This window comes from Salvelinus fontinalis, chromosome 36, assembly GCF_029448725.1.
Source record: "Salvelinus fontinalis isolate EN_2023a chromosome 36, ASM2944872v1, whole genome shotgun sequence".
NCBI lineage: Eukaryota > Metazoa > Chordata > Actinopteri > Salmoniformes > Salmonidae > Salvelinus > Salvelinus fontinalis.
In genome coordinates, this window is record NC_074700.1 from 15,770,185 (window position 1) to 15,913,813 (window position 143,629).

The window sequence follows — 143,629 nt, forward strand, 5'->3', positions numbered from 1 at the left end:
GGAGTAAGGGACAGGAGAGAAAGGATTTCTGGACATGGGAGCAAATAATGAATGGAGAAGGTCCCTGGGCTAAGGCAGGAGAAAATCGCCGTCCCAAAGCTGAGCTGGAGGCACGGAGGAGAGCAGAGGCTACCGAGGAGAGGAACCGGAGCTATGAGGGAACGCGTCTGGCACGGAAGCCAAAAAAGCCCGTGAGTAATTCCCAAAAATTTCTTGGGGGGGGGCTAGGAGATAGTGGGCCAAGGGCAGGTAGGAGACCTGCGCCCACTTCCCAGGCTTACCGTGGAGAGCGGGAGTACGGGCAGGCGCCGTGTTACGCAGTAGAGCGCACGGTGTCTCCTGTACGAGTGCATAGCCCAGTGCGGGTTATTCCACCTCCCAGCACTGGTAGGGCTAGATTGGGTATTGAGCCAGGTGTCATGAGGCCGGCTCAACGCGTCTGGTCTCCAGTGCGTCTCCTCGGGCCGGCATACATGGCACCTGCCTTACGCATGGTTTCCCCGGTTCGCCTACATAGCCCGGTGCGGGTTATTCCACCTCCCCGCACTGGTCGGGCAACCGGGAGCATTCAACCAGGTAAGGTTGGGCAAGCTCAATGCTCAAGAGAGCCAGTACGCCTCCACGGTCCGGTATTTCCGGCACCACCTCCCCGCCCCAGCCTAGTACCTACAGTGTATACACTACGCACTAGGCTACCAGTGCGTATCCTGAGCCCTGTTCCTCCTCCACGCACTCTCCCTGTAGTGCGTGTATCTAGCCCGGTGCCTCCAGTTCCGGTCCCACGCACTAAGCTACCAGTGCGTCTCCAGAGCCCTGTACACACTGTATATTCTCCCCCTACTAATCCTGATGTGCTTGTCCTCAGCCCGGCGTCACCAGTGCCGGTACCACGCATCAGGGATAGAGTAGGCTTTGAGAATACAGTGTGCCCTGTTCCTGCTCCCCGCACTAGTAGGAAGGTGCTTGTCATTAGCACGGTGCCTCCAGTTCTGGCACCACGCACCAGGTCTACAGTGCGCCATATCCGGCCAGAGCCATCCGTCTCCCCAGCGCCATCTGAGCCATCCGTCTCCCCAGCGCCATCTGAGCCATCCGTCTCCCCAGCGCCATCTGAGCCATCCGTCTCCCCAGCGCCGTCTGAGCCATCCGTCTGCCAGGAGCCTGCAAAGCCGCCCGTCTGCCATGAGCCTGCAAAGCCGCCCGTCTGCCATGAGCCTACAGAGCCGTCAGCCAGACAGGAGCCGCTAGAGCCATCAGCCAGACAGGAGCCGCTAGAGCCGTCAGCCAGACAGGATCTGCCAGAGCCGCCAACCAGACAGGATCTGCCAGAGCCGCCAACCAGACAGGATCTGCCAGAGCCGCCAACCAGACAGGATCTGCCAGAGCCGCCAACCAGACAGGATCTGCCAGAGCCGCCAACCAGACAGGATCTGCCAGAGCCGCCAACCAGACAGGATCTGCCAGAGCCGCCAACCAGACAGGATCTGCCAGAGCCGCCAGCGAGCCATGAGCAGCCAGAGCCGTCAGAGCGCCATGAGCAGCCAGAGCCGTCAGAGCGCCATGAGCAGCCAGAGCCGTCAGAGCGCCATGAGCAGCCAGAGCCGTCAGAGCGCCATGAGCGTCGAGAGCCGTCAGCCTGCCATGAGCGTCGAGAGCCGTCAGCCTGCCATGAGCGTCGAGAGCCGTCAGCCTGCCATGAGCGTCGAGAGCCGTCAGCCTGCCATGAGCGTCGAGAGCCGTCAGCCAGCCATGAGCATCGAGATTCGTCAGTCAGCCATGAGCTGTCCTTCAGCCTGAAAAGGCTGGATACCCAGAACTGCCCATCAGTCCAGAGCTGTCTCTCTGTCCGGAGCTGCCTTTCAGTCCGGAGTTGCCCCTCTATCCTAATCTCCCTCTCTATCTTCATCTATCTCTATATTCTTATCTATCCCTCTTTCTTGATTTATCTCTCTGTCCCGGTGTTGTCCCTATTGGATATGTTGTTAAGGGAATTTTGTGGGGGTCAAAAGAGGGTGGACATTCTTGGAGGGAGGAAGTTAGGATGGATTATGGTGGGGTGGGAACCGCGCCCGGAGCCTGAGCCACCACCGTGGTTAGATGCCCACCCAGACCCTCCCCTAGACTTTGTGCTGGTGCGTCCGGAGTTCGCACCTTGTGGGGGGGGTACTGTCACGTTCCTGACCTATTTATGTTAGTTTTTGTGTGTTAGTTGGTCAGGACGTGAGGTTGGGTGGGCATTCTATGTTATCTGTTTCTATGTTGGTTTTGGTTTGCCTGGTATGGCTCTTGATTAGAGGCAGGTGGTTTGCGTTTGCCTCTAATTAAGAGTCATATTTAGGTAGGGCATTCTCACTGTTTGTTTGTGGGTGATTGTCTCCTATGTCTGTATGTACGTTCGTACCACATGGGACTGTAGCGTTTGTTTGTTTGTTTGTTTGTTTGTTTGTTTGTTTCGTTTCGTTTCGATTCGATGTCGTCCGTTTCCTGTACGTAAGTTTATGTTTAGTTATGTAAGTTTATGTTCAGGTTTCGTCAACGTCGTTTTGTTATTTTGTAGTTTGGAAAGTGTTTGTTTCGTTTCGTGTTTGCCATCATCGTAATTTATAATAAAGATGGCTTATTTCCCTGAGCCTGCGTTTTGGTCTGAAGATCCTTCTCTCCTCACCTCTTCCGAGGATGAGGAGAGCGTCACCCGTTACAATATATATATATAGTCAAATAAATGGTTAACTAAAACAGATTAGAAACTAAAACGTGTTCATAAGCCATTTGTAACTTTATATTTATTTATTTGTTTTACACAAAATACAGTCCTCTTAAGTATTGTGTCATTACCACCATGACAAGCAAATTACAACTTTATTTCAAAAGTTTGTGTCACGATCATCTTCGGGTGAAAGAGAGGACCAAGGCGCAGCGTGATATAAATACAGATGTGTATTTATTTAAGAAAGACAAAGAACACTAAAACAAACTAAACAAGACCGTGAAACTATATAAAACAAATAAGTGCAGCCACTGGCAACTTACACAGACAATTACCCACTACCTACCTAATGACTATGGCTGCCTAAATATGGCTCCCAATCAGAGACAACGATAGACAGCTGTCTCTAATTGAGAACCAATCTAGGCAACCATAGACTTACATAAACACCTACACTGAACACAACCCCATGAACTCTACAAAAAAAACCTAGACAATACAAACCCCCTAAATGAGACAAACACACACAAACATCCCCCATGTCACACCCTGACCTAACTAAAATAATAAAGAAAACAAAGATAACTAAGGCCAGGGCGTGACAGTTTGTGTACTTGGTTATCATGGATATGAATAGTAACAGCGCAACACATGGATGTCATGGAGTGAGATTCAAATTTTGATGCTAGAAAATTATAGGGGGAAAAAAGGTAAATATGACTTGAGAAGATATATTGAAAGTCATTAGCAAATAGGCTATAATTTCATTTTTTTTAAATGTATTTAGGATACATTGTATGCTCGCTGTTCAACTAGAGTTAGCATGCTAGAATCCCTGCTATTTATGCCCAAATACTGTAAAATCGTCATTCCCACCACATAATGATCTGTGATGGTAAGGACAGAATGTGGTGGTAATGACAAAATGTAATAGTGCATACATTTTTACTAACCTTAAGACCTGAAAAGACACAATTGACATATACAGTATGATCATGGTTAAGTTGAAACTGAACACTTATTTGCTAAATAAGACCATTATATGTTGTATTATGTTAGGATGATTGAGTGATTTTGATGTCTATTTATGTGACATACTTCGGACTTTAAATTACCTATTTTTCTATAAGATGCTCAGCCAACTGGTAGGCCACAAAAGCTCACAGAACAAGACCGCCGAAATTACAGCATTAAGCTGGCAACTCTAATGCCAGTATAATGCTGTAGATTTACAAGGGAACGTTTTACAGTGCAGAACTGGGTCATTTTGACCCAGCACTCTTGGGTTATGTGAATGACCCAACACATTGGTTACTTGGTTTACCCAAAAATGTGGTATTTTGATCCAGCAGTGGGTTGCTTTTTACTCTTTTGCTGGGTTATGGTTATTCATGTATTTCGGACCCGGTAGTGGGTTCTCGTTTACTTTATTGATGAATAATCATTATTTAGAATTTTATTTACCCAGTGAGTGATTTCTTATTTGGTTATTTTTTTCTACATTCTCTATATTACAGAATCTGTTCATTTTCTAAAGGTGCAAATACTTCTAACAATAACAATTAATGTTACAACATTACTACAGTCTAAACAGTTATTAAAATGACAAATTGTAGATATACTGTAATACAATTTTTTTAAGCAAAAGATTAACAAATAAGGAACACACAAATCAACAACTTTAGAAGCACAATCTATAATTTGAAACTCTACCAAAGCTGAGGACACAAAAATGGTGAACTTTCCTATTGCTCAGAACATGCTGTACTCCTATACAGTCTATTGCTGTGTGCAGGACATTAATCTGCATTGAGTTGAGTCCAGCCACTTTGTGCATTGTTTACAGCAGGGGTGGGAAAAGTAAAGTAAAACTACTAATTTAAAAAACAACTAAAATGAAAGTAAAAACTTAAGTACTCAGAGTAAAAGTAATTGAGTTACTTTTAAAATTAGCAAATTTCACTAAGGTTACCCGAACTTTACACAATTTTGGGGGAAAATATTTGTAATAATTTTGGCAAGATTATTTGTATAATTTTGGCAAGATTATTTTGGTTAATTTTGGTTAAATTATTTAAATTTACCAGCACCCCTACTTCCCGCAGCTATGCTAATAATTACCAAAATGAAAGCTAGACAGTCAGGGAGCATGGAAAATTCCCCAAAACAATAGATAATGTTTTTCAAATTTTGACAGCGAGGAAATATAACCAATTTTCACTGGGACCCTCCGGACCTCGTTGAAGACCGAATGCAGCCCAAAATGAGTTTGACACCCCTGCTGTAGCCTATATGATCATGTCTTTGAGTTGGAATCATCTCATAATGAAGAAGTGTCAGTTAGTTATGTTGTTGTGCGCTGTGCAAACATATTGCCTGTAAAATAAGGAGCATAAGATGGATTGCCTTATAATTGAACCATTCATTACAGTATATGTACATTTCACACATTTATTTTCATAATGATATAGGCTCATTCCATATTGACAATCAGGTAGTTTGTTTCAATGGAAAAGGAATCACTTGATGATCTGTTGACGTACAAACTTCTAGATCTAGGGGGAGGTCATAACCAGAAGATTCAAACTTTATTGATTCTCATATATTGATTTGTATTTCTGTTATAGAGATGTTTTGTATTGTTTGTGTAACAGATGTGAAATGGCTAGCTAGTTAGCGGTGGTGCGCGCTAATAGCGTTTCAATCGGTTACGTCACTCGCTTTGAGACCTTGAAGTAGTGGTTCCCCTTGCTCTGCAAGGGCCGTGGCTTTTGTGGAGCGATGGGTAACGATGCTTCGTGGGTGACTGTTGTTGATGTGTGCAGAGGGTCCCTGGTTTGCGCCCGGGTCGGGGCGAGGGGACGGACTAAAGTTAAACTGTTACATTTGTAATGTTTTATAATGTCTGAGATGTGTGTGTGCAGGGGCGTAGCCAGATTTTGGGGGGGGGAATAGGCCTAGAATTCTTTTTTTTTAAATTGAAATTTACTTATTTAATTTATTTTGCGATGTGCACCGTATATTATTTCGTAATACAATCGTTTTATACTAGTGCATAGTACTTGGAGCAACCTCGTTACATATACAAATAATTACCCATCCCAGCATATTAAAATAAGGCAGTAATTCTAGACCAGTTGCCAACTTGCCAACAACATAAACTCATCTTTAGACACACTTTAATCTCGATGGGCAAACAAGCCTATATTTGATGTTACAATTTATACCACGGCGGGCAGTAGTACTATAAAATGGTACCTTACCTTTAGTAGACGCATCATAAGGCGTGACCTACATCACAAGGCGCAGACAGCGAGGCTTTGAGTTGAATATGGTGATGATTTCATCATAATCCAATGCATCTGTCAGTTCACGCTCAAAAGACAGCAAACTGGGGCCTCCCGGGTGGCGCAGTGGTCTAGAGCACTGCATTGCAGTGCTAGCTGCGCCACCAGAGTCTCTGGGTTCGAGCCCAGGCTCTGTCGCAGCCGGCCGCGAGCGGGAGGTCCGTGGGGCGACGCACAATTGGGCTAGCGTCGTCCGGGTTAGGGAGGGTTTGGCCGGTAGGGATATCCTTGTCTCATCGCGCTCCAGCGACTCCTGTGGCGGGCCGGGCGCAGTGCGCGCTAACCAAGGGGGCCAGGTGCACGGTGTTTCCTCCGACACATTGGTGCGGCTGGCTTCCAGGTTGGAGGCGCGCTGTGTTAAGAAGCAGTGCGGCTTGGTTGGGTTGTGCTTCGGAGGACGCGTGGCTTTCGACCTTCGTCTCTCCCGAGCCCGTTCGGGAGTTGTAGCAATGAGACAAGATAGTAATTACTAGCGATTGGATATGACGAAAATTGGGGAGAAAAGGGGATAAAATGTATAATTTTTTTTTAAAAGACAGCAAACTGAAGTGGTTCAGCCGGGCGCTTGTCATTGATGTGCAAATAAGATTTTTTTATCCTAGTTGTTGTTGGGAAAAGTCTCTCCACACTGCATGATGTCATTGGAAGTGTGACAATGATCCTTAACAGAAAGTTTATATTAGGGAAAATATCATCAGGGCAGCTGTCAAGGACTACACTGCCAATTTTACAGGCAGTTTTCGCTGCCGTGATGCACTCACATCCCAATTACTAATATCATGCTTAATCATCACCTCTTCAGTTAGCTTGAGATCTTTATCAAAGTCTCCCCCTGAGTTATCTCTGAACGTAGAAAAGCTGCTTTTGAGGATTTCAATTAAACCAATACAGTCCGTCACAGATAATGTAGAGCTTTGTAATCCCTTTGTAGCAAAATCACTAGTGTCAAACAATTTACTAAACGGGACTAACAGGAATACAAACTTCTTGTTGTGGATTTGTTGTAAGAGGGCATCGGTTTCTAATTTGGTTTGTCCACAAGCCTCTGAAAACTCTGCAAGAACCTATAAAATGACATCTAGCAGTAACAGCACTTTACTCACAGACCCTGATTTTGAACTCCACCGTACATTCGTGGATCTTTCTAGCTCGATATGTGGTCTATCGGGATGTAACTCTTTCTGTGCTTCTATGAATCGAGCATGTCTGTGGGATCCACTTCATGAATGTGTGTAGCTGGTTTACTGTGTCAAAAAAAGGAGTGACAACCCCCGACACTTGTGCCGCGGTGCACAAAACCAAATTCAGACGGTGGGAGTTGCAATGCACATATACTGCTTGCTTTAATGTTTGCTTTAGTAAGACATGTACCCCTCCTCTGTTCCCTGACATGACTGAAGTGCCATCGAAACAAAAATTCACACAGAGTGGGATCCAACTCCAGGGGTTGCAACACTTCAAGTACTTTCCGAGAAACTCCTTGTACAGACAAGTCAGCGGTCTCCATAAACCCAACAGCTCTTTCTTTAATCATTCCAGCATAAACGCATCGGATGCACACAGCAATAAGTTGTCGTTTAGATTGATCTTTATATTCATCTGCTAGTATGGCAAAATACGTGGAAGGTGCAGAATGAACTTCATCTTTTATCCTCCACAGTAACAATGATGCTGCACACTCCAGCAACTCGTTCTGGATTTCGGGACTCATAAGCGTGGCGAGGTAGCTCATTAAGCCTGTTTTGTATTTCTGAGTCATACTTTGAGATGAAATTGAAGATTTCTTAAAAAGTTACCTTTGTTGATTCCGTCTTCAGTTTCGCTATGACCTCTGAGTAGAATATCCTGCTTTGCACACATTAGAACAATATCTATGACCACTTTAACATGTGCACAGTGTCTTTCTATAAAATCCATGTTTGCATCACCATGTATTTGGTTCAACACAGTCCCACGACTTCTAGGCCCATGGGTCACCTTGTAGGATTCACATTTTGCAAGGCCACTAGCATGTCATTTGCTATTCTCGTGTTTGCAACAAGCATTTCTTGTGAGTTTCCAGTTTTTAAATCCATCTTGTATAAATATGAATTCGACATTTGTCCCAGGAAAGTGCCTACAAAACTTCCAATAAATTGCATCTTTTGCTTTACTGTACTCAATCCACACGAACTAGTCATATCACCCTGAAGAGAAGCAGCGTGATTTGCCATTTATCATACTTGAAGGGAACTTTGCTGGTTCAACAACAGCAGACAAATCTGCCGGTGGACCTACTGCAGGTTCACCCCCGCCCGCAGCATCAAGAACGAGAGGAGACGGTGGGGTAGGCAAGCATGCCTGGCTCAACGTGGCATTGGCGGTTGTGATGGCGATTGCGGTTGTTTCTATCCTGTCGCCACCTGTTAATGTCTCATTCTGGAAGCTATCAGTAGATTGATCTAAATTATTTAATGGCACACACTCCTTTTCCTCCAGACATCTTTTTTTGAAAAACCTAGCGATCGACATTTAGTTTGTCATTGCTAGAACTACTAAATTACCTTAGCTGGTAAGTCAATTCAAGTAAGCTAGCATGGTAGAGCGCTACAAAGTTTAGCCACGTGACGTTGCCAGATTGTTGAGGTAAACTACGGTATGATTTTTTTTTTTTATGTAACTAATAGTCGGAAGCCAATTACATTATAATAAAATTACCAATAGAAAATAAATCTCACATGCGTTAATTTGAAAAATGTAATTAGATAAAACACAATTTATTTTAAATAATTTCTGGGAAATGTTTTGGGTAGGCCTGAGATCAAACTGAGTAGGGCCAAGGCATACACGTGGCTACACTGCTGGTGTGGTGGTCATATGCCATTCTGAATGTTTGTTTTAGTTTTTTATAATTCCAACCAATAAAATTCCACTTTAAATACTAAAATTCATTTGTTTTGTATCTAATAAGGAATGAACATCGTCAAACATATGTTTATTATTACCACAGAAAAATAGACATAGGGTAGGCCTATCAATGAATTTCCTGGTGTGCTTATTTCTGGTGTTTCCACTGTATGTGCAGTGACGGCATTCTGTACCATACAAGGACATGGGAGTTTCGTGTACGAGCTAAAATAGTTAAACCAATGAGACCGCCCCACGTTTGTAGGCAACAAGGATGTGTGCTGCTAGGACTGGCCAGTGGCCACTCACCGCACATAAATTAGTAATGGTTTCGGCTCTTATTACTGACTCGGATATTTTCGACTCGTTCAGTCCAGAGAACGAATCTTTCGACTCATTTCTTTAATTTATGACCAGAGCAGGACCCCTTACTGCCCTACTGGCGAATAATGAACTGAAAACTCGAAAGAGTCACGATTCTACAAGCCTCTCGTTCACATCTCATTCTCCATGGGGGGTGTCTTTAAACTTACTCTTGAAAGTCTTAACAGTAGAATGTAATTTTGCTCTCTCGTTCACATCTCAAGGTGCAATTTCATAACTGGGTAGTGCATCATCAGCTCCTCTTGTCATGTTAGTCATTGCATATCTTAGAGAGCTATTTGTAACTTGTCAGAAATGTCCAGATGAACTTGCCCATATTTATTGAGTTTTTTTAGCTTCTCATATATTACATGAATACACATTAGACATGGCACAATGTATAGAATTGCAAGAAAATTTGCTTTAAAACAACATTTTATTTGCACCCCATGACAAAATGTGAAGAATTGCAGGAAACAAACTTTAAACCAGCAAAGTTCTCTCCACCAACAAGAGGGGTGTGAACAGTTTGTGTTATGAACAGTGCTTGTGCCCATAGAAATAGACGAGGCGCGCGCAGAGGGGTGCGTGATGTTCCCGAATGCTGGAAGGGGGGCCCGAGTGAAAAAGTTTTGGAGCCCCTGCCATAAGGGGGCTTATGGAGCTGTAATTTGTGACTGAGACTTTTAAACGTGTGCTTTAAACAATGTACATTTGTTGATTTCTAGCCATACAATAAATATTATTTATTGAATGATACATTTTAAACGAGGTCTAGTTATGGTCGCAACCGAACTAGATTATGAACGACTCTTGGCGGAATGTATTGCGTGACTGCCGTGAGGGTGATAAGCACAATATCGTTCGCGAACTGCAGCCCCCCAAAATATTCGTTCTCGAGTTCGGGTTTGTTGAGCAGATGTCTCCGAGGCTGTGTAGGTTTTGGTTCTACAACGCTGTGTCCGTCATAACGTTCAATAGTATATTATTTATTTTATTTTTTGCACCATGAGATCAATGATCAGTTCTAAACATGTATTTGTCTTCTCTATGCTCATGATCTATTTCTTTGCGCGTATATGACAGACAGTTGGTGGTTTGATCATGTCTCTGGAGCTTCTGTGCCGGAGGAGCGTGTAGCCAGCCTACGCTGTAGGACTCATTGATGCCAGCACTAGCAAGTTAAACTAACGACTAAAATGAACAAATCACTCAGAAAATGAATCATGACTCTCGAGTCGGTAAAAAGAATCGTTCAAAAAGAATGAACCGTTCTCGAACTGCACTTCACTAAAGAAATGTAGGGCAGCTTGAATCAGTGTAGGAGGTGGCCAGTAACGGGACCGGTTGAAGTTTCACTTAAGAAACCACCTATTGTTGACATTTGCCGAAGTTATTCAATGCCATGCCACGTAGAGAAAACGGGAACAATATATTAGATTTATGCTATATTTTTGCTCACTCTTCGTTGTCTAAACAAATTGTGTTGTCCTTCGCAAGGAAATTGTAGGAACCTTCCAGTGGCGTTCCACTGTGTCACTCGGAACTATTTCTTAACCGGACTATGGGAACACTTGTTATCCTCAAAGATTCAGGAAGAAACACGATGAAGGAAATTACAGTTTAAATGATAGCGTACAATATAATTAGAGACGTGAAATATACAGCTCCGGGAGAAGTTTGAAGTATTCAAGTATGGAGTCGGGTCGACGGAAAGGTCTCAACGGGTTCCTGTCTTCTTTTTCACTGCTCTGTGTCATTCTGGACATCCAGTTGAACGGTAAGACAAGACAGACAAGGTAGTTAGCTTGTGTTTTGTGCTATAAAAGTTCTGCCTGCATTGTGCATAGAAAATACCGGTAACTAAAGTATTCAGTAATTTCCTTAACTACGACTGGTTGTATAGGGTTCAGCATGATCAGGTGTGCCCCCCCATTGCTTGCTACTAGCTGTAGGCTAACTAGGCTACCCAAACCCTTTAGCTGTAACTTAGCTGGTTTTCCACTTGTCTTTTGAATATCCCCTTTCCCAACAAAACATACTCTGTTTCCTGCATTAAACCACTATGTGGTTAGCTGAACTAGCTATATGTATTGCTTTGGGGCCTTCTTTTAGAGGCTCACGCACACAAAGTGTTGTTTCAGGTGTCTTGGGGGCAACTCATGTGGAGATTGAGCAGCACTTGGAGATGGGCCGTAAGCTTTTGGCCGCCGGTCAACTGGCGGAGGCTTTGTCCCACTACCACTATGCAGTGGGTAAGGTTACCAACCAGACACTCGTTATCATAACTCAAACATCCTTAGATCTCAGCCTATAACTTTTGTGTCTGTCTGTCTGTTAGTACCCTCTCTTAAAAGTAAGTCAGGCTGCTGCATTGCATAACACAGTCCTTTCAAAAGATGAATCGTTGTATGCCAACTTTGTCATGCATCCTTTCACTTAGATAAACACATTGACCATTTATACCTACACACTTTCAGTCAATGTATGGCCATGTAATCAATGTAGCCACATGACAATAGCTAGATCTAAAGTATGTGATCACCTACTAATGTAATGTATTCAACCCTATGCCTCCCCTCAGAGGGAGACTCTAAGAACTACCTCACCTACTACAAGCGGGCAGCTGTGTTTCTGGCCATGGGGAAGTCCAAATCAGCCCTTCCAGATCTGACCAGAGCCATCCAGCTCAAACCAGACTTCCTGGCTGTAAGGGGACACAGACAGTCATCAATAATAATATCATCTCTGTTGTCATGATAAATCACAGTTATGGACACAATGTTGTGATATTGTTATTAACTCTTTCTTTCTCTATTTATCTCTGCCTGTTTACCTGTATCTTTCTCTGTCTTTGTGTCCTATGTTACCCTCTCTGGCTCCCTCCCTCATTGTTTCTCTCTCCTCCTACTTTCAACATTCATCCCTCTCTCTCTCGCTCCCCCTCCAACTTCCTCCATGTTTCCAGGCCAGACTGCAGAGAGGGAATATCCTCCTGAAGCAGGGCAACACCCAGGATGCTAGGGAGGACTTTGAGACTGTGGTAAGTCTAGATGCTTAGAAAGATAACTACTAAACTCAGCAATAAAAGAAAGTCCTTTTTTAGGATCCTGTCAAAGATCATTTGTAAAAATACAAAACTTCTCAGATCTTCATTGTAAAGGGTTTAAACACTGTTTCCCATGCTTGTTCAATGAACCATAACAATTAATGAACATGCACCTGTGGAACGGTCGTTAAGACACTAACAGCTTACAGACGGTAGGCAATTAAGGTCACATTTATGAAAACTTAAGACACTAAAGAGGCCTTTCTACTGACTCTGAAAAACACCAAAAGAAAGATGCCCAGGGTCCCTGCTAATCTGTGTGAACGTACCTTAGGCATGCTGCAAGGAGGCATGAGGACTGCAGATGTGGCCAGGGCAATAAATTGCAATGTCCGTACTGTGAGATGCCTAAGATGCTGCAGTTGACAGTGAGAGGACGTTTCTTTTTTTACTGACTTTAGAATGCTACTACTACCATACTATTAATTATGTTTCTATATATTTCTACCTTATCCTTCTTTCAATCAAAATCTCACTGCTGTATTTTCCGAATGCTCATACCATCATCGTATCGTTTCACTGTCTCATGTTGCGCTTCAAAAAAAATCTCATTCATTATCATTTTGCTACTGCAATTATGTGATGTGGGCAAGGTAAAGGGGATCTGAAGGATTAGATTAGACGTGATATGTTTTTTTAGACCTGATATGAGTAATCTCTTATAATAATTATAAGCTTGTAATAAATGTCACACAGTTTCTTCAGAAACTTGACCTTTCTATTTGATTTACTTCCTCCTCCTCAGCTGCAGCGCTCCCCTGACCAGGAGGAGGCGCGGGACCAGTTGATGAGGGCCAACGAGCTGGAGGAGCTGCGGGAGGAGGCCCACGCGGCCCACCACAGAGGAGACTACAGCACCACCATCACTGTGCTGGACCGCGTCGTAGAGGTAGGGGCTAGCTCCACCACAGGGCCAGATATTGGGCCTGGTCATGGAGGTAGGCGTTAGCTCTGCTGCAGGGCCTAGGAATTGGGCCTTGTCATGGAGGTAGGGGCTCCTTCTGTCACAGGGTCTAGTCTCAGGATGGAAAGAAATGAATTTTCACCTAAGCAATACCTTCATCATCAAACAGTGCTGTACTATACTTCAACAGTCTTGTATCAAATCATAAAAAGGGAAAATTCACACCACTCACCTTACCTCTCTTTCTCCTCAGCTCTCCCCCTGGGACCCTGAGTCTCGGGAGCTCCGGGCTGAATGCTACATCCGCCTGGGAGATCCCAGGAAGGCCATCCAGGACCTGACTCCCACCACCCAGCTGAGGAATGACAACCGAGCAGCCTTCCTCAAGCTCAGCACCCTGCATTATAACCTGGGAGAGCACCAGGAGTCACTAGGGTACGCTCACTAGGAATTTATTAGTAATGGGGAGGTGGGATTTAAGCAAACAATCAACCATGTTTATCAAGGAAATGCATGTAAATGAAGAGATTTTGGGCTTCAGAGCAACATTGGTTTGAGTTTTTGTATTTGTGGTTGATTATGGCACTTGAGGTTTGTCAATTGGTAAAGAATACTCACTCAAAATTCATGGGGAAAAAATGAAAAAGAATCTCAATCCGCTTTACATTATATGTAAATCTCTCTCTGTGCAGTCACGTCCGAGAGTGTCTGAAGCTGGACCAGGATGACAAGGACTGTTTCTCGCACTACAAACAGGTGAAGAAGCTCAGCAAGCAGCTGGACTCTGCCGAGGAGCACATCGAGGAGGCGAGGTCAGTACCACTGTATGCAAGTTGAGCCTGCTCTGAAGGAGGGGGGGGGGGAATATATATATAAACACTGCTCAAAAAAATAAAGGGAACACTTAAACAACACAATGTAACTCCAATTCAATCACACTTCTGTGAAATCAAACTGTCCACCTAGGAAGCAACACTGATTGACAATAAATATCACATGCTGTTGTGCAAATGGAATAGACAAAAGGTGGAAATTATAGGCAATTAGCAAGACACCCCCAATAAAGGAGTGGTTCTGCAGGTGGTGACCACAGACCACTTCTCAGTTCCTATGCTTCCTGGCTGATGTTTTGGTCACTTTTTAATGCTGGCGGTGCTTTCACTCTAGTGGTAGCATGAGACGGAGTCTACAACCCACACAAGTGGCTCAGGTAGTGCAGCTCATCCAGGATGGCACATCAATGCGAGCTGTGGCAAGAAGGTTTGCTGTGTCTGTCAGCGTAGTGTCCAGAGCATGGAGGCGCTACCAGGAGACAGGCCAGTACATCAGGAGACGTGGAGGCAGTAGGAGGGCAACTACCCAGCAGCAGGACCGCTACCTCTGCCTTTGTGCAAGGAGGAGCACTGCCAGAGCCCTGCAAAATGACCTCAATAGGGTTGAGATCTGGTGACTGTGCTGGCCACGCCATTATAGACAGAATACTAGCTGACTGCTTCTTCCCTAAATAGTTCTTGCATAATTTGGAGCTGTGCTTTGGGTCATTGTCCTGTTGTAGAAGGAAATTGGTACCAATTAAGCGCTGTCCACAGGGTATGGCATGGCATTGCAAAATGGAGTGATAGCCTTCTTCAAGATCCCTTTTACCCGTTACAAATATCCCACTTACCATCACCAAATTACCCCCAGACCATCACATTGCCTCCACCATGCTTGACAGATCTCACTAATGTTCTTCTTTGTGATCCGAACACAATAAACTTAGATTCGTCTGTCCATAACACTTTTTTCTGGTCTTCCTCTGTCCAGTCTCTGTGTTCTTTTGCCCATCTTAATCTTTTATTTTTATTGTCCAGTCTGAGATATGGCTTTTGCTTTGCAACTCTGCCTAGAAGGCCAGCATCCCAGAGTCGCCTCTTCACTGGTGTTTTGCGGGTACTACTTAATGAAGCTGCCAGTTGAGGACTTGTGAGGCGTCTGTTTCTCAAACTAGACACTCAAATGTACTTGTCCTCCTGCTCAGTTGTGCACAGGGGCCTCCCACTCCTCTTTCTATTCTGGTTAGAGCCAGTTTGAGCTGTTCTGTGAAGGGAGTAGTACACAGCATTGTATGAGATCTTCAGTTTCTTGGCAATTTCTTGCATGGAATAGCCTTCATTTCTAAGAACAAGAATAGACTGATGAGTTTCAGAAGAAAGTCCTTTGTTTCTGGCCATTTTGAGCCTGTAATCAAACCCACAAATGCTGATGCTCCAGATACTCAACTAGTCTAAAGAAGTTTTATTGCTTCTTTAATCAGAACAGAGTTTTCAGCTGTGCTAACATAATTGCAAAAGGGTTTTCTAGTGATCAATTAGCCTTTTAAAATTATAAACTTGGATTAGCTAACACAACGTGCCATTGGAACACAGGAGTGATGGTTGCTGATAATGGGCCTCTGTACGCCTATGTAGATATTCCATAAAAAATCTGCCGTTTCCAGCAACACTGTTCATGTTGCAAATGACTAATGTCAACACTGTATTTCTGATCAATTTTATGTCATTGTAATGGAAAAAACGTTTTGCTTTCAAAAACAAGGATATTTCTAAGTTACCCCAAACTTTTGAACGGTAGTGTATATGTTTTTACTGAGGTAAAAGGAAATCAGTCCATTTTAAATTAATGTATTAGTCCCTAATCTGTGGATTTCACATGACTGGGAAGGGGTCCACCAACTGGAGAGCCAGGCCCAGCCAATCAGAATGAAGTTTTTACTCTACAAAAGGGCTTTATTACAGACAGAAATACTCCTAAATTCTCTGCCAACAGCTCTGGTGGACATTCCTGCAGTCAGCATGCCAATTGTACACTTCAACTTGAGACCTCTGTGGCATTGTGTTGTGTAACAACTGCATATTTTAAATTCACCTTTTATTGTCCCCAGCACAAAGTGCACCTGTGTAATGATCATGCTGTTTAATCAGCTTCTTGCCCGAAAATGTAAATAAGCTATTTACATGCAGAAGTGGCATATATTGTCTGTCTTTTGCCTACACATAGTGGAGGAATCAGAAAGATCAGTCCTGGAATTATTTGTATTTTGTTCAGTAAAAAGAATCTGAGCAGGGTCAACTTGCCCGACTTTCATACATTTTTGGCATTTCACTTAACTTCTTATGGCTGTGATCCCGTTAACTGGATCGATATGACAACAGCCAGTGAAAGTGCAAGGCGCCAAATTCAAACAACAAATCTCATAATTAAAATTCCTCAAACATACAGTATCTCATAACATTTTATAGGTAATCTTGTTGTTAATCCCACCACAGTGTCCGATTTCAAAAAGACTTTACAGCGAAAGCACCACAAACGATTATGTTAAGTCACCGCCAAGTCACAAAAAAGCACAGCCATTTTTCCAGCCAAAGACAAGAGTCACAAAAAGCAGAAATAGTGAAAATGAATTACTAACCTTTGATGATCTTCATCAGATGACACACTAATAATATGCATATATTAGCAACTGGGACTGAGTAGCAGGCCATTTACTCTGGCCACTTGTACGACTGCTCAGCCCCAGACAATAGGTCAACCCTTAATGTCAATCCCTGCCTTTCCTATGTGGTCTTAAATGGTAGTCCCTCCATGTGGGCTTATGTTTCAGTTCCCATGCTTTGTTTTATCATTTCACTCCTTGTGTTCCTTTGACAGTTTTATATTTTAGGTTTCTTCTCAGATTTTTATTACGGTTTTAGCACCAAACCTATTTGTATCCACTTTGGTTGATTTTAGTTATAACTATTGTATGGTGGTTGTATTTATGTCTTGTTGCTCTAAAATGTATATTATTAAATATTTGTTCTCAGGTATCAGGAGGCCATAGACAAGTATGAGTCAGTGATGAGAACAGAGCCTAATGTGCCATACTACACCAACAAGGCCAATGAGAGGATCTGCTTCTGCCTGGTCAAGGTGGGTCCCATCACATACTGTAGAAAGATTTAACCTATGGAGTGGACCTTTACCATGGCCTCAGCCATAGTCATTTGATAGTAATAGCTTGGCCTGTTCTACTAAAGTCAGAAATTCAATGGTAGTGTGTTCAAATTCTCATCATTACTTTAACTACCGCTGACTTCACATAACTTTTTTAAAAGTATATTACTTAATGATTAAGTAATTACTAATGGACTGGGAACCAATAATAATGCTTAATATACGTTGTTCCATTTTTCTCCACCAGAACAAGATGGCTGCTAAGGCAATAGACATCTGTTCTGAAGCCCACCAGAGAGACCCACGCAACATCAACATCCTCCGAGACAGAGCTGAGGCTTTCATCCTCAACCAGGACTACGAGAAAGGTACTTTCACCCAGTGGTGTAAAAAGTGCCCAATGTTTAATTCTTGAGTAAAAGTAAAGATACCTTAAAAGAAAATGACTCAAGTACAAGTGAGTCACCCAGTAAAATACTACTTGAGTAAAAGTCTAAAAGTATTTGGTTTGAAATGTACTGAAGTATAATCATTACACATTTCTTATATTAAGCAAACCAGACTACACAATTGTATTTTTTATTTACGGATAGCCAGAGGCACAGTTCAACACTCAGACATCATTTACAAACAAAGTATTTGTTTAGTGAGTCTGCAGTAGGGATGACCAGGGATGTTCTCTTGATGAGTGTGTGAATTTAGAAAATGTTCCTGTCCTGCTAAGCATTCAACATTTACCAAGTACCTTTGTGTGTCAGGGAAAATGTAAGGAGTAAAAAGTACATAATTTTCTTTAGGAATGTAGTGGAGTAAAAGTTGTCAAAATATAAATAGTAAATTACTTAAGTAGTAGTTGAAAGTATTTTTACTTGAGTACTTTAAACCACTGCTTTCTCCATTTTATTACTGTAGCAGAGAGAATGATGGCATGGAATGATAACACTTTATTTTGCATTGTTTTTCACTCCCTCAAGTACACAAACAGTGCCTTTGTTTACTTGTGGGCTTTTTGTATCTCAGGGGAACCCAAACTTTCCATGTAACCCGGTGTTTGTAGCCAGGAGCCAGTCTAAAGTCTGAACTAACACTTTTTCCCCTCTTACTAGCTTTGACTTTGCTGATATCTTCTTTATTGAGAAAGAATGTACTTACTGTGATTTATGGTTCTCAGCTAGCTATCTTAAGATGAGTTGCTCTGGATAAGACTAAATGACTAACATGTCAAATATGTAAATGTCCTGATTACTGAGGTCAAATCCCAGTGGGATCGTAGACCAGCTTTGTCAAGTATCCATTTTGATATTTCTTTCTGTCTCTGCCTTCTTTCTTTACCTCTCCCTCCGGCTCTAGCGGTGGAAGACTACCAGGAAGCGAGGGAGTTTGACAAGGAGAGCAATGAGATCAGGGAAGGTCTAGAGCGAGCCCAGAAACTGCTCAAGCTCTCTCGGAAGAGAGACTATTACAAGATCCTGGGTGTCAATAGGTATGGCTGACTTAGAGAATGGAGCCCTGTTCAAATATTTCTTAAAAACATAATTCCTTCCTTCCTTGACATAATCTACTGTCTATATGATCTTTAAGCAATTGTACAAGTGAGAAGTTCATGATGTTGAACTAATTTTCACCAACCAGTGTGATAACCTCAGGGAAATTGGAATGCATTTGCTCCTTGTATTTAAACAGTTTTTTACCTTAGCTCATGTTATTTTTCTCCAGGAGTGCCAACAAACAGGAAATCATCAAGGCGTACAGGAAGCTGGCCCAACAGTGGCATCCTGATAACTTCAGAGAGGAGGCAGAGAAGAAGGAGGCGGAGAAAAGGTTCATCGACATCGCCTCGGCTAAAGAGGTGCTCACCGACCCAGGTACTGTACTTTACTGTATATGCACCTGATAGTGTTCGTCAAGCTTGTAGATAAGAGTACTATTAACCCCTCCCATATTGGAAAATGTATACCTGGTATGATTGTATTTAGGAAGCTGTAACCTATTTGCAGTATGATGACATCCTGTTTTCAGGAATCAAAATTTCTGTTGAAAACCTAGCCGGAAACAAGATTAACTTGTTGCTTAATCGCACGTCTCTCCATCCCCTGTAGAAATGCGTCAGAAATTTGACTCGGGCGAGGACCCCCTGGACCCAGAGAGCCAGCAGGGTGGAGGAGGGGGTCAGGGTGGCCAAGGATGGCCCTTCCACTTCAACCCCTACGAGTCCGGCGGCAACTACCACTTCAAGTTCAACCACTAGTTAGGACGAGAAACATGGGGGGCTGACGGAACCGGAAAGGACCTACGATTGGGGGATTTAAGGCCTATGACAACCCGCGGAGTAATTTATGGATGTACCCAGGTGTCGTCGGGTTTGGGAGATTGTGGGTAATGTAATGAGACTACGGGGATGTGAATGACTGTCAAAGGCGGTGGACTACTACTGTCCCGCGAGGGGTTGAGTTGTACGGAGTTAAACTTCCTACCACAGATTCTACAAGTATGAAACTGGGTGACAATGTTGTCGGCAGTTGACTCTGAAAAGTATTTAAGTATTTTATTAGGATCCCCAATTACCCGCTTCCAAGGCAGTGGCTACTCTTCCGGGGGTCGAAATAAAAAACAAATAATATACATAATACAATACATATAAAAATGTCTGTCTCTCCACAGTCTGCATCGTGAGGTGTTTTTTATTTTTTATCTGGTTTTAAGGCTGGCTGATAATGTTATCTGGGGTGGCAGAGTTCCATGTAGTCATGGCTCTAATTTAATACTGTGCATTTCCCAGCCTCAGTTCTGGACCTGGGGACTATGAAGAGTCCTCTGGCTGCATGTCTTGAGTGGTACTGAACTGTGTACCAACTGCTTGAATGGACAGTTCAGTACCTTTTTAACCCATCATCACCTCACACAAAGACCAATAGTGATGCAGTCAATCAATCCTCCACTTTGAGCCAAAAGAGATTGACATGCATACCACTGATATTCACCCTCTGTGTACATCTAAGTGCAATACGTGCTGCTCTGTTCTGGAGCAATTGCAATTTTCCACTCGAGTGGTCGAAGATGCGAGAATGAAGACTGGTATAGGTGCGCTGTTCAGACCTCCCATCTAGGCCCAGGCTGTTGATGACATCAGTGCATCCCTCCTCCAGTATCCATGTTCTTTTTCTTTGGGATGTCTGTCTGCAGTGTTTTTCTTCGTTTGCAGTTTTTTTCCGCCTCATTCTTCCTCAAAGGGCTCGTTTTGGTAACAACGTAGCTCTTTTGGTTTTTGCTCTGCTACAATAACCTGGGTGCCGGACTCTATCCATTTATTTATAATGCTAAGACGAGCTCAAGTCTGGTAAAATCAGATTCAGACTGACACCCAAGCTACTCAGACAGATTATATTCAGAAAAGTACAACGTTCAGAGTTTTCAGAATGTTTCCTAAGAGATTGATGTTGTTCTCTTCACCACACAAACTGTGTCTGTTCTGTTTTTTTATATTTCTATTTGCAAAAAGCTCTGAACGTTGTTCTCCACTAAATTGGCTTTCACTCCTTCCTGGTTGCGTACCCAATCACCATAGAAAATTATAGAGGCCTCTAGTGGCCAAAAGGCTGTTTTGGCATGAGCAATGCCATTGAGGGCTTCCACCATTTTAATGTAGTCAACTGGGAGGGACTTCCAACTTCATTGGCTGATGACCAACCAGGATCAGCCAATCGTGAAGAAAATTGACTATGTAAAAATTGAGCTTGCTATAATGGCACAGATATAAAGATGAGTCCTTTCTCAATGCCAATCACACGACTCCTTCCTAGTTGTGTACCCAATCAAAAGCGTGAGCAGGAAGCTTGTCTATCTACTTCCTGAAAGAGCCTGCGTTGTTGCATTCTCTCTCCTTTTTCATTGATTTCAAAGCATGTCTGAATGAAAACTTGCACTTTTTGTATTTTGTCTATTTTCTTTTTAATAATCACTCCTGATGTTACTGAAAATGTGTCCCATGGTTCAAAGCAACTGAAGGGACTCACTGCAACAACGGACAAACTATTGAGTCATTTTAATGTGTCAAACCAAATTATGGACAAAAAAATGTATGGACTGTCAATATCATCCCGTCAACTATTAACATACATTGAATTCTAAGGATACAGTATAGCTGTAACTGAAAGCTTTGAATGTCACTGAAACTACAGTGCCTTCAGAAATTATTCATAGCCCTTGAATTTCTCCACATGTTGTGTTACAGCCTTAATTTAAAATGGATTACACTGAGATGTTTTTATGACTGGACTACACATGTCAAAGTGGAATTATGTTTTCATAAATTAACAAATTAATGAAAAATTAAAAGCTGAAATGTCTTCAGTCAATAAATATTCAACCACTTTGTTATGGCAAGCCTAAATAAGTTCAGGAGTAAAAATGTGCTTCACAAGTTGCATGGAATATTATGTGTCCAAAAGTGTTTAATATACTTTTTGAATGAGTACCTCATCTCTGTACCCCACAGAAATTACCCCTCATTGTCCCTCAGTCGAGCAGTGAATTTCAAACACCGATTCAACCACAAAGACCGGGGAGGTTTTCCAATGCCTCGTAGGGAAGGGCACCTATTGATTGATGGGTTGAATACATATATTTTTTTTAGAGCAGACATTGAAATGAGCATGGTGAAGTTATTAATTACACTTTGGGTGAATTGATACACCATCTAGTCACTACAAAGATACAGGCGTGCTTCCTAACTCCGTTGCAGGAGAGGAAACAAACTGCTCAGAGATTTCACCATGGGGTCAATGGTGACTTTGAAGCAGTTAGAGTTTAATGGCTGTGATAGGAAGCTGAGGATGGATCAACAACATTGTAGTTACTCCACAATACTAACCTAATTGACAGTGAAAAGGAAGCCTGTACAGAATAAAAATATTCTGAAACATGCATCCTGTTTGTAACAAGGCACTTAAGAAATGTGGCAAAGCAATTCCCTCTTTTGTCCGGAATATAAAAGTCTCATGTTTGGGGAAAAATGCAATACAGTACACATTACTGAGTACCACTTGCCATATTTTCAACCATAGTGGTGGCTGCATCATGTTATGGGTATGCTTGTAATTGTTAAGGACTGGTGAGTTTATCAGGATAAAAAAGAAACAATGGAGCTAAGCACAGGCAAAATCCTAGAAGAACCTGGTTCAGTCTGCTTTCCACCGGACACTGGGAGATTAATTCACCTTTCAGCAGGACAACAATCTAGAATACAAGGCCTATATCTACACTGAAGTTGCTTACCAAGACGTTTTGACTTAAATATACTTAAATCTATGGCAAGAGCTGCAAATGGTTGTCTAGCAATGACCAACAATCAATTTAACAGAGCTTGAATAATACAATCCAGGTGTGGCAAGCTCTTAAGAGACTTACCCAGAAAGACTCACAGCTGTAATCGCTGTCAATGGTGTTTCTACAAAGTATTGACTCAGACATGTAAATATGTATGTAAATGAGATATTTCTGTTTCATTTTCAAAAAATGTACTTTCACTTGGTGGGAGAGGTGGTGAGACTTTAATCCATTTTGAATTCCGGCTGTAACAACAAAATGTGGAATAAGTCAAGGGGTCTGAATACTTTCTGAAGGCACTGTACGTCATTTTAATGTGATAACCTTGTGTTAAATTAAATGCCTGGGATGGGTTATTTTCTTGGGTTTGTTTCTATGGGGGTTTCTCCTGGTTTTAGTTGCTATGGATAGTTTTTACATTGCCAAATAGAATCAACTGAAATGTTCAAAAACTGTATTAAAATATGTCAACAAACCCTGTTTTTATGTGGATGGTGTGATCTTATTTTGAAGAAAGTTTAAAAATTGTTTGTACATTACTGATAGCGAACCATCTCTAGCTATTGTTTGAGTTGTCTTTTCATTGTTGTGCAAATATAAGAATCCTCTTCCAGCAATCTGTGGCAGGTGCTGGGTCTGTCTAATTCCATGAAAATGAATGTTTGTGTACTTTAATTATTTGTTTGACACACCTACAATTTAGTTTCCTACTACCCTGTAATCACAACCAATAACTAGATGTTAACTATACAAGTAAAGTTGTGGGGCTTGGTAAGGCTCTTTTAAAAGTAGTTTGTGGTAGCGGAAGAAGTTTAAAAAGTGTTACTTTAATGATATTATTCGAAAGTGATCATTTCAAATGCCAAACCCTAGCCAGTAGTAGTGGTCAGTAGTTGTGGTAAGTAGGTATGTGTGTAGTTCAGTAGTTGTGGTCAGTAGGTAAGTAGGTGTGTGCGTCCATAGTTGTGGTTTAGTAGTTGTGGTCAGGGGTCTGTGGTTGTGGTCAGTAGTTGATTGGTTGTGGTCAGTAGTTTTGTTAAATAGGTGTGTGGTTCAGAAGTTGTGGTCAGTCGTTCTGTGGTTGTGGGCTAGCTGTGGTCATTAGTTGAGTGGGTTAGTAGTTGTGTGGTTGTGGTCAGATGTGTCCTTATTTTCAGTGGTTATGGTCTGTAGTTGTGGTTGTGGTCAGGGTCAGTAATTTTGTTAAGCAGGTGTGTGGTTCAGTAGTTCTGTGGTTGTGGTCTGGAGTTGTGGTTTCATTGTGTGGTTGTGGTCAGTAGTTTTGGTGAGTAGGTGTATGGTTGTGGTCAGTAGTTTTGTGGTAAGTTGTGTGATTGTGGCCAGTAGTTGTTTTCAGTAGCTATGGTCTGTAGTTCAAATCAAGTTTATTTTATATAGCCCTTCGTACATCAGCTAATATCTCGAAGTGCTGTACAGAAACCCAGCCTAAAACCCCAAACAGCAAGCAATGCAGGTGTAGAAGCACGGTGGCTAGGTAAACCTCCCTAGAAAGGCCAAAACCTAGGAAGAAACCTAGAGAGGAACCAGGCTATGACGGGTGGCCAGTCCTCTTCTGGCTGTGCCGGGTGGAGATTATAACAGAACATGGCCAAGATGTTCAAAATGTTCATAAGTGACAAGCATGGTCAAATAATAATCAGGAATACCCAGACAGGCCAACCCAGACAGGAAGATCACGTCAGTAACTCAACCCACTCAAGTGACGCACCCCTCCTAGGGGCGGCATGAAAGAGCACCAGTAAGCCAGTGACTCAGCCCCTGTAATAGGGTTAGAGGCAGAGAATCCCAGTGGAGAGAGGGGAACCGGCCAGGCAGAGACAGCAAGGGCGGTTCGTTGCTCCAGAGCCTTTCTGTTCACCTTCACACTCCTGGGCCAGACTACACTCAATCATATGACCTACTGAAGAGATGAGTCTTCAGTAAAGACTTAAAGGTTGAGACCGAGTCTGCGTCTCTCACATGGGTAGGCAGACCGTTCCATAAAAATGGAGATCTATAGGAGAAAGCCCTACCTCCAGCTGTTTGCTTAGAAATTCTAGGGACAATTAGGAGGCCTGCGTCTTGTGACCGTAGCGTACGTGTAGGTATGTACGGCAGGACCAACTCGGAAAGATAGGTAGGAGCAAGCCCATGTAACGCTTTATAGGTTAACAGTAAAACCTTGAAATCAGCCCTTGCCTTAACAGGAAGCCAGTGTAGGGAAGCTAGCACTGGAGTAATATGATCAAATTTCTTGGTTCTAGTCAGGATTCTAGCAGCCGTATTTAGCACTAACTGAAGTTTATTTAGTGCTTTATCTGGGTAGCCGGAAAGTAGAGCATTGCAGTAGTCTAACCTAGAAGTAACAAATGCATGGATTAATTTTTCTGCATCATTTTTGGACAGAAAATTTCTGATTTTTGCAATGTTACGTAGATGGAAAAAAGCTGTCCTTGAAACAGTCTTGATATGTTCGTCAAAAGAGAGATCAGGGTCAAGAGTAACGCCGAGGTCCTTCACAGTTTTATTTGAGACGACTTTACAACCATCAAGATTAATTGTCAGATTTAACAGAAGATCTCTTTGTTTCTTGGGACCTAGAACAAGCATCTCTGTTTTGTCCGAGTTTAAAAGTAGAAAGTTTTCAGCCATCCACTTCCTTATGTCTGAAACACAGGCTTCTAGCTAGGGCAATTTTGGGGCTTCACCATGTTTCATTGAAATGTACAGCTGTGTGTCATCCGCATAGCAGTGAAAGATAACATTATGTTTTCGAATAACATCCCCAAGAGGTAAAATATATAGTGAAAACAATAGTGGTCCTAAAACGGAACCTTGAGGAACACCGAAATGTACAGTTGATTTATCAGAGGACAAACCATTCACAGAGACAAACTGATATATTTCCGACAGATAAGATCTAAACCAGGCCAGAACTTGTCCGTGAAGACCAATTTGGGTTTCCAGTCTCTCCAAAAGAATGTGGTGATCGATGGTGTCAAAGGCAGCACTAAGGTCTAGTAACACGAGGACAGATGCAGAGCCTCGGTCTGACGCCATTAAAAGTTCATTTACCACCTTCACAAGTGCAGTCTCAGTGCTATGATGGGGTCTAAAACCAGACTGAAGCATTTCGTATACATTGTTTGTCTTCAGGAAGGCAGTGAGTTGCTGCGCTTGTGGCCTGCTGGAGGTCATTTTGCACGGCTCTGGCAGTGCACCTTCTTGCACAAAGGCAGAGGTAGCGGTCCTGCTGCTGGGTTGTTGCCCTCCTACGGCCTCCTCCACGTCTCCTGATGTACTGGCCTGTCTCCTGGTAGCGCCTCCATGCTCTGAACACTACGCTGACAGACACAGCAAACCTTTTTGCCACAGCTCGCATTGATGTGCCATCCTGGATGAACTGCACTACCTGAGTCCCTTGTGTGGGTTGTAGACTCCGTCTCATGCTACCACTAGAGTGAAAGCACCGCCAGCATTCAAAAGTGACCAAAACATCAGCCAGGAAGCATAGGAACTGAGAAGTGGTCTGTGATCACCACCTGCAGAACCAGTCCTTTTTTGGGGGTGTCTTACTAATTGCCTATAATTTCCACCTTTTGTCTATTCCATTTGCACAACAGCATGTGAAATTTATTGTCAATCAGTGTTGTTTCCTAAGTGGACAGTTTGATTTCACAGAAGTGTGATTGACTTGGAGTTACATTGTGTTGTTTAAGTGTTCCCTTTATTTTTTTGAGCAGTGTAGTTGGTTGGTTGTGATCAGTTGTGGTAAGTCGTTTTGTGGTTGTGGTCAGAAGTTTTGTTAAGCAGGTGTGTGGCTCAGTAGTAGTGGTTGTGGTCAGGAGTTGGTTGGATGTGGTCAGTAGTCATGTGGCTGTGGTCTGGAGTTGTGGTCTCTGTGTTTGTGGTCAGTAGTTGTGTAGTAAGTAGATGTTTAATTGTGGTCAGTTTTGTTGTTGTGGTCAGTAATTTTGTTAAGCGGGTGTGTGGTTCAATAGTTGTGGTTGTGGTCTGGAGTTGTGATCTCATTGTGTGGTTCAGTAGATGTCTGCTTGTGGTCAGTAGTTGTGTGGTTCAGTAGTTGTGTGGTTTAGTGGTTGTGTGGTTTAGTGGTTGTGGTCTGGAGTTTTGGTCTGGAGTTGTGGTCTCATTGTGTGGCTGTGTGGTAAGTAGTTGGTTGGTTGTGGTCAGTCATTTTGGTAAGTAGTTTTGTGGTTGTGGTCAGTAGTTTTTCTTAAGCAAGTGTGTGGTTCAGTAGTAGTGGTCAGTAGTTGTGGTCAGAAGTCATGTGGTTGTGGTTAGTAGTTTTGGTGAGTAGGTGCGTGGTTGTGTTCGGTAGTTTTGTTGTAAATTGTGGTTCAGTAAGTGTTTTCAGTAGTTATGGTTGGTAGTTCTGTTGTTGTGGCCAGTAGTTGTATGGTCAGTAGTTGTATGGTGTGTCAGTAGTGTTGTGCTTAGTAATTGTGTTCAGTAGTGTTGTGGTTGTGGTAGTTGTGTGGTTCAGTAGTTGTGTGGTCAGTAGTTGTGGTGTTATGGTCAGTAGTCTTGGTCAGAGGTTGTCAGTAGTTGTGTGGTTGTGGTCAGAAGTTGTGGTCAGTAGTTTTGTGGTAAGTTGTGGTTCAGTAGTTGTTTTCAGTAGTTATGGTCTGTAGTTGTGTTGTTGTGGCCAGTAGTTGTATGGTCAGTAGTTGTGTGCTTAGTAATTGTGGTCAGTGGTTGTGGTAGTAGTGTGGTTCAGTAGTTGTATTGTCAGTAGTTGTGGTGTTATGGTCAGTAGTCTTGGTCAGAAGTTGTCAGAAGTTGTGTTGTTGCGGCCAGTAGTTGTGTGGTCAGTGGTTGTGGTCAGTAGTTTTGTTGTTCAGTTGTTGCATGGTTGTGGTCAGTAGTTGTGGTCAGTTATGATCTGTAGTTGTGTTATTGTGATCGGTAGTTGTGGTCAGTAGTTGTGTGTTGTGTCAGTAGTGTTGTGCTTCGTAATTGTGGTCAGTGGTGTTGTGGTAGTAGTGTGGTTCAGTAGTTGTGTGGTCAGTAGTCGTCAGTAGTTGTGTGGTTGTGGTCAGGAGTTATGGTCTCTAGTTGTGTTGTTCAGGTTAGTAGTTAGTTGTGGTCAGTAGTTATGGTCTTTAGTTGTGTTGTGGTCTGTAGTTCTGGTATTGTGGTCAGTAGTTGTGTGGTGCAATAGTTGTGTGGTTGTGGTCAGTAGTTGTGTGGTTAGTAATTGTGGTCAGTAGTTGTGTGGTTAGTAATTGTGGTCAGTAGTTGTGTGGTTCGGTAGTTGTGGTCAGTAGCGTGGTTGTGGTCATTAGTTGTGTGGTTGTGGTCAGTAGTTTTGGTAAGTAGGTGTGTGGTTCAGTAGTTGTATGTTTGTGGTCAGTAGTTGTGCGGTTGTGGTCAGTAGTTTTGGTAAGTAGGTGTGTGGTTCATTAGTTGTAGTCAGTAGTTGTATGATTGGAGTCAGTAGTTTTGTTGTCAGTAGCAGCTGTGTGGTTGTGGTCAGTAGTCATAAGGTTGTGTTCTGGAATTGTGGTCTCATTGTGTGGTTGTGGTCAGTAGTTGTGTGGTAAGTAGTTGGTTGGTTGTGATCAGTAATTGTGGTCAGTAGTCTTGTGGTTATGGTCAGTAGTTTTGTTAAGCAGGTGTGTGGTTCCGTAGTAGTGGACTGTGGTTGTGGTCTGGAGTTGTGGTCAGGGTCAGTAGTTTTGTTAAGCAGGTGTGTGGTTCAGTAGTAGTGGTCAGTAGTTGTGGTTCAGTAGTTCTGTGGTTCTGGTCTGGATTTGGTTGGTTATGGTCATTAGTCATGTGGTTGTGGTCTGGAGATGTGGTCTCTGTGTGGTTCTGGTCAATAGTTGTGTGGTCAGTAGTTGTGGTCAGTCGTGTTCAGTAGTTTTGGTGAGGAGGTGTGTGGTTATTCAGTAGTGGTCAGTAATTTGTGGTAAGTTGAGGTTCTGTAGTTGTGGTCAGTAGATGTGTGCTTGTGGTCAGCAGATGCGTGATCAGTAGTTGTGTGCTTGTAGTTGTGGTCAGTTATGGTCTGTAGTTGTGTTAATGTGATCAGTAGTTGTGTGGTCAGTAGTTGAGTGGTGTGTCAGTAGTGTTGTGGTCAGTAGTTGTATGGTTGTGGTAGTAGTGTGGTTCAGTAGTTGTGTGTTCAGTAGTAGTGGTGTTATGGCCAGTAATCTTGGTCAGAAGTTGTCAGTAGTTGTGGTCTCTAGTTGTGTTGTGGTCAGTAGTTTTGTGGTTGTGGTCAGTAGATATGGTCAGGTGTGGTCTGTAGTTGTGCTTCTGTGGTCGGTAGTTGTGGTCAGTAGTTGTGTGGGTGTGGTCAGTAGTTGTGTGGTAAGTAGTTGTGGTCAGTAGTTTTCATAAGTAGGTGTATGGTTCAGTAGTCGTGGTCAGTAGTTGTGTGGTTGTGGTCAGAAGTTGTTGTCAGTAGTTTTGTGGTAAGTTGTGGTTCAGTAGTTGTTTTCAGTAGTTATGGTCTGTAGTTGTGTTGTTGTGGCCAGTAGTTGTATGGTCAGTAGTTGTGTGCTTAGTAATTGTGGTCAGTGGTTGTGGTAGTAGTGTGGTTCAGTAGTTGTATTGTCAGTAGTTGTGGTTTATGGTCAGTAGTCTTGGTCAGAAGTTGTCAGAAGTTGTGTTGTTGCGGCCAGTAGTTGTGTGGTCAGTGGTTGTGGTCAGTAGTTTTGTTGTTCAGTTGTTGCATGGTTGTGGTCAGTAGTTGTGGTCAGTTATGATCTGTAGTTGTGTTATTGTGATCGGTAGTTGTGGTCAGTAGTTGTGTGTTGTGTCAGTAGTGTTGTGCTTCGTAATTGTGGTCAGTGGTGTTGTGGTAGTAGTGTGGTTCAGTAGTTGTGTGGTCAGTAGTCGTCAGTAGTTGTGTGGTTGTGGTCAGGAGTTATGGTCTCTAGTTGTGTTGTTCAGGTTAGTAGTTAGTTGTGGTCAGTAGTTATGGTCTTTAGTTGTGTTGTGGTCTGTAGTTCTGGTATTGTGGTCAGTAGTTGTGTGGTGCAATAGTTGTGTGGTTGTGGTCAGTAGTTGTGTGGTTAGTAATTGTGGTCAGTAGTTGTGTGGTTAGTAATTGTGGTCAGTAGTTGTGTGGTTCGGTAGTTGTGGTCAGTAGCGTGGTTGTGGTCATTAGTTGTGTGGTTGTGGTCAGTAGTTTTGGTAAGTAGGTGTGTGGTTCAGTAGTTGTATGTTTGTGGTCAGTAGTTGTGCGGTTGTGGTCAGTAGTTTTGGTAAGTAGGTGTGTGGTTCATTAGTTGTAGTCAGTAGTTGTATGATTGGAGTCAGTAGTTTTGTTGTCAGTAGCAGCTGTGTGGTTGTGGTCAGTAGTCATAAGGTTGTGTTCTGGAATTGTGGTCTCATTGTGTGGTTGTGGTCAGTAGTTGTGTGGTAAGTAGTTGGTTGGTTGTGATCAGTAATTGTGGTCAGTAGTCTTGTGGTTATGGTCAGTAGTTTTGTTAAGCAGGTGTGTGGTTCCGTAGTAGTGGACTGTGGTTGTGGTCTGGAGTTGTAGTCAGGGTCAGTAGTTTTGTTAAGCATGTGTGTGGTTCAGTAGTAGTGGTCAGTAGTTGTGGTTCAGTAGTTCTGTGGTTCTGGTCTGGATTTGGTTGGTTATGGTCATTAGTCATGTGGTTGTGGTCTGGAGATGTGGTCTCTGTGTGGTTCTGGTCAATAGTTGTGTGGTCAGTAGTTGTGGTCAGTCGTGTTCAGTAGTTTTGGTGAGGAGGTGTGTGGTTATTCAGTAGTGGTCAGTAATTTGTGGTAAGTTGAGGTTCTGTAGTTGTGGTCAGTAGATGTGTGCTTGTGGTCAGCAGATGCGTGATCAGTAGTTGTGTGCTTGTAGTTGTGGTCAGTTATGGTCTGTAGTTGTGTTAATGTGATCAGTAGTTGTGTGGTCAGTAGTTGAGTGGTGTGTCAGTAGTGTTGTGGTCAGTAGTTGTATGGTTGTGGTAGTAGTGTGGTTCAGTAGTTGTGTGTTCAGTAGTAGTGGTGTTATGGCCAGTAATCTTGGTCAGAAGTTGTCAGTAGTTGTGGTCTCTAGTTGTGTTGTGGTCAGTAGTTTTGTGGTTGTGGTCAGTAGATATGGTCAGGTGTGGTCTGTAGTTGTGCTTCTGTGGTCGGTAGTTGTGGTCAGTAGTTGTGTGGGTGTGGTCAGTAGTTGTGTGGTAAGTAGTTGTGGTCAGTAGTTTTCATAAGTAGGTGTATGGTTCAGTAGTCGTGGTCAGTAGTTGTATGGTTGTGGTCAGTAGTTGTGGTTTAGTAGTTGTGGTCAGTAGCAGCTGTGTGGTTGTGGTCTGGAGTTGTGGTCAGAAGTTGTGATCTCATTGTGTGGTTGTGATCAGTAGTTGTGTGGTAAGTAGTTGGTTGTGGTCAGTAGTTGTGTGGTCAGTAATTTTGTGGTTGTGGTTGGTAGTTTTGTTAAGCAGGTGTGTGGTTCAGTAGTAGTGGTCAGTAGTTGTGGTCATGTGGTTCTGTGGTTATGGTCAGGAGTTGTTTCTAGTTGTGTTCAGTAGTTGGTTGGATGTGGTCAGTAGTTGTGTGGTTGTGGTCATTAGTTGTGTGGTTAAGTAGTTGTGTGTTCAGTAGTTGTGGCGATTAGGTGTGTGATTTTGTTCCGTAGTTGTGGTCAGTCTGTGTGCTTGTGGTCAGTAGTTATGGTCTGTAGTTATGTTGTGGTCAGTAGTTTTTTGGTTCAGTAGTTGTTTTCAGTAGTTGTGGTCAGTTATGGTCTGTAGTTGTGATCAGTTGTTGTGTGGTTGTGGTCAGTGGTTATGGTCTCTAGTTGTGTTGTGGTCTGTATTTTTGTGGTTGTGGTCAGTAATTGTGGTGATGAGTGGTGTTCAGTAGTTATAGTCTGTAGTTGTGTTGTTGTGGTGCAATAGTTGTGTTGTAAATAGTTGTGTGGTTGTGGTCAGACGTTGTGTGCACTTTTAGGGAAAAAAGGTTCTGGAAAGAATCAAAAAGAGTAATCTGCTTGCTTCATATATGGCACCCCTTAATTCTATATAGCACCAATTTTGGTTCAGTGAAGAAGAACCAAATGGGTTCTGATCAAAGAACCCTACAACCATTTTTGGTTCTATCCAGAACCTTTTTGTCTAAGATTCTGGTGGTGGTCAGTCTAAACTACAGTTGTTGCGTGTGAAAACTGAACGAAGTGCGATGAGAAGTTATCAGGTGAAATATAAAGTGAGTGAACAGAAACAGCTTCGCTCTATCCAATCAGCGCAACAGGATCAACGTACAGCCCGCCCTTCTCTTTACAGACAGGCAAACTAGCCAGTTGAGTTATTTAGAGGGCGGAGCACAATCCTGGGGAGGACGAAGCTAGTGAGCATGACAAATATTCTCTATCATGCCAGGTAGTTCAGACCTGAGAATTATTCAAAATATTAGTGCTAGCTGTTTGGTCCGAAACAGATTCTGAATCATGGGAATTTATTATAAAGACATTGTCTCCTCCCGAGGCATGTGTTGCTAAAGCCAGTGTGATAAACATGCTAACAAACGTTTGTGCTTTGAAACTAAATAAATGCTGCACTCTGACCCACAATTTATTTAATAGATTCATGATAATATTAGACAAAGCAAGGAGAGTGAACGTCAAAATGTGATTTAGTTGTATTGGAATTTACTGCTGTTGGTAAGTAATGAATCTGCTAGCTTCTGACATGAATAATTGCATCTATAATGAAAGCAGTTTATGTTAATAAAACGGCTCAATCTATTAATTTGAAGAAACTATTCCTAATCCGTTCAGATTTTAAAAGCAGTGAAGTAGAGGAAGATTTTCTACTCTAACTTTTTGTCTAAATTGTTGGCAAAGTATTCAAAGTAGCAGATTTGTGTCAAAAGTTGTTGCATTTAAAGTGAATGGAATGTTGAAGTGAAGATGTCACAATTGGGAGATAGTTGAAAAAAGTCCCACTCTAGTGAATGAAGATAGATAAAAAGTTGAATATTTTAAAAAGTATAAAAGATATCAAAAGTTGAATATGAGCAACTCAACCCAGACCAGTCTACACATTTGAAGTTTGAATGGCATTTGTAGCTTAAACGGTGTAAGAGGAGTTGTGCGCTAAAGAATAAGAAAAATGTTGAAGATGTAAAAGTGGGGGCATTTGCTTCCCACAAGGGCAAAAATTGATACGACAAATACACATTACCAGAAAATAATGGCAAACTTTTGCAATCATGCATCATCATGTAACTCTCGTACTGGGGCCTCCTGAGTAGCCTAAGTGGTCTAAGGCCCTGCATCACAGTGCTAGCTGTGCCACTAGAGATCCTGGTTTGAGTTCAGGCTCTGTCGCAGCTGGCCGCGACCGGGAGACCCCTGGGGCGGCACACAATTGGCCCAGCGTCATCAGGGTTAGGGGAGGGATTGGCTGGCAGAGGTGTTCTTGTCCCATCGCACTCTAGCGACTCCTGTGGCGGGCCGGGCGCAATGCACGCTGACACGGTTGCCAGGTGTACCATCCGAAACACATTGGTGCGGCTGGCTTCCGGGTTAAGCGGGCATTGTGTCAGGAAGCAGTGTGGCTTGGCTGGATTGTGTTTCGGAGGACGTGCGGCTCTCGGCCTTCGCATCTCCTGAGTCCGTACGGGAGTTGCAGCGATGAGACAAGACTGTAACTACCAATTGGATACCACGAAAAAGGGGTAATTAAAAAAAAAATAAATAATAATCCCTCGTACTGAACATCTTTTCCTAGTAACACGTGCACTGATGGCCTGAACTGGTGTGACCTGAAAAGACGTGTCCCGAAACGAGTGAGATGGAGGACGTTTGTCGACGGCCTATGCTGCTAATAGGAGACAAGGGTTTAATCAAATCAAACTTTATTTTCCACATGCACCGAATACAACAAGTGTAGACTTTACTGTGAAATGCTTACAAGCCCTTAACCAACAGTGCAGTTCAAGAATAAGAAAATATTTACCAAGTAGGCTAAAATAAAAAGTAACACAATAAGAATACTGAGGCTATATACAGGGGGCACCGGTACTGAGTCAGTGTGCAGGGGTACAGGCTAGTTGAGGTGTTTAAGTCAAGTAAGTCATGAACTTTAGCTAGTCCTGCTCTGGACCATCTGTAACTGCTGCACTACCAGTATATAAGGACAGTCTGCATCATTCTTCATTAACAGATCAGACAGGTTTAGATACTGAAATGTATTGGAAAACATTTATCCATATTCCATACAATTAAACAGCGGTTCCATACACACACATATACTGTACAGCCTGGCTCAGTCCATGCCTCTCCTTGAATAAACATCTGTTGTACTCAGTATATTAACTTAACACACACACACTGTAATGTCACTGGGAGTGCCTGGTTAGATCTCACACACACCATGGCTGCCTGCTAAACCAAATACACTGGTACCAGAGATTAGCTGCATCTGGAATTCTCCTTTGATTGAATTCTCAATTTCAAGTCTCTACTGTAACGTCTTCTAGGCTGCTGAGACATAGACCTGGCTAGCCAGGATGTTAGCTAGTCTCCTCCAGCTTTGGGCGAGCTGATCTTGTTCCTCAGTGGCTGGACCCGAAACCCTGTGTGCCCACCAGGCTGTCTGATTCCACCTCGATAGAGACCACGTGGTGGCCGGGAATCATGGCTAACCCCAGCACTCTGGGCTCACCCTGGGAGAAGGAGTCTGATGCAGATGCAAGTAAGACACACACAAAATACATTTTTAAAATGAACATGTACACAGTACACAGTCTATTAACGGCAATGTTACACTGTTACAAAGCAGAATATGGACATCGTGTTCACGCCGGTCCCAGAGAGCTATAAGGTTTTTACAGCAAATAAACTAAGCAATACATTTGCTAGCTGAATCGGGTTTGTTAGTGCTGGGTTTGGACAAAACCCTGCACCCACTGCTCTGCAGGAACAGGGGTGAATAGCAGTGAACTTACTAGAGTGTGTGGGCTGAGCCTAATAAGTACTGTAGTTACCTGAGGATTTGAGGAACTCCTGAGCGGACCCCAGGATGACGTTGCAGTCTCTGTCCGTGCACAGGAACAGTCCCACCAGTGTCCGTCCGTCTGTCATTCTGATTCTCATGTTTTTGTTCAGCAGGCTCTCCAGCTTCTGACGTGCTCTGGAGGAGTAAGATGACAGTTCGCCCCGCCCCTAGAAATAGGGAGAAATTACATGATCGGCCTATACTTGTAACGGAAGCATAATGGTGATACTGGGTGCATCTCAACCATCTAAAGTGGCTTGCTCTCTTTGTAGCCTATACTTGTTAAACTTCCCCTTGGCAAGGTTGACAAGGAGACACGACTTTCGAACACTTTATTTTCCTAGCTCTGGTCCATGTGCATACATTGGATGTGCAAGCAGATCGTAGTGACGTATGCGCTTGGACCAGAGCTATTTTGACGGTAAACAAAATGCTCAACATGTGTTGATTTGTATTTTGAAGAGACGACAGCTTGTACATACAGAGAAAAGTTTATCGGCACTATAGCAACATCTTTACTTTGGTAACGAAAGTATATTGAAGCCAGTCACTAGACAAAATCTGAGAAATCCTCTATGAAGGAAATGGAATGATGCCAGGGTGTTGAAGCAGGCGTATTTACCGGTACATATGAGTAGCGACTGTTCAGGCTAGATTAGAGCTAACGTCGTTGAAAAAGCTACTTTAGACTATTGAAATAATGCTAGCTAGCTACGTTAACGGTAGCCCTTGATCATGACTCTCAGTTCCATTACATATAAGGCATCTTCTGTATGGGGGAGTTTTGTTAAGAGCCCCAACACTCCGTCTGAACATTAACACACATAGCTTGCGGTACCGTTTTGGAAGCTTAAGGACTTTTTCTTTCATATCAGCAACAAAGAAATACATTGATACACACCCTTTATAGGGTTCCCACACGGCCATACATCCATATTACAGCAGGTGTTTACGGAAGACAGAAGACCCACAAGTGTTAAAGAACTATATAGCATGTTCTGAACACCTGTGTTTAATGAAGGCTGCCAGAAACGTATTGACACTGAAAAATACTGTTGCCTGCTACTTTGATAAAGCCGGTTAAAACAGTGTACAGCACGGGATGTTGGTGGCACTTTAATTGGGGAGGGCAGGCTCGTGGTAATGGCTGGAGCGGTATTAGTGGAATAGTATCAACTACATCAAACACAGTTTTCATGTGTTTGATGCCATTCCATTGGCTCCGTTACGGACATTATTATGAGCCGTCCTCCCCTCAGCAACCTCCTGTGGTGTACAGTAATAGTACATTTTGCGTTTGTGAAATTATTTTGATGTGATATGAAAGTAAAGGGCTTTATGTTTCTAGAACCATATCGCAAATGAGAATCGATTTACATTAAGATTAAGTATTTGGCTGTCAGAGCAAGTCTATCTTTGGAAGAAAAAAACACAAGGTCCTTAAGGAGTAATGTTAACGGTATGCTCCTTAAGAGAACATCTTGGGCTACTTTAGCTTAGCTAGCTAGTGGATCCAACTTGCCCACGAAATGTATGGATCAGCTATGCACGCTCTCCTTTCAGTTTGGCAAAGTGAATATTATGTATTAGAAGTGTGTCAAATACGACAATATTAAATATATATCACCCCTACATGAGTTGATGGACCATTTTCTTCAATCATTGTTGCCATTCCACCCTTTCTTGATCGTATTTTTCTTGAGAAATTATTTCACTGCTGTACAGCCGGAAATTCGTTAGGGGATACGATGCATTGTGGGTATTGTAGTATGCAATGTAGGTAGGTAAAACTTATTTGGTTTTGGAGCATTTAATGGATCCTTCAGTTTGATTCTATTAAATTACAAAGTATTGTAATGCTTAATTCTATAATAAAATTTGTCAAATGTGTGTCATGATTTATTGACTGTGCAACCACTCGTGTGAGATGCCGCAAAGCTGATTTCAGTGTCGTGCTCTCTTTACCAGACGCTTCCGTGGTTCCCACAGTAACGGAGCTCCAGCTGTTCGTGTGTACACTTGTTGATACAATAGCGAGTGAGCTTGCACATAAACAAGATACGTTACTTTTTATATCTCTTGACATATGCTCAGTTGTTACATTTTACATTACCTTTTCTAGCTCTACATAATTGGGTAAATTTGCGGAAGTAATACAAATGCGGCCAACAAAGTATTTCACTCCAACAGAGGTGTCCCTTCATAACACCCTTGGCGACCTGTGGGTGTCATACCTGGGCAAGGTGTACGACTTGACACCATTGGTGAATGAATTTAAAGGTAAGTTGTCGAATACAAATAGGCTGTTAGGTTACAACAGTTTAATAAACAACACACTCTTTTTCAGGGGATGTACTTCTGAAGCCTATCATTGAGTGTGCAGGAAAGGACATCAGTCACTGGTTTGACCCAAAGACAAAAGATGTGAGTGAAACAATAATCAGACGTCTATCAAGAATGTAACATATTTGTCTTTCTTTTTCATCATATTGATGATAAGTAGGCTAATTCCCCATTTGTATGTTCAGATTCTGACCCACATTGACCCACTATCTGGGTGTGTGAAATACTACACCCCTAGGGGGCGCTTTGTGCACGTGCCGCCTCCCTGCCCTCGTACTGACTGGACCAATGACTTTGGGCGACCCTGGTGGAGAGATACGCAATATGAGGTGGGACTACTTTCTGTCAAGACCAGGTGGATCCGCATCATCAACACCCTCACATCCCAGGAGCAGGGTCTGGAGGTAAGTTATCCTTATTCTGATCAGGGAGAATGTCATGCATAGATCATAAGAGGCTGCATGTGTACATGTGATATTATACTAATCTCACATAGCAAGACACCATCCCCTGGCAAGCGGGCTAGTGCCATAGATAAATGCTGCATGCATGTATTATGCATATGCTATAGATATGCACACATCATACTGACATCATTCTGCACACATACATGTCACCTTCATGCATACATGCACAATTTATACATAACCATCATGCATACTATTGTAGCTGTTCAAGCCTTATCCTCCCACCTCCCCCTCAACCGCCTTATCAGCAACGCATTTTCAGCATATCACAGTAGCAGTCTATTAGGAGTGTATCCATTCAGCTGGCACTGTTTCACACACACTGCGTAATATCACTGACTGGAACACAGGTGCTGTGTCTCCCTTACTCTGTGTGTCACTGGCTGGATAAAATATGGGTTACCACACTGCACTCTAGGGAGCCCTGGCCTGTATGTGACTAGCTTCCAAAGGGACCAAAGGGACACTGGGAGGGGGAGTGAGTAGCACAGTAGTGCAGTGTGTCACTGTCAAGCCCTGGGGGGTTTGTGAGCAAGTCCTGGCTTGGTTCGCTCATTCCCCCCGCAGCCTACACAAACAAACACACAACACAACACACTCGCACCCACAGCAGAGCACGCCTCTCCTCTCCAGCGCGGTGGGAGAGCAGGCTTTCCCGCCAACTTGCCCCAGCTGGCACTAGTAGTCTTCTACTGGGCCAGAAGCTTAGTGTGGGTGCTCCACGCTCCACACAGTCAGACACATGCACTGCATAAACAAATTATTTTCTTATTTTTTTTGTTGGTTCCTGGAAGCCAAGCTAGAGTGGTTTAACCGCAAGACATGCCCATAGACCACAGAATGAGTTTCAGGGGAAAAAACAATGGAAAATATATATATATTTTTTTACTATTAAAATACAATGGCTGATGACAATGACTGATCATACCTATAGGTTCTAGATCTGAAACAGCTGCAACAGATTTCAGCTGCAGTCAATATATCCCCTGGGAAGTCAGGAACTACTGTACATGGAAAAGTAAAAGAAGAAAAAAAACTGCAACTTCTCCCTCCTCTCTCTCTTTCCCCAGGTGTGTTCCGAGGAGACCTTGAATGAGATTCTGCAGCGGTACCTCCGCTACAACTCTCACGCCGCCAGCTACACTTGGAAGCACAACTGTGTCAACCTGGACATGAGTAAAACGCTGGAGGAGAACGGCATCCCTGACGAGGACGAGGACTTCTACAACACACGCATGGACCGTGACCTCTTCTCCCAGTCCATCTGCCTATACTTCAACGACGACCTCACTGAACTTTGACCCTATATGTAAGAATGTTAGAAAATGGTGGTGAGCAATACGAGCAATCTATTAAAATGTTGACTCACAAAATACATTTTCTGTATGTGTTATTTGTTAGCGTTATATTATTGTCGTAGCAATTTTATTATAGCCAATTTAACCCAAAAAGGACTTGAACTGGTAACCTGTTCCTTTACTTGTCATTCTATCCCAGTGTCATCCTTTTGTCATTCCTTCAAAGCTTCTTGCATCTTTACAGTAGGCCTACATAAATTCATGCCAACATTTGACATAAAATAGCATGGTAACCATGGTAATTGTTTATGTGATATTCAACAGTACCTTTGTGGCTCTGCTGGGTTAAGATTTCCAGTTGTACAGAATGTGCAGGAAACCAAATCTACTATAATAGTAGCAATATCAGGTTTAGTCAGTCTGATATATAATATAATATCAAATCCAATTTTATTGTTCACATACACATGGTTAGCAGATGTTATTGCGAGTTTAGCGAAATGTTATCCATAGTTCTATTAATCAGTGACCTGTCATTGTTATCAATATCTAGGCTATTTATCATTATTCACAATTATACACACATTTTTTACTCTAAAATGTGCATACTGTATGTATGTCTGACCATAGACTCCTTTGTAAAAGCTGAGCTGTCTGAAGGGAGACCAACCATTGTTTGACTACTAGAGGTTTCCATGGCCTTACTGCCACCCATATCAAAGGGACTCTTGTGAAAGTGTGCAAGATGATTTTAAAATGTATCCTCTTTCATTGTAATGCTTTCAGAATGTTGAAAAAAATATATTCGATTTCTATTATTATTATCAAATAATCTCCAGTTGAAAAAAATGCCAGTTTGCACATTGCATAGATTTTTCTCCCTACCACAAGTGGTTAATTTTTAAGCAATCCAATCTGCTGTAAATCTGGGCATGGCTGCGGCAGATTTTCCCAACCCCCCCACTCTTAAGCTCCCTCCCCGACGTATCATTTTATACCACGGTGGGGGCCTTTAAGAATATTAAGGTGGCCATATTTGATAGATTTGTATCGCGTTTTTCAGTGCAGAAAGGGAGTTTTGTTGCGTGTGATCTTGAGACAGTTAGCTGGCATGGCTGATCATTGGTGGGGGGGGGGCAGTAACATTACAAGCATTCAAACACCCCCTTTCTTGTTTCTTGTAACAATGTACATGTTTTTTGAGGAGGGAGGGGTGCGCGGAGAGAGGCAGAGAGAGAGAGAAAAGAAGAGGGGGGGGGGGGGGGGGGGGCGTTCTGCAATATTATAGTCAGCCATTTTTTATGTAAGGGGATTTTTCTTATTGGGGGGGTTGTTAAAAAATAAATATAAGAGCGGCCATCTTTGTTTCCCTGCCTTGTAGTGTAAAATATTCCAAAACGGCCCCCACTTTTTTTCTGGTGTCGATTTGAATATTAAATAAATATCATAATTCCGGAGGGTTTCTGATTTCGAGGACGGAGCCGATGACAGGAATATAATGTCCTCTCCTCTCCGGTCCTGTGAGGAAGACCAGGGCATGTTGGTTAATTCCGAGGGAGTGGATTTTGATGAAGAAGACGAGGACGACGGAGATCTAGACGAGAACGCAAGCGACATAAACTCGCCGGCGGCGCCTCGAGAAACTGCAACACTAGCCGCGCCAGGTAGGCTATATTAGCTACAGTCGAAAGAGACACTGGCGAAAGACTCGGGAGCGCGCACACAAAATAGAAACAACATACGCCACATTTTTTTAAGTACACCAGGACACCCTGTGCCGCTCATCTCAATAGTTATCTGTTGCTGCAATATAATTAGTTGCTCCAAAGGATAGCGCAGCTTTGAAATAGAAAGAGTTGAAGATTCCAACTTGTAAACAATTCCACAAAGTTGATCCTCCTCAACGTTGCTTTTCATCCTGACAATGCTGTCATATTCATAGATGTAAATAATATCTCAATGTTAATAGGTCGATGTGAAGTGTACAGCTCACGACATCACTGGTAGAAAACATGGACTCCTCAGTAAGCTTTCTGATTGTGATCTTTAGAACAGTGCTGTGATGTCTGTTCCCGAGGCGTGAGCGTTAAAACCGGATGATAGAGTAAGTGCTGGCATGACAGTGTAAATAAACTTGCCTCCTACCCCATGACGGTCTCCACTGTCATACTGACAGGGACGGTCCATGATAGGACACGGACACTACTCCCAAATTCTGAATAGAACCGTTATGTGTAGCCTACAGGGCTATTGTTCCCACTCTCTTTTCGATGTCATAGGATACTAACACATGTAACACGTAGGCCTATAATACACAAAGCCTAGAAACTATTACTGTGAAGCCTAATTAAAGAAAGGACTTGCCTACAACAATTGCATGTGAAAAATACGATCAACAGAAATCTTATTTTACTCCAAAGAAGTTTCTTTTTGAGGGATTACAGATTTGGCCTACCTGGTTCCACGCCATAAAACATGTTTACATTATTTTACAGTTCGTTTTAATTAATACAATTACATTCATTTGCATGTATTCAATTGTGATTGCAGATCATGATTTTGGGATATTCAACAAGGGACATTTTAGCATCACTCTGAACTACTAGCCTAAACTATGTCGCCTGTCTCGAGACAAGAGCCGCGTATCAATTAGTGCGCTTCCCGCAGCAGCTCTAACCCCCCAGCGACCTACGTTGGCGGTTGTTGCTGTTGTGGTCGGGACCCAGGTGTTGGAATTAATTGCGGGGAAGTAGGGTAGGGAGTCGTTTCAGTTCATCCGATAGAGACAGACTGGCTTGCGGCCTCAGAATCACCGGGCCCCGCGTGATGCTAATGCCGCCCCTGGCTGCAGTTTGCAGCAGAAATATGCGGAGACCTTGTCTGGGCGCGCGCTGCGTGTTGTAGCCCTACCAACAAAGACAGACCATTAAATCGAACTAATTTCTACCAAGTGCAATGGCGGCCGCAAGCGATAGTTTTTTGGTGATGTTTTTTCCCCTTCTCTTCATCCCCCAGACAAAGCACAGGCTTCACTCTCTCTCACTCTCCAATAGGGTGCTGTCTCACTTTTTGCCAGGGGTAAAACTTGAATACAGGGATGAACGGTTCATTATCACTTACTGACCCTCAAAACGTGGGATGTCGTGTCTATAAATAAATAAATCTATTACATGTTTGATTTTATTTTATTTTTCCAATTCATTATTGCGGAAAAATGTATTGCCATGGACATAATGTTTTAGAAGCCCTTAAGCACTGTGTAACATGTAGCCTACATAAGGCCTTACTTTCATATGTCTCAGCCTCACATTTTCAATGCCACCATGAACAACATTATTGTGTGTTGTGAGGCGTTCATTAACAGATTAGCCAGATATGGATTTGGTTTTCACTGAACTGATACCAAGCAGCTGTCATTTCCACTTATCAGTCAAACTCACTGACTGGAACTAATTCAGCATGTCACAATTCAGTCAATCTCGAAGGTTGTGTTAAGATACTATACTCTCCCATATTACACATTTGGTGTCAACGCACACATGACAGTGTGTTGGTGAGAGGCTTTTGTTGTGTTTAATTGTGTTCAGAAGAGATTAGATTGACAATTCAAAGCCTTCAAAGATGATTATAGTCAATATGATTTAGTCACATTTCTCTCTTCCATCCCCCTCTCCTCTCTTCAATCCCCAGTAGAGGAAGAAAGGGAAGCATCAGACAGGGCCAGTCTAGGGAGGAAGAAACGAGGGCCCAAGAAGAAGGAGACAAAGAAGAAGGAGAAAGAGAAAGAAGGAAAACCAGTTAAAGCCAAAAAACGGAAAAAGATTGTAAGCTTCTCGATCATTACGGTCCATCAACCGCCATACATTCTGATGACACGTCATTCTATTTCATTTGCTTAATTGAAGTCATAGTTTTTTTTCTATCTGTGACATTACATATTGATTTAGCATCCCCACCCTCTCTTCTGTTCTTTCTCTCTTCCTCACTTTCCCTCTCTCCCCTTCTTTTCTCCTCTCCCCCTCAGGAAAGTGATGTAGAGAGAGACTCGGAGCGAGAGAGAGATTATGGTGAGAACTCCGACAGCGCAGCGAGTGACTTCTCTGGCGAGAAAAAGAAGAAGAAGAAACACAAGGAAAAGAAGGAGAAGAAAACCAAGAAGAAGAAAAAAGATGATGGGGTCAGCACGCACGAGGAGACAACAAAGGTAAGAAGAACACAACAAGAAAGTGCTATTGTTGCAGTTGTTGTTGTTTTGCTTCATTTTTTACACATTCTGATGGCTCAAGTCTTCAAGCTCTCTGACTGGTTGTTTCTCTCCTGCAGCCAATAGAACAGAAGACGTCGGCCCAGCTGGCTATGGACTGGGGTCTGGAGGATGTGGATCATACATTCACTGAAGATGATTACCGCACACTCACCAACTACAAAGCCTTCAGCCAGTCCATGAGGTACAGTTGGCCTGCTATAGTGATTGACTGTCAACGAGATGACTCAAGGAGTTATTGTTTATTTCAGTTGTCTAGTTCACTACCAACCGTGGAACAATTCCCTCCATTCACAATCCCTCAGAAACAACAATTTCTAGTTCAAATGTATTTTCAAGTTCAAGATTATTTGCCACACTGTTCAAAATCAATTGTCATTACTGTTCTGTACATCAAACACTCAGCTCTTCTTCCTCACCTTCCTCTTCGTCTTCCCAGGCCCATGATCGCCAAGAAGAACCCTAAGATCCCCATGTCTAAGATGATGACCATCCTGGGGGTTAAGTGGAGGGAGTTCAGCTCCAACAACCCCTTCAAGGGCTCCGGTGCTGCAGCCGTGGCAGCTGCAGCCGCCGCCGCCGCCATCGCCGTCGCCGAGCAGGTCTCCGCGGCAACCCCATCCCCGGAGCCGCCTCCACCCCGGAAGCAGCCCCAACCCCTACGGCCGCCCCCCCAGCCGCCACCCCCGCTCCGCAAGGCCAAGACCAAAGAGGGCAAAGGTCAGAGGATGAGAGAGAATGGTGGAGTGGTGGAGTGTGTCATGTATAGCAAGGACTGATTGAATTGAAATGGAATTGGTCCCAAATTGTAGTCTGGACCCTCAGACATGTTGTAGCCCTGATCTGGCACACCTGATGCAATTCGTCAAGGGTTTGGGTGATAGTCGACTAATTTAATCTGGTGTGCCAGTTTAGGGCTAGAACAAATATGTGAAACGTCTGAGGACCCCAAGGAGAGGTTTGGGAAATCCCACGCTAGAGCACTAGTAGAAATCTTGACTTCATTCTGTCCCTATTTCTCAGGCCCTGGGTATAAGAAGAGTCGCAGTAAGAGTCCTCGTGTTCTGGCTGAGAGGAAGAAGGCGGTGGCAGCAGCAGTAGCGGCTTCAGTAGCTAAAGCCAAGAAGATGTCCCCCATACGCATAAAACTGGGGGCCTTAGGCAACAAGAGGAAGAAGAGCAGCTCTGTAAGTACTATAATGTGAATTTGGATCTATAGATGTGCGGTGTAGGCCACTGTATGTGGGAGCATGCTGGTGTATGAGAGTCGACCGATCGGTGTTTCTCTCTCTCTCTCTCTCTCTCTGAATTCAATTCAATTCCTTTCAGTTCAGTTCAATTTAAAGGGTTTCATTGGCATGGGAAACATATGTTTACATTGCCAAGGCAAGTGAAATAGATAATAAACAAAAGTGAAACAAACAATAAAAAATGTACAGTAAACGTTACACTCACAAAAGTTCCAAAATAATAAAGACATTTCATATTTCATATTATGTGCAAATAGTTAAAGTACAAAAGGGAAAAGAAATAAACATAAATATGGATTGTATTTACAATGGTGTTTGTTTTTCACTGGTTGCCATTTTCTTGTGGCAACAGGTCCCACATCTTGCTGCTGTGATGACACACTGTGGTATTTCACCAAATAGATATGGGAGTTTATCAAAATTGGGTTTGTTTTCAAATTCTTTGTTGGTCTGTGTAATCTGAGGGACATATGTGTCTCTAATATGGTCACATATTTGGCAGGAGGTTAGGAAGTGCAGCTCAGTTTCCATCTCATTTTGTGGGCAGTGTGCACATAGCCTGTTTTCTCTTGAGAGCTAGGTCTGCCTATGGCGGCCTTTCTCAATAGCAAGGCTTTGCTCACTGAGTGTGTACATAGTCAAAGCTTTCCTTTTATTTTGGGTCAGTCACAGTGGTCAGGTATTCTGCCACTGTGTACTCTCTGTTTAGGGACAAATAGCATTCTGGGTTGCTCTGTTTTTGTTGGTTAATTCTTTACAATGTGTCAAGTAATTATCCTTTTGTTTTCTCATGATTTGGTTGGGTCTAATTTTGTTGCTGTCCTGGGGATCTGCAGGGTCTGTTTTTGTTTGTGAACAGAGCCCCATGACCAGCTTGCTTAGGGGACTCTTCTCCAGGTTCATCTCTCTGTAGGAGATGGTTTTGTTATGGAAAGTTAGAGAATCGCTTCCTATTAGGTTGTTGTAGATGGCTCTTTTCTGGATTTTGATAATTAGAAGGTATGGGTCTAATTCTGCTCTGCATGCATTATTTGGTGTTTTACGTTGTACACAGAGGATATTTTTGGAGAATTCTCTCTCTCTCTCTCTCTCTCTCTCTCTCTCTCTCTCTCTCTCTCTCTCTCTCTCTCTCTCTCTCTCTCTCTCTCTCTCTCTCTCTCTCTCTCTCTCTCTCTCTCTCTCTATATATATATATATATATATATATATATATATATATATATATACAGTTGAAGTCGGAAGTTTACATACACTTAGGTTGGAGTCATTAAAACTTATTTTTCACCCACTCCACAAATTTCTTGTTAACAAACTATAGTTTTGGCAAGTCGGTTAGGACACCTACTGTGTGCATGACACAAGTAATTTTTCCAACACTTGTTTACAGTCAGATTATTTCACTTATAATTCACTGTATCACAAATCCAGTGGGACAGAAGTTTACTGTGCCTTTAAACAGCTTGGAATATTCCAGAAAATTATGTAATGTCTTTTGAAGCTTCTGATAGGCTAATTGACATCATTTGAGTCAATTGGAGGTGTACCTGTTGATGTATTTCAAGGCCTACCTTCAAACTCAGTGCCTCTTTGCTTGACATCATGGGAAAATCAAAAGAAATCAGCCAAGACCTCAGAAAAAAAATTGTAGACCTCCACAAGCCTGGTTCATCCTTCGGAGCAATTTCCAAACGCCTGAAGGTACCACGTTCATCTGTACAAACAATAGTACGCAAGTATAAACACCATGGGACCACACAGCCGTCATACCGCTCAGGAAGGAGACACGTTCTGTCTCCTAGAGAGGAACGTACTTTGGTGCGAAAAGTGCAAATCAATCCCAGAACAACAGCAAAGAACCTTGTGAAGATGCTGGAGGAAACAGGTACAAAGTATCTATATCCACAGTAAAACGTGTCCTATATCGACATAACCTGAAAGGCTGCTCAGCAAGGAAGAAGCCACTGCTCCAAAACCGCCATAAAAATGCCAGACTACGGTTTGCAACTGCACATGGGGACAAATATCATACTTTTTGAAGAAATGTCCTCTGGTCTGATGAAAAAAAAATAGAACTGTTTGGCCATAATGACCATCGTTATTTGGAGGAAAAAGGGGGAGGCTTGCAAGCCGAAGAACACCATCCCAACCGTGATGCACAGGGATGGCAGCATCATGTAGTGGGGGTGCTTTGCTGCAGGAGGGACTGGTGCACTTCACAATATAGGTGGCATCATGAGGATGGAACACTATGTGGATATATTGAAGCAACGTCTCAAGTCATCAGTCAGGAAGTTAAAGCTTGGTCACAAATGGGTCTTCCAAATGGACAATGACCCCAAGCATACTTCCAAAGTTGTGGCAAAATGGCTTAAGGACAACAAAGTCAAGATATTAGAGTGGCCATCACAAAGCCCTGACCTCAATCCCATATAAAATTTGTGGGCAGAAGTGAAAAAGTGTGTGCGAGCAAGGAGGCCTGCAAACCTGATTCAGTTACACAAGCTCTGTCAGGAGGAATGGGCCAAAATTCACCCAACTTATTGTGGGAAGCTTGTGGAAGGCAACCTGAAACGTTTGACCCAAGTTAAACAATTTAAAGGCAATGCTACCAAATACTAATTAAGTGTATGTAAAATTCTGACCCACTGGGAATGTGATGAAAGAAATAAAAGCTGAAATAAATCATTCTCTCTACTATTATTCTGACATTTCACATTCTTAAAATAAAGTGGTGATCCTAACTGACCTAAGACAGGGAATTTTTACTTGGATTAAATGTCAGGAATTGTGAAAAACTGAGTTTAAATGTATTTGGCTAAGGTGTATGTAAACGTCCGACTTCAACCTTATATTATAAATAAACTCAGCAAAAAAGAAACGTCCTCTCACTGTCAACTGCTTTTATTTTCAGCAAACTTAACGTGTAAATATGTGTATGAACATAACAGGATTTAACAACTGAGACATAAACTGAACAAGTTCCACAGACATGTAACTGTCAGTATATGGTGTGGCCACCAGCTGCATTAAGTACTGCAGTGCATCTCCTCCTCATGGACTGCACCAGATTTGCCAGTTCTTGCTGTGAAATGTTACCCCACTATTCCACCAAGGCAACTGCAATTTCGCAGGCATTTCTGGGGGGAATGGGCATAGCCCTCACCCTCCGATCCAACAGGTTCCAGACGTGCTCAATTGGATTGAGATCCGGGCTCTTCGCTGGCCACGCCAGAACACTGACATTCCTGTCTTGCAGGAAATCATGCACAGAACGAGCAGTATGGCTGGTGGCATTGTCATGCTGGAGGGTCATGTCAGGATGAGCCTGCGGGAAGGGTACCACATGAGGGAGGAGGATGTCTTCCCTGTAACGCACAGCGTTGAGATTGCCTGTAATGACGCCAAGCTCAGTGCGATGATGCTGTGACACACCGTTCCAGACCATGACGGACCCTCCACCTCCAAATCGATCCCGCTCCAGAGTACAGTCCTCGGTGTAACGCTCATTCCTTCGACGGTAACCACGAATCCGACCATCACCCCTGGTCGAGACAAAACCGCAACTCGTCAGTGAAGAGCACTTTTTTCCAGTCCTGTCTAATCCAGCGACGATGTCTGGTGAGAACCTGCCTTACAACAGGCATACAAGCCCTCAGTCCAGCCTCTCTCAGCCTATTGCGTACAGTCTGAGCACTGATGGAGGGATTGTGCGTTCCTCGTGTAACTCAGGCAGTTGTTGTTGCCATCCTGTACCTGTCCCGCAGGTGTGATGTTCAGATGTACCAATTCTGTGCAGGTGTTGTTACTCGTGGTCTGCCACTGCGAGGACGATCAGCTGTCCCTCCTGTCTCCCTGTAGCACTGTCTTAGGCGTCTCACAGTACGGACATTGCAATTTATTGCCCTGGCCACATCTGCAGTCCTCATGCCTCCTTGCAGCATGCATAAGGCATGTTCACGCAGATGAGTAGGTACCCTGGGCATCTTTGTTTTGGTGTTTTTCAGAGTCAGTAGAAAGGCCTCTTTTGTGTCCTAAGTTTTCATAACTGTGACCTTAATTGCCTACCGTCTGTAAGCTGTTAGTGTCTTAACGACCGTTCCACAGGTGCATGTTGATTAATTGTTTATGGTTCATTGAACAAGCATGGGAAACAGTGTTTAAACCCTTTACAATGAATATCTGTGAAGTTATTTGGATTTTTACAAATTATCTTTGAAAGACAGCGTCCTGAAAAAGGGACGTTTCTTTTTTTGCTGAGTTCATGTATATATCTAACTCCATCCCTTCCTCTCAGAGTGGTGATGATGTTGATGAGGAGGACTCGCTGCAGGAGGACTCCAGTGTCCACAGCTCCTCGGTCCGCTCCGACAGCTCCTCCCGGGTCAAGAAGAACAAGAGAGGACGTCCGGCCAAGAAGAGTAAGAAAAGTAAACAAAATGTACCATAAAAAAAGGTTATAAACTCTGAATCTGTCTGACTTATGCTCAGCATGTGATGTCTCTCTGTCTTTTCTCCTTCTCCCTCTCTCCCACCCCCTCTCTTATCCCCCTTCCTTTTCCCTCCCCAATTTCTCTCTCTCTCTCTCTCTCTCTCTCTCTCTCTCTCTCTCTCTCTCGCAGTGCTGGATGAGGGTGAGGTGGAGGGGGATGGTTATGAGACAGACCACCAGGACTACTGTGAGGTGTGCCAGCAGGGAGGGGAGATCATTCTGTGTGACACCTGTCCTAGGGCCTACCACCTGGTCTGTCTGGAGCCTGAGCTGGAGAAGGCCCCCGACGGCAAGTGGAGTTGCCCCCACTGTGTGAGTACCATACCGTAATCCTCAAAGTTGGTGTTAATAATCCTCAAGTCTGTCTATTTGACTGACTGTTTATGTCAGCATTACAGACAGAGCTGCGTGTAATGCTACTGTTAGTGTGTACTCTATTCACAGTGAGCTTTCAGAAAGTATTCAGACCCCTTGACTTTTTACACATTTTGTTACGTTACAGCCTTATTCTAAAATGGATTCAATTGTTTTTTCCCCCTCCTCAATCTACACACAATAGCCCATAATGACAAAGAAAAACAGTTTTTTAGACATTTTTGCTATAAAAATTATTTTAAAAACCCGTAAATATCACATTTACAGTTGAAGTCGGAAGTTTACATACACCTTAGCCAAAGACATTTAAACTCAGTTTTTCGCAATTCCTGACATTTAATCCAAGTAAAAAATCCCTGTTTTAGGTCAGTTAGGATCACCACTTTATTTTAAGAGCGTGAAATTTCAGAATAATAGTAGAGAGAATGATTTATTTCAGCTTTTATTTCTTTCATCACATTCACAGTGGGTCAGAAGTTTACATACACAATTGGTATTTGGTAGCATTGCCTTTAAATTGTTTCGCTTGGGTCAAACATTTCAGGTAGCCTTCCACAAGCTTCCCACAATACATTGGGTGAATTTTGGCCCATTCCTCCTGACAGAGCTGGTGTAACTGAGTCAGGTTTGTAGGCCTCCTTGCTCGCACACACTTTTTCAGTTTTGCCCACAAATTTTCTATGGGATTGAGGTCAGGGCTTTGTGATGGCCACTCCAATACCTTGACTTTGTTGTCCTTAAGCCATTTTGCCACAACTTTGGAAGTATGCTTGGGGTAATTGTCCATTTGGAAGACCCATTTGCGACCAAGCTTTAACTTCCTGACTGATGTCTTGAGATGCTGCTTCAATATATCCACATATTTTTTTTGCCTCATGGTGCCATCTATTTTGTGAAGTGCACCAGTCCCTCCTGCAGCAAAGCACCCCCACAACATGATGCTGCCACCCCCGCGCTTCACGGTTGGGATGGTGTTCTTTGGCTTGCAAGCCTCCCCCTTTTTCCTCCAAACATAACGATGGTCATTATGGCCAAACAGTTCTATTTTGTTTCATCAGACCAGAGGACATTTCTCCAAAAAGTATGATCTTTGTCCCCATGTGTAGTTGCAAACCATAGTCTTTCTTTTTAATGGCGGTTTTGGAGCAGTGGCTTCTTCCTTGCTGAGCAGCCTTTCAGGTTATGTCGATATAGAACTTGTTTTACTGTGGATATAGATACTTTTGTACCTGTTTCCTCCAGCATCTTCACAAGGTCCTTTGCTGTTGTTCTGGGATTGATTTGCACTTTTCGCACCAAAGTACGTTAATCTCTAGGAGACAGAACGCGTCTCCTTCCTTAGCGGTATGACGGCTGTGTGGTCCCATGGTGTATATACTTGCGTACTATTGTTTGTACAGATGAACGTGGTACCTTCAGGCGTTTGGAAATTGCTCCGAAGGATGAACCAGACTTGTGGGGGTTTCCAATTTCTTTTCTGAGGTCTTGGTTGATTTCTTTTGATTTTCCCATGATGTCAAGCAAAGAGGCACTGCGTTTGAAGGTAGGCCTTGAAATACATCCACAGGTACACCTTCAATTGACTCAAATTATGTCAATTAGCCTATCAGAAGCTTCTAAAGCTATGATATAATTGTCTGGAATTTTCCAAACTGTTTAAAGGCACAGTCAACTTATTGTATGTAAACTTCTGACCCGTTGGAATTGTGATACAGTGAATGATAAATGAAATAATCTGTCTGTAAACAATTATTGGAAAAATTACTTGTGTCATGCACAAAGTAGATGTACTAACTGACTTGCCAAAACTATAGTTTATTAACATGAAATTTGTGGAGTGGTTGAAAAATGAGTTTTAATGACTCTAACCTAAGTGTATGTAAACTTCCGACTTCAACTGTACGTAAGTATTCAGACCCTTTACTCAGTACTTTGTTGAAGCACTTTCGGGAGCGATTACAGCCTCGAGTCTTCTTGGGTATGACGCTAAAAGCTTTGCACAGCTGTATTTGGGAAGTTTCTCCCATTCTTCTCTGCAGATTCTCTCAAGCTCTGTCAGGTTGGATGGGGAGCGTTGCTGCACAGCTATTTTCAGGTCTCTCCAGAGATGTTCGATCGGGTTCAAGTCCGGGCTCTGGGCCACTCAAGGACATTCAGAAACTTTTCCCGAAGACACTCCTGCGTTGCCTTGGCTGTGTGCTTAGGGTCGTTGTCCTGTTGGAAGGTGAACCTTCGCCCCATTCTGAGGTCCTGAGCGCTTTGGAGCAGGTTATCATCAAGTATCTCTCTGTACTTTGCTCTGTTCATCTTTCCCATGATCCTGACTCGAGTGGCTTTCAGCTTGGCACTCTACCATAAAGGCCTGATTGGTGGCGTGCTGCTGAGATGGTTGTCCTTCTGGAAGGTTATTCCATCTCCACAGAGGAACTCTGGAGCTCTGTCAGAGTGAACATCGAGTGCTTGGTCACCTCCCTGACCAAGGCCCTTCTCCCCCGATTGCTCAGTTTTGCCCGGCGGAGTCTTGGGTTCCAAACTACTTCCTTTTAAGAATTCTGGAGGCCACTGTGTTCTTGGGGACCTTCAATGCTGCAGAAATGTCTTGGTACCCTTCCCCATATCTGTGCCTCAACACAATCCTGTGTGAGCTCTATGGACAATTTCTTCGACCTCATGGCTTGTTTTTTGCTCTGACATGCTCTGTCAATTGTGGGACCTTATATAGACAGGTGTGTGCCTTTCCAAATCATGTCCAATCAATTGAATTTACCACAGGTAGACTCCAATCAAGTTGTAGAAACATCTCAAGGATGATCAATGGAAACAGGATGCACCTGAGCTCAATTTCGAGTCTCATACCAAAGGGTCTGAATACTTATGTAAGTAAGGTATTTCTGATTTCTAAAAACCTGTTTTTGCCTTGTCATTTTAGGGTATTGTGTGTTTATTGATGAGATAGTTTTACATTTTTTTAATACATTTTAGAATAAGGCTGTAACGTAACAAAATGCGTATGGAAAAAGTCAAGGGATCTGAGTACTTTCTGAATGCACTGTAAGGTATCATCAGACATATAAACCCTACCAATGATGATGATAATGGATAATGGATCAAATTATTTTATTTACCTATTAATTCCCCATGGACTCTTCTCCTCTTCTCCTGTCTTTCTCCTCTCCTCTTCTCCTGTCCTCCTCATTTTCTCCTGTCCTCCTCCTCTCCCCTTCTCCTGTCCTCTTCCTCTTCTCCTCTCCTGTCCTCTTCCTCTTCTCCTCTCCTGTCCTCCTCCCCTCCTCTTCTCCTCTCCTGTCCTCTTCTCCTCTCCTGTCCTCTTTCTCTCCTCTTCTCCTCTTCTCCTCTCCTGTCCTCCTCCCCTCCTCTTCTCCTCTCCTGTCCTCCTCCCCTCCTCTTCTCCTCTCCTGTCCTCCTTCTCTCCTCTTCTCCTCTCCTCTCCTGTCCTCCTCCTCTCCTCTTCTCTCCTGTCCTCCTCCTCTCCTCTTCTCCTGCAGGAGAAAGAGGGGATCCAGTGGGAAGCGAAGGATGAGGACTTTGAGGAGTTTGAGGAGGAGAGTGAGGACATGGTGGTACCAGAGGTACCTGGGGTTGGACTGCTGGTAGGACTGGAGGAAGAGGAGGATGACCACATTGAGTTCTGCAGGGTCTGTAAAGATGGGGGGGAACTATTATGCTGTGACACCTGCACTTCCTCCTACCACATCCACTGTCTCAACCCGCCCCTGCCTGAGATCCCCAACGGAGAGTGGCTGTGTCCACGCTGCACTGTAAGTCTTGTTTGTTTGTTATCATTATGTGCACAATGCCACTATGAGGCCAAATTCAAAATGTCCACATTGTGTGGACAATAAAGCTTTCCTATTGTATTCTATTCAGTCTACTCTACCTTACTCTATTCTGATTCTTCATTTTCGTCTTCTACCCCCAGTGTCCTGCTATCAAGGGCAGGGTGCAGAGGATCCTCCACTGGCGATGGGGCGAGCCCCCCGATCCTGTACCCGTGCCCCCTGCCCCCGATACCCCTCCTGATGCTTCCCCGCCACCCCCCATGAAGGGCAGGGCTGAGAGGGAGTTCTTTGTCAAGCTGACCGGACAGTCCTACTGGCACTGTACCTGGATCACTGAACTACAGGTGAGAGGGAAAGAGAGAGAGAGGAAAGGGAGAGAGAAGTTGGCAGGGAGAGGGAGAGTGAAACAGTTGGAGGAGAGGCTGATGTAATGATATGAAAAACGACAAGACACTTAGCATGCAGGTATCCTACACACTTCCCTTCCTTGTTTTCATTCAACACATTCTCTCTTTCCTCCCATCTATTCCTCTCTTCTTTTTTCTCTTCTTTTCCATCCCTCCAGCTGGAGATCTTCCACTCGGTGATGTTCCGTAACTACCAGAGGAAGACAGATATGGATGAGCCTCCCAGTCTGGACTATGGGTCAGGGGGAGAGGAGGAGAGTGTTAAGAGTGAGAAGAGGAGGCTGAAAGACCCAGACTATGCTGCCCTGGATGACAAGTTCTATAAATACGGCATCAAGCCTGAATGGATGATGGTCCACCGCATCATTAACCACAGGTACGTGTGCATGTGGGGTGTGCTGGGGAGGGGGGGGGGGGGTGTTTGTGTATGAGATGCGGGGTGGGCGGGCAGGTTGGGGTGTATGTGTGAAGCGGGGGGGGTGTATGTATGTGTGTGTGTGCTAGTTTATTGATTGTGTGCAGTTATGTCCATAATATGTGTGTGTGTGTGTGTGTGTGTGTGTGTTTCCCAGTATGGACAAGAAAGGGATATACCACTACCTGGTCAAGTGGAGAGACCTGACCTATGACCAGTGCACATGGGAGAGAGACGATCTGGAGATGCCAGAGTTTGTCATTCACAAGGCCAACTACTGGGCACACAGGTACTGGACTAGTGTACTGGCCAAATGGCATCCATGTTGGCACTTAACACTACTACAGTGAATCTGTCTTAATGTCAGTGTCAACATGCTGAACGTCACAGTTCTACATCACAAACCAAGTTTGGCAAACCTTGTATGTTGTTGTAAATAGCTCAGGGACACTGGATTGATGATTGATAGATTGATTGATGGATCGACTGATTGATTGATTGATTGATTGATTCAGGGATGAGGTGATGAAGGAGGCCCCAGACATGCCGAGGAGGATGAGGAGGATGAGGATGGAAGAGAGCGAAGACCCCCACAGATCACCTGTCAACGACGTGAGTTCTGATTGGCTCACTCACTCTGTAACAGCCACATCTATTGGTCGTCATTCCGGTAGCCGATCAACTCTCACTACCAAGTCAAAACACTAGTGTCATTCTGTACAATGATGTCAATGATGTTTATCTCCTTTTTTCCCCCCTTACATCACCATCCATCTTTCTCTTTATCTTCCAGCCTACAATAAAGTACGAGGAGCAGCCAGACTTTGTGACGGCGACGAGGGGCACTCTGCACCTGTACCAGCTGGAGGGGCTCAACTGGCTGCGTTTCAGCTGGGCACAGGGCACTGACACCATCCTGGCAGACGAGATGGGGCTGGGCAAGACTATCCAGACCATCGTGTTCCTCTACTCACTCTTCAAAGAGGTAGGACGGCACCTTTAGGAGCCCTGTGTTCTGTGTGCTATGCAAATTCCCTCCTGAGTATCATGTTGTCATTTTAATAGAATAATAAAGTATTCTATTCATCTTTGTAAAAAAAAAAAAATCTCTCCTCCCCTCTTCCCCCCACCAAGGGCCACACTAGGGGCCCGTTTCTGGTGAGTGCCCCCCTCTCCACCATCATTAACTGGGAGAGAGAGTTTGAGATGTGGGCCCCTGACTTCTACGTGGTGACCTACACAGGGGACAAGGACAGCAGAGCCATCATCAGAGAGAACGAGCTGACCTTCGACGACACGGCCGTACGGGGAGGGAAGAAAACCTTCAAACTGAGGGTGAGGACGTTGGGGAGGGAGGGGAGGGGAGGAGGGGGTAGAGGAACGACATGAGAGAAAGCTCAGATCTGTTCATCCCATCTTCTAAAAAAGAAAAAACATCTAATATCTGCTTCTGTTTCTCTCTGTCCCTCTCCCTCTCTCCCCCTCTCTCCCCTCTCTCTCCCCTCTCTCTCCTCCCTCCTCCTCCTCTCTCTCTCTCCCCTCTCTATCCCCTCTCCCTCTCTCCCCTCTCTCTCCCACCTCCTCCTCTCTCTCTCTCTCTCTCTCCCCTCTCTATCCCCTCTCCGTCTTTCCCCTCTCTCTCCCCTCTCTATCCCCTCTCCGTCTTTCCCCTCTCTCTCCCCTCTCTCTCCCCCCTCCTCCTCTTTCTCTCCTCTCCAGAGAGAAGCCCCTATAAAGTTCCATGTCCTGTTGACGTCCTATGAGCTGGTGACGATAGACCAGACCTCCCTGAAGTCTATAGACTGGGCCTGTCTAGTGGTGGACGAAGCCCACCGCCTCAAGAACAACCAGAGCAAGGTAGGCTGCACCTGTTTGGTTTTGTTTTGTGTGTGTGCGTTTGTACTGTATTTAACTTTGGCCAATCAGATCACGTCTCTCTGTTCCTACTCCCCGCCTACACGCAGCAACTCAAGAAGGAGACACCAACACAGAGAATAGTGAGGCGCTGGGCAGAGGAGAGAGGCTCAATGCTGCAGGAGTTTTTTGACAATACTGATTGGAATACGGTCAAAGATTCATCCACCCAGGACTCATCCATCAACATTGAGGAATATACATCGTCAGTCACAGGCTTCAATAGGAAATGTGTTGATGATGTTGTATCCACAATAAGAATCCAGACATACCCCGACCCAGTTTTGCACGACACCCTCCATCATCAAGTTTGCTGATGGCACCACGGTTGTAGGTCTGATAACCAACAACGACGAGTCAGCCTATAGGGAGGAGGTAAGTGAACTGGCATTGTGGTGCCAGGACAACAATCTCTCCCTCAACACCAGCAAAACAAAGGAGGTGATTGTTGACTTCAGGAAGCAGAGGAGGAAACATTCCCTGATCCACATCACCAGGACTACAGTACAGAGAGTCAAGAGTTTTAAGTTCCTCGGCGTCCACGTCACCGTGGACTTGTCATGGACCAACACCACCACCACCATTGTCAAGAGGGCGCAACAGAGTTTCTACTTCTTAAGGCGGCTGAGGAAATCCTCTCCAAATACTAGCGCTGCACCATTGAGAGCGTCCTGACCGGTTGCTTCACGGCCTGGTATGGGAATTGTTCCGTCCACGACCACAAGGCCCTCCAGCAGATGATGAAGCTGGCCCAGTACATCACTGGGACCGTGCGTCCACCCATCCAGGATATCTACTTGAAACAGTCGTTTGAGGAAGGCCCACAGCATAATCAAGGACCCCATACACCCCAGCCACAAGCTGTTCTCTCCCGTACCATCGTGAAGATAGTATCGGAGCGTGAGGTCTGATACCAACAGACTCAGAGACCGTTTGTATCTACAAGCCATCAGACTGCCGAACAGTTGAACTGGACTGACCACCTGCTCTGATTCTCCACACCTTAGCACACATTGCCCCCCCAATCCCCCTTTCCCCAATACACGTGTAAATATTGGACTATAAATTGTGCCTTCCTGTATTATACTTATGCCTGTATTATACTTATGCAAAGATGTTTATTCTATTCTACTGAGTTATTTACTTTATGCTCGTAATCTTATCTTTTATTATTTCTTATTGTTGTTGCATTGTCGAGAAGGAACCTGCAAGTAAGCATTTAATTTCATTGGCCTTGTGTGCGATGTATACGAGTACAAGGCAAGCAGGTACGAGCTATCCGTTAGGGACGCAAAAAGACAATACAGACTCAAACTTGAATTGATGTTCAACAACTCAGACTCACTTTGCATGTGGCAAGGACTCCAGACTATCAAAGACTACAAAGGCACATCCAGCTATGCGGTGACCACTGAAGCCTCCCTCCCAGACGAGCTCAACACATTCTATGCGAGGAAGAGGAAGACAATACCGAGCCATCCGAAGACTCTCGCTAATCGAAGACAATACCGAAGACTCTCGCTAATCATAAAACTTGAAATCTTACAGAATCTCCTCTAGAAAGACAATGAACGTCAACAATCAATCAATCGTTTAATCAATCAATTAATTATTGCCTGCGTTTTCTCTCCTCAGTTCTTCAGACGTCTGAATGACTATACGATTGACCACAAGCTGCTGCTGACTGGTACTCCTCTACAGAACAACCTGGAGGAGCTGTTTCACCTGCTCAACTTCCTCACTCCCAACCGTTTCAAGTAGGGGAACACACACACACATTTTCACATAATGGCTGCGTTTACACAGACAGACTAATTCTGATCTTTTGCCACTAATTGGTATTTTGACCTATCAGATCAATAATTAGGCCAAATATAAGAATTGGGCTCTCTGTATAAACACAGCCATATAAACACATACACATAACATGTACATATAGACTGACACCGACTTGGACGTATGTGGATGTATAGATGCACACACTCATAGGCTGCGTTTAGACAGGCAGCCCAATTCTGATATTTTTTCCCCATTAATTGGTCTTTTGACCAATCAGATCAGCTCTAAAAAAGAGCTGACGTGAAAAGATCTGATGTGATTGGCCAAAAGACCAATTAGTGGAATCGAGCTGCTTGTCTAAACGCAGCCATATATGCAAGCAAACCACTCACACACAACACAGTCATGCATCTCTACTTCTATTTGCATGTTTTCAACCTAAATATCCTCCATTCACCAGACATCCTTTCACTCTCTCCCTCCCCTCCATCTCCCTCCTCCCTCTGTAGTAATCTGGAGGGGTTCCTGGAGGAGTTTGCAGACATCTCCAAGGAGGACCAGATCCAGAAGCTCCATGACCTGCTGGGTCCCCACATGTTGAGGAGGCTGAAGGCTGACGTCTTCAAGAACATGCCGGCAAAGACTGAGCTCATCGTACGAGTGGAACTAAGCCCCATGCAGAAGTAAGGAGGAGCGGGGTGGAGAGAGAGTGGGGGAGGGGTGGGGGAGGATCCATGGAGGGAGAAAGGAGAGGAGAGGAACGAAAGGACAGGAATAGTGAAAGAGTGAGGGAAGAGAGGAGGGAAAGGCGTATGGTAGATAAAGATACTGAAAAAGAGAGAGTGAGGGAGTAGTTAACAAGTTAATCATAAAAATAATCACACACTAACTGTGTCTTTCTTCATTGATGTATTATAACAGGAAATACTACAAGTTGATTCTGACGAGGAACTTTGAGGCTCTGAACTCTAAAGGAGGAGGTAACCAGGTGTCTCTACTCAACATCATGATGGACCTGAAGAAGTGTGCCAACCACCCCTACCTCTTCCCCGTCGCCTCCATGGTAACTATGAACATAATGATACACTGAGTGTACAAAACATTAGGAACACCTGCTCCTTCCATGACGGACTGACCAGGTGAATCAAATCATATGAAATCAAATTTGTTGGGGCGGTATGGAAATTGGAGTGGGTCTACGGTTTCCGGGATGATAGTGTTGATGTGAGCCATGTCCAGCCTTTCAAAGCACTTCATGGCTACCAAGGTGAGTGCTACGGGTCGGTAGTCATTTAGGAAGGTTACCTTCACTTTCTTGGGCACAGGGTCTATGGTTGTCTGCTTGAAACATGTAGGTATTACAGACTCTGTGAGGGAGAGGTTGAAAATGTCAGTGAAGACACTTGCCAGTTGGTCCGCACATGTTCTGAGTACATGTCCTGGTAATCCGTCTGGCCCCGTGGCCTTGTGAATGTTGACCTGTTTAAAGGTCTTGCTCACATCGGCTACGGAGAGCATGATCACACAGACGTCTGAAACAGCTGGTGCTCTCATGCATGTTTCAGTGTTGCTTGCCTCGAAGTGAGCATAAAAGGTATTTAGCCCATCTGGTAGACTTGCGTCACTGGGCAGCTCATGGCTGAGTTTACCTTTGTGGTCCGTAACACTTTACAAGCTCTGCCACATCCGACGAGCGCCGGAGCCGGTGGAGTAGGATTCGATCTTGGTCCTGTATTGACGCTTTGCCTGTTTGATGGTTCATCTGAGGGCTTGGCAGGATTTCTTATAAATTTCCGGATTAATGTCCCGCTCCTTGAAAGCGGCAGGTCTAGCCTTGAGCTCGGTGCAGATGTTGCCTGTAATCCATGGCTTCTGGTTGGGATATGTACGTACAGTCACTGTGGGCACAGTGTCGTCGATGCACTTATTGATGAAGCCAGTGACTGAGGTGGTATACTCCTCAATGCCATTGGATGAATGCCGGAACATATTCCAGTCTGTGCTAGAAAAACAATCCTTCAGCGTAGCATTCACGTCATCTGACCACTTCCGTATTGAGCGAGTCACTGGTACTTCCTACTTTAGATTTTGCTTGTAAGCAGGAATCAGGAGGATAGAATTATGGTCAGATTTGCCAAATGGAGGGTGAGGGAGAGCTTTGCATGTGTCTCTGTGTGTGGAGTAAAGGTGGTCTAGAGTTTTTTTTTCCTCTGGTTGCACATGTGACATGCTGGTAGAAAGGAGATAAAACTAATTTAAGTTTGCCTGTATTAAAGTCCCCGAACACTAGGAGCGCCGCTTCTGGATGAGCATTTTCTTGTTTACTTATGGCCTTATACAGCTCATTGAATGCGGCCTTAGTGCCAGTTTCGGTTTGTGGTGGTAAATAGACGGCTATGAAAAATATGGTAGATAGAGTGGTCTACAGCTTATCTTGGTAGATAGTGTGGTCTACAGCTTATTATGTTGTACTCTACCTCAGACGAGCAATACCTCGAGCCTATCTTAATATTAGACATCGCGCACCAGCCGTTATTTACAAATAGACACAAACCCCCAACCCTACCAGACATAGCTGTTCTGTCCTGCCGATGTACGGAAAACACAGCCAACTGTATATTATCCGTGTCGTCGTTCAGCCACGACTTGGTGAAACATAAGATATTACAGTTTTTAATGTCCCATTGGTAGGATAGTCTCGAACAAAGCCCATCCAGTGTTTTCTCCAGTGTTTGCACGCTAATAGAACAGATGGTAGAGGTGAGTTACCCTCTTGCCGACGAATTCTCACAAGGCACCCTGATCTGCGCCCCCTGTATTTCCTTATTTTCTTCATGTGAATAATGGGGATTTGGGCCTTGTCCAGGAGCAACATTATATCCTTCCTGTCAGACTTATTTGTTAAGGTGAAAGCTATGGTCCCTTGTTGATGTCACCTGTTAAATCCACTTTAATCAGTGTAGATGAAGGGGAAGAGACAGGTTAAAGAAGGATTTTTAAGCCTTGAGACAATTGAGACATGGATTGTGTATGTGTGCCATTCAGACGGTGACTGTGCAAGACAGCATATTTAAGTGGCCTTTGAACGGGTTATGGTAGGAGGTGCCAGGCGCATCGGTTTCAGTGTGTCAAGAACTGCAATGCTGCTGGGCTTTTCACTCCTAACAGTTTCACGTGTGTATCAGTAATGGTCCACCACCCAAAGGATATCCAGCCAACTTGACACAACTGTGGGAAGCATTGGAGTCAACATGGGCCAGCATCCCTGTGGAACGCTTTCGACACCTAGTACTCCATGCCCCGAAGAATTGAGGCTGTTCTGAAGGCAATAGCTGGTGCAACTCAATATTAGTGTATATTATCTTAAGTCACATTTTCAACAGTAAGGACACTGTAATTCACCTCTAAATTGCAGAACAGTGATACATTCTGGTAGGTTTGAGTAGTATAGCTACAAATGTATTCAGCCTATTATTACAGTCTAAGGGGGGAAAAAACCTAGGAATATGCATTAATGTAAACATGACCACAAATGTTCATGGAAATGAAAGAGTATACGTTCTTTCAGTTATTCAAGTTCAATAAAGAAGTTATATCTGTATAATGTATGAGTTATATGTCATCACATGGCCATGGTGTGATGTCTTTACCGTGGTATTAGGAAGCCCGCAAGACGGCGAGCGGAGCGTACGAGGGCACGGACCTCACAAAGGCTTCTGGGAAACTGACTCTGTTGCAGAAGATGATGAGGAAACTGAAGGACCAGGGACACCGGGTGCTAGTCTTCTCACAGGTTGGTACACACACACACACACACACGTACACACGCACACACACACACACGCAAATACAAAAATGCGCACTGTTAGCACTTCTGTAACCATTTCTCTTCTCTCTCCTGCTCTTCTTTCTCCCTGGTAGATGACTAAGATGTTGGACCTATTGGAGGACTTCTTGGACTTTGAGGGTTATAAGTACGAGAGGATCGACGGAGGAGTCACAGGAGCTCTGAGACAGGAGGCCATAGACAGGTTCAATGGTGAGGCAGACACTCAGTCTACTGCAGGTTCTAGAAACAAATACAAGCCATTTAGATGAAAGGGAACATTGCGATTTTTTTCCCCTTCTCATTATCAGTGTCTAATGCAATTTATTTCTCTCCCCCATCTCACTTTCTCTATCTCCCTCTCTCTCTCTCTCTCTCTCTCTCTCTCTTTCTCTCTCTCTCTCTCTCTCTCTCTCTCTCTCTCTCTCTCTCTCTCTCTCTTTCTCTCTGTCTCACTCTCTCAGCTCCTGGTGCTCCTCAATTCTGTTTCCTGCTGTCCACCAGGGCAGGGGGTCTGGGTATTAACCTGGCTACAGCAGACACTGTTGTCATCTTCGACTCAGACTGGAACCCCCACAATGACATCCAGGTAGACTGTCACTTGAATGTTGAAATAATGTCCATTATCGAAAAAACAAGTCTTAAGGACATTCATGTAGAATTTACATCAATTTCCATGCACTTCATTTTTGATCTTTAAACATCATACAAACAGTAAATAAGTGGCTAATCTGCCTTTGCCTTCCGTCCTGCTAGCTAACGTTTAATCGCTGGAAAATAAATGGGACGAACTGAAAGCACGTATATACCTACCAACGGGACATTAAAAACTGTAATATCTTATGTTTCACTGAGTCGTGGCTGAACGACGATTTTAATAACATACAGCTGGCGGGTTATACACTCTATCGACAGGATAGAACAGGAGCCTCTGGTAAGACACGGGGCGGGGGCCTATGCATATATGTAAACAACAGCTGGTGCATGATATCTAAGGAAGTCTCTAGGTTTTGCTCGCCTGAGGTAGAGTATCTCATGATAAGCTGTAGACCACACTATCTACCTAAATAGTTTTAATCTGTATTTTTTGTAGTTGTCTACATACCACCACAGACCAATGCTGGCACTAAAACCGCACTCAATGAGCTGTATACCGCCATAAGCAAACAGGAAAACACTCATCCAGAGGCGGCGCTCCTAGTGGCCGGGGAAGTATATGCAGGGAAACAGTTTTACCTAATTTCTATCAGCATGTTAAATATGCAACCAGAGGGAAAAATAATTCTAGACCACTTTTACTCCACACCCAAAGACGTGTACAAAGCTCTCCTTCCCCATCCATTTGGCAAATCTGACCATAATTCTATCCTTCTGATTCCTGCTTACAAGCAAAAATGAAAGCAGGAAGCACCAGTGACTCGGTCTATAAAAAAGTGGTCAGATGAAGCAGATGCTAAACTACAGAACTGTTTTGCTAGCACAGACTGGAATATGTTCCGGGATTCTTCCGATGGCATTGAGGAGTAACCCGGAAGCTTATAAGAAATCCCGCTATGCCCTCCAATGAACCATCAAACAGGCAAAGCGTCAATACAGGACTAAGATCAAATCGTACTACACCGGCTCCGATGCTCGTCGGATGTGGCAGGGCTTACAAACTATTACAGACTACAAAGGGAAGCACAGCCGAGAGCTGCCCAGTGACACGAGCCGACCAGACGAGCTAAATAACTTTGATTCTCGTTTCGAGGCAAGTAACACTGAAACATGCATGAGCGCATCAGCTGTTCCGGACGAGTGTGTGATCACGCTCTCCGCAGACAATGTGAGTAAGACCTTTAAACAGGTCAACATTCACAAGGCTGCAGGGCCAGACGGATTACCAGGACGTGTACTCTGAGCATGCGCTGACCAACTAGCAAGTGTCTTCACTGACATTTTCAACCTCTCCCTGTCTGAGTCTGTAATACCAACATGTTTCAAGCAGACCCCCATAGTGCCTGTGCCCAAGAACACTAAGGTAACCTGCCTAAATGACGACCAACCCGTAGCACTCACGTCTGTAGCCATGAAGTGCTTTGAAAGGCTGGTCATGGCTCACATTAACACCATTATCCCAGAAACCCTAGACCCACTCCAATTTGCATACCGCACCAACAGATCCACAGATTATGCAATCTCTATTGCACTCCACACTGCCTTTTCATACGTGGACAAAAGTAACACCTATGTGAGAATGCTATTCATTGACTACAGCTCAGCGTTCAACACGATAGCGCCCTCAAAGCTCATCACTAAGCTAAGGACCCTGGGACTAAACACCTCCCTCTGCAACTGGATCCTGGACTTCCTGACGGGCCACCCTCAGGTGGTAAAGGTAGGTAACAACACATCCGCCACGCTGATCCTCAGCACAATGGCCCCTCAGGGGTGCATGATCAGTCCCCTCCTGTACTCCCTGTTCAATCATGACCTGCACGACCAGGCACGACTCCAACAACATCATTAAGTTTGCTGATGACAACAGTGGTAGGCCTGATAATGGACAACGATGAGACAGCCTATAGGGAGGAGGTCAGAGATCTGGCCATGTGGTGCCAGGAAAACAACCTCTCCCTCAATGTGATCAAGACAAAGGAGATGATTGTGGACTACAGGAAAAGGAGGACCGAGCACGCCCCCATTCTCATCGATGGGGCTGTAGTGGAGCAGGTTGAGAGTTTCAAGTTCCTAAGCGTCCACATCACTAACACACTAACATGATCGAAGCACACCAAGACAGTCGTGAAGAGGGCACGACAAAACCTATTACTCCTCAGACTGAAAAGATTTGGCATGGGTCCTCAGATCCTCAAAAGGTTTTACAGCTGCACCCTCGAGAGCTTCCTGAGTGGTTGCATCACTGCCTGTTATGGCAACTTCTCTGCCTCCGACCGCAAGGCACTATTCCCCCCTATTCTACGCTGCTGCTACTCTCTGTTATTATCTATGCATAGTCACTTTAATAACTCTACCTACATGTACATATTACCTCAGTTACCTCGACACCGGTGCCCCCACACATTGACTCTGTACCGGTACCCCATTTATATAGCCCTGCTGTTGTTATTTACTGCTGCTCTTTAATGATTTGTTATTCTTATCTCTTATTTTTTTTAGGTGTTTTCTTAAAACTGCATTGTTGGTTAAGGGCTTGTAAGTAAGCATTTCACTGTAAGGTCTACACCTGTTGTATTCGGCGCATGTGACATATACAATTTGATTTGATTTAATGGTTAATTCCTTTAATCCCTTTTCTCTCTCCCTCATTCTGTGTCCATTCCCTACCTATCTCACTCTTTCCTCCCTCCTCTTCTCCCTCCTTCTCCCTCACAAGGCATTCAGCCGCGCCCACCGCATCGGGCAGGCCAACAAGGTGATGATCTACCGTTTCGTGACCCGTGCCAGTGTGGAGGAGCGCATCACCCAGGTGGCAAAGAGGAAGATGATGCTGACCCACCTGGTGGTGAGGCCCGGCCTGGGCTCCAAGGCTGGATCCATGTCCAAACAGGAACTGGACGACATCCTCAAGTTCGGCACCGAGGAACTCTTCAAGGACGAGATCGAATGTAAGTGACATTTGTTGATTGGTTTGATTTGATTGATGATCGATTGTGGGGGATGGGAGGAGGATAGGAGAAAGGGGGAGGTGGAAGGATAGAGGAGGAGCAGGAGGAGGATGGAGGGATTTCAGAGGAAGAAATGCGAGGATAGGACATTTATTTTGCGTATATGTTTAGATGTCAGAGATTTAGGAGAATTCTGTAATATACATTGCATTTTGGGGGTTGTTACATACATCATTATACAGATCGATTTTAGTCACATCCTAATCTGTGTTTCACCACCGTTTTCTATTCCCCCAAAGTCCTCTCACCACCACGTATGTCCACTCTCTCTCCCCTACGCTGTCCAGCGGGGGACAACAGGGATGATGAGGGCAGTGTGATCCACTACGACAGCTCAGCCATCGAGAGACTGCTGGACCGGAGCCAGGACGCTACAGACGACACAGACATGCAGAACATGAACGAATACCTCAGCTCCTTCAAAGTGGCCCGCTACATGGTTCGAGAGGAGGATAAGGTGAGAAAGGGAAGCAGAGAGAGGGGGAAGGAGAGAGAGGGGGAAGGGAGAGGTGAGGTTTTGGGGGGGAAGTTGGGGAATACCTCAGCTCCTTCAAAGTACCTGGCTACATGGTTCGAGAGGATAAGGTGATGTACAGAGAGAGCGATGGAGAGAAGCTGTTGGAGAGAGAATAGATAGATAACTTTACTGTTTTTGTATGCTTTAATGTATACAAAAATGTGTATGGCACTTTAGTGTACTTTTTAAAATATTTATCTATGTGTAAACTGTTAACACTGTCCATTGAGCTATTATATGGGTTTATAAGTAGATTATATCACACTGGTTATATGTAAACTGTTCTTCCATGTTCTTGCATGTGTGTATCCAGGTTGAGGAGGTGGAGCGTGAGATCATTAAGCAGGAGGAGTGTGTGGACCCAGAATACTGGGAGAAGCTGCTGAGACATCACTATGAGCAACAACAGGAGGACCTGGCTAGTAAACTGGGCAAGGGCAAGAGGAACCGCAAGCCTGTCAACTACAACGACGCAGCACAGGAGGACCAAGGTAGGTAGTTGGGAACCATCAGTCCTGGTTGAGATGGATGGAGGTGTCCTTTATGTTATTAGCATGCATCACTATGACAACATGGGCCATTTTGTACTGTCACACCTTAGGCATTCTGAATAACTTCTTCTTCTTTTTTATAATTAAAGAGGGGTTGGACTCCTCCTACTACTACTTTGTATTGGCCCATATATTGGTTCATCCATGATTGTTTTAAATAAAAGTTGTGCTCTTTGCTAGAATTAGATCATGTAATATGGTCTCTGTGCTATACGTTAGGTATTGCTAAATGGTAGCCGCATGGGGCCAGTGGGCCTAGCCTATTGACGGTACACCATGTGCTGTTTCAGAGTGGCATGCTGGTATTTCAGATAACCAGTCCGAGTACTCTGTGGGCTCTGAGGAGGAGGATGAAGACTTCGATGAGAGGCCAGAAGGTATGCCTAAGTACACAAGGCACAGACACATTTGGAATGAAGCCTCTTCTGTTGAATGTGTTGGGATGGATCACGTGTTAAACTCCTGTCCTCGACCGCTGAAGGTCTGCTGGTTTTAGCTCCTCCCTTGTACTTGATTGATTAGTAAGGAACTCCCCTCACCAGGTAGTCTAGGGCTAATTGGACAGAAATTGAAAGGAAATAATGAAAACCAGCAAACACACAGCCCTCCAGGTATTGAGTTTGACACCCCTGTAACAGATGGATGATTAGATTTCAGATGTTATGGCTGCTTCACTCAAGTACCATAATAACTATGCTGCTTACTCTCCTGATTTCTCCTCTCTTTCTCTCTCTGTCTCTCTGTCTCTCTGTCTCTCTCTCTCTCTCTCACCCCCCCTTCATATTCTCTCTATCTTCATCCAGGTTCTCGCCGACAGTCCCGTCGGCAGATGAGGAACGAGAGAGACAAGCCACTTCCCCCCCTGTTGGCCAGAGTAGGAGGAAACTTGGAGGTTAGAGACAACAACTTATCTGCTATTCTTGTTGAAATAAGAATTTATACATTCTGTATAAGGGTTATGAATATTATACAGTTGAAGTCGGATGTTTACATACACCTTAGCCAAATACATTTAAACTCCGTTTTTCACAATTCCTGACATTTAATCCTAGTAAAAATTCCCTGTCTTAGGTCAGTTAGGATCACCACTTTATTTTAAGAATGTGAAATGTCAGAAAAATAGTAGAGAGAATGATTTATTTCAGCTTTTATTTATTCATCACATTCCCAGTAGGTCAGAAGTTTACATACACTCAATTAGTATTTGGTAGCATTGCCTTTAAAATGTTTAGCTTGGGTCAAACGTTTCGGGTGGCCTTCCACAAGCTTCCCACAATAAATTGGGTGAATTTTGGCCCATTCCTCCTGACAGAACTGGTGTAACTGAGTAAGGTTTGTAGGCCTCCTTGCTCGCACATGCTTTTTCAGTTCTGCCCACACATTTTCTATAGGTGTGAGGTCAGGGCTTTGTGATGGCCTCTCCAATACCTTGACTTTGTTATTGACAGAGTTCATCTGTCCAGTGTCTGTGTTATTTTGCACATCTTAATATTTTATTTTTATTGGCCAATCTGAGAAATGGCTTTTTCTTGCAACTCTGCCTAGAAGGCCAGCATCGCGGAGTCGCCTCTTCACTGTTGATGTTGAGTTTGGTGTTTTGCGGGTACTATTTAATGAAGATGCCAGTTGAGGACTAGTGAGGCGTCTGTTTCTTAAACTAGACACCGTAATGTACTTGTCCTCTTGCTCAGTTTCTGATCAATTTGATGTTATTTTAATGGACAAAAAATGTGCTTTTCTTTCAAAAACAAGGACATTTCTAAGTGACCCCAAACTTTTGAACGGTAGGGTATGGTTATGAATGTAATGACGTCCTTATGTCCTCTCTCCCCTCAAGGTATTGGGCTTCAACACGCGCCAGAGGAAAGCCTTCCTAAACGCGGTGATGCGTTGGGGCATGCCCGCACAGGACGCCTTCTCCTGCCAGTGGCTGGTCAGAGACCTGAGGGGCAAGAGTGAGAAGGAGTTCAAGTGAGTGGAGTGGGACTGATATGGCATGGCGTCCTTATTGTTTGAGTCATAGGCAGGCTAAAGTATGAGCTTACACTGAGCTCTTCATGCTACAATGTTGCTGCTGGTCTGTTCCCTCTCTGTCGTCTGTTTTTCTCTCGTCCCCCTTTTTTGCTGCCTCTCTGCCTTGTTCTCTCCCTCACTTCTCTCATCTTATGTACCAATCTCTTCCCTCTCTCCTCCCTTTCTCTTTTCCAGGGCGTATGTCTCCCTGTTCATGCGTCACCTGTGTGAGCCCGTGGCCGACGGTGCCGAGACGTTTGCAGACGGCGTGCCGAGGGAGGGCCTGTGTCGGCAGCCTGTGCTCACCCGCATTGGGGTCATGTCCCTGGTCAAGAAGAAGGTCAGGGGTCAAAGTGTATCTTAGAAATCACAATGCTAAGCTAACAGGCTAGCTAGCTACATAAAACAGCAATTGTCTGTTTTTTGGCAAAGCTTTAATTGATTCAGACCTGTCAGACCAGAATCATATGAGGTAATACAGATATTTCACAGTTATTCAACTTCTTTCGTTTCCACTAAGACATTTTCCCAGACTGTGACTTCCTTGTAACATAATGATAAATCAATGAATAGACAGAAAATTAGGGTCAATTTCTTTCCAAGGGAAAGGGACTGTTGGCTAGAATAGAATTAGAACAGAACAGAATAAAATACTTTATTGCTTGATTTTGTCACAACCCCCTTCCTCAGATCCAGGAGTTTGAGCACATCAATGGGCGGTGGAGTCTTCCAGAACTGAAGCCAGAGATGAAGCCAGAGGCCCTGAGACCAGAGGTCAGTGTGTCTTCTTCCTCCAGAGCCTCCTCCCCTGGGGGGACCATGAAGACCGCTACGCCCACCCCTGACCCCAGCTGTACCTCAGACAACACCCCCTGCACCTCAAAACCAGGTGGGTGAACAAAGACATGCGCGCAGATGCAGGCACGCAGCTCACAGGATGCCCAGCAGAGGGCACTCAAGTCTGACTGTGATAACTGTGTGTCGAAACTACAGTAGGCTACATTCATCAATCTGACTCCATTATTATGTGGATAAATGCTACATGAAATGCGTGGTACGTTACAGAATAACACAGAGTAAATGACTATCACCAATAGGCTAAGACTTAACGTGGTTACACGTGTCTTCAGTTTAGAATAATCTCTGAGAGAAAGGGTCTGTACACATATGGGGCTCGATGAAATAAACCAAGTCTAAATATATAGCAATGTAATACTGGCACATTTTACCAGAGAAAACTCTGACCTTTTATCCAGGGAAAAAACTTAAGTCACCCCCACCCTAAATATACATGACTCAGCATTCTGCTGTTGAAAAACATAATGCATGACATCACACCCAGATATGAGTCAAATCAACTCAATTCAATTTGAATGTGCCTGAAACCGGTCAAACCGGTGACTTTGAAAATCCCTCAACACGGAATACATACAGTTGAAGTCGGAAGTTTACATACACTTAGGTTGGAGTCATTAAAAGTCGCTTTTCAACCACTCCACAAATTTCTTGTTCACAAAATATAGTTTTGGCAAGTCGATTAGGACATCTACTTTGTGCATGACACAAGGAATTTTTCCAACAATTGTTAACAGACAGATTATTTCACTTATAAATCACTGTATCACAATTCCAGTGCGTCAGAAGTTTACATACACTAAGATAACTGTGCCTTTAAACAGCTTGGAAAATTCCAGAAAACGATGTCATGGCTTTAGAAGCTTCTGATAGGCTAATTTACATAATTTGAGTCAATTGGAGGTGTACCTGTGGATGTATTTCAAGGCCTACTTTCAAACTCAGTGCCTCTTGGCTTGACATCATGGGAAAATCAAAAGAAATCAGTCAAGAAAAATTGTCGACCTCCACAAGTCTGGTTCATCCTTCGGAGCAATTTCCAAACGCCTGAAGGTACCACGTTCATCTGTACAAACAATAGTACGCAAGTGCTATTAGTACGCAACACCATGGGATCACACAGCCGTCATACCACTCAGGAAGGAGACGCGTTCTGTCTCCTAGAGATGAACGTACTTTGGTGCGAAAAGTGCAAATCAATCCCAGAACAACAGCAAAGGACCCTGTGAAGATGCTGGAGGAAGCAGGTACAAAAGTATCTATATCCACAGTGAAACGAATCCTTTATCGACATAACCTGAAAGGCCGCTCAACAAGGAAGAAGTCACTGCTCCAAGAACGCCATAAAAATGCCAGACTATGGTTTGCAACTGCACATGGGGACAAAGATTGTACTTTTTGGAGAAATGTCCTCTGGTCTGATGAAACAAAAATAGAACTGTTTGGCCATAATGACCATTGTTATGTTTGGAGGAAAAAGGGGGAGGCTTGCAAGCCGAAGAACACCATCCCAACCGTGAAGCACGGGGGTGGCAGCATCATATTGTGGGGGTGATTTGCTGCAGGAGCGACTGGTGCACTTCACAAAATAGATAGCATCATGATGAAGGAAAATGATCTGAAGACATCAGTCAGGAAGTTAAAGCTTGGTTGCAAATGGGTCTTCCAAATGGACAATGACCCCAAGAATATTTCCAAAGTTGTGGCAAAATGGCTTAAGGACAACAAAGTCAAGGTATTGGAGTGGCCATCACAAATCCATGACCTCAATCCTATAGAACATTTGTGGGCAGACATGAAAAAGCGTGTGCGAGCAAGGAGGCCTACAAACCTGACTCAGTTACACCAGCTCTCTTAGGAGGAATGGGCCAAAATTCACACAACTTGTTGTGGGATACTTGTGGAAAGCTACCCGAAACGTTTGACCCAAGTTAAACAATTAAATGGCAATGTTACCAAATACTAATTGAGTGTATGTAAACTTCTGACCCACTGGGAATGATGAAAGAAGTTAAAGCTGAAATAAATCATTCACTCTACTATTATTCTGAAATTTCACATCCTTAAAATAAAGTGGTGATCCTAACTGACCAAAGACAGGGAATTTTTACTTGGATTAAATGTCAGGAATTGTGAAAAACTGAGTTTAAATGTGTTTGGTTGAGGTGTATGTAAACATCCGACTTCAACTGTACATTGCAATAAGACACATCAAAAGGAATGGATATAATGCATTTCTAATCTCTTGAAACAAACCGAACACGACAATTGAAGTCGCATAAACATTCACAACATCAGGTCCGGTTTTAATCACTTTCCAGGAAACAAGTGGAATCTCCTGTAGGCCGCTGTCCTGTCGAGGGCTGGAGGTACGAGTTCAGGATGTACCATGCTCTTTGAAGCTCAAAGATGTGGCCGTCTATCCGGACAATATCATAAATATCATAAATTTTGATTGAATCATCACGCTGTGCTCCCGCGCCAGCCAGTCGCCGACGCGTCTGAATCACAGAGTCCAAGAAGGTCATCATCTTTCCTACTGTGTGTGTGTGTGTGCACGTGCGTGTGTGCGTGCGTGTGTGTGTGCACGTGAGTGAGAAATGACCCCCTTGCATGTGTGTTGTGTTCAGCTACCCCTGCTCCGTCGGACAAACTAGAGAAGAACGGGAAAGATGGAGAGAAGGAAGAGGAAGATGAGGAGGGTAAGGCCTCATCTGAGCCAGAGAAAGATGGCGAGAAGGAGAAGGACGAGGGGAAGGAGGAAGAGAGCAACAAGAGTGCAGACACTGAAGAGGTGAGAGATTGAACGTTATTAATTACACAGTTGACGGTCTTAATAAATCTTGCTACCAATAACTGTCACTGAACATTGTTTTGTCATGTCCCCAGCCTCCAATCTCTACCAAAGAAGCACTACAAGAATTATCCCCTTGCACAACAACAGACAAGGATGAGAAGGGTACAAAAGAGGAGGATGAGGGGAAAGAAACCAAAACGACTGACACCCCTCCGGCCCTAGTGGAGGAGAAGAAAGTTGAGGAGGAGAGTAAGGAGGAGGGGTTTTCCGGAGAAACAACTAAGCAAGGGTCGGAGGTCAAAGATGAGAAACCAGGTAGTGTAACACTCTCGCCTGGAGAGAAGGTGGAGGAGGAGAAAGAGAAGGTCAACAACAAGGAAAGAGACATGGAGAAGAGTGAGGAGGCCCCTGTCCTCACAGAAGGGCCAGACAACATGGAAAGGATGGAGCGACAGCAACCCTCTGACGTGAGGAAAGGTGAGTGACCTCACCTGTCCGTCCGTCCGTCTGTACATGTCTGTTAGTTAGTTAGTTAGTTAGTTAGTGACTCACTGACTAGTCACTAGTAGATAGGTATGGACTATTAGGTATAGTTCAATGGCATCCACTTATCTGAATGAACTGGCTTGTGTTTTTACTGCTCACAGAGGAAGTAAAAGGTGAAAAGGATGCTGGGAAAGAAGTGGCTAAGGAGGAGGTTGCCAAAGATGCCTTGCCGAAACCCCCCATCACCTCCCCCGAGCGGCGGCGCTTCATGTTCAACATCGCTGACGGGGGCTTCACGGGTAAATGAGCCCTATCATATGACCCCTGTCATGTCTGCTACTGTGTATTAGAACGGAAGCAGCCCTTAGCCGTGGTATATCGGCCATATATCACAAACCCCCGAGGTGCCTTGTTGCTGTTATAAACTAGTTACCAACGTAATTAGAGCAGTAAAAATACATGTTTTTTCATACCCGTGGTATACGGTCTGATATACCATGGCTGTCAGCCAATCAACATTCAGGGCTCAAACCACCCAGTTTAGAGGCAGAACTCACTGTGTCCTGGGTTGCTTCAACCTGAATTCAATGTTATGCTGATGATCCCCCACAAAGAGCTCCGCACACAGTAACTTAGTATCAAATCAAATCAAATCGGGTTGGTCACAGACACGTATTTAGCAGATGTTATTGCGGGTGTAGCGAAATGCTTGTATCATGGGTTGTTTTAACGTCAATGTTTTCAGTATCACAGGTTGCTATTATAACATTGACACACAAAGTTATGTTGACGATCCCCCACAAAGAGCTCCACACACAGTGGCGGATCACACTCAGTATCAGATGTTGTTTTAACATTGACACAGCATTATGCTGCTGTCCCTGTGCTCAGCAACATACACAGTGGCATAATACACTGAGTCCGTATCACTGGTTGTTATGACATTGACACAACGTTACGTGGATGTTATAACACTGACCCAACATTATGCTGACGTTTCACACTGCAGAGCTGCATACACTGTGGCAGAACGAGGAGCGGGCGGCCATCTCCTCCGGGAAGATGAATGAGATCTGGCACCGGCGACACGACTTCTGGCTGCTGGCGGGAATCGTACTGTATCCTTGACTGTGGTTGCCGCGGAGACCGTCTTGTCGTGTTTATTTATCTGTCATGCTGCGGCAGTGGCTTCGTGAGAAGTCCAACCGCCGGTGCATTTGTGTAGCAGAGAGGTATTAGATTGTATCTGCAGAAATCTACACATGGAATAGAGATTGGAACAGTCCATTCTGTTCTATTTGTATGAATTTACCAGAATGCCAAATATCGAATCCAACCCTAGCCCTCCTACCACAAGAAACAATAAAGATCTGAAAGGATTCAATAGGAATACGCTTGATGAGGATAGCCCTATTCATAGAAGTTGTGCTAAAATACTTATTACTACTGACAGACTAGGTGTTGCTTTGGCTAATGGTGTATTGAGCTGTATGACCCTTGACCCCTGCGTATCAGTCATGGCTATGCACGGTGGCAGGACATCCAGAACGATCCCCAGTTTGCTATCGTCAACGAGCCCTTCAAGTCGCAGGCCAACAAGGGCAACTTCCTTGAGATGAAGAACAAGTTCCTGGCCCGCCGCTTCAAGGTGAGACACCACATAACATGACATGTGACACAACATGACATAGTATGAGGGTGAAAAAACATGACATGGCATAACAGTGTAGCATGGTATAACCTTCATAGCATAGCATAACTAGAAGGCCTGGAAACACACCTGGAACCTACACATCAAATGACATACTATAACATTACCATAACATAACTATGACACAACAAAATCCAACAATGACACAGACAAGACCGTCAGGATTCAGGGCAAGATTTTGTACTATTCAATTAAGCAATAAGGCCCGAGGAGGTGTGGTATATGGCCAATATACCACGGCTAAGGACTGTTCTTATGCCTGACGCAACGCGGAGTTCCTGGATACATCCCTTAGCCATGGGATATTGGCCGTATATCACAAACCCCCGAGATGCCTTTTATTTTTATTTTATTTTTATTTCACCTTTATTTAACCAGGTAGGCTAGTTGAGAACAAGTTCTCATTTGCAACTGCGACCTGGCCAAGATAAAGCATAGCAGTGTGAACAGACAACAACAATAGAAACTGGTCACCAACGTAATTAGAGCAGTAAAATACATGTTTTGTCATACCCGTGGTATACGGTCTGATATACTATGGCTGTCAGCCAATCAGCATTCAGGGCTTGAACCACCCAGTTTATAATATCTAATAGAAAACATCTGTTTGAAGGATGTAAGAACAAGACAGACCCTATGAGAGACAGATATTGGGTTGACAGATCGGGTTGGTATTGCTGACCGGTGCATTTGTGAAATGGCACTCATCCTGTTTTTGACGGCCTCACATGTTTCATACCCTGACCTCAACATCCGCATTCTCTCTCTCTCTCTCTCTCTCTCTCTCTCTCTCTCTCTCTCTCTCTCTCTCTCTCTCTCTCTCTCTCTCTCTCTCTCTCTCTCTCTCTCTCTCTTTCTCCTTTCTCAGTCCTTCTCTCTCGCTCTCTCTTTCTCTCTCTCTCTCTCTCTCTCTCGCTCTCGCTCTCGCTCTCTCTTTCTCCTATCTCTGTCATTTCTCTCTCTCTCTCTTTCTCTTTCTTTCTTTCTCTCTCTTTCTTTCTTTCTCTTTCTTTCTCTCTGACCCCGAATTATGGTGTTGAATAAATCACAGCTGGCTAAAATAAAAATGTAAATATGAATATAATCTCTAGAATTTCTACAAACATGTCATCTATTGTTTTCCTCCTCATCCTCCTCCTCACCCCACACCCACCTATACGGTATTTCTCTACTCTCTATCTTTCTAACATCTTCCTCATTACAGTTCAGATCAATGAAATTCAATAGAACTGTATTGCCATGATAGATATACTGTATGTCAAAAAGCAGAAGAGTTTTATGATGGTCCGGCAGGTGGTTAGAGCATTGGGTCAGTAACCGAAAGGTTGCTGGATCGAATCCCTGAGCTGACAAGGTAAAAATCTGTCGTTCTGCCCCTGAACAAGGCAGTTAACGAACTGTTCCTAGGCTGACATTGTAAATAAGAACTTGTTCTTAACTGACTTGCCTAGTTAAATAAAAAATAAATAAAAGGAAAGAACTGACTGTAACAATGTGCGCTGGGAGTAAGTATTTTAATAAAATAAACGGAACATAATGCAAAACAAGAACCTTGAATAACGTACAGACATGAAACAGAAACAGAAACAATGACACCTGGGGAATGAACCACAGAGAGTAACATATATAGGGCAGGGAATCAAGGAAGTGATGGAGTCCAGGTGAGTCTAACGTCGCGCAGTTGTGCGTAACGATGGTAACAGGTGTGCGCTGTAACGAGCAGCCTGGTGACCTAGAGGCCGGAGAGGGAGCAGACGTGACACTGACTCTCCTTGTCTCTCCCTTCCCTCTCCCCCCCTCCCCCCCCAGTTATTAGAGCAGGCCCTGGTGATAGAGGAACAACTGAGACGGGCAGCCTACCTGAATATGACCCAGGACCCAGTCCACCCCGCCATGGCGTTGAACGCCCGTTATGCCGAGGTGGAGTGTCTGGCCGAGTCCCACCAACACCTCAGCAAGGAATCCCTGGCCGGGAACAAACCGGCCAACGCCGTGCTGCATAAAGGTGAGGGGGAGTGTGGAAGGGGGTGGAGGGAGGATAGTGTGTGTGTGTGTGTGTGTGTGTGTGTGTGTGTGTCTGTGTGTCTGTATGCATTTATATCAGTGATAAAGGAACACAGGCCCCCCCAGGCTATATGTTTTCAAGGTTCTTTGACCTAAATCTGTCCAGTAAGCCTCACAGAGCTGTTGCTGCCAGAGGCGAACATTTCACAATGTCATCATCAGGATAGAGTTACAATCTCAGAGGAGTTGGTATGTTTGTACTGTTAATTTGAAAGGACAACATACTTGGTACATTTTCAACTGTTAAATGATGTTGAAAAGGAATGTTCAATACTGGCGGACTGCAGAGTTTGAAGGCTTTGGTTCTAGTCCAGCACCAACACACCGGATTCTCTATGCACCGTGACTCACATTCGCTATGTGTCCCACTTCTAGTAGATAATGTACCCCGAACCCAGTGGAACTGAATAGTAGATGGTTGATGGTTGACTTAATAATAGTAAATGAAGAGGTGCCTGTTAACTGGAAACTGACCGTTGTGTTGGTGTAATGTCAGTGCTGAACCAGTTAGAGGAGCTGCTGAGCGACATGAAGGCTGACGTGACACGGCTCCCCGCCACGCTGTCCCGGGTCCCGCCCATCGCCGCACGCCTGCAGATGTCAGAGAGGAGCATCCTCAGCAGGCTGGCCAGCAAGGGCACTGACACACACCCGCCCCCGGTGAGCACACACGCGTGCAAGCGTACACACACGTACACACACACACACACACACACACACACACACACACACACACACACACACACACACACACACACACACACACACACACACACACACACACACACACACACACACACACACACACACACACACACAACCCCACACTGGTTAAGATATTCTGGCTTCTGATGACTTGATTTAAGATCTCCTCTCCCTCCAGACCATCCCTCCAGGACCCTACGCCACTCCTCAGAACTTTGGGCCCCCCTTCACCCCCACCCCCCCGGGAGTCTTACCCATGGGAGGAGCCAACTACAGCCAGATGCCTCCTGGATCCTTCGTATCAGGTCAGTGGCCCATACTGCACATATACCCATTCACTGAGAAGGGCTTTCCAAAACTACTGATGAAGGATTCACTGTTTATATCGGTTACGATTGACTTTAAGGGTGTCTACTCTGCAGCAGCTGCAATGTCCTCTGAAATCATTCATGGACTGTCTGATATAGTCAACAATTCACTAGAAAACCTTCATCAGTGGTGCTTTGGAAGAAGGCGTGTGTGCGTGCGTGCGTGCGTGCTCGATCCAAGTAGGTGGTCTGTACAGTCCAAATGGAGTAAACAGATAAATTTAGCTCAGTACACTGACACACATACACACACACACATACATACATACACACACACACACACTTTGTCTTCCAGAGCACCACTGATGAAGGTTTTCTAGTGAATTGTTGACTATATCAGACAGTCCATGAATGATTTCAGAGGACATTGCAGCTGCTGCAGAGTAGACACCCTTAAAGTCAATCGTAACCGATATAAACCTGCCCCGCAATGGACGGCCCAAGAAGCCCTGAGGATGGAGGGATGGAGAAGTATGTCACTATATTTGTGTTGATGTAGACCTAATAAGGTACAGTTCAGAATGCATTGGCTTCTGGCTTTGGCAACTTGGACAGATGGGTCAAATCTGTTCCAGATATGCATGGGGAATGTAGCATCTTTATATGGTCATACATTTTGTAGTGAGACATAATGTAGTGAAATATTTGCAGCTGTTGCTATATATAAATCATTGTGGTGAGGCTAGTACTTCTGTGTAGTAATCAGCATTTTTTTCTCAAATGGCACTGTGAGATTACTCCATGTTTTATATCACCCTCCTACGCACTGTTTATTGAAGAAAACAAAGTTGAGTACGTCTTACCCTCGTCTGTCATGATATAACCTGCCAATAAGGGAGACGCTTAGATCAGTGAGATCCACGTGATCCACTTCATCTTCCTCTCTGTCGTCGTTGTTGTTGACAGATGGCCACCTGAAGTAGTCAGGTTCACAGCCAATCACAATCTCGGATGTCAGAATATGTTTTGTCACTTTGGGGCAGACCCCCCCCCCCACCCCCGCCCCAGAACTGGAATGATATCATTCTATGGTGAATCCTAACTTCCACCTAAATGGAACTTTGACTTTGTCATGCGTTGAGTTCAATGTAGGTGCAAGTTAGGATTCTCTCCTTTATCTTTTCAACTCGATCATTCAAAAACCCTACAAATGCTTTTCTATCAGATGTTATGAACAAAGCTAGTAAAAATATTAAGGATTCTAGTACATTGGAACCCACCAACAATTTTGGAAGAATATTTGCAGATGTTTATTTTTTCCTCCTAAAGGTTTATTGTACTCATTAAAGTGTTTTTTAATTAAAATCTCCTAAACTCTCCACCTCAAAGGTTTGTTGGCTTATTATCCAGCTCCTTCGGACTTTCTTAGTCCTCTTCAACTGCCAATGATGGAATTTATTTTCCCTCAATTAGTTTGGCTACAGCAGATGTTGACCAGATACGTCTGCACTGGGGTGTGTTTGTGTTCCAAGACGTTTTGTAATGTAATAGAGATATGTGGTGAAACCTGATACTCTCGACTGGTATTACCTTGTAATTGGCCTGACCCAGTGTGCTGTCCAGTCCAGTCTGTCTGTAGCGTGGGCTCTGTCTGTATTCCAACGTCTTGATTTATGTAATTGCAGAGGGACCCGTCTGTCAGAGACATAGTATTTTTGGGAGCTTTTTCTGAGCATCTCATTGCAGTGCAGTTTCGTACCGAGTTGCGGTGCCAAGATACAATTCAGTCTCCAGGGACTTTTGTACAAAGGTATTTTAAGAGGACACCAAACCACACAGAAGTTACTTGTGTAAACTCCTTGTTGGGACTTGTAAACTAGATCTCTCTTAGACCGAGCTGAATGTTGGGCTGAACGCTGGTGTTCAGAAATAGTCGCCAGATCGCCCGCCGTCTGTTCTCCGTGGGTGTTGAGTCTGAGTGGACCGTGCCGAGCTGAATGCTGTCTGAACGCACAGACGAACGCGCTGAACTCTCTCTCTCTCTCTCTCTCTCTGGAGAGAGCTATACATATTTGGTACATGGGGCCGCATTGAGTTTGTTGTCTTGGTTGTTGGTACTGACCCCTTTTTAGAGAGAAGGAAAAAAGGTAGAGGGAGATGAGGAGAGATATGAGAGAGAGGGTGAGGGAGAACAACTGAATGAAAAAAAACAAGCAAACACTTAGGGGACCTCATAATAACCTCCTAATAACCTCAACAGTCTGTTAACCTCATCCTAGTCCTGAGTACGCAAAGCTGCTGCTGTCTCAAAGTAAACAATGTCTGTCTGCCCTGCTTCTTTTCTCATCATGTAACTTTAAGCTACATTTGGTGAACTCCAAACAAAAACGCATGACATATTGGACTCTCATACCAGTCACTTTCTGTGCTTTTCAACAGTCCTGAATTGTGGGAACACAAACTTTCAACAACATTGAAAGTCCTCCAAAATGCATTGCCCTCTGGGAATTATAACCGTGGTTGTCGTTGTTTCCATGACACCTCGAGGAAACTGACCCTCTCAGTATTGGAGTGTTGAGGGCCAGACAGAGTGTCTCTGCTACGGTACTGCCTGACTGTCACTCGTGTTGCCGTGGCCACCCCTACCTCTCCCTCCCAGTCCCACCCAGTCTCTACAGCTCTGCCGCTTGTCTGCCCCCACAGAAGCCCCAGAAGCCCCGGGTGGCGGTGGCGCCGGCTTCCTGAAGACCAAGGAGCACAACATCATTCAGCGGCAGCGTGTGGTCGACCTGTGGAAGGACGGCAAGTCGGAGGGGTCCATAGGGCAGGAGCTGAGGATGCCTAAGTCCACGGTGCACAGCATCATCGTCAAGTATCGTCTCAGTAACACTGTGGAGAACCTGCCCCGCAATGGACGGCCCAAGAAACCCTGAGGATGGAGGGATGGAGAAGTACAGAGAAACTCTGAGGATGGAGGGATGGAGAAGTACAGAGAAACCCTGAGGATGGAGGGATGGAGAAGTACAGAGAAACTCTGAGGATGGAGGGATGGAGAAGTACAGAGAAACTGAGGATGGAGGGATGGAAAAGTACAGAGAAACTCTGAGGATGGAGGGATGGAGAAGTACAGAGAAACCCTGAGGATGGAGGGCTGGAGAAGTACAGAGAAACCCTGAGGATGGAGGGATGGAGTACAGAGAAACTCTGAGGGTGGAGGGATGGAGAAGTACAGAGAAACCCTGAGGATGTAGGGATGGAGAAGTACAGAGAAACTCTGAGGATGGAGGGATGGAGAAGTACAGAAAAACCCTGAGGATGAAGAGATGGAGAGAGAGAAACCCTGAGGGTGGAGGGATGGAGAAGTACAGAAAAACTCAGAGAGAGAGAGGTGAATTGTCTGGCCCAAAAATAGAGGGAGAAAGAGCAGAGGAAAGAGGCCTAAAAGCTGACCCTGGAGGAGAAATGTTGGCAGAGAGGGGAAAAAACGAGAGTATGTTAATGTAATCAAGAGAGAATGTAGGTATGAACAGCTGAAAGAACAAAAAATGCAAAGAAAGGGGAGATTTGTCCTTTTTCATCCCTCCTTCCCTGTGTCAGACAAATCTACTGGCCCGTTCTGCTCCCGACCCCGGCCGCAACGTTTCCCTTCCGGAATCCTTCTTTATCCAATGGCGGAGTGAACGAGTCTGACCCCGCCCTCCTTTATTCTTCCTCAATCCCTCTCTCAGTCCTGCACAACTCCTCATCCCCCACTCCCTCTCTCTTTCTCTCTCACACACACACTCACACTCCCAAACACCGCAGACCTCACACACAACATGACCTAAACCTATTAAGACGACTTTCTCTTTCCGTAGCCACCCTCCTATGTTCAATACAATACACTGGGATGCAAAGGCAAGCCAAAGTGGACCTTCCTGGAGTTTCTCATTTCAACCAACAGAGCAGGAGAAATGAATGACTTCTAAGTATAACACACTCCTTTCCCTGAACTCTGTCAGCCCTCGGCATTCCACCCCCGACCAACCATAAAGGAGCATAGATGGAGAGACAAAAACAACTTCCTGTTTTTATATTGTTGTCGTTGTAATGAACCAATCAACATGAGATGTTGAGAGGACAGCACCCAATGGGAAGAGAGCTTGGTGTAGAGACATGTAATCTTTGTACTGTATTGACCAATCATACTTACTGTAGCACCTTTATATGAGGTCACTTTATCTTGATGGATGTAAGAAGGAAACAGGGGCAATGGGGGATCTGGTATTGGGATGAGGATGTAGTGTACACTCGTAGAAAAAAGGGATCCACAAGGGTTCTTTGGCTGTCCCCAAAACAGAACCCTTTTTGGTGTCAGGTAGAACCCTTTTGGGTTCCATGTAGAACCCTCTGTGGGAATCAAATCAAACCAAATCAAATTGTATTTGTCAAATGCGCCGAATTCAACAGGTGTAGACCTTACAGGGAAATGCTTACTTACAAGCCCGTAACCAACAATGCAGTTTTAAGAAAAACAAGTGTTAAGTAAAAAATAAATAAGTAAAAAAATATATATATATTTTTTAAATTATAGAGCAGCAGTAAAAGAATAATAGCTAGGCTATTGGGTTCTACATGTAACCCAAAATATATTTTACCTTGAACCAAAAGGGGTCTACCTCGAATCAACAAGGGTTCTTCAAGGGGTTCTCCTATGGGGACACCCGAAGAACCCTTTTAGGTTCTAGATAGCACCTTTTGTTCGAAGAGTGTAGTGTCATGAAGTGTGTCTGTGTGAAAAAGTTCTCAGCTGGCGTTTCCTGTACTTCAAAGCACAAAGCGTGGCTCGACTTGTCGACCCAAATTCCTTAATGGAGCGACATTACAAAGAGATTAGGTTGGATCTGAAGAAGGGAAAGTGATAATGTATAGGACATGCCTGTGCACAAACACAAATTACACATACAGTGCCTTCTGAAAGTATCCAGAACCCTTGACTTTTTCTACATTTTGTTATGTCACAGACTTATTCTAAAATTGATGAAATGGTTTTTTCCCCCGCATCAATCTACACACAATACCCCATAATGACAAAGCAAAAACGGGTTATTCAAATGTTTTGAAAATGTATTCAAAATAAAAAACGGAAATATTACATTTACATAATTATTCAGACCCTTTACTCGGTACTTTGTTGAAGCCCCTTTGTCAGCGATTACAGCATCGAGTCTTCTTGGGTATGACGCTACAAGCTTGGCACACCTGTATTTGGGGAGTTTCTCCCATTCTTCTCTGCAGATCCTCTCAAGCCCTGTCAGGTTGGATGGGGAGCGTTTCCTCCAGACGTGACGCTTGGCATTCAGGCCAAAGAGTTCAATCTTGGTTTCGTCAGACCAGAGAATCTTGTTTCTCATGCTCTGAGAGTCCTTTAGGTGTCTTTTGGCAAACTCCAAACGGGCTGTCATGTGCCTTTTACTGAGGAGTGGCTTCCGTCTGGCCATTCTACCATAAAGGCCTGATTGGTGGAGTGCTCCAGAGATGGCTGTCCTTCCGGAAGGTTCTCCCATCTCCACAGAGGAACTCTAGAGCTCTGTCAGTGACCATCAGATTCTTGGTCACCACCCTGACCATTGCCCTTCTCCCCCGATAGCTCAGTTTGGCTGGGCGGCCAGCTCTAGGAAGAGTCTTGGGGGATCCAAAGTTCTTCCACTCAAAATGTATGGAGGCCACCGTGTTTTTGGGGACCTCCAATGCTGCAGAAATGTTCTGGTACCCATCCCCAGATCTGTTCCTTCACACAATCCTGTCTCGGAGCTCAACGGCCAATTAATTCGGCCTCAAGGCTTGGTTTTTGCTCTGACATGCAATGTCAACTGCGGGACCTTATCTAGACAGGTGTGTGCCTTTCCAAATCATGTCCAATCAATTGAACTTACCACAGCTGGATTCCAATCAAGTTGTGGAAACATCTCAAGGATGATCAATGGAAACAGGATGCACCTGAGCTCAATTTCGAATCTCACAGCAAAGGGTCTGAATACGTATGTAAATAAGGTATTTCTGTTTTTGTTTTTTTATATACATTTTCAAACATTTCTAAAAACCTGTTTTTGCCTTGTGATTATGGGGTATTATGTGTAGATTGCTGGGGGGAAAAAGCATATTTAATACATAAGGATAAGGCTGTAACTAAATAAAATGTGGAAAAAGTGAAGGGGTCTGAATACTTTGAGAATGCACTGTATATGTGAACACACACACACACACACACACACACACACACACACACACACACACACACACAAATCCATACATCACACATATCTGACAGTGTAATTGTGGATATTCTTGTATGTTATCCTAAGTGGAGCTGCAAGTCTCTCTCCAAGACTGCTCTCGTCCTAAATGGACAACTATAAATCCCTGTGAACTCCAAAACCTCTGCTGCCTGCGCTCGTTTGTGTTGCCAGGTCTTCTCCCCCTCCTCTGTTCATGGTTTTCATTTCTCTCTGAGGTGAATGATAGATGCACCAGCGCAGTGTCTGTTTAGACAAGCAGGACAGAACACTCTCTCGCCTTCTCGCCTTTCTCTTCTCCCCCCTCTCTCTTGCTCTCTCTCATTCTCTCTGATAGGCCAGAAACAGCCGCTTGAACAAAGGAAACACAGGTAGAACAGAATGAACAAGGGATTAGACTACACTCCCGAGGAGGGAGAGAGAGGAGGAGGGGGAGAGATAGGGGAGTGAAGTTGTGAAAGTGCTGGATTGGTGAACAGGCTGACTTTGGAGTCAGAGAGAGAAAAAGAGAAAGGGGGAGGAGGGAGGGAGAAAGATATCTGTGGATCGGTTTCGAGTGAAGTATATGATATGAAAACCTTTATCTTGTAACAGCACAAGTGATCCATTACATTCCCCTCACTCACATTCTCGCTCTCTCTCTCTCCCTCTCTACCTCCTCCCGCTGTCTTTCTTCATCTCTCTCTTTTATTCTCTAAATTATTACATCTTTCATCTCCCTGTCTCTCCCTCTGTTTCCTTCTCTCTTTGCCTCCCCCCCCTCTTTCTCCAACTTTCCAGCTTTATTTGTATTACTCGTTATCAGATTTGAACTCACACACACAGTCACACAGCTCTAAGTTAAGTAGTCCGTCTGCCTTCCTTCCCTTGCATTGGCCTCCACTGGGCCACATGCCATACGGTGTCCCTGTACCCCCCCTCAGTCTCTCTCTGGCTGGACGTACAGCAGCCACAGCCACAGCAGCGGTAGTTATCATTATCATCGCACCCATTGCTCTCCTACAGTACACTATCAGTGCTTTGATCTAGACAGCGGGTGTTATGACAGTGTATGCCTCTCCGGGGCCAGAGACCAGCCGAAGCAGACAGGCCTGGGTCTGTTTGTGATAGACCACCACCTCCAGGAGAGTTTAGCCTCCAGGAGTGAGTTTGAGGTCATGACTACCATCCGTTTATAACTATGACAGTGAATCGAAAGGGAAATGGATGTATATCTTGTTGTAGGTTTCCTGCGCAAACTAATGACAAGCAGTGTGTGTGTGTACGAGTACATGTGTGTTTTTGTGGTGTCCCCGCAGTTAACATGTTGGATGGAGGTGAAGGGACAGTAGCAGCAGACTTTATATACCTCAGTTTAGCATATGCTAGTCTGCTCCGAGACACACGTGTTGGCTTGAGGCTACAGATCTACTTGGCAAGGTGGAAGCTTAAACGCGGTCCTTCCTCTGGATTTGTGGTGTTCCACTACCTATTGGTGTAGTGTGTGTGTGTGTGTGTGTTTGTGTGTGTATGTGTGTGTTTTGCAACTGTATTTGTAAGTGTATGCCAGCCCCATATTCCTCAAGCAGACCCCCATTAAGCATCGACTATATCAACTGTTTTTAAGTTCGGTTTTGTTTTATAATTCGTAAGTTTACATACACTTAGGTTGGAGACATTAAAACTCGTTTTTCAACCACTCCACAAATTTCTTGTTAACAAACTATAGATTCGGCAAGTCGGTTAGGACATCTACTTTGTGCATGACACAAGTAATTTTCCCAACAATTGTTTACAGACAGATTATTTCACTTATAATTCACTGTATCACAATTCTAGTGGGTCAGACATTTACATACACTAAATTGACTGTGCCTTTAAACAGCTTGGAAAATTCCAGAAAATTATGTCATGGCTTTCGAAGGTTCTGATAATTGACATCGTTTGAGTCAATTGGAGGTATACCTGTGGATGTATTTCAAGGCCTACCTTCAAACTCAGTGCCTCTTTGCTTGACATCATGGGAAAATCTAAAGAAATCAGCCAAAACCTCAGAAAATAAATTGGAAACCTCCACAAGTCTGGTTCATCCTTGGAAGCAATTTCCAAATGCCTGAAGGTACCACGTTCATCTGTACAAACAATAGTACACAAGTATAAACACCATGGGACCACGCAGTTCTCATACCGCTCAGGAAGGAGACGCGTTCTGTCTCCTAGAGAGGAACGTACTTTGGTGCGAAAAGTGCAAATCAATCCCAGAACAACAGCAAAGGACCTTGTGAAGATGCTGGAGGAAACAGGTACAAAAGTATCTATATCCACAGTAAAACGAGTCCTATATCGACATAACCTGATAGGCCGCTCAGCAAGGAGGAAGCCCCTGCTCCAACACCGCCATAAAAAAGCCAGACTACGGTTGGCAACTGCACATGGGAACAGCGATCATACTTTTTGGAGAAATGTCCTCTGGTCTGATGAAACAAAAATAGACCTGTTGGGCCATAATGATCATTGTTATGTTTGGAGAAAAAAGGGTGAGGCTTGCAAGCTGAATAACACCATCCCAACCGTGAAGCATGGGGGTGGCAGCATCATATTGTGGGGGTGCTTTGCTGCAGGAGGGACTGGTGCACTTCACAAAATAGATGACATCATGAGGACGGGAAATTATGTGGATATATTGAGACATCAGACATCAAGACATCAGTCAGGAAGTTAAAGCTTGGTCGCAAATGGTTCTTCCAAATGGACAATGACCACAAGCATACTTCCAAAGTTGTGGCAAAATGGCTTAAGGACAACAAAGTCAAGGTATTGGAGTGGCCATTACAAAGCCCTGACCTCAAGCCCTGACCTCAATCCTCTGCCCACACAATCCTATAAATGTGTGGGCAGAACTGAAAAAGCATGTGCAAGCAAGGAGGCCTACAAACCTGACGCAATTACACCAGCTCTGTCAGGAGGAATGGACCAAAATTCACCCAACTTATTGTGGGAAGCTTGTGGAAGGCTACCCAAAACGTTTGACCCAAGTTAAACAATTTAAAGGCAATGCTACCAAATACTAATTGAGTGTATGTAAACTTCAGACCCACTGAGAATGTGATGAAATAAATACTGAAATAAATCATTCTCTCTACTATTATTCTGACATTTCACATTCTTAAAATAAAGTGGTGATCCTATCTGACCTAAGACAGGGAATTTTTTACTAGGTTAATTGTCAGGAATTGTGAAAAACGGAGTTGAAATGTATTTGGCTAAGGTGTACTTCCGACTTCAGCTGTAGTTATTCTGAATGTATATGCCAGCTCGCTCATTAAGAAGGTTGTCATACGTGCTCGGAAGCAAATGGTGTGTATCATTCTGTTCATCAGTGTAGTACGTGCTGTCTCTCTCTCTACCTCTCTTTTTCTCCCCCTCTCTCCCTCCCCCTCTCTCTCTACCTCTCTTTTTCTCCCCCTCTCTCTCTCTCTCTTTTTCTCCCCCTCTCCCTCTCTTTTTCTCCCCCTTTCTCTCTCCCTCTTTTTCTCCCCCTCTCTCTCCCTCTCTTTTTCTCCCCCTCTCTCTCTCTCTCTCCCTCTCTCTCACTCCCTCTATCTTGATTTTCTTTTCTCTTTCACACGTTTCCTGATGCTGAGCGTTCAGGGTAAAGATTAAGAGAGTGATGGCGTGTGACATTGTGATCATTCTTGTGGAGGACGGGGCTTTGATTCAGCACAACATGCCTTGACCTCTGTTAATCATGGAATGGAGAAACATTTTAAGTCGGACATCAAACAAAGTCCAGGGTTTAATGTGGTCTGTCTGTCTGTCTGTCTGTCTGTCTGTCTGTCTGTCTGTCTGTCTGTCTGTCTGTCTGTCTGTCTGTCTGTCTGTCTGTCTGTCTGTCTGTCTGTCTGTCTGTCTGTCTGTCTGTCTGTCTGTCTGTCTGTCTGTCTGTCTGTCTGTCTGTCTGTCTGTCTGTCTGTCTGTCTGTCTGTCTGTCTGTCTGTCTGTCTGTCTGTCTGTCTGTCTGTCTGTCTGTCTGTCTGTCTGTCTGTCTGTCTGTCTGTCTGTCTGTCTGTCTGTCTGTCTGTCTGTCTGTCTGTCTGTCTGTCTGTCTGTCTGTCTGTCTGTCTGTCTGTCTGTCTGTCTGTCTGTCTGTCTGTCTGTCTGTCTGTCTGTCTGTCTGTCTGTCTGTCTGTCTGTCTGTCTGTCTGTCTGTCTGTCTGTCTGTCTGTCTGTCTGTCTGTCTGTCTGTCTGTCTGTCTGTCTGTCTGTCTGTCTGTCTGTCTGTCTGTCTGTCTGTCTGTCTGTCTGTCTGTCTGTCTGTCTGTCTGTCTGTCTGTCTGTCTGTCTGTCTGTCTGTCTGTCTGTCTGGGCGGGCGTGCTTGTCCAAATGTTTCTGAATATACCGTATGCATGTACGCTGAGTGTGCAAATCATTAGGAACACCTTCCTAATATTGAGTTGCACCCCTTTTGCCTTCAGAACAGCCTCAATTCTACAAGGCGTCGAAAGTGTTCCACAGGGATGCTGGTCCATGTTGACTCCAATGCTTCCCACAGTTGTGTCAAGTTGGCTGGTGGACCATTCTTGATACACACGGGAAGCTGTTGAGTGTGAGAAACCCAGCAGCGTTGCAGTTTGATTCAGCACAACATGCCTTAACCTCTGTTAATAATGGAATGGAGAAACATTTTAAGACGGACATCGAACAGTCAAACGGGTGCGCCTGGCACCTACTACCAGACCCTGTTCACAGATACTTAACTCTTTTGTCTTGTCCATTCACCCTCTGAATGGCACACATACACAATCCATGTCTCAATTGTCTCAAGGTTTAAAAATCCTTCATTAACCTGTCTCCTCCCCTTCATCTACACTGATTGAAGAGGATTTACCAAGTGACATCAATAAGGGATCATAGCTGTTATCTGGATTCACCTGGTCATGTCATGGAAAGAGCAGGTGTTCCTGATGTTTTGTACAGTTTATATGGTGTGTGTGTGCTCATGTGTGTGTTCTCTTCCCCCTACAGTGTTGAACGGTCCTGTGTCAGTGAAGAAGGAGAGGGAAGCAGAGCAGCTCCTGAGCAGGAGAGACCAGCGCCGTGGAGAGGTCATCTGTATCGACGACTGAACAACATCACTCACTGACCGCACACACACACGTCAACATATACACACACACACACACACACACGTCCACATAAACACACACACATCAACATATACACACACCAACACAAAACACACGTAGTACAGTATCCACACTCCGCAGACTGACACTCCCTATGAATACACACTTGTGGTCCATGCTGTCACGTACATACTCACCTGCTCAATCGCTTGTTGTCTGCCTCAAACCAACCAATACTCCTCACAAGCAGCCTACTCATAGAATATCTCCCCTCCAGAACAGTATGGTTCTGTAATCTAGAACCTCCCTCTATCCTAGCATCGCTCACAGACCCCCCCCCCCAATACCTAGAACTAATAACTGCTACCACACCTGACCCTTGACCCCCCCAGGGGTCGCTCCAGTGACATGAAACTGCATGATATAACATTGTGAAGATTTTGCTCTTGACACTATTCCTGCCATTCGTCCTGAGAAGCATGCTGTGCTAAAACTCACACAAAAAATGGCGTTATCATGCAAGCTGTGCCTACAGTATTTATTCTAGTGCTGGTTTTATCTCCGAAGCTTGCCGAAAACCATTCATCAATCGCCCCATTGGAGAATTGAATGAGTGAAGTATTACAGGAATCGGGGCTGTGGAAACTCTCAGCCCATTTCCCTTTCATATTGACCTGATTGTACATGTAGAAATACTGAAATGTCAGTCAGTCCAACCCAACTTAGTATTATGTTGACTGTATGAGTTATAGCTGGTATGCCAGAGGATGTTCTTACAGACCAGGGTGAACAGTTTATATCTTTGGTTTTGATTGGGATGGGAGGTCCCAGTGCTTGTTCAGGATAGGCCTCACTCATAGAACTGGTCATAACCTTTCATAGGCAAGTCATACAGTGTTGACCACCCTCAACTACAGTCCTCTCCCCTTGCTCTTTGACCCCCTATGTAGAGCTTACACAGTGCTTTCTGAAAGTATTCAGACCCCTTGACTTTTTCCACATTTTGTTAGGTTACAGCCTTATTCTAAAATTGATTAAATAGTTTTTTCCCTCAATCTACACACAATACCCCATAATGACAGAGAAAAAAAAATTGGGGAAATGTTTGCTAATTTATAAAAAATAAAAATTGAAATATCACATTTACATAAGTTTTCAGACCCTTTACTCAGTACTTTGTTGAAGCACCTTTGGCAGCGATTACACCCTCGAGTCTTCTTGGGTATGACGCTACAAGCTTGGCACACATGTATTTGGGGATTTTCTCCCATTCTTCTCTGCAGATCCTTTCAAGCTCTGTCAGGTTGGATGGGGAGCGTTCAAGACCGGGCTCTGGCTGGGCCACTCAAGGACATTCAGAGACTTGTCATGAAGCCACTCCTGCGTTGTCCTGTTGGAAGGTGAACCTTCACACCAGTTTGTGCCTCGACACAATCCTGTCTCGGAGCTCTACAGAGAGTTCCTGCGACCTCATGGCTTGGTTTTTGCTCTGACAACTGTGGGACCTTATATAGACAGGTGTGAGCCTTTCCAAATCATGTCCAATCGAATGAATTTACCACAGGTGGACTCCAATCAAGTTGTAGAAACATCTCAAGGATGATCAATGGAAACACCTGAGCTCAATTTCGAGTCTCATAGCAAAGGGTCTGAATACTTATGTAAATAAAGTATTTTTGTTTTTTGTTTTGAAATAATTTGCGAAAAATTCTAAACCTGTTTTCTCATTCATGTCATTATGGGGAATTGTGTGTAGATTGCTGAGGAAATTGTTTTATTTAAACCATCTTAGAATTAGACTGTAATGTAACAAAATGTGGAAAAAGTCAAGGGGTCTGAATACTTTCCGAATGCACTATATCTCCCTTTCCCTTCCTCCTCCTCCTCTCGATCAATCCTTTCTTTCTTGTTCGTTTTTTTGAGTTTCTCCTTCTTTCTACGAATTCTGTGATATTCTTTGCATATTTAAACTTGTCTCATTCGTGTTCTCTTGTGTTTTTACTCTTGTTAACTTACTTTCTACGAATTCTGTGATTATTATTGTTGTTGTCGACATTGCTGTTGTCTTTGCTGTTGCTATTGAAAAAAAGAGCTTCTACCAAATGAGAGATTGAGAAAACAATAAAATCGTACGTTTTGGTGCACAAATGTACCTCTTATATCAGACGTCTTATAGTCGGAGCATAAAGCAAAGCGAAGAGGTTGAGAACTTCGGAAATAGATATAACACAAAAAAAACATTTCTTGCTTACATTCTAGATTCGGGGCTTGCAAATAACCTATATAATATACTACATATGTAACCCTAAATGCGTTAAGACAAAATTAAACAGTGTACTATCTTAACATCAGTTAAAGTACATCAATTCATTATTCTCTGGAAACTCAGAGGCTGTTAGTAGAATCAAGTCAACTTTATATACTGTATCCACAAACAGCCTTAAACATAACATAGCTGAAATAAGTGTAAAGAAGTTAAGTCTGAATTAAGTCTGAATTAATTGGGAGATGTAAACTCTTTACATGCTAGTTGAAATAGACCACTTTTAGTTAGTTCCCTGGACATATTTCAAATAATTAAAGTAGAAAATGTTCATGTATTTCCTTAAAACCCTGAATACTCCACACTGGTGTTCCAAGTGAAGAGTCTAAACTACATTTCACTGATTATGTTTCGTAGGAAGTGTTTTGCAACCACTTAACTAAAATGGACAATGTCAAATCAGGCACTTCCTCTCTCTTTTCTTGTTCTTTTTTCAGATTTTGTGTTTTGTTTTTAATTCCTCGATATTTCGTGTCACTGTGTACGTTGTGGTGGTGCCGATCGATAAAACAATGAGTGGCAGTTAAACATGTCAATAATAATGCATCTCTTTTTATTTTGAGTTTTGTTTGTAATAAAATCAAATTAAATTTAACAAAATGATGTGATTCGTGGATGGATGCTTGAATAGCAACACAGGAAAACACACACGCACATTGGGCTGCTGAATCGCCTCCTCTAGCTCTCACATGAGGTCATCCCAGTCTGTCTGCACTGTGTTGTACTGACTCCAGACCTTGAGCTACAGAAGTATGAATCACAGGTGGTGACGACCCAATACACAGTAGTATGTGAGTCATGATTAAAGAACCAGAATAGTGCAGCGTTCCACACATTCTATTTAGCAATACAGTGATGTCATTGGGGGAAGCTGGAGAATAATGGAGGGGTACGAAGATTTTCTATTTTTTGTTTGTCATATTGTATCATAGAGCAGTAGTAGTCCCTGGCCTGAGTTGAAAGCGAACACAAGGAGATATTAAAAGGGTTTAAAAAGGTTGACCATTTTATGGAAAGTGAGTTTAGAACAACAACCAGCATTGCACACATCATTTCGCAGACACGTACACACACAATATCCCCTTGCTGGTTCTTCAACCTTGACCTACTTTTTTTGACTTCTCACAGACAGGCCTCTTTGTGCCAAATAAGGCTTTTTAAGCTGGCATTAAATTTTGACATTTAAAAAAAATAGGAATTGGGGGAGTGAAGTGTTAGGAATTTGATTCCTCAAAAGCGTTCAGCTATTTGGTTCTGGTTGGATTCAGGAAGTGAGAGGTGTGTGTGTGTGTGTGTGTGTGTGTGTGTGTGTGTGTGTGTGTGTTGGGTTCTGAAAGGGAAATGTTAGATGCAAAACGGGGTAAATGTGAGGTGCAAAAGGGAAGCGGAGAAGGATTAGGAAATCAAACAGGAAATATGTTTACAACACAATAACACACTTTCCACTTGTGATCGAATGATGACAAACTACAGCGCTTTTCAGCTGGAAACCAGAATGATTTGACTTTGGGGAAGTGAGTTTAGAACAACAACCAGCATTGCAGACATAATTTCGCAAACACGTGCACACACAATATCCTCTCACTGGTTCTTCAACCTTGACCTATGGGTTTGACTCACAAATAGACCTCTTTTTACAAATGAGGTACTTTCCATCTAATGATGAGAAATTAGGACTGTTTTGAACTGAAAACCAGATTTATGTGACTTTTGCATTGTGGTGTATTTGTGTGTGTGTATATGTGTGCATGTGTGTAAATTGCTGAGTAGAAGCCAATGTGGTCACCCACACACTACTTATAAACCAGAGTAGGAGTGTTAAACCATTCAACCAAACCACCTGCTAGAAACACTCTGTTTGTATTGTCTGTGTTCAAAACATATTGCTGCAAATAGCACGTAAGAGAGCTTGGAATGAGTACAAGTATTGTGATTACAATATACAAAATCATTTATATTTCCACCATGATATACTGTATCTCGACAGGCTAAGCCTTATTTACACATCTACGCAGGGATTCAATCCAATTTAGTCTCATAACACAGCTCACTATAATGGATTTTTAAGGTAATTTGCTCTTGAGCCAATAAGGGGCGATTACTGTGGATGCGATCTTCATGAATTTTGGGGAAAATGCCTTTAAAAGACTCATTGTCGGCTGTTTAGAGTGATGCTCTATAACGCGTCTTGGAATGAATCCCGGCCCTAGTGCTTCGATGTACAGTCTGAAACTGACAATCATGTAACATATTGCAATGTGATTCGACAGAACATATTGAATATTTGTATCTAAAATGATATACGATAGGCCTACAATGTTAAGAGATTCAGTTTAAAAGATTGAGATGCATAGTCTTAAAGAGTCTCTAGACTGAGAGAAGTTGGTAAGATCATAGGATAGTTTTTTTTTTATACGTTCCTGTGTGTGAAAGACATATACGACCCAACTCCTGAGATAACATGGGCAAGGATTACAATGGATGAGAGACTCATAGTTCCAACGTATCCATCCGGCTCATTACTCAGAATCCTTCTCATTCAGTAGTCCACCAGCTTAGCGCCTCAGAGAGGTGCATCATGGGTCAGTTCCCTGCTATGCTCAGGCGAAGTCTGAGAGTCAGGAGGATGAGTTTCACTCCAGACGAGCCCCATCAACTGATCCAGACAACATTCCATGAGTTTTCCTTAAAACAGCAGGGGTAGAATCACTAAGAGAGTCTAGAAGTGAAGAAGTATCCCTTTATAGTCTTCCTTACAGCTTCTGTCTTTGAAGAAGTATCATACAGAGCAGAGGAGGCTGGTGGGAGGGCTATAGGAGGACAGGCTCATTGTAATGGCTGGAAGGAAATAAATTGAACGGTATCAAACATATGGAAACCACGTTCGACTCGGTTCCATTAATTCCATTCCAGCCATTACAATGAGCCAGTCCTCATATAGCTCCTCCCACCAGCCTCCTCTGATACAAAGTGTCTGTAGCGAACATGATCCATAGTTATTCCAATGCTCCAGATCATTGGTCCAGATTTCACAATAAAACATATGAGGAATGTCACGTTGGGTGTCTCATTAATACATGGAGTAGGACAAAACGCTTCCTTCAACCATTTTTCCACCCCCTCCATCCTTCCAATATTTCCATCCTCTCCGGCAACTCAGTTGACCTTGAAGAGGCTGAAGTAGTGCTTCCCCGTGGTGTGGAGGCTGAAGCCGGCGCCTGTGATGGCCTGTAGCTCCGCCCCCTTTTCTAGCCGCAGCAGGCCAGACACCTGGCAGGGTTTGAGAAAGTGGAACTGGTGGGATCCGGATGCAGGCGTAGTCCCATAGCCCTCCATGCACTGCAGCTTCTGCTGCGGCTGGCCGCTCTTCACCACCGCCACTTCCAACTTCACCAGCTGAGACTGATTCTCATTGAACAACACCTGTGGGAGGGATGGAGGGAGAGAGAGAGAGAAGGAGAATTAGAAGTAGAAGAAAAGAGCAGACCAATCGGGGTTTGATTGAGCCTGTGTTGTTTGACAGGGGTAGTTTTGGATGACAGGTGGCACAGGACTACAACTCTCAGAGGCTCACCTGACAGTAGAGGAAGTAGACTCCAGCTCTCTCCACTGTGAAGGTGCCTCTGTCTTTGTTGTACTTCACCGCTTTGCTCATATTCAACTGCTCCGAGTCCGTCCATCCTTTTATCAAGCCATCAGCTCCCACTGAAACACACACATGTTGTGGGGGAGGAACCATTGCACTCATTGACATAAATATAGCAGTATATTATTTTCCCTTTATTTATACTGTAGGTTTGTGTGTAGAGGGTCAATTTTGTACAGTTTGTATCATTGGGGGCAGTGGGGGCAGTGATCTTACGAAACCAATTCCAGAAACCCAGAAGACCCTTTTCGATAATAAATGTCATCCTCATAAGGTTTTGCAGCTGCACCATCGAGAGCATCCTGACGGGTTGCATCACTGCCTGGTATGGCAACTGCTCGGCCTCTGACCGCAAGGCACTACAGAGGGTAGTGCGTACGGCCCAGTACATCACCGGGGCCAAGCTTGCTGCCATCCAGCACCTCTATACCAGGCGGTGTCAGAGGAAGGCCCTACAAATTGTTTAAAACTCCAGCCACCCTAGTCATAGACTGTTCTCTCTGCTACCGCACGGCAAGCGGTACCGGAGCGCCAAGTCTAGGTCCAAGAGGCTTCTACACAGCTTCTACCCCCAAGTCATAAGACTCCTGAACATCTAATCAAATGGCTACCCAGACTATTTGCATTGCCCCCCCCCCCCCTTCTATGCTGCTGCTACTCTCTGTTATTATCTATGCATAGTCAATTTAATAACTCTACCTACATGTACATATTACCTCAATTACCTCGAGTAACCGGTGCCCCCGCACATTGACTCTGCACCGGTACCCCCTGTATATAGCCCCGCTATTGTTATTTACTGCTGCTCTTTAATTATTTGTTATTCTTATCTGTTACAAAAAAGTATTTTCTTAAAACTGCATTGTTAGTTAAGGGCTTGTAAGTAAGCATTTCGCTGTAAGGTATTTGGTGCATGTGACAAATAAAATGTGATTTGATTTGATCCACGATCATAAAGCTTACCTTTCTGAACAGTGTCTTTGGTTACTAGTGGAAAGAGAGAGAGGGAAAAGGGTAATTAAGATTTTATAACTGTAATCGTATTTGGTGTCGAATCGAAACCACTTCAACAGATGCTACATTATAACACTGTGGGTGCGTTTGAAATGGCACCCTAAACCTTATATTAGTGCACTACTTTTGACCAGGGCCCATAGGGAATAGGGTGCTATTTCGGATGCAACCTTTGATGAGGATCTGCCAAGTCACTTACTCTCAAACTGAGAAGCCACTTTCTTTCCATTTCCACTCTTCCCTTTCCCAGTTCCCCCTTGCAGAAGGAAGGAAGAAAGAATATGAGTTAATACGACAGAAGAAAACAATTCAGAGGGATGTTTTTTTTTTTTCCCCCCAAGTAGAGGAGATAATATCATTGGTCACAGCTGTGGTGTGTGTCGTGGCGACCATAATGTATTAATTTGCAGTTGTTTATCCACCACCTGAATACTCAACCGGCTCTAACAGATGGAGAAGGATTTCATTTCTCCTCTCCTGCTCTGTTCTGATATCTGTCATTTGTACTTCTTGTTCTCAGTAAGTGTAGTCTACTTTCCTCTCTGTCTGTTCTCACTACTTTCTGTGCCAGCTGGAGCAGAGTAAGACTGGAGTAGAGTAAGAGTAAGAAACATAGAGTATAGGACGAGAGAACAGGGTAAGAGGGAGGAGAGGGCAAGAGATAGATGGAGGGAGAGAGAGAGAGAAAGAAAGAGATCAATGGAGGGAAAGAAAGAGGCACACAGAAGGGGACGATAGAAAGAGAGGCACGATAGAAAGAGAGGCACACAGAAGGAGAGAGAACGCAAGAGAGAGAGACAGAAGACAGCTGAGGGAGAGTTAGAGAGAAAGGGAAGGGAGTGGAGAGAGAGGGTGAAAGATGGAGCAAAAGAGAGATAGAGAGAGGTCTTTGGCTGTTCTATGACCCAAATTAACTGTAACGGCCCTGTCAGGAAAAACAGGCAAGAGCAACAGCCAAGGCCACCATTCAAATAAATACAAATCCATCTTGAAAACTGGGTGATAGATGGATAAGAGGGGGGAGAGAGGGGTAAGACAGGCCTTTTTGTTCTCCAGAGGTTTATTTTAGCTCCAGTATCAGGCCTGCAGGGAGTGATTCCAGGCCTTAAGCCCATTTCAACTACATTAGACGATACGCAATGTGACGGTCTTATAGTTTTAGATCTAATTTGGTTTGATCCTAACTGTCTAGGTTTAGGACGTCTCATGTCGTCGGCTGGCGTTTCCAAGATTCAACATGTCAAATCTTTAGCTACAGTCTTGAGAATGGAAGGATCCATTTAGCCAATCAGAGAGCAGTGCGCTAATGTTCTGTGTTCAGCGAAGCAGCTAGCTAGCTAACCAAGCAGAGAGCTAGCTAGCTATTTTGCTGCACATAGCTAGCCTAGCTTGCTGATATTTATCTGACAAGTACCAAAGTGTACCATGTTTTTGGTGCATGTATCTCATGACACTTGTTTGCTACAACACCTTGGTACAAAAAGTCTCCAATTTGTTTCATAGTTTTATCAAGTCATTGTAAAGAGGCACGGTTACTGTGGAAATGGTCTCAACTGCATGTCTTGTCTTCTTGATCTGAATGATCTGTCTTTTAATCAGCTGTGGTACAACACAAAATTCTACAACTTGCTAGATTTATCTTGTCTAGTCTCATGTCGGCTGTTGTATCTGAACTGGTCTTTACACACACCCATACACACTCACTGATTCACTCACACAAACACACAGAACGTATTCACTATAGGATCAGTTATGTTGGGGGGAAAAACAGCAAACATTGAACACTGGGGGGCTTGGGAATTTAAGCCTTTTATCATTTGGCCCATTAGGGGATGTTATTTGAACTGCTTCTGAACTGAACATACAGTACCAGTCAAAGGTTTGGACACACATACTCATTCAAGTTTTTTTTTACAATGTAGGAAATAGTAAAAATAAAAACTAACATTTAAAAAAAAAATATTATCCTTTTTCATAGTCTTGTCTCTTTGCTGCAACTCCCATACGGACTCGGGAGAGGCGAAGGTCGAGAGCTCCAAAACACAACCCAACACTGCACTGCTTCTTGACACACTGCTTGACAGCACTGCTTCTTGACACAATGCCCGCTTAACCCGCTTAACCCAGAAGCACCAATGTGTCAGAGGAAACACCATGCCCCTGGCAAACGTGTCAGCGTGCATTGCACCCGGCCCACCACTGGAGTCACTAGTGTGCGATGGGACAAGAACATCCCTGCCAGCCAAACCCTCCCTCAACCCAGACAACGCTGGGCCAGTTGTGCGCCGGGTCTCCCGGTCGCGGCCAGCTGCGACAGAGCCTGGACTCGAACCAAGATCTCTAGTGGCACAGGTAGCACTGCGATGCAGTGCCTTAGACCACTGCGCCACTCAGAAGGCCACAAAAATAGTAAAAATAAAGAAAAACCCTTGAATGAGTAGATGTGTCCAGACTTTTGACTGATACTGTACATCAACTCTTAAAGTGTCACTCCAGTCTCCGTTTCACCGAATTCAACACCTGATTTACTTAAAAGGCACATCTCAAAAGTTGGTTCAGGTAAGTCATGACATAGCACAAGTGGGGGGGGGGTTTACTCTTTTGTTCTCTATTGCTCCTCTATTGTTCCTCAAGCAAGGGGGAGGCCGATGACATCACAACTTCCCATCAGACCAACTCCTTGAATGCCCTACTACTCCTTGAATTTTCAGATTTGTCTAAAAAACAGTAATTTTCTCAAAACATCTTTTTTTTTACCCTTTAGTGTGTGTACTTTACTGTATTTACTATATTATACTGTATTTATATTCAACAGGAAAAGTTCCTAATTCACTGGAGGACGTCTTTAAGTCTTGAGTAGCACTCCTAACAAATTGACCTAAGTTTACTATTAGCCATCCTCAGCATTATTTCATGATACACACTATTTAGAGATGAAAATGTGCACTACCTAGCCTATACATGACTGCCTAATCATAAAAAAAATCGCCAAATCATAGCTGTTGTCAGTCTCGTCAGGAGCAAAATCATTTTAAGTCCCTGAAGCGTGCAACGTTGTCTCCCTCCTCTTGCCAGATGGTTTCTCCAGGTTCTCGTCAGTCCAGAGCAGACCTGTAATTTCTGCATCAGTCATCCAGCTGCCTACTGTTTCCTGTGTCGACTTTTAGCAGCGGGCAGCAAGTGACCACAGGGCCTAACCAAGGTGCCATGCAGAGCCAAGATTCCCCTGGTCTGGTCGCTGTAGTTAAATGCTGCTCCAGCGCCGCAAAAACACAGAGCAGAGCACCATCGATGAGATCTATCTTATCTGTTTGGTTATTGTTGATTCTGAATTGCATGTATGATGATGGGGATACAGAGAGAGAGGCATTGTCTGTAGTAGAGTGGAATTGAGGTGTAGTGCTATTTGGATCCTTTTTTTGCTTCCATGCACAAATAGTCTGCACATACACACACACATCAGCATGCAGGCATGCCAGCGCACACACACAGGCATGTACCATCTCTTTTCACCCTTTGCCCCACCAGCAACTCTCTCTTCTCCATGATGAGTTGAACAATGGCCTTACGCTGAGTGTTCACCTGTTGCACAGAGAGAGCGAGACAGAGAGAGAGAGAGCGAGCGAGAGAGCGAGATAAAAAAAGAGAAAGACAGGCAGAGAGCAAGAAATCAAGAAAGTGAAAGAAAGAGAGAGAGAATGGAACCGTCAGAGAGACCATTGAGTATTCAAATTGCCTCCCGCTGCAAATTTACACAGACAAATGATTTCAGCAAAACCACATAAACAAATAGTCTTCCAGTATCTGGCAGTATCACGCTGTAACTCCAAGGCTTAGAATAGGTCAACCACTTCCGCCTAAACTGGTTGTGACAACTAATGCGTGTTTTTAGTGCCCGCATTCCTCACATTTCTTAACTCCCTTTCTTAACTTCCCTGCTGAGACTGAGAAGCAGGAAGGAAAAAAAAAAAATCGCTGTGCTAAAATTTGTCAAGCTAGCAAAGTGAACTCGTACTTTATGAAGTACTGGGGCCTGCCGTATATATGCCAAAGAGGAGGAAGTAGGTTTCAATATATAGCTAGTGTGTCGGTGCGTGCAGCCTATGGGGTGGTTTAGATGTACTCAGGTGTGCCTGGACTAGAGGTTACATTTATTGGGGACTTGAACTGTCCCAGGCCAGCTCATTGAGTGCTTGCAAAAAGTATCAACAGATGGCAGAGTCAGGTCACTGGTAGCCTACTATCAGACACACCATGAGTGATATTGAGTGCATGTGTATTCAGTGCATAAGTAGACTATTTGAGGATGCACATGCATAATGTATTATTAATAAGGATGAGTTTTGAATGAATGAAAGGATCAGCCACTTGTGTTAAAGGTCCAGTGCAGGGTGCATTGTTACAATGTAATACAGTGTGCATTACAATGATGTATAGAAATAATTGTACTATGCATTTGAAAGCAATACTTTCACCTGCAGAATTCTACCACCTGTGGTAGCCTAGCCGACCTGCAATTAGTAGGCTGTACATGTTGCACGTCGCTTAACCACAGTAAAGTCTACTCTGTTTTACGCAGTTCAACACTTCAGTTCAGTGCACAGTCAGTTGGCTATAATGCGCGCTCGAGCCAAGAAGTCAAGGGATTCCAGTAAATTGGGCTAAAATTGGAACACAACTGGCAGTAGAACGATTAAACTTGGCAGAGAAACTATAAGCAATAACTCCACGGCTTGAGCACACTTATTTGTACGCAATAAAATTGCCTCTAGAGCATTCCCCAGAATGCGCGGGTCACCAGCAGAGAAGCGGCCCGCTATTTGTGTACAATTTAACGCCACAAAGCTTGGGCGTAGAGGGGGGAATTAAAATATGGCTTTGCATTTTCCTTAGCCCCCACGAGGGTTCCCGTAACCACCGGTCAGCAGAGGCAAAGAAGTTGTGTAACAGCCACTTCAACTGCTTCAAATTGTAATTATGGAAATAATAACTTGGAGTAGGCCTACAGAGTGAGAGCGTGCGTAATTTACAATGGCAAGACCAAGACGAATTGATGCACACATGCTACGTTAGCGTTGCTACAAAATCCGAATGTGTAATATACATATTTTATACATGTTGGCCTAACAACACCCGTTACAATATATCCTCCAAACACCGGCTTCTCGGACATTATCACTTAAATAACCGATGATAGTGTGGAAAGCATGGAATGCAAATTTACCTCGTAAAAATGTAAAAAAGTATAATAATGACATAGCATGGCTACTTACTTGCTCCAATCGGTCTTGCAGAGTTTTAACGGACTGGGACAGGTCCAGCGTCTGTCTCCAGGTCCACGCCGTAAATAGTGCGCTGCAGGCGGCGAGCGACAGAGCCACCATGGCCATGAATACCCAGACGAAGCGAAGTTTGCGCACTTTTCTCCTCTGCAGAATTCGATGCATGGTCGTTCCACATTCCCCGGCTATCATTGCAGACTATTCGAAGTGTTCATGTTAACTTCATTCCAGCGACACATGTTTCCCTTCTTGGTGAAATCAAATCCAAACGCTCACATTTTCGACAAGGCGCGCAAGTGTTATTGCCCACAGTAACAAATGAGATCTCAACAGCCCTTTTGATAAAAGTTAAAGTCATGTGAAAGATTAAATCATTCCATGGGTTTCAAATCAACAATTAAATAGCCATTAATGTTGCTTTAATCAATGCATTTAATCAGACGAAATATCGTTGGACTGTCTGGCTTGCAGGTCGTATTCAAATGCGCTATGTTGAGTAATATGCAGCCAGGGTGCAACGGAATATGTATTTTACATCCACTAGGATTGCATCCTTCTGCCACTTGATTCGTTGAGTCAACTTCCTTGTCTTCCCTTTGCCTTTGCAGCCTTCCCGGGGGTCATTTCTGGCATAGACCACGTATGATCTTGCACACTTTCGCATGAGCTTTTCTTCTCCAGGAAAGAGATTCCAGTGCAGTGCACCCGTCGTGTGCCAGACGCTCGCACGGATGCAAAGCCTCAGCCCACAACTTGAATGCGCTCTCAAAAGCCACTAAGTAACTATTAAAGCATTGGTCACACTATATTTGCTTCATTGCCCAAATCAAAATACCGAGCTGAATCAACTTGTTGCAGGGAGGGAAGAACTGAAGGCTATTAGAATATACCGATGGACTGAACTAATCCAAGTGTCCACAAGGTGGCTCTGTTGTATAGGGCAAGGTGCTACCCGCAGGCTCTGCGTGACCTGGGGTGTAGTCATTAGTCCAAACCGTTGCAAACAGTTGTGTTTTTGCAACGAACATAAGAGTTTCTATTGGACTAATTCAGGTAGGTCCCTCCCAGTTTCGTTCCGTTTGATTTATGTTTCGTTTCTAGTGGTTATACCCCTGGATCGCACTCTCACAGCCTTCAATGAGTGTTTGTGTATATCATGGCCAAAAGTAGATTGTCTATCAATGGAACTATATATTTAGGTGTAGAGTGCAAGTACCATATACCACAGGGTCTAATGTGAGCAGCCCATTATACCAGTATATATGTGTACATATTTGTGGCTATTCTGTCAAAATAGCCTATTCTACAGATTAACTCTATGCCATTATATATTTAATGACAAGGATTATACACTACAGGACCAAAAGTAGTTGGACACCTGCTCTTTGAACATCTCATTCCAAAATCATGGGCATTGATAGGAGTTGGTCCCCCCTTTGCTGCTATAACAGCCTACACTCTTATGGGAAGGCTTTCCACTAGATTTTGGAACATTGCTGCTGGGACTTGCTTCCATTCAGCCACAAGAACATTAGTGAGGTCGGGCACTGATGTTGGGCGATTAGGCCTGGCTCACAGTCTGCGTTCCAATTTATCCCAAAGGTGTTTGATGGGGTTGAGGTCTGGGTTCTGTGCAGGCCAGTCAAGTTCTTCCACACCGATCTTGACAAACCATTTCTGAATTAACCTCGCTTTGTGCATGGGGGCATTTTCATGCTGAAACAGAAAAGGGTCCTCCCCAAACTGTCATCATTTGGCTGGTCTTTTAGACAGGTGATGTCAATGTTTGTCTATGGAGATCGCATGGCTGTGTGCTCGATTTTATACACCTGTCAGCAACAGATGTGGCTGAAATAACCTAATCCACATACTTTTGTGTATATATATATATAGTGTATTTATCAATAGCTGGAGTTGGGCCATGGGAATATATAGAATGATAAAACCATTTAAAAAAAGTTATTTATGTCCCCCAGTGAGGAGTGGGTCAATAATAAAAGGGAACAAATAAAAATTGATACCATATTATGAGCACACAACTGTATTGGCACACCACTTTATTCAATAGTGTTTAACATACACAACAAATAGCTTATTTAATGTAGTATGCAATGTAACACTAAGGTTCTTGCGGTGATTTCAAAGTCTAACAGGTTGACAGTTTTACTTAGTGACAAAAGAAGTGGGGATGGACGAGTGGATTTAGTTTAAAACACCAATGTTTTATAGATCTCTTGAATGAAAATATGTTTGATCTTTATTTTTTTAAATCTAGAGATTAATGGATGATATGCAATAACACTTAGGTCAACTAAAAACAGCATTCGCTTACAGTTCTGTTAATGGCATTTTCCATCAACAATAAATTACGTTATTCACCATCAACCTAGAAACCAAGCAAAAACAATCAAGCAAAGCAATTACATTCAATTCAGTGATAAAGCTACAAGTAGATTAAAGATCAATCTTACCTATTATATGAATGTACCAAGATGATCGTCTGGATATGTAACTTAGAGAGCTGTCCAGTGTAGAGTAATGATGATGATGTTGTGGACTGGGCTCCAAGCCAGATCCCCAGAAGGCATAATAGCTCAATTTACTATAAAACACTTTGTTCATAAATCACCATTGCAAATTGCAAGCCTTGGTTTGTCGTATTTGCTTAAAGTAGCAGCCTAGGATTGCAGAAATGATAAACTAACCTGAACAGGCATTCAATACTGTTGAAGGTGAAACAAGTATCAATCACAAAAATCACATTTGTCTTTGTCATGAAGCACATTGTACAGTACTTAATCATCATAATCATCTGTTTGGTGTTTTAGACAGCCTGTATAGTGTCTTTGGTTCCTGTTTACCAGATTTCTCACATAATATCAACAGCTTAGGCAGGGACAAGTGCTATGGGGTCACAGATAAACATTACTGTACACACAAGTAATATCAAAATACTAGTCGGGGCCTAGTTGGTTCATCAACAACCATTTTACATTGCATTGGCCTCGTTTCATCAACACTTAGGAAATGTATCCTGGCTTCCTCATTTCCTTGAAGGTAATCACTGATCTGGCGAGGACTATGCAAAGAAATCTCACATTTTCTCAGTCCTATTCAATCATATTAGATCAGTTCCGGGAAGAAGGAGGAAAGGAAAGGTACATTTTCAACTATTGGAGCGGGGCCTTTGAGTTGGTTCTTTATTCCTGCACGTGTTCCAGGTTGACCTCAGTATTGCAGAGGGTAGGTGTCCCCCTAGCTGTTGCAGTTGTTCCCCTCAGAGCTCATGCAGTGGTACCCCATGTCTGCCGACATGTCAAAACACCCCTGCTTAAAGTAGAACTCCAGAGATGGTTAATTCCAGTCCAGCATAACAAAGTTGAGCTGGGTGCAGCTGGCGGCCAGGTCAACTACAGTACATGGGTAGGGGTGTGTGTATGTGTGTGTGCGTGCGAAGGAAAAGAGGAGAGAGAAAAAGGTCGAAGTCCCTTGAAGAGGAAACACTAATAAAAAAGAATAAAATAAACAGACATGTTTGCACATAAATAATCACAGAGATGTACACACTCAGCTAAATATAGCAGAGCATACAGTGCCTTGCAAAATTATTCATCCCCCTTGGCGTTTTTCCTATTTTGTTGCATTACAACCTGTAATTTCAATGGATTTTTATTTGGATTTAATGTAATGGACATACACAAAATAATTTAAATTGGTGAAGTGAAATGGAAAAAATCACTTGTTTCAAAAAATTATTACATTTTTTTGTGGGAAAACTGCCGCGTGCATATGTATTCACCCCCTTTACTATGAAGCCCCTAAATAAGATCTGGTGCAACCAATTACCTTCAGAAGTCACATAATTAGTTAAATAAAGTCAACCTGTGAGAAATCTAAGTGTAACCGATGTGAAATGGCTCGCTAGTTAGCGGCGGTGCGCGCTCAATCGGTGACGTCACTCTCTCTGAGACCTGAAGTAGTTGTTCCCCTTGCTCTGCAAGGGCCGGGGCCTTACATAAGTGTCACATGATCTGTCACATGATCTCAGTTTATATACACCATGAAGACCAAGGAGCTCTCCAAACAGGTCAGGGAAAAAGTTGTGGAGAAGTACAAATCAGGGTTGGGTTATAAAAAAATATCCAAAACTTTGAATTTCCCACGGAGCACCATTTACATCCATTATTAAAATGGAAAGAATATGGCATCACAACAAACCTGCCAAGAGAGGGCCGCCCACCAAAACTCATGGACCAGGCAAAGAGGGCATTAATCAGAGAGGCAACACAGACAACAAAGATAACCCTGAAGGAGCTGCAAAGCTTCAATGCGGAGATTGGAGTATCTGTCCATAGGACCACTTTAAGCCATACACTCCACAGAGCTAGGCTTTACGGAAGAGTGGCCAGAAAAAAAGCCATTGCTTAAAGAAAAAAATAAGCAAACACGTTTGGTGTTCGCCAAAAGGCATGTGTGAGACTCCCCAAACATATGGAAGAAGATACTCTGGTCAGATGAGACTCAAATGTAACTTTTTGGCCATCAAGGAAAACGCTATTTCTGGTGCAAACCCAACACATCTCATCACCCTGAGAACATCATCCCCACAGTGAAGTATGGTGGTGGCAGCATCATCATGCTGTGGAGATGTTTTTCATCGGCAGGAACTGGAAAACTGGTCAGAATTGAAGGAATGATGGATGGTGCTAATGTAACCAATGTGAAATGGCTATTTAGTTAGCGGTGGTGCGCGCTAATTGCGTTTCAATCGGTGACGTCACTTGCTCTGAGAACTTGAAGTAGTGGTTCCCCTTGCTCTGCAAGGGCCGTGGCTTTTGTGGAGCGATGGGTAACGATGCTTCGTGGGTGACTGTTGATGTGTGCAGAGGGTCCCTGGTTCGCGCCCGGGTCGGGGCGAGGGGACGGACTAAAGTTATACTGTTACACTAAATACAGGGAAATTCTTGAGGGGAAACCTGTTTCTGTCTTCCAGAGATTTGAGACTGGGATGGAGGTTCACCGTCCAGCAGGACAATGACCCTAAGCATACTGCTAAAGCAACACTCGAATGGTTTAAGGGAAACATTTAAATGTCTTGGAATGGCCTAGTCGAAGCCCAGACCTCAATCCAATTGAGAATCTGTGGTATGACTTAAAGATTGCTGTACACCAGCGAAACCCATCCAACTTGAAGAAGTTGGAGCAGTTTTGCCTTGAAGAATGGACAAAAATCCCAGTGGCTAGATGTGCCAAGCTTATAGAGACATGCCTCAAGAGACTTGCAGCTGTAATTGCTGCAAAAGGAGGCTCTACAAAGTAGTGACTTTGGGGGGGGGGGTGAATAGTTATGCACGCTCAAGTTCTGTTTTTTTGCCTTATTTCTTGTTTGTTTCACAAAAAATATTTTGCATCTTCAAAGTGGTAGGCGTGTTGTGTAAATCAAATTATATAAACCCCCCAAAAATCCATTTTAATTCCAGGTTGTAAGGCAACAAAATAGGAAAAATGCCAAGGGGGGGGGGAATACTTTCGCAAGCCACTGTACATGGATGACAACAATAATGCACGTGTACCACGAGAAAAAATGGCTTTAGCAGTGTCAATACATCAACAGAACAGAAACATAGCCAGAGGGTTCACTTTCATGACAAATGCAACACCAGGACAGCATCAATTACCTGAGCTACTTTGCTCATGAGTGCCTTCCTGATACCTTTACCTGTGATACGAAAACAGACAGGCCAGCATCCCGGAGTCGCCTCTTCACTGTTGACGTTGAGACTGGTGTTTTGCGGGTACTGTTTAATGAAGCTGCCAGTTGAGGACTTGTGAGGCGTCTGTTTCTCAAACTAGACACTAATGTTTTTGTCCTCTTGCTCAGTTGTGCACAGGGGCCTCCCACTCCTCTTTCTATTCTGGTCAGTTTGCGCTGTTCTGTGAAGGGAGTAGTACACAGCGTTGTACGAGATCTTCAGTTTCTTGGCAATTTCTCGCATGGAATAGACTTCATTTTTAAGAACAAGAATAGACTGACGAGTTTCAGAAGAAAGTCCTTTGTTCTGGCCAGTTTGACCCTGTAATCAAACCCACAAATGCTGATGCTCCAGATACTCAACTAGTCTAAAGAAGGCCAGTTTTATTGCTTCTTTAATCAGGACAACAGTTTTCAGCTGTGCTAACATAATTGCAAAAGGGTTTTCTAATGATCAATTAGCCTTTTAAAATGATAAACTTGGATTAGCTAACACAACGTACCATTGGAACACAGGAGTGATGGTTGCTGATAATGGGCCTCTGTATGCCTATGTAGATATTCCATAAAAAATCATCAGTTTCCAGCTGACAATAGTCATTTACAACATGAACAATGTCTACACTGTATTTCTGATCAATTTTATGTTTTTTTAATGGACAAAAAAAATGTGCTTCTCTTTAAATACAAGTGACCCCAAACTTTTGAACGGTAGTGTATGTATGAAAATAACCTCAAATAAAAAGGTGACATTCTGTACTGTCAGTTCATATAAAACATTTGATATCAAATCCAAAATGCTGGACTATAGAGCCAAACCAAAAGTTTTACCTTCACTGTTCAAATAAATACGTAGGGGCACACACACACACACAGAGAGAGAGAGAGAATCCATAAAGACAGAGTAATAGATGTGAAGAGGTGGCTGTTAGGAATATTAACCAGGTGGCCAACGGCAACCAGGCGGCTTCTGCTCTGAATGTGGAAAAAGAGACGTGTCATGGAAGGAAAAGAGAGACTGGCAGTCGTTGAAATGCATAATGTTCTCATTCTGGTGGTCTCATAAAAATATGTTAGGCCTCTTACATAATGAGTGGCCAGAGAGAGAGCAGAGTCAGCACTGACGGTTGACGATTAAGTAGCCGAAAGAGAGCGAATTAACATATGGAGCCAGCCTGGTAACTAAGATGGGGAGGATAGATTGAGAAGATAGTTAGTTGTTCTCTCACCCTCTGATGTTCGGGTACTTCTGCAACGATACCGTGAAACAATGTTTTTTTGTGAATGCATCTTGCTCCAAATCTGGAGGGGAGAGTTGACAAAGACACAGGACAGGAAGGGTTAACGGTGTAAACTGTTTACAGAGCTAGAACTCAACTCATCATTAGGGGGCTTGAGTGATGGATAAAGTACTGATTTAATAGCACATCGATTCAGATTGTTTTTTTGATGGATAAGGTTGAATTATTCTACCTTTCTGTGTAACTTTCATTTGGTTCAATACTTTCTCGTATTCAGCCAGTTCCCGAGGACACACGAGGACATAAAATTCACATTAGGCCTAACAAAATGTAATTAGTGTTATTGATTCCAAACATAATACCATTGATTTAGCAAATAAAGTATATTTATAAAGGCATGTTTACATCAGCAGATGTCACAAAGTGCTTATACAGAAACCCAGCCTAAAACCCAAAACAGACAGCAATGCAGATGCAGAAGCAGGGTGCCTAGGAAAAACTCCCTAGAAAGGCAGGAATCAAGGAAGAAATCTAGAGAGGAACCAGGCTCTTCTGGCTGTGACAGGTGGAGATTATAAGAGTACATGGCCAATAAGGCCAGATTGTTCTTCAAGATGTTCAAACGTTCATAGATGACCAGCAGGGTCACTGAGACAATCATAGAGCGCTTGTATACAAGAATCTCACCAGGGGCACGTTCAGCAGGACACAAGATTTTGGAACGTTCCAATAGAAATCTGTAATATAGAACAAATATGCCTCTCTGACATGTAGCCCAAGGAATCTATTAATGGTATTTCGACAACATTTGACAACTGAACATGGCCCAGGTTTGATTAAACATTTGTATCACTCCAACTGTACAACCATGGCTTCTGTAGCCTATCGAATAACAGGATACGCCTAGCTTTTGCGAGACAAAGAATTTATACAATGTAACAGCAGCTGCAAACAAAAGATTTCATTTCACATGACAAAGAATAGAGATCTATGTAGATACTGACATAATATTTATATGCAAATGTCATTCATTGTTCACCAAATTCCAAGCATGCTGTCACGACTTCGACCGAGGCAGGCTCTCCTTCCCGTTCGGGTGGCGTTCGGCGGTCGTCGTCACCGGCCTATTAGCTGCCACTGATCCTTTTCTCCCCCTCCCTATGTGTTTATTGGGCGCACCTGTTTTGTATGAGGGTTAATTAGTTGGGCTTATTTAATCAGCCGGCATACAGGTTTCTTTGTGCGGGATTGTTTGTTTGTAAGTGGTGGTGTTTGTTCCGTGCATCGTGTTTGCTGTACTGTTTTTTATTCCCCGTGTCTGGGGTTGTTTAAGTGGTCACCCAGTGTGTTAGTTGGGTGGCCTAGTTTTCTGCATGTTCATTAAAGAACATTTGGTTATTGCACCTGCTGTTGCCTGCGCTTGACTTCCACTCCGACACCCAGGCCTTACAGAATCCCGCACCAAGAAGAAATATGGAGTCAGCAGGAGCAGCGGCCAACCCTCTCCCATCAATGGAGGAACAGGTGTTCCATCACACCACGGTTATCCACCGTATTGGATCAGCGATGGAGTCAATAATGGAACGTATGGATCGATGGGAGAGGAGTGGTTTCCTCTCTCCACCTTCGGCTCCTCCAGCCCAGGACTCTCCATCCCTCGGCTCCAGCGCTCTCCATCTGACACTCCCGAGGGATTATGATGGATCGGCGGCGGGGTGCCAGGGGTTCCTACTCCAACTGGAGCTGTACCTTGCCACCGTAAGACCCACTCCCTCGGGAGCGGAGAGGGTGAGTGTCCTCGTCTCCTGCCTCACGGGTCGTGCTCTGGAGTGGGCGAACGCAGTCTGGAATGGCCCAGACTCAGCGAAGGAGCACTACCCAGAGTTCACCCGCCGTTTTCGGGCCGTATTTGACCATCCTCCAGAGGGCCGAGCGGCGGGAGAACGACTGTTCCACCTTAGGCAGGAGAAGAGGAGCGCCCAGGATTACGCGCTGGAGTTCCGGACCCTGGCTGCAGGATCTGGGTGGAACGACAGGGCCCTTATTGATCACTACCGGTGTAGTCTCCGGGAGGACGTCCGCAGGGAGCTAGCATGTCGGGACACCGCTCTTTCCCTGGATGAGCTGATTGACATGTCTATCCGTCTGGACAATCTGCTGGCTGCCCGCGGGCGTTCTGAGAGGGTCCTGTACGTTCCACCACCCAGCCCCTCCGCTCCTATTCCGATGGAGGTGGGAGGGGCTGGGCAGAGGGGTACCGGAGGAGGAGGCTCTCCCTGCACCAGCTGTGGTCGGAGAGGACACACGGCCGATCGGTGCTGGGGGGGTCCGTCTGGGAGTCGAGATGGCAGGCGGAACACTTCTCGATCACCCCAGGTGAGTCCGCACCAAACTCACCCAGAACCCCCTGTTAGTCACATGTTTGTCTTGATTTTTTTCCTTAAATTTTTCCCTTCTTCCCAGCATAGGGCGCTAGTCGATTCAGGCGCAGCTGGGAACTTTATGGATCGCGGACTCGCTTTTAGGTTACGGGTCCCGCTTGTGCCGATAGATTCTCCCTTTCCCGTGCACTCCCTAGATAGCCGGCCATTAGGGTCAGGGGTGGTCAGGGAGACCACGGTTCCCCTGGACATGGTGACGCAGGGGAATCATAAGGAGCGTATTAGCTTTTATATTATTGATTCGCCTGCGTTTCCGGTGGTACTAGGGATTCCCTGGCTGGCCCGGCACAATCCTAAAATTTCGTGGAAACAGGGGGTTCTCCAGGGGTGGTCAAAGGAGTGTTCTGGAAGGTGTTTGGGAGTTTCCATCGGTGCCACGTCGGTGGAGAGTCCAGACCAGGGTTCCACGGTGCGCATTCCCCCCGAGTATGCCGATTTGGCAATCGCTTTCAGTAAAAGGAAAGCGACTAAATTACCACCTTATCGACCGGGAAGGGATTGTGCGATAGATCTCCAGGTAGACGCTGCGCTTCCCAAGAGTCACGTGTACCCATTATCCCAAGAGGAGACGGTGGCTATGGAGACATATGTCACTGAGTCTCTGGGACAGGGGTACATTCGGTCTTCCATCTCACCCGCCTCCTCGAGTTTCTTTTTTGTGAAGAAAAAGGAGGGAGGTTTGCGTCCGTGTATTGATTATAGAGGTCTAAATGCCATCACAGTGGGGTTTAGTTACCCACTACCTCTCATTGCTACGGCAATGGAATCATTTCACGGAGCGCAGTTCTTCACAAAATTGGATCTCAGGAGCGCGTATAATCTGGTGCGTATTCGGAAGGGAGACGAGTGGAAAACCGCATTTAGTACCACATCGGGCCATTATGAGTACTGCGTCATGCCGTATGGGTTAAAGAATGCTCCAGCCGTTTTCCAATCCTTTGTAGACGATATTCTCAGGGACTTGCACGGGCAGGGAGTGGTTGTTTATATCGATGACATTCTGATCTACTCAGCCACTTACGCCGCGCATGTGTCTCTGGTACGCAAGGTGCTTGGTAGACTACTGGAGCATGACCTATATGTCAAGGCTGAGAAGTGTGTGTTCTCCAAACGAGCCGTCTCTTTTCTGGGTTATCGCATTTCCGCCTCGGGCGTGGTGGTAGGGAGTGACCGCATTAAGGCCGTGCGTAATTGGCCGACTCCGACCACGGTAAAAGAAGTGCAGCGGTTTTTGGGTTTTGCCAACTACTACCGGAGGTTTATCCGGGGTTTTGGCCAGGTGGCAGCTCCTATTACCTCACTGCTTAAGGGGGGTCCGGTGCGTTTGCAGTGGTCAGCAAAAGCGGACAGAGCTTTCAACAGGTTGAAGGCGCTGTTCACGGATGCGCCCGTGTTGGCACATCCGGATCCCTCTCTAGCATTCATAGTGGAGGTGGACGCGTCCGAGGCTGGGGTAGGTGCCGTGCTATCACAGCGCTCTGGTACGCCACCAAAACTCCACCCCTGTGCTTTCTTCTCGAAGAAGCTCAGCCCAGCGGAGCGTAACTATGATGTGGGGGACCGGGAGTTGTTAGCAGTGGTCAGTGCCCTGAAGGTGTGGAGACACTGGCTTGAGGGGGCTAAGCACCCTTTTCTCATCTGGACCGACCACCAGAATCTGGAGTATATTCGGGCAGCCAGGAGACTGAATCCACGTCAAGCAAGGTGGGCCATGTTCTTTACCCGATTCCAGTTTACCTTAACGTATAGACCGGGCTCCCAGAACGTAAAGGCGGATGCACTGTCCCGTTTTTACGACTCGGACGATCGGCCCACCGAACCCACTCCCATCCTTCCCGCCTCTAGGCTGATAGCACCAGTGGTGTGGGAAGTGGACTCGGACATCGAGCGGGCGTTACGGGCGGAACCCGCTCCTCCTCAGTGTCCGGTGGGGCGGAAGTACGTGCCGCTTGGTGTCCGGGACAAATTGATTCGGTGGGCTCATGTTCTACCCTCCTCGGGTCACCCTGGGGTGAAGAGGACAGTGGGGAGCCTTAGGGGAAGGTATTGGTGGCCTACCTTGGCAAGAGACGTTAGGGTTTATGTTTCCTCCTGTTCGGTATGCGCCCAGAGTAAGGCTCCTAGGCACCTTCCTAGAGGGAAGTTACAACCCCTCCCCGTTCCACAACGGCCTTGGTCGCACCTGTCCGTAGATTTTCTGACCGATCTTCCCCTGTCTCAGGGGAACACTACGGTACTGGTGATTGTGGATCGGTTCTCGAAGTCCTGTCGTCTCCTCCCGTTGCCCGGTATGCCTACAGCCCTACAGACTGCGGAGGCATTATTCACCCACGTCTTCCGGCACTACGGGGTGCCGGAGGACATTGTTTCTGATCGGGGTCCCCAATTCACGTCCCGAGTATGGAGGGCGTTTATGGAGCGGTTGGGGGTCTCGGTCAGCCTTACCTCCGGTTATCACCCTGAGAGTAATGGGCAGGTGGAGAGAGTGAACCAGGAGGTGGGTAGGTTTCTGCGGTCGTATTGTCAGGACCGGCCAGGGGAGTGGGCGAGATACATTCCCTGGGCCGAAATGGCCCAGAACTCACTACGCCACTCCTCTACTAACATGTCCCCCTTTCAGTGTGTATTGGGGTACCAGCCGGTCCTGGCACCATGGCATCCGAGCCAGACCGAGGCTCCTGCGGTGGAGGAATGGGTGCAGCGCTCCAAGGAGACATGGAGAGCCGTCCAGGAATCACTCCAACAAGCTAGTGGACGGCAGAAGAGGAGTGCTGACCGCCACCGCAGTGAGGCCCCCGTGTTTGTACCGGGGGACAGGGTCTGGCTCTCGACCCGAAACCTGCCCCTCCGCTTGCCCTGCCGGAAGCTGGGTCCGCAGTGTGTAGGGCCCTTCAAAGTCCTGAGGAGAATAAACGAGGTGTGTTATCGATTACAACTCCCTTCCTATTATCGTATTAACCCCTCGTTTCATGTGTCTCTCCTCAGGCCGGTGGTAGCTGGTCCCCTGCAGGACGGTGAGGTACCGGAGGTCCCTCCTCCCCCTCTGGACATCGAGGGGTCCCCGGCGTACACGATACGGGCCATTCTGGACTCGAGACGCCGGGTGAGGGGCCTGCAGTACCTCGTGGACTGGGAGGGGTACGGTCCGGAGGAGAGGTGCTGGGTACCGGTGGGGGACATTTTGGATCCGTCTATGTTGAGGGATTTCCATCGCCTCCATCCGGATCGCCCTGCACCTCGTCCTCCGGGTCGACCTCGAGGCCGGTGTCGGCGCGCTGCGGGAGCCGCGCGTCAGAGGGGGGGTACTGTCACGACTTCGACCGAGGCAGGCTCTCCTTCCCGTTCGGGTGGCGTTCGGCGGTCGTCGTCACCGGCCTATTAGCTGCCACTGATCCTTTTCTCCCCCTCCCTATGTGTTTATTGGGCGCACCTGTTTTGTATGAGGGTTAATTAGTTGGGCTTATTTAATCAGCCGGCATACAGGTTTCTTTGTGCGGGATTGTTTGTTTGTAAGTGGTGGTGTTTGTTCCGTGCATCGTGTTTGCTGTACTGTTTTTTATTCCCTGTGTCTGGGGTTGTTTAAGTGGTCACCCAGTGTGTTAGTTGGGTGGCCTAGTTTTCTGCATGTTCATTAAAGAACATTTGGTTATTGCACCTGCTGTTGCCTGCGCTTGACTTCCACTCCGACACCCAGGCCTTACACATGCCCTTCCCTTTACACACTGAGTGTATAAAACATTAAGAAATCCTTCCGAATATTAAGTTGTAGCCAGATATTTCACCTGATGTATAAATGTGAACCATCCGGTTGACGTTTCCACTCACTACCAAATATGGAAGCCCAGTGGCTGGCAGTGGGAGAAGATGGAATGAGATGGATTTTGGCTGACATTCTGCTAATTTTGTCATCGATGAAACATTTCATCTCAATCAAAAAATTGGTTTCAAAAACTAAAATCTGTTATGAACAGAGTGGACTAAGTTTTGTAGATGTAAAAAAGATTTTGTTCTTTAGAAGGAGTGGAGGGGGGAATTGAGTTATTGCACACGTGCACTTCAGAGTAGGAATTGCCTAATGGAAATATGCAAATACATGCTAGAACGCGCCAATAGGATCTCGCTAGCTCGTGCTTGGCTCTGCCCACTTTGATTAATTTGCTCCCATTGGAAACGACAGCCTGTGGTCTATCTTGGGTTAGTTATGCAAATCTTTGCACCCCCCCCCTTTTGCCCTCAGAACACCCTTAATTGATGGGGGCATGGACTCTACAAGGTGTCAAAAGCATTCCACAGGGATGCTGGTCCATGTTGACTCCAATGCTTCCCACTTCTGTGTCAAGTTGGCTGGATGTCCTTTGGGTGGTGGATTATTCTTGATACACACAGGTAACTGTTGAGTGTGAAAAACCCAACAGCGTTGCAGTTCTTGACATAAACCGGTGTGCCTGGCACCTACTACCATACCTCTTTCAAAGGCACTTAAATATTTTGTCCTGCCCATTCACTCTCTGAATGGCACATACACAATCCATGTCTCAATTGTCTCAAGGCTTAAAAATCCTTCTTTAACCTCCCCTTCATCTACACTGATTGAAGTGGATTCAACAAGTGACATCAATAAGGGATCATAGCTGTTATCTGGATTCACCTGGTCAGTCTGTCATGGAAAGAGTGGGCATTCATAATGTTTTGTACACTCAGTGTATATTATGAGGTCCATGGTTAAACTCACCATGATCATCCTCACGATGTCTTTGCAGTCTTCCAGGGTGGAAGCAGGGGCAGATAGAAACTGTTTTGAGCCCCACCTGTTTAGCCAGAAATATATATACACAACTCAAACGTTTGGGGTCACTTAGAAATGTTCTTGTTTTTGAAAGAAAAGCACATTGTGTCCATTAAAATAACATCAAATTGATCAGCAATACAGTGTAGACATCGTTAATGTTGTAAATTACTATTGTAGCTGGAAACGGAATATTTATGAAATATCGACATAGGCGTACAGAGGCCCATTATCAGCAACCATCACTCCTGTGTTCCAATGGCACGTTGTGTTAGCTAATCCAAGTTTCCAAGTTGATAATTTTAAAAGGCTAATTGATCATTAGAAAACCCTTTTGCAATTATGTTAGCACAGCTGAAAACTGTTGTCCTGATTAAAGAAGCAATAAAACTGGCCTTCTTTAGACTAGTTGAGTATCTGGAGCATCAGCATTTGTGGGTTCGATTACAGGCTCAAAAATGGCCAGAAAAAAAGGACTTTCTTCTGAAACTTGTCAGTCTATTCTTGTTCTGAGAAATGAAGGCTATTCCATGCGAGAAATTGCCAAGAAACTGAAAATCTCGTACAACGCTGTGTACTACTCCCTTCACAGAACAGCGCAATATGGCCCTAACTAGAAAAGAAAGAGGAGTGGGAGGCTGAGCAAGAGGAAAAGAACATTAGAGTGTCTAGTTTGAGAAATAGACGCCTCACAAGTCCTCACCTGGCAACTTCATTAAATAGTACCCGCAAAACACCAGTCAACAGTGAAGAGGCGACTCTGGGATGCTGGCCTTCTAGGCAGAGTTCCTCTGTCCAGTGTCTATGTTCTTTTGCCCATCTTAATATTTTATTTTTATTGGCCAGTCTGAGATATGGCTTTTTCTTTGCAACTCTGCCTAGAAGGCCAGCATCCCGGAGTCGAGTGTGCAAAGCTGTCATCAAGGCAAAGGGTGGCTACTTTGAAGAATCTCAAAGATAAAATATATTTTGATTTGTTTAACACTTTTTTTTGTTACTACATGAAGGAACCGTATGTGTTATTTCATAGTTTTGATGTCTTCACTATTATTCTACAACATAGAAAATTGTAAGAATAAAGAAAAATCCTTGAATGAGTAGGTGTCCAAACTTTTGACTGGTACTGTATATATATGTTTTTAAAAAACGAGCTCCAACTGGGAAAATACTTTTTGGACGGTCAGCCAACTCGGAATTCCAAGTTGGGAACTCGGGCCTCTTTCTAATACTCCGACCTGAAGATCACTGACGTCATGATTTGACCTTGTTTTTTTCCCGAGTTCCCAGGTGTCTTGAAAGCACCATACATCCAGAGAATGCCAGACTTTGATGACAACATTTGCCCACAAGAAGAACCGCAGCGTCACCTTCCTGTTCAAGTGAGCACGGCACAACAAGGGGAGTCCAAAAAATGTTGTGTATACAGTTGCATAAATTATGTAATATGCCAGGGAGATATGTATACTGTAGCTAAGAAAGTAATACTAAGTGTATGTTGTGTAGTAAGCTGTTAGTAGTTCATGTGCCTCACCCTAATAATTTGGTCACTCCCCCCTCTTCACTTAGCCTACTGTACTGACTTGGTGGTGCACATGTAGCCTATAGGCTGTTTTTAGATAAATGTAATCATCTAATATTGTAAGAGCTTTCATTGTCTGCTTATATGCCCCCTTTATTTATCCTACGGTTCTGACTTGGTGTACAGGGAGAATACTGTAAGAACGGCCCATGTTCTGAATTCTGTTGCTGTACATTTAAAAAGTGCTGAACAAATAGTTATATTGACTATGTCCGTCCTAGCTCACTCATTAATGTCTTCATTACGGATTGCCTCTTATCCACTCGTCATCCCCTTATGCCATAGTTTGTACATCTCAATAGTCAGTAGAAACAACATTTTTGCAAGTCAACCAAATCAGCTGTTTTTTAAAAAGCAAGTAAATGAGGCTGAATGAACCGTTTCGCTGCCAGACAAGGCTCTGCTGAAAGCCAGGTGTAGCGGTGGTAACGATTCACTCCATGGTGCTGTAATGAAAGCTCTGCTGTTGGGACAGCTTTATGTAGGCTGTAAAAGTTGTGGGCACCGTTTGTCATGTTATCTTGCAATTAATATATTGTTTAGTTTTGTGTTGTGTTGTGTATTGGCTTTGCTGGCATGCATCTAAAAAACATTTTTGGAGTTTGCCCCACCAAGATTTACATGCTAACATCGCCACTGGTTACAGTAAACCGGAAAAGAACAGAAAGGAGATAACGGTTGTGATTTAAAACCGAGTTTAAGTCTAGGCTGTTAATATCTTAATAGTGCCTTCCAAGCGGAGGTGGTTACCATTGGAACTCGCATGGAAGCACAGTCCCCCAGTAACACCAAAGGACCCGTAAATTAGGTGCAAATAAAGAATGAAAATCTAGCCTACAGTTAATTCATTTAAAAATGTGTGAATTGGATTAATGGACAGACTCACTGCCTACTGTGAGAAACAGCATTCCAGCTTTCATTTCAGGCCCAAATACAGTTCAGGGGTAGGGGTGTGTGTGTGTGCTCCTTGACATGCTATTATGTCTATGATATTATGGCAATTAATAAGCCTAGCATTTTACAGAACCGTTTCTCTTTTAGATTTTCTTCAAACAGTTTGAAATGACGCACAAAACAGCCATGTGACTTCCTTCAGTGCCAGAAATAGGCTAACCCATAACATGATCTCATCAATCTCTAACGGACTCCAACTAGCATGGGAAATCTCTCTCCACGTCTGGTGAGACATCCATTAACTTTTGCAACACAAGTGCAATGCCATTAGTTTTCGTATTCACAAGAAGTGTATCAAATATGAAGTATATAAAAAGAAAAAAGCAGTCTAAGGCACTGCATCTCAGTGCTAGAGGCGTCACTATAGACCCTGGTTCGATTCCAGGCTGTATTACAACCGGCAGTGATTGGGAGTCCTATAGAGCAGCGCACAATTGGCCCAGCGTCGTACGGGTTAGGGATGGGCCTGGTAGGCCATCATTGTAAATAAGAATTTGTTCTTAACTGACTTGCCTAGTTAAATAAAGGTTAAATAAAAAATAAGGAGTACGGGGAGGAAACGGGTAAGAGGGGGTGGCAGGCTTCGAAGTCGTCATTACAAGATTCTACCCTGACTTGTGTCTAAAAAGGATACATACATACACATACATTCAAGACAGAGAGGCGGTTTGGCACACAAGGCGTACTAGATGGCTCTTTCTACACTCGACGTAAGCAAAAGCAGCGCTTGGCACTTTTCATCAGTATCTCTGGTCCCTGCTCTGATGACGCGCGCTCGACACCCTTGGCGGTTTTTATCGACGTACTTTAGAGAAGTCAGGCAGTTAGAAATGGAAACATTGTAAAGAATACTGGCGTGAACAGTGAATAAGAAGACAGAGAGAGAGAAAGGAAAAAGGGGAGTTTTCCGTGGGATACAGAGTAAGTCATAATGAATAGTAGGTCAGGATCGGATTGCAGAAAAATGAAAAGTAGCCTAAAAGAAAAAGTATGGAGAATATTGTTCAGTATAAAACAATACGCTAAATTACAAGATGTAGATTTATCAATAATGGCTGTTGATGCCGAAAAAGGTTTCGATCCATCCTTAATGGCCTTTTCTATTCAAAACTTTGGAAGCCTTCAACTTTCCAGCTGAAAAAAAAAAACATACAAATATTATATAATATATAAATATCCTAAAGCAAAAATAGACTTTCGTTATTCTCGGTAATACTAATTACCCCACCAAAGAAATTATTTTAAAAAAGGTATAAAATACATTATATGGGCAATAATACTCAGAATAAAAAGTAAAGTTTTACATCTCCCTGTGAGGGTGGAGATGTGTGAGGGTGGTTTTGACCTTTTAATTGTGTCAACTTGCCACCCAGGGCTTTTACTTCAGACATATTGTTAAATACACTATCGAGGAACAATGGGTTGGCTCAAGATGGAGGGAGTGTTGGAACATAACTAACGAAATTACAGTTAACGAATATGTTGTTAACGAATATATTCTCACAAGAAGAGTAGACAATCACTCACTCGCACACTACTTAAATATGGCCTTGGTTTGATACTCACTTGTAGGAATAAGTAGCCTCATCACCAAGATAAATTGGCCATGCTGTTTGATGTCTTACTGTTTGCACTGCAATCAATTTTATATTCCTACTTCCACTACTACACTATTTTTTTAAAGCTTTATTTATTTATGGTCCACTGCATGAAAATCAGTCAGATTATTAAGTCACCTTATTCACAATCCAACATATTATCCACATGTACAATCCAACATGTACTATATCCACATGATATAAATAACCAGTCAAAAGTTTGATATATATATATATATAACCAGTTCCACAGGGCGGGGTTGAGACCCAGGGTCTCGAGCTTAATGACGAGTTTGGAGGGTACTATGGTGTTAAATGCTGAGCTGTAGTCGATGAACAGCATTCTTACATAGGCATTCCTCTTGTCCAGATGGGTTAGGGCAGTGTGCAGTGTGATTGCGATTGTGTCGTCTGTGGACCTATTGTGGCGGTAAGGAAATTGGAGTGGGTCTAGGGTGTCATGTAGGGTGGAGGTGATATGGTCCTTGACTAGTCTCTCAAAGCACTTCATGATGACGGAAGTGAGTGCAACGGAGCGATAGTCATTTAATTCAGTTACCTTAGCTTTCTTGGGAACAGGAACAACGGTGGCCCTCTTGAAGCATGTGGGAACAGCAGACTGGGATAAGGATTGATTGAATATGTCCGTAAACACACCAGCCAGCAGGTCTGCGCATACTCTCAGGACGCGGTTAGGGATGCTGTCTGGGCCGGCAGCCTTGCGAGGTTTAACACGTTTAAATGTTTTACTCACAGTGGCTGCAGTGAAGGAGACCCCGCAGGTTTTGGTACCGGACCGTGTCGGTGGCACTGTATTGTCCTCAAAGCGAGCAAAGAAGTTGTTTAGTTTGTCTGTTAGCGAGACATCGTGGTCCGCGACATGGCTGGTTTTCTTTTTGTAATCCATTGACTGTAGACCCTGACACATACCTCTCGTGTTTGAGCTATTCAATTGAGACTCTACTTTGTCTCTATACTGACGCTTAGCTGTCTATGTACAGTACCAGTCAAAAGTTTGAACACACACTCATTCAAGGGTTTTTCTTTATTTTTACTATTATCTACATTGTAGGATAATAGTGAAGACATCAAAACTACGAAATAACACATAAGCTGTTATCAAGGCAACGGATTGCTACTTTGAAGAATCTAAAATATATTTTGATGTGTTTAACACTTTTTTGGTTACTACATGATTCCGTATGTGTTAGTTCATGGTTGTGATGTCTTCACTATTATTCTACAATGTAGAAAATAGTACAAATAAAGAAAAACCATTGAATGAGTAGGTGTCCAAACTTTTGACTGGTACTGTTTTTCGCTGTAGGCCTACCATTAATTCAAATGTAATGAAGATATAGTAAATATATAATACATATGGTCTAATACAGGTGTAATACAACATTGAGTTATTATTTCCCAGAAGTTTGTGATGCTTTTTGTAGATATTTTAAAAACCCAAATAATGAATTCCTCTGAGAATTGTAAAGATGACATCCTCCTCAGTGTTTCATAAGCGAGACTTATACTGTGCCAAATGCCCGCTACCCACCAACACTTCTAATAAAGTGTTATGGAAACATTGGGGCTTCCTGAATGTCAAACTGTTGAATGTCAATGTGGGAAAACGATTTTAAGTATAAAAAAAATTAAAGGTTTTATTCTTAGCTTTGCCAAATCTACTAAATGTGTGCACTCACTGCACCCATAATCAAGGTACACATTACACATACCGTGCCTGATTGTAACGGCTTTCTTCCTCCGAAGAGAAGGAGCAGGGATTTGACCAAAACGCAGCGTTGTTATATGACATGATTTATTTAAACAAGATGAAAAAACACGAAACGAAAACACTTGAATAATTAACAAAATGGAGTAGACAGACCAGGACATGGAACTTACATTAATACACGAAGAACTCAAGAACAGGAACAGACTACATAAACCGAGACAGTCCCGTGTGGCGCGACAAACACTGACACAGGAGACAACCACCCACAAACAAACAGTGTGAAAACACCTACCTTAATATGACTCTCAGAGGAAATGAAAACCACCTGCCTCTAATTGAGAGCCATATCAGGTCACCCTTATACAAACATAGAAACACATAACATAGACTACCCACCCAAACTCACGCCCTGACCATCAAACACATACAAAATAACAGAAAACCGGTCAGGAACGTGACACTGATAGAAGTCACTTATTTTGGGCACTGTTCAAAACATGACAGTTGGTGGATGGGGGCACTAATGTAGCCTACACAGAGCTGAAACGGCTTTCCAAGTCCTTGGGCCAAGTAGGCGTGCTGATCTAGGATAAGTTTAGCCTTTTAAAGCACAATGATCCTAATAGCACCCCTGCTCTGAGACTCTTTGTGAATATGGGCACAGAACCCTTCATTTAGATAGGGAACAAAACCTATTTAACTAATTATATTCATAGTCATTCTTGATTTCACTGAGCAAAAATAACGTATGATGTTTAGTCTTGTAATGGGCAACTTGTCTTCCAAGAGATTTTTCTTATTCTATTTGAATGGTCTGGTGTTGTGACTTGATGCGCTCACAAATAATTTGGGAGCCCTTCTAGGCCAACACAGGAAGCTGCCTCCTTTTCCTGTTTAGTCTACCGTGATTGGGCTGTGAGGAGTATTTTCATGACATTTCAGTCATCACCACCATCACTAAACCTCGTCATAACATATATCTAACAATGGCCAAAGAGAGGGCAGCAATAAGTTACTCCAAATGAAAGGTTGATAGATACATAATTTTGACCCTTGCCCCTGTGTATTCCTTCTATCCAATTTTGGTCATATGACTCTGGATAACAGCATTCCCTGGAAAACAGTGGCAATTGTTACAGAGTGGATCCTGGTTAAATTACCCATAGCACTTTATAATACCTCATAACGAATTAAATACAACTATACAGTAGGTAGTCCAAGGGCCACCCACCATAAAATGCTTCAGAAAAGGTGTTTTTCGTTGTCCAGGAAGCGGAACTGCAAAATAAGGTGTTTTTCCTGACCATGTGCCCCTCACCAGGAACAACTCTGGACCCTTGTTCTTTGCCTAGACTGTTTCCTTCCTGGTCTGGTTATGTGGTCCACAAGAGAAACTCCTGGCCCTAAATATAGACTGGCCTACTGTGTCATAAGTATATTTCTGGATAGATAGCATGGTCTGGAGCAACATAGCCCACTGTGGGAACATAGGAGCATTGTGATAAGGGAACTATTCTAGAGGCTAGACGCCTTCTGGTGTGTGTATCTGTGTAGGCTGGCGGTTCTTCTCATACAATTGAATGGCCTCAATGGAACCCATTCCCATTAAAGGACCATTATGATTTATTTTGCTCAAGGCTGTTACATAACAAGTCTCTCTCTCTCTCAATAAAATTGCTCCTACCCGAGTTAGGCTACCATAGACCGATGGGAAATGTAATAGTTTATTATTTAGAATGTTATTTAATAGATGATGACTTGTTCAGGGCAGGACAGCAGAGTAGGCCATGAAGTAACGGAGTGTATAAAAACTAAAAAACAAGGTATTTCTACTGCAGGCCTATTACAAAAAAAATTGATTTCATGTGAAGGAATTCCCCTTAAACTCCTCCTCAAATTACAGTCTAAACTAGTCTAGCCTATTCTATTCAAATGTTGTAACTCCCCCTCTTAAAAACAGTCACCACTTTGTCTGGTAGTCTGGGTGGAAAAATAGGAAATGAGATCATCATGCGCCTGATGTAACCCTGTCTCAAGACGAAGAGAACATAGGCTAAATGGGGAAGAAAAAAAGCTGACAATCTCACACACTAGTTACTCATTCTCCTCCACAGACTTTAAACTCTCATCTGTAAACCGTATTAGGAAACGTGTAGTCATCGTGTCACGTGTGTCACTCCAGTAGCCTACTATAGGGTGCGAGGCATCGAACAATGTTTATTTAGCCTGCCTTCGCGGCTCAAGAAGGTCAGGTCACTTCCTGTCTGACACACTGGACTTTCAGAGAGAAAACTAAACAATAACCCAGTGAGTCCTGTTTGGTAAATCTGATCATGTATCCAGGTCCATTTCCACAAATTATTTGTTGCAAAAATGTTGCCATTGAACAGGCCAAGGTTCTAATGAATTGGCTGTATAGAAATGAAGACTAGGCCTTCCAATAATGATTTGATAAAATTCTGTGTCCCCCCTACTGCCTTAACTTAGGCCTAGCCTATATATAGTCTGGGGCCACCTCCACATAAGGCACGAGGTGAAGAATATCTCAAAGAAGGCAAAATGTCTTTACAGATAACATGGACATGCATCTGAATTTGTTGCCATTGAAAACAAAAGGCACAACTGTAAATTGTTGTCAGCATGTATATATAAAGATATTAATGAATGTGTATACAGTATATGACTTGATGAAAAGTATTTTTCAAGAATATAGGAACTAAGACAGGCCTACAGTTTTACAATGTGAAGTTACCAGTTTTGCCAATAGCTGCAACATTTTCAATAAATGTTTACAACACCTCCACTTTGCTGATCCTCAACACAGGGGTCCCACAAGGGTGCTTGTTCAGCCCCCTCCTGTACTCCCTGTTCACGCATGACTGCATGGCCACACACACCTCCAACTCAATCATCAAGTTTGCAGACAACACAACAGTAGTGGGCCTGATTACCAACAATGAGACAGCCTACAGGGAGGAGGTGAGGTCCCTGACGGAGTGATGCCAGGAATATAACCTCTCCCTCAATGTCAACAAAATGAAGGAGCTGACCGTGGACTTCAGGAAACAGCAGTGGGAGTAGGCCCCTATCAACATCGACGGGACCACGGTACAAAAGGTGGAAAGGTTCAAGTTCCTCGGCGTACACATCACTGACAATCTGAAATGGTCCACCCACACAGACAGTGTGGTGAAGGTGCAACAGCGCCTCTTCAACCTCAGGAGGCTGTAGAAATTCGGCTTGCCCCCTAAGACCCTCACAAACCTTTATAGATGCACAATTGAGAGCATCCTGTCGGGCTGTATCACCGCCTGGTACGGCAACTGCACCGCCCGCAACCGCAGGGCTCTCCAGAGGGTGGTGCGGTCTGCCCAACGCATTACCGGGGGCACACTGCCTGCCCTCCAGGACACCTACAGCACCCGATGTCACAGGAAGGCCAAAAAGATAATCAAGAACATCAACCACCCGAGCCACTGCCTGTTCACCCCTCTATCATCCAGAAGGCGAGGTCAGTACGGGTGCATCAAAGCTGGGACCGAGAGACTGACAAAAAGCTTCTATCTCAAGGCCATCAGACTGTTAAATAGCCATCACTAGCCGGCAATTCTGTTCTATTGTATTTAGTCAATGCCACACCGACATTGCTCATCCTAATATTTATATAATTCTTAATTCCATTCTTGTACTTTTAGATTTGTGTGTATTGTTGTGATTTGTTAAATATTACTGCACTGTTGGAGCTAGGAACACAAGCATTTCGCTACACCCACAATAACATCTGCTAAAAATGTGTATGTGACCAATACAATTTGATTTGATTTACTCAGAGGCTGGTGGGAGGAGCTATAGGAGGAGGGACTCATTATAATGGTGGAATGGAATAAATAGAACTGAGTCAAATGTGGTTTCTATATGCATTTATTTATTCCATTCCAGCCATTACAATGAGCCCACCCTCCTATAGCTCCTCCCACTAGCCTCACAGGGGCCCATTTGATTGTGTTAGTAATGCAGCATTTGTTTCCAAGATGGAGGTGGGAATTTACCAGTTGTGAAGCATTCACATACTTTGAACTAATTGAGAAATGCTCATTGGCTAAACTAAAAACCATAAACTAAAAGTACAGCTATCGTGCTTGTAAACAAATTATAGAGTTCAAAAAACAAATTAATAGATGGCTTTTTATAAATAATGTTTTGTTGCATTTAACTGCCGAAAATGCTTTCCTTAGTAGGTAACGTCAGAGATTATTATGTGGAGAAGTGGGAGCTCAGGATGAAAGATGAGTTTCCACTAGTAATTAACAATTGGAGGGCCGTTCAAGTTGATTTTTCCCAGTCGTATGTTGTAACTTCCCACTTCGTAGTTGGTTTGCGAACGCAGCATTAAACAAAACAACAGAGGCCCCTTGCTATTCCCAGAAGTAAACATTTCAATGAGCCTGCCTGTGATATATGCACGTACAGTAATACAATAGTAGGTTACAACACACAGAACACAGCCAGGGTGCAAATAGCATAGCGACATCCTGAGGAAGTAGTTTTCCATAACAGAGCTTACAGTAAATACCCTTCAAAGGCGGCCATCTTGGATGCAGGCCAGAGACGGGTGTGCAACTAAGTGGGGTTTGAGTGTGTACGAACGATATCGGGAACCATAACAAAGATAACACCCTCTGACTGTTAAATATGAGATAACACCATCTTCTGAGGTTGCGTGTTGAGTGTTTTGGGGGTCCTTTTGAATGTTTTGACCAATAGGCCTTACGTAAAAAACATGACAATAAGTGTTGTGAAACAATGGTTTAAATATCTGCTTTTACGCTCATTACTCAGGATGCAAAATAACATTTCCTTTTGGGAAGGGATAAGGAAGTTTTGGTATTCTGCTGAATGGAGTGTTCGGTGGGGCGAGCGGGAACCTTTTGTTTTCTTTAAGAAAGACATCTCAAATACCATCCCTTGGACTGGGACTGGGCGTTGTTATCACTGAAGTCAATGTAGAAACTGACTGAGATTCGTTTTTAAGGGGTGGAGGACACACACACACACAAACATGAAAAGAAAACACACAGGCACACTCACTACCGGCAAACCTTTCTGATTACTAGGTTATCCTGCATGGCTACCTGGTAACCCGACTTGCAATCTTTTCTTCAACAGACCTTGGTGGTCAGAGGCATAATTTGTGTCAGTGGAAGCCTGGGTCACTCAATACCAATGTCCTGTACTACTGTAATTATATCACAGGAGGATTCTGGGATTAGGTTGGCGGATCAGCATAGGCGTGTGACACCAATACATTTCTGACCCATTTCTCTCTAACCACTCTCCAAATGAAGTATAGGTTTACTGGGGTGTCAAATATAACACACACATATATATATATATAATAATATAAATGCAACATGTAAAGTGTTTGGTCCCATGTTTTATGAGCTGAAATAAAAGATCCCAGAAAATGTTCCATACGCACAAAAAGCTTTTTTTCTGTTTACATCCCTGTTAGAGACCATTTCTCCTATGCCAAGATAATCCATCAACCTGACAGGTGTGGCAAATCAAGAAGCTGATTAAACAGCATGATCAATACACAAGTGCACCTTGTGCTGGGGACAGTAAAAGGCCACTCGGAAATGTTCAGTTTTGTCACACAACAAAATGCCACAGATGTCTCAAGTTGAGGGAGCGTGTAATTGGCATGCTGAACACATGAATGTCCACCAGAGCTGTTGCCAGAAATTGAATGTTAATTTCTCTATCATAAGCCGCCTCCAACTTCGTTTTACAGAATTTAGCAGTACGTCCAACTAGCCTCACAACCGCAGACCACGTGTAAATGTAACAGTATAACTTTAAACCGTCCCCTCGCCCCGACACGGGCGCGAACCAGGGACCCTCTGCACACATCAACAACAGTCAACCACGAAGAGTCGTTACCCATCGCTCCACAAAAGCCGCGGCCCTTGCAAAGCAAGGGGCAACACTACTTAAGTCTCAGAGCAAGTGACGTAACTGATTGAAATGCTACTAGCGCGCACCCGCTAACTAGCTAGCCATTTCACATCCGTTACATAAACAAGCCAGCCCAGGACCTCCACATCTTCACCTGCGGGATCATCTGAGGCCAGCCACCCTGACAACTGATGAAACTGAGGAGTATTTCTGTCTGTAATAAAGCCCTTTTGTGGGGAAAAACTAATTCTTGCTCAAACTCATGCTTCCCACCGTGAAGCATGGAGGAAGAGGTGTGATGGTGTGGGGGTGCTTTGCTGGTGACACTGTCTGTGATTTATTTAGAATTCAGGGCACACTTAACCAGGATGGCTACCACAGCATTCTGCAGCGATACGCCATCCCATCTGGTATGCACTTAGTGGGACTATCATTTGTTTTTCAACAGGACAATGACTCAAAACACACCTCCAGGATGTGTAAGGGCTATTTGACCAAGAAGGAGAGTAATGGAGTGCTGCATCAGATGACCTGGCCTCCACAATCACCCTACCTCAACCCAAAATAGAAACGCAACATGCGACAATTTGAACGATTTTACTTGAGGTTCGTATAAGTTGAGGTTCGTATAAGGAAATCAGTCAATTGAAATCCATTAATTAGGCCCTAATCTATGGATTTCACATGACTGGGCAGGGCCGCCGCCATGGGTGGGCCTGGGAGGGTAAGTTTTATTGCTTCTTTAATCATAACAGCTTTCAGCTGTGCTAACATAATTGCAAAAGGGTTTTCTAATGATCAATTGGCCTTTTAAAATTATATCGTTATATTAGCTTACTACATTAGCTAGCATACGGCAGCATTGATTCTAGTCAAACGCTAGCATAGCACAGTTCGACAGATATATGAAAAAGCATCCCAAATTGGGTCCTTATCTTTGTTGATATTCCATCAGAGTGTTGTAAAGGGGTCCATTGTCCAGTACAGTCTTTGTTTGGGTTCCAGAACGAACTATTTCCCTCTTGTATTAGCAAGCACACTGGCCGTGCAGTGCTAATCTCTCTTTCTTCAAACAATTCTTGCGTCACATCACGTCTAAAGTCCAGAATAAATTTCAATAATATAATTAAACTATATTGAAAAAACATACTTTAGGATGATTTTGTGACATGTATCAAATAATATCGTTGCCAGAGCTCATATTCACCTTTAACGAGCGTTTTCCATGAGCCGAGTCCATTTTCTACCTCGTGACCAGATTTTTTTTTTAAGTGCGCAGGTCTCACTCCAAGATGTTGTGTTCAGCCCCTGGAAGAGATATTCAACTGCTTTCTTCTCTCACTTACGCATTACACCCAGATGAAGGCGTATGACGTGTTTCTACAGTCCTAAGTGACATGACCTTTTATAGACACGCTCTTAAAGGGAGACCTCGCATTTGGAAATCTCAATTCCGGATAGGAAATGGGCTGTAAAAATAGTTCTGTTCCACTTAGAGAAATAATTCAAACGTTTTTAGAAACTAGAGACTGTTTTCTATCCAATAGTAGTAAATATATGCATATTGTAAAAGCAAAAATTTATTAAGAGGCCGTTTGAAAATGTGCACATATTTTCCAGTTTTTCAATACGCCCCCTGCAGCCATAAGAAGTTGGACAAAAAAAGGTGCTTTTCTTTTAAAAACAAGGAAACTTTTGAACGGTAGTGTAAATATAAACTCAGCAAAAAAAGAAACGTCCTCTCACTGTCAACTGTGTTTATTTTCAACAAACTTAACATGTAAATATTTGTATGAACATAACAAGATTCAACAACTGAGACATAAACTGAACAAATTCCACAGACATGTGACTAACAGAAATGGAATAATGTGTCCCTGAACAAAGGAGGGGTCAAAATAAAAAGTAACAGTCAGTAACTGGAGTGGCCAGCAGCTGCATTATGTCCTGCAGTGCATCTCCTCCTCATGGACTGCACCAGATTTGCCAGTTCTTGCTGTGAGATGTTACCCCACTCTTCCACCAAGGCACCTGCAAGTTCCCAGACATTTCTGGGGGGAATGGCCCTAGCCCTCACCCTCCGATCCAACTGGTCACAGACGTGCTCAATGGGATTGAGATCCAGGCTCTTCGCTGGCCATGGCAGAACACTGACATTCCTGTCTTGCAGGAAATCACACACAGAACGAAGCAGTATGGCTGGTGGCATTTTCATGCTGGAGGGTCATGTCAGAATGAGCCTGATGGAAGGGTACCAAATGAGGGAGGAGGATGTCTTCCCTGTAACACACAGCGTTGAGATTGCCTGCAATGACAACAAGCTCAGTCCGATGATGCTGTGACACACTGCCCCAGACCATGACGGACCCTCCACCTCCAAATCAATCCCGCTCCAGAGTACAGGCCTCGGTGTAACGCTCATTCCTTCGACGATAAACGCGAATCCGACAGTCACCCCTGGTGAGACAAAACCGCGACTCGTCAGTGAAGAGCACTTTTTGCCAACAGTGGGTTTATGCCCATAGGCAACGTTGTTGCCGGTGATGTCTGGTGAGGACCTGCCTTATAACAGGCTTACAAGCCCTCAGTCCAGCCTCTCTCAACCTATTGCGGACAGTCTAAGCACTGATGGAGGGATTGTGCGTTCCTGGTGTAACTCGGGCAGTTGTTGTTACCATCCTGTACCTGTCCCGCAGGTGTGATGTACCGATCGGATGTACCGATCCTGTGCAGATGTTGTTACACGTGGTCTGCCACTGCGAGGACGATCAGCTGTCCATCCTGTCTCCCTGTAGTGCTGTCTTAGGCATCTCACAGTACAGACATTGCAATTTATTGCCCTGACCACATCTGCAGTCCTCATGCCTCCTTGCAGCATGCCTAAAGGCACGTTTACGCAGATGAGCAGGGACCCTGGGCATCTTTCTTTTGGTGTTTTTCCAGAGTCAGTAGAAAGGCCTCTTTAGTGTCCTAAGTTTTCATAACTGTGACCTCAATTGCCTACAGTCTGTTGATTAATTGTTTTTAGTTCATTGAACAAGCATGGGAAACAGTGTTTTAACCCTTTACAATGAAGATCTGTGAAGTTATTTGGATTTTTACGAATTATCTTTGAAAGACAGGGTCCTGAAAAAGGGACGTTTCTTCTTTTGCTGAGTTTATTATATATATATATATATATATATATATATATACACACACACATACACATGTGGCCCATGATAATTTTCCTCCAGTCATTCAATGCATAGTATCTCAAACACATCATGAACATAGTATCAAGGCGCAAGGCGAGGCCCAGATGCAGACACAGGAGGCAGATGGTTGGAGTCTTACAATGTTTATTAATCCAAAGGGGTAGGCAAGAGAATGGTCGTGGACAGGCAAAAATGTCAAAACCAGATCAGAGTCCAGGAGGTACAGCGTGGCAGACAGGCTCGTGGTCAAGGCAGGCAGGTACAAAGTCCAGAAACAGGCAAGGGTCAACACCGGGAGGACTAGAAAAAGGAGAAATGCAAAAAGCAGGAGAACGGGAAAAATGCTGGTTGACTTGGAAACATACAAGACGAACTGGCACAGAGAGACAGGAAACACAGGGATAAATACACTGGGGAAAATCAGTGACACCTGGAGGGGGTGGAGACAAGGACAGGTAAAACAGATCAGGGCGTGACACATTGTGTATTCTGTTTAGGGCAGAGCAGAGTAATGCAACATTACAACAACCTATAGTTTGGATTATAGGCTTTGGTGTCTGACTCACTGACACAGTTTTACACGCACGCACCACAGGAGGTTGGTGGCGCATTAATTGTGGAGAATGACTCGAGCGGAATGGTAACAAATACATCAAACACATGGTCTCCATTCCATTTGCTCCGTTACGGCCATTATTATGAGTCGTCCTCCCCTCAGCAGCCTCCTGTGACACACACCCACCCACCTAGTACAGAACATTTTCTACCAACAGACACTTTGGGATAAGTAAACACATAGTCACTGTATGGCGTGTTGTGAGTTACAAATCTTAGTGGCTATTGCCGTTTCCATCTTTGAGCCTTATCAAACTTCCCCTTTTCAGTAAATCATCTGTAAGAAAACATACATGAGTTGGGAACATGGTGTTGTGTTGACTGAACCATAATCTGATCCTAGACTGCTATTGGTTGACATGATGCCTTTGCTGAAAAGTACTGTTTGTTTGTCATAAAAGGCTATTGATGGGTAGGGAAGTACAATGATTAAACTGAGATCATTGATTATCTTAACAGGGTGTGTCAATTCACACATTAATCAATCTTTATCTCAAGTCATTCTTAATCAACTGAAATGTAATTACCACATCAACTAAACTACTGCCATTATGCCCAGGTCAAATGTATATTCCATTTTGTTTGCAATATTATTTCCTGTTCTTTCACAAAAGCCAACATCTGAGATCAAACTTCCACTTGATAACTGGAAGTTGAGTGAATAAAAGGGTGGAGGGTGCTCTGGTTGTCCCAAAAATGCGGATTCGGGATAAAACTTCTCATTCACAATGTTTTTTTTAGGGCTAGATTTATTAGCCTCGCAAACCTGCCTGATCCTTCGAGCTTGCATGAATGTTGCTACATGCAGCAGTAATCCGTCTGGCATTTACGAGGCTATAGTTTTGTTCCCTTCTGTCAACAATCTTGGCATGTTCTACATGCACTGATGTCCAACAATGTATCGATAGGGGCATGAGATAGCAGCCTACTGGATTGTTGGGTTCACTGCTGCTACCGTAGGCATCGAAGTGACTCGTTTTTATCTACACAGTGTCTTGTTAACATACTGTTCCACTAGAATGAGATACAATGTGGTGCTAAAAAAAAAAGTCTGAGATTTCTTGTTATACCGCCATCTTCCATCTTGTGTTCTTCTTCAGAGATGCAGGAAGAAGCAGCTGATAAGAGATGGAAACAAAAACAGAGGTTACTCACCTTAATTTGACTACAGTATAGACAGGGTCTCAGGATGGATTTAGCCACCCATCGCAACCAGCCTCAACCAGCAAATACTCTGGTGTGAGTTTCCTGAAAGCTTCGTACCACTAAGATCATCTCTTACCCATTACGTTCACCCCTATTTTTCGGATTGTCAATTCACAGCCTAGCTAGTTCTGCTCTATTTCCCTGATAGAGCTTACATCCTGTTCGTTTGGTTGGATGGGTATGAGAGCCAAATAGGCAAATAGGCAAACGATGGTAGTTGGCACAGAGACATCAGTGCCCAATAATAGTTCCACTTTGCTATTATGATAGGCAAATAGGCATAAGATGGTAGTTGGCACATAGCGTCATCGGTGCCCAATAATAGTTCCACTGTGTTCTATAAGGTACTTTGATTGGTATGACGTCCAAACCTCAACAGTTCCTGCTGGGCCAAACCCAAATTAGGGCCAAACCCAAATTAGACAGGGGCACACTATTCCCCTCTGAAACACACACACACACAAACACACATGGAACCGTTTAGTGTTTTCCTTCATGCCCCCAACATAAACAGATGAAGAAATAGAACAGAGAAACTAGGGTTAACGACCCTCATTAGCATGAGGCTATGAGCAGGGTTGTAGTGCTAACCGAGGGCGAGGGAGCGGCGCAATTTGAGAATACACAGAGCTGGTAAAACTATTTCTGGAAAAAAAATCGAAATCTTAATCAGTGTCCCGTAAGATCACATAATGATGAGTATTTTACAAAACAAACAATTCTCATTCACGATTGACAGTGACAAATGAGAGTGCTAGAGACAATATGTGTGGGCATAGGCAGACTATGCAATTGGAGGATGCATTTTATGCATATTCTATAATAATATTCAATAGGCTACATCTGTCGGTACAAACTTCGATTGAGAAATGATGGCATAATGTACTTTTTTGCCTCTCCCGCACCTAAAAATTATAGCAATCCACCACCAGCTATGAGTGACACAATGTACTGATGAGCAGTAGTGGTTTTCAGATGTATTTATGGCTATAGGCCTAGGCTACTGCAGTTGCTTACAGTGCCTTCAGAAAGTATTTATACCCCTTGACTTATTCCACATTTTATTATGTTACAGCTTGAATTAAAAATGTATAATATAGATTGTTTTTCTCACCCATCTACACACAGTAACCCATAATGACAAACCGAAAACATGTTTTTAGAAATGTTTGCTAATTTATGCAAAAATGAAATACAGCAATATCTCATTTACATAAGTATTCACACCCCCTTTACTGGTACACTCCAAATTGAGTTCAGGTGCATCCAATTTCCTTTGTTCACCCTTGATTGGAGTCAACCTGTGGCCAATTCAATTGTTTGGACATGATTTAGAAAGAAACACACCTGTCTATAAAAGGTCCCACAGTTGACAGTGCATGCCAGTGCAGGAACCATAACATGAGGTCCAAGGAACTGTCTATAGATCTCTGAAATAGAATTGTGATGAGGCCAGGGCCGGCCTGCTCATTAGGCAGGATTAGGCTGCTGCCTATGGTGACATTTTCTGAGCTAAACTGGCCAAGACAACACATAAAACCTCACATAATTCTGCCCAAAAACAATTACAATTTCTCTCAACTAGTGACATATGGGCTTTTTAGGTGAGCACTCATAGGGACGCAGGGATTTTGCAGGGACGTAAAATATTTCTTGTCCATTCCCAGCACGCCTTTCAGGGTGCTGTTGGAGAGGACGCAACTCTGCAGCGCTCCACCAACATTCCATCAAAAATATTTATCTTACATAAATCATGTAGCAGATATAGTATATGGTAGAAAGAGTATGTGGCCACTTCTGTAGCCTACAGGCTGGAGATAAAATGTATGACAATGTAATGAGACAAACTTTTTTATTTATTATGCAGGTTTCTCCGATCAAATAGCCTAACCTAAATGAACCAAAGTGTAAAAGTCCTTGAGTGGCCCAATCAAAGCCCAGATTTGAATCCAATTGAAAATCTGTGGAAAGACCTGAAGATTGCTGTTTACCGCTACTACCCATTTTACTAAACAGAGCTTGAGAAAGTCTGCAAGGTAGAATGGGAGGAAATCATACCCAAGATGACTCAAAGTTGTAATCACAGCCAAAGGTGCTTCTACAAAGTATTGACTCAGGGGTGTGAATACTTATGAAAATAGATATTTCATTTTCAAGAAATGTGCCCAGAAATATTTTACTATGTTTTCACTCTGTCATTATGGTGTATTGCATCACCAGTCATTGAAATTCAGCGGATGAGTATTGCACACACCAACGAGAAGAGAGCATGAGTGTTTAGTTCCGAACATTCATGGGTGAGAAACATTTTTTATCAATTTTGAATTCAGGCTGTAACACAATAAAATGTGGAATAAATCAAGGGGTATGAATACTTTCATAAGGCACTGTATCCGTGTCACTGAATGGTAGAGCTCCGATATTTATTATAACAAAGGGAGTAGGCAAAGGCAGGTCGGGGACAGGCGAGAGTTCATAAACCAGGTCAGAGTCCAAACAGTACCAGACGATAGGCAGCCTCGAGGTCAGAAAACAGATCCGAGACCAAAAACATTACAACGGGATAGGCAGGCTGGTAGTCAGAACAGGCAGAGTGGTCAGGCAGGCGGGTTCGGAGTCAGTACAGGTAAGAGTCGAAACTAGGAGGACTAGAAACAAACAGAGACTGGGAAAAATAGGAGCAAGGAAAACTGCTGATTGACTTGGCCAACAAGACAAACTGGCACAGAGAGACAGGAAACAGGGATATACACACAGGGGATATACACACATAATAAGCAACACCTGGAGGGGGTGGAGACAATCACAAGGACAGGTGAACCAGATCAGGGTGTGACATTATTTATACTTTTACTTTTGATACTTAAGTATATTTTTAAAATTCCATTTACTTTTGATACTTAAGTATATTTAAAATCAAATACTTTTACTCAAGTAGTAGTTTACTGGGTGACTTTCACTTTTACTTGAGTCATTTTCTATTAAGATATCTTTATGTATTGCAGTTGGGTACTTTTCCAACAAATGGCTAATGGCCTAATTAGGTCAAGTTACCATGAATGTGTCTATACTTATGTTAGCAGAAATTAACTTTCTATTTGTTTATAACACACAGTGACAAAGGTCTTATCCTTCCTTATCCCCCTTATCAAGTCAATGCATCCCCCCTATATTAACCCCTAATGTTGCCTCCAGGCACAATATTTTTCTGGCCTTGTATTTTCTCTTTCTCTCCTGGGCACCTTCACTAAGTCACTTACACACACACTTTATGTTCTTCTGTCCTCATGGTGACCTACAATTAAATTCCATTCAAAATCCTATTTTCCATAACCCCTAACTTAACCCATAACCCTACTAACCCATTAGAAATGTCCCCTCAAGGGAGAATTGTCATTGTTTTACTGTCATTGTGGGGATTTTAGGTATGCACAACGATAGAAGAACCAACCCTCCTCCCACACAAATATACCACAACGCAAAAGTCTCCCTCCTGGCCAACTTTGACTCACTCACACTCACTCACTCACTCACTCACTCACTCACTCACTCACTCACTCACTCACTCACTCACTCACTCACTCACTCACTCACTCACTCACTGACACACACACTCACACACACCCCACAAACTCAAATGCTCGTTCATTTGCATCGTAGCCCGGAGGCGCGCACACGCTGTTCAGGTTCATAAGCGCAGTACGAGGAGGCGTCACCAGTCATTCAAATTCAGCGAATGAGTATTGCTCACGCCAACGAGAAGAGAGTATGAGTGTTTAGTTCCGAACATTCATAGTAGCCTAAATTGTGCCACTTTCTTTGCTAGTTTTAGTCCATTAACAGTATTATTGGAATTTAGCTTCAATCTTGTGCAGGCAATGTTGAACGAAGCTTCGGGTCAGAAGTACTTTGATGTTTTAAACGGTACTATTGGAATTTATAATGTAATATCGTCAGTGATGCTGGCTGCTGAGAGAAATTGAGGGTTTTGGTTGATCCTATTAATGTTATTCCAATAGATAGAATAATTTAGAAACACCTGTTCATTTGCATCCGGTCAGTTATGAAGACGGGTACTCTTAGAAGCGCCAGGACATCATTTGCATGAAACTGCAGCAAGGTAAGATGCGCTACATTTTTCACTCTACTGTGACTGTTACTATGATATTTTTTCCCCCCCAAAATTAATTACAATTATTTGATCATTCGACACTGTTAATATATTATAGTGGCATTTCCAAAGTACATACATTTATCATGCGTCAAAGGGTAAGCCAATTCGGTTGCAAAATGTTTCTTAAATGGAAGATAAGGGAACGAAACGGGGGCTTACCCTTTGACGCATGGCATGTTGAATGTGATGCCGAGTCTGCTTTTAAAATGTATATCAAACAAAAACCAATGATTGTAAAGTTTAACGAACCGTAAAACTCTATGCACAAGGACTACTTTGAACAATTTCTACAAAGATTTGTGCCGTTCTGTTACCACATTTTGCATCTGCACTGTTCTAGAAGTAAATGTGTTTTTGTACAATTCTGTGGGAATTGTAAAAAGTAGTCCTTGTACTTAGTTTGATTAACTTTGCAATAATTGTTTTTTGTTCGACATTTTTAGGTTAAAAAAAAAGTCTTATCTTGCAATTGCCCAGCTGACTTCCATAACTCATCCTAGGTGCCATCTTTTTTTTTAAAACGCTCCACTGAAAGGAAAACCTTATGTCCTCAATTCCCACTCCTCCAAATTCCCGTCTGCACTGGCACACAGACACAGACCTGACTGTCTGCCGCTAGGACAGTACATTAGTACCCTACTTCAGATAACATAATCAGGGAGTTTACACATTACTATATTTACTCATGGACATCTTTGATCCTATTAAAATGCACTCTGACCACATTTTGAACAAAGTGTTATGATGTGAGTTACTGCATGTGTTCCACTATGGTTTATCTACCTGCTTGTGAACATGCCAAGAGAACTGGACATATTTACTGTGGAAGATTACTTCACCTTTAGCCTGGGGGGGTGTTTTTCTGTCTGTTACACTTAATATATGTGTATTTCTGATCTGTCCCTAGGTCAGTTGATCTCAGACTTATGTGACGCACACACGAAAACATGCCATTGTTTTTAGGAGGAGAAATATTTTGTCTGGTGTGGGGGGGTAGAAAGCAAAGCTGTTTCCTGAGAAGTGTGCTCTCTTAACAATGGCCTATCATCTCGGAACAGTTGGTGGTTCTCGGGCCAAAGCAACATCTGAGGGGGGTGATAGGATGTTGAGAGATTAGCCGAGAAAAGAGAAAGGGATTACATAATGGCTTGAGACATAGAGGAGAGTGGGGTTTTTGGGACTTTCTTAAAATACAGTTATGTCCAGCTGGAGGTGTTGTCTAACGGGGGTTAAGCAGTCATTTGTTTAGGTAACATTTGCCCATGTAGTTTCAGCACTCTAAGTCTCAGACAATTCGATTCAATAACTAACATACATTCAGTCCACTTCACTTCTTACCACACATGAACTTGCAATACATTTCAAGTCACTTTTTAGAGTTGTAGTGTAAAAAATATTGGTTTAAATGAAAGACCACAGTGTCAAATACTTTGTTCACCTCATGGTTGTCATGTCGTCTACTAAGCCTAAAGATCATACACTAGGGGCAAGGGTTACGCCTATGATAACTAGGTAATGACAGGTGTTAAGATAGACAATGACACCTCACGGGACTGAGAATTGTTTAACAGCTGCGGTTGTAGAGTCTGTTAATATGGGTATGAGAGTGAGTGGGAAGGGTTTATTCCCCTTCAAGACAAGGCACAGTAACTGTTAAATATTTGATGGCTCTGTACTGAATCTAGTGACTGTCGGTAAATGAATATTGCCTCGGACTGCGTCATTGCAGCACCTGATCCTGCCCCCTCCTTCCCCCAGTACATTGTGTCTGACTGTCCGGTTTAACTATAACACATGTCCAAGTGCCGGTCTCCACTCTGCATAATGTGTTGAAGGAGATAGTTTGCCTCAATCAAAAATGTTTTAAGTAAAATGTCTGAAAGATATGAACTGTGTCCATTTTCCACATTATAATGTATCTTGTGGTGCTAACATTTGCAATCCATGTCTGCTGATTTTATGTGGTAATGTATTTAACTATAACCCACTTTAACCCCATATGTTCCTCTTTTTCTGTATTGCAGATCAAGACGGTGAGTCCAACTCTACCCGATTCAAAGAGAAACTGGGAAACAAGCCTGGGGAAAAGGACTGAGGACCACGACACCTGTGCCCAGTCTACCCCCAAGCCTAACACCCCCCCCCCCCCCCCCCCCCCCCCCAAAAAAAAAGAAACCTTAAATCCACCATGTCTCTCAACACCTTCCACCTGATGGAGACCCTCAAGAACTCCCCGTCTGTGTTACGCCGGCGCTTCCGCCGTGACCGCACCGAGTCCCTCTCCCACGGTGACCCGCTCTTCAAGGTCCACTACCTGGGCACTGAGAAAATCTTCTCCCTGGATCTACAGCAGGCCCAGGATGCCATAGCCCGGCTGCTCGACGGGGCCTCCAACGGAAAGAAACTGAGCAAAGACCACGCGTTGGTGGTTCGTCCACGCTATGTGGAAGTCAAAGAGCTCAGCACAGGACGCCAGCTCACTAAGACGTACCTCCAGGACATAGCCTACTGCGCGGCCGACGCCACCAGACCCAACGTGTTTCTGTACATCTGTAAGCATCACGGGCAACAGCTGCACTGCCGGGTGTTTTGGTGTAGCCGGGCAGAGCGGGCACGGGACATGACGGCCTGCCTGGCACACTCCTTCCAGAGGGCACTGAGTGACTGGCAGGGGGACGGGGATGTTGGGTTAGGGGGAAGTACCGGCACTCTGACCCCAGAAAAGGACAGGGTAAAGGAGGGAGAGGATATGCCCAGCACCACTACGAACCCCAAAAGCTCCATACAACCAGACAGCTGTGGAAGAGGTGAGAACACAGGCCTGACACGCTGAAATATTAATAGAAACCAAATTGTTCAGGGGGTTGCCTAGCAATAGGGGAAACTGTCAAAGGGATGAATTGATAGTCTTTCGTTCACATGAATGTGTCTGTACCTGTATTTCCACATTGCACCTGTCTGCTCTTGAGAGTTGTTTGCTATAAAACCAAGCCCAGCCAGCCTGTCTAACTCCCTCCCCCTCTCTCCTCTGTTTGTTTGCAGTCCGTTGGAAGAAGAGGAGCTCCCTGTCTCGTAGTCCACTGAGAGCCATGACCAGGAAGGGCTCCGCCTCTGACATCTGGCACTGAGACCCCGATCCCCAGCATGGGACACGGAACTGACGACATCCCCAGTGACTAGCTACAGCACGGAGGGAGGGATTGAAGGAACCCACCACTACTGGACACAACAGGATTGAAAGAAGAAAAGAAAAAAAGGAGTGAGGGAGATCACTGCTGGACTTTCTTTCAAATGAGACATTGCCTTGCTTACATGGTGAGTCTACAGTATGACCGGTCATGAACGGTAGCCTACAGACTGTGGAAGTTAATGACTAGCTACCTTGGATTTTGCCTCTGGATTACTAGAGAACAAGGTGTTTAATGTCCGCTGTTGGCAGCAACCAGTATTCACCTCAGTGGCCTTGACTCACTTTCACTGTTGGAACACTTCAAGGCTGAACTGCTCAGTTCCAATGCTACTCCAAGTTACTTGTTTTCCACCGGGTGGCCTTGATACTATGAACTGTCAGTTATGCTTAGAAGACAGGAGCTCAAGGTTCTGTGTGCCTTTTTTAGCTAGACAAGGATATGACTACGGAGTTCACCAAACTTCAATTTCCTCTCTATACAATGCTGAACACAGCCTGGACTGGTTGAAACTGGTCAGAAAGTCATAGCAATGACGGTTGATTTTTAAACATTTGTATGTATTTATTTTAACGAGTCGTCTTGTTTGTAACACACGGCTCTTCCACCTCTTCTCTTCCTGAAACACTAGATTGTTTTTTTTTTTTTTTTAAAGAGAGGAGGAGCTTAAGTTTGAGCCGAACGTGAGCACAGTGTTCGTCTTGGTAGAGGGGTTAAAAACGAAGGTGTGTGTGAGAGGATTCACAGGGCATAAAGGGTTAATTTGAGCAGACCATAGAAGAACATGGGCTATGTTGTCATAGCTAATGTGCGTTCATAGGCAGGGTTTTAATACATTTTAGTATCAATTCATTCGTTTCAGACTTCACTACATACATCATTTAGTCCAGTTGTTCCCAAACTTTTTCGGTCACTGTAGCACCAACTGAATTGTTCTCTGCCTGGAGTACCCCCTCATGTGCATTTTATGAGTGGTCTCATGAGTCTTATCAAGTATCCCCTGTGGCTAGACCAAGTACCCCCAGGGGTCCTAGTACTCTTGTTGGGAACCACTAGTCTTGTCAATGCACACTGACTGTTCGCATGATTTTTTTTTTTGTCGTAACATATTACTATTCATCAAGTGAAATGTAATCCTTAATTAACTTCCATATGCTTAATTTATTCCTATAAGGTGTTAGTGTTTGCTAGAGGTGTGTTTTTTTTTGGGGGGGGGGGGGGGGGGGGGGGGGTTCTACATACTGTATGTCACAGGAGGTTGGTGTCCCCTTAATTGGGGAGCAGAGACTCATAGTAGCTGGTGTGGAATGGTATCCAATACATTAAACACATGGTTTCCATGCTTTTGCCATTCCATTTGCCCCGTTCCTGCCATTATGAGCCGTCCTCCCCTCAGCAGCCTCCACTGATGTATGTATATATTATTTGCATTTATGTGGAAAATCACTCACCCATGATCCTCCTTGTTCCTCATTATTACCGTGTGGGTGAAGTATAACCCTGGGTGAGTGATTTTTGGGGCAGGAACGTTGGTTTGCAGTGTTCGGAACTTCGGCAGTGCACCTGCATTCCTATCGGGGCAGGGACGTTGGTTTGCAGTGTTCGGAACTTCGGCAGTGCACCTGCATTCCTATCGGGACATTAACGTTCTTATATCCTCCTTGGCCCCGCCCACTCCCTCCCCACAGTCTGGCTTAACCTAACCTCATGACTCTGCATGTTTCATAACATTAGTGTGTTGGCGTCCTGGCCCCAAGCTCAAATACCTGTGTCTACACACAAACACTCTCTCCTCACACACTTTCTCATGCCACATCCGCTCATTCCATAAAATATACTTCTGATTTACTCTGACCACGTCAGGGTTGTATTCATTGGGCACCTCATATCTGCATGGTTTACAGTAAAAGATTCCTCAGTTATTTGACTTGACAAGTTGTCAATGATATCAATAGTTTTTAACCATTTCTTTTAAATGACTATGTATTGTGATGCATCTCAAACTACAAATGGCACAACCCCATCTTGGGAGGGCAAGTGTCAGGTTTTATGTTGTACTTGTACATCCTTGTTTACATATTTTTAAATACATGTAAGCTATGGAATAAACTTTCATACAATGATACTTTGTATGTTTTCGGAAATGTCTTTCTACCTCAACCGAAGATGCAGCGCTTCAAAACGGCCAACCTCAAGCTAAAAACAAACATCCCGTACCCCACTACAGCCTGTACTGTCTGTTTTAGTACTGGTGCCAAGCATTTGATGGAGACTAAACAAGCAGAGGCATATCTATTTAAAATATTCTGGGTGGGTCTAACTCTGACTGAAAGAAAACAACATTCCATTGTGGTGCTGGAGATGGTAGTCAGAAGTTCATGGGATAAATTGAGGCTTATTTCTCAAGAGACTTTATTCTGACATTTTCCTATAGTTGTTTACACTGGCATTTACCTCAAACTTCACTTTGATGGAGGTCAAGTTACAGTACACCATGAGATTAAGTACCATACATTCAAATGTGCCCTTATGGTACTAGAGCCCCCTGGGACCTGGACTTATCCGATAAGAAACAGTGTGCACTAATGTATATGACCCTGGTCACTCTTCCTCTGAGGACTCTCCTGAAGCAGGAGTGGCTGGCCTGGTGCTGCTGCCCTGTCGTCTCTGGACCTCAAAGTCTGGATATGGAGATGCCTCAGACTTCACCACTTCTATGAAGGGAGAGAGCGAATGAAAGTGAGGACAGAGTGCTCAAATTTACAGAGGAAGGCCATTGTCACATACAGTCCAACAGCGCCACCTGGCAGCTATCGACTAGAGCAACATTCATGTGTTTGTGAATATTATTGGTTTGATAATGTCATTTATAAACACTTGGCATTGCAGGTCAACAAATTCATATTTGGATGTTTTGGTTCTGTATCCACTCACTTTTTGCCATTTCACCCCCAAAAAATCACTAAACCCCAGCACCATAGGTCTGTCTATTCTAGTCTGTCTTGACAATTTGGCTCTGGGTACAGAGATTAGGTGTATTTCAAAAATTGTAAATACATTTCAAGGAAGTTGAATGTCATGACCTTTTGTTGTAGTACAACACATTCCAGTTGCCATAGACAACATAAGTTTCAAGGAAGTTGAGCAGGGCTCCAGGAAGGGAAGGCTTTTCAGGTTAGTGCATATCCAGTGTGAAGGGGTTAGAGGGAGATGGAATGGTGCACAGGCACAGCAGCTCACGCTACATCTCATAGCCATATTCCTATGAGGAGAGGCAACGGGGGAAAATGTATAGCTGATCAGATAAGCATTGGATTCTGTGTTTCGCTGGACTATTGCTTTGGCGGGATGCAAACAAAAACTGTAAAGTGTCGGAACCTTGTGATCCCCATGTCTGTGATGGACTTGAGTTTCATGGGCGTGTCCTTCACCATCGAATCAGTGCCACTAATGTTGCTCAGGCGCTCGTGATTGGACCGTATCCAGGCTTATGGGCGGCCATTCATGACGTAGCTGGCCAATGGGAAAAGAGTGCAATTCACTTACAGAAGAGATAATTTGTTTTATTGCAACAATATCAATATTACACATCAATACAGGGACATTCATGTGAATACAATGAAAAAAATAGAACACATGGCGAACCCCCCCAAAAAAGTTATAATAATTGAGGACATCATATGTGACAAGGCAATGAGACATTACCTATTAACAGACATTCAGAGACATGACTTCTAATAATTTTTCCAACTTTAAGTTTCAAAAGTTTGAGGGATTTATAAAATTGTATCAGAAAAAAAACTAAAATAAGGAATTTTTCTACCCCATTTACATTTGGGAATATAATATTTGGCCAAGAGAATAATAATATTAATAAAATCATTATGATCGGAATTACAAGGATAAGCATAATGCCATTTAACAGGTAAAAAGTTAATTCTGAAGATTTTATACACAACCATTCATGAATTTCAATCCATAGTTTACTAGAATGGCGGCATGAATTGTTTTAATGCTTTATAGATTCTGAATCAGAGGAGCAAAAAACAAGGCATATTGTCAAAATTGAATCTTTTGTGCAAGAAATCATTAACAGGGTAGATGGAAGAACCTTTTTTAAATGAGTTTCTTTAACTTTTGGAATAACTAGACAAGTAAGGTAAAAGGTAGTCGCTTTTGACCATAGCATGGGTTGGTCACTTCCATTTCAATATATTGAATTATAATCACAAAAAATTACTTCATTAACTGACAATTGTATCCACTTATTGTTGCATTTTTTATCCAAAAGATTCAAGTCATTCATTTGTAAAATGGAAAAGAAATAACAACCTCATAATATAACAAAGTGGTCTTAATAAATCCAAGTAAAGGAAGTGGAATTGCTTTGGAAACCTTCAAATATTCTCTGAGTAATATTAACCAGAAATTTACCAATGAACTCATCAAACGGCAAAAACTCCCCAGTGTTGTCTACCAAATCACATACCAAATGAATACCCATGTCAAACCAAAGGCCTTATATGGATTTCCTATTAATTTTAATAACTCTATTCCAAATCAATGTTTTGTGGGGGGATTTTTTTTTGCTTGAATATCATTTTCCAGAAAAATAACATTTGCTGGTGAAAGTTAGACAATTTCACAGGTAATT

General features: G+C 43.8%; 6 protein-coding genes across 14 annotated transcripts; 4 read left to right on the top strand and 2 right to left on the bottom strand.

Moving 5' to 3' along the window:
• The first annotated feature begins 10,585 nt into the window (after positions 1–10,585).
• LOC129835281 (dnaJ homolog subfamily C member 3-like) lies at positions 10,586–23,155 on the top strand. The gene is made up of 12 exons (XM_055900845.1): positions 10,586–11,083; positions 11,448–11,558; positions 11,888–12,012; positions 12,272–12,346; positions 13,158–13,301; positions 13,570–13,751; positions 14,009–14,128; positions 17,162–17,267; positions 17,539–17,659; positions 18,642–18,774; positions 19,008–19,156; positions 19,391–23,155. The coding sequence occupies exons 1-12, from the start codon at positions 10,999–11,001 to the stop codon at positions 19,537–19,539; spliced, it is 1,500 nt and encodes a 499-aa protein (XP_055756820.1). The 5' UTR covers positions 10,586–10,998; the 3' UTR covers positions 19,540–23,155.
• A 10,292-nt stretch (positions 23,156–33,447) lies between these two features.
• LOC129835284 (N-alpha-acetyltransferase 38, NatC auxiliary subunit-like) lies at positions 33,448–36,354 on the bottom strand. Its single transcript, XM_055900847.1, has 3 exons — positions 36,240–36,354; positions 34,596–34,773; positions 33,448–34,288 (listed from the first exon to the last, which is right to left on the bottom strand). The coding sequence occupies exons 1-3, from the start codon at positions 36,276–36,278 to the stop codon at positions 34,164–34,166; spliced, it is 342 nt and encodes a 113-aa protein (XP_055756822.1). The 5' UTR covers positions 36,279–36,354; the 3' UTR covers positions 33,448–34,163.
• A 203-nt stretch (positions 36,355–36,557) lies between these two features.
• On the top strand, positions 36,558–38,791 carry LOC129835282 (cytochrome b5 domain-containing protein 1-like). Its single transcript, XM_055900846.1, has 4 exons — positions 36,558–36,886; positions 36,954–37,030; positions 37,135–37,353; positions 38,487–38,791. The coding sequence occupies exons 1-4, from the start codon at positions 36,766–36,768 to the stop codon at positions 38,715–38,717; spliced, it is 648 nt and encodes a 215-aa protein (XP_055756821.1). The 5' UTR covers positions 36,558–36,765; the 3' UTR covers positions 38,718–38,791.
• A 1,207-nt stretch (positions 38,792–39,998) lies between these two features.
• Positions 39,999–91,215, top strand: LOC129835285 (chromodomain-helicase-DNA-binding protein 3-like). Of its 9 annotated transcripts, none has more exons than XM_055900848.1 (39): positions 39,999–40,378; positions 42,405–42,538; positions 42,739–42,918; positions 43,038–43,162; positions 43,418–43,698; positions 44,002–44,165; positions 48,523–48,655; positions 48,848–49,029; positions 52,599–52,871; positions 53,033–53,236; positions 53,458–53,675; positions 53,872–54,003; positions 54,230–54,326; positions 54,508–54,699; positions 54,849–55,049; positions 55,434–55,571; positions 57,264–57,385; positions 57,917–58,090; positions 58,329–58,470; positions 61,069–61,200; positions 61,329–61,446; positions 61,698–61,822; positions 64,610–64,841; positions 65,141–65,358; positions 65,732–65,909; positions 66,260–66,346; positions 66,773–66,861; positions 67,807–67,940; positions 68,178–68,322; positions 68,673–68,871; positions 71,468–71,631; positions 71,727–72,111; positions 72,282–72,419; positions 73,130–73,238; positions 73,636–73,768; positions 75,641–75,836; positions 76,392–76,555; positions 76,779–76,905; positions 79,612–87,055. In XM_055900848.1, the coding sequence occupies exons 1-39, from the start codon at positions 40,213–40,215 to the stop codon at positions 79,839–79,841; spliced, it is 6,561 nt and encodes a 2,186-aa protein (XP_055756823.1). In that variant the 5' UTR covers positions 39,999–40,212; the 3' UTR covers positions 79,842–87,055. The 9 variants fall into 9 exon arrangements, with proteins under 9 accessions (XP_055756823.1, XP_055756827.1, XP_055756828.1 ...); XM_055900852.1 differs by having other exon boundaries at positions 66,281–66,346; XM_055900853.1 differs by having other exon boundaries at positions 65,189–65,358.
• LOC129835286 (tumor necrosis factor ligand superfamily member 12-like) lies at positions 91,149–101,842 on the bottom strand. Its single transcript, XM_055900858.1, has 6 exons — positions 100,546–101,842; positions 98,773–98,854; positions 95,472–95,528; positions 95,222–95,245; positions 94,187–94,317; positions 91,149–94,035 (listed from the first exon to the last, which is right to left on the bottom strand). Exons 1-6 carry the CDS (start codon positions 100,744–100,746, stop codon positions 93,769–93,771), a joined length of 762 nt encoding a protein of 253 aa, XP_055756833.1. The 5' UTR covers positions 100,747–101,842; the 3' UTR covers positions 91,149–93,768.
• A 33,346-nt stretch (positions 101,843–135,188) lies between these two features.
• Positions 135,189–140,198, top strand: LOC129835287 (uncharacterized). Its single transcript, XM_055900859.1, has 3 exons — positions 135,189–135,733; positions 137,812–138,594; positions 138,830–140,198. Exons 2-3 carry the CDS (start codon positions 137,976–137,978, stop codon positions 138,913–138,915), a joined length of 705 nt encoding a protein of 234 aa, XP_055756834.1. The 5' UTR covers positions 135,189–135,733; positions 137,812–137,975; the 3' UTR covers positions 138,916–140,198.
• The last annotated feature ends 3,431 nt before the right edge of the window (positions 140,199–143,629 follow it).

Excerpts from the sequence above, each read along its gene's own strand:
- LOC129835286 (XM_055900858.1), bottom strand. The coding sequence starts at position 100,746 with ATGATAGCCGGGGAATGTGGAACGACCATGCATCGAATTCTGCAGAGG. Across the intron at positions 94,318-95,221 it reads CAAAGACACTGTTCAGAAAG|TGGGAGCTGATGGCTTGATA; the intron begins GTAAGCTTTATG and ends TGTGTGTTTCAG. Across the intron at positions 94,036-94,186 it reads TCTACTTCCTCTACTGTCAG|GTGTTGTTCAATGAGAATCA; the intron begins GTGAGCCTCTGA and ends TCCCTCCCACAG.
- LOC129835284 (XM_055900847.1), bottom strand. The coding sequence starts at position 36,278 with ATGGCAACAATGATTGAAGAAAATGGTCCATCAACTCAT. Across the intron at positions 34,774-36,239 it reads AAAATGGTCCATCAACTCAT|GGGCGGGGCGAACTGTCATC; the intron begins GTAGGGGTGATA and ends CCCTATTTCTAG. Across the intron at positions 34,289-34,595 it reads GGAGTTCCTCAAATCCTCAG|ACTCCTTCTCCCAGGGTGAG; the intron begins GTAACTACAGTA and ends CATCTGCATCAG.
- LOC129835281 (XM_055900845.1), top strand. The coding sequence starts at position 10,999 with ATGGAGTCGGGTCGACGGAAAGGTCTCAACGGGTTCCTGTCTTCTTTT. Across the intron at positions 11,084-11,447 it reads TCTGGACATCCAGTTGAACG|GTGTCTTGGGGGCAACTCAT; the intron begins GTAAGACAAGAC and ends GTGTTGTTTCAG. Across the intron at positions 11,559-11,887 it reads CCACTACCACTATGCAGTGG|AGGGAGACTCTAAGAACTAC; the intron begins GTAAGGTTACCA and ends GCCTCCCCTCAG.
- LOC129835282 (XM_055900846.1), top strand. The coding sequence starts at position 36,766 with ATGCGGCCAACAAAGTATTTCACTCCAACAGAGGTGTCCCTTCATAAC. Across the intron at positions 36,887-36,953 it reads ATTGGTGAATGAATTTAAAG|GGGATGTACTTCTGAAGCCT; the intron begins GTAAGTTGTCGA and ends ACTCTTTTTCAG. Across the intron at positions 37,354-38,486 it reads CCCAGGAGCAGGGTCTGGAG|GTGTGTTCCGAGGAGACCTT; the intron begins GTAAGTTATCCT and ends CTCTTTCCCCAG.
- LOC129835287 (XM_055900859.1), top strand. The coding sequence starts at position 137,976 with ATGTCTCTCAACACCTTCCACCTGATGGAGACCCTCAAGAACTCCCCG. Across the intron at positions 138,595-138,829 it reads ACCAGACAGCTGTGGAAGAG|TCCGTTGGAAGAAGAGGAGC; the intron begins GTGAGAACACAG and ends GTTTGTTTGCAG.
- LOC129835285 (XM_055900848.1), top strand. The coding sequence starts at position 40,213 with ATGTCCTCTCCTCTCCGGTCCTGTGAGGAAGACCAGGGCATGTTGGTT. Across the intron at positions 54,004-54,229 it reads GCCAACTACTGGGCACACAG|GGATGAGGTGATGAAGGAGG; the intron begins GTACTGGACTAG and ends TGATTGATTCAG. Across the intron at positions 71,632-71,726 it reads AGAGTGCAGACACTGAAGAG|CCTCCAATCTCTACCAAAGA; the intron begins GTGAGAGATTGA and ends TCATGTCCCCAG.